This window comes from Somniosus microcephalus, chromosome 1 (genome assembly GCF_052327205.1).
Source record: "Somniosus microcephalus isolate GS21.2 chromosome 1, FLI_Smic_1.0, whole genome shotgun sequence".
Taxonomy (NCBI): domain Eukaryota; kingdom Metazoa; phylum Chordata; class Chondrichthyes; order Squaliformes; family Somniosidae; genus Somniosus; species Somniosus microcephalus.
Genome location: NC_140987.1, coordinates 441,516,280 through 441,660,458, shown reverse-complemented (window position 1 = coordinate 441,660,458; position 144,179 = coordinate 441,516,280). Strand labels below are relative to the sequence as shown.

Here is a 144,179-nt window from a genome sequence, read left to right as displayed (position 1 = left end):
ATATCGCAGCGCAACGTGCCGCAGTGTGTGGCGCTGCAGCACTGCACGCTGCGGTACTGCAGGACTTCCTCCCACTGTTAAGGGGGAGGTGCCTGCAACAGCGTGATCCCTGCTCGCGAGTGCCGGCAAATGAGCCCGGCACCAAGGAGAAGTGCCGGGCTCTCGGGAAACAGCTGACAATGCCGTTGGGGGGGGGGGGGTCAGGAGGCCGGGGACGGAGGTGCTGGCAGGCGGCCGCCAAAAAAGGCGGCCGCCCCGCACCTCCACCTTAACTTGCGCCGCTGCCGGCACAGTAAGGCCCCGTGAACCGGGCGCGGGTAGCGAACGGCGCAACTGCGGCGTTCGCTACCAAATATCGCGAACGGGGCGCTGCGCACACCGATGATGTCATCGGTGGCAGCGTAGCACAAAAGGCTAACGCCACCATTATCGCCCCAACTCAATATCGCGGGAGGCGCAGCCAATGGCACTACAGCCACTGCCTGTCTCTTTAGGCGCTAACAAGTTGCACTACTCACCCAATTTCTCCCCCATATTGTTCCAAGACACCATCCCGCATACACTCTGAGAACTCTTCCTCAAGTCTACCTTTGCCAATTTGCTTTGTCCAATCAATATGAAGATTAAAATCTCCCATGGTCTTTCTTACAGACCTCTATTATTTCTTGATTTATACTCTGTCCTACAGTGTGGCTCCTATTTGGGGGCCTGTAGACCACTCCCACCAGTGACTTCTTACCCTTATTATTTCTTATCTCCCCCCAAACGGATTCTATGTCTTGATCTTCTGAGCCAATATCATTTCTCACTACTGCACTGATCTCATCCCTTATTAACAGAGCTACACCACCTCCTTTTCCTTTCTGCCTATCCTTACGAAATGGCAAATACCTCTGAATATTCAGTTCCCAGCCTTAGTCACCTTGCAACTGCATCTCTGTAATGGCTATCAGATCATACCCATTTATTTCTATTTGTGCTGTCAACTCATCTATCTTGTTATGAATGCTGCGGTTTACTTTGGATTACTACATGAGCCACGTGCAAATTGGCAAAGGGTAAATAAGATCAGAGAGATGAACGAGTGGCTCAAAGATTGGTGTGGGAGAAATGGGTTTCGATTCTTGGGGCACTGGCACCAGTACTGGGGTAAGAGGGAGCTGTTCCGTCGGGATGAGCTTCATTTGAACCAGGCTGGGACCAGTGTCCTGGCGAATTGAATAACTAGGGCTGTAGATAGGGCTTTAAACTAAATAGTGGGGGGGGGGGGGTTATTTTTCTATAGTATATTTTGAATTTAAGGATCATAGAGGCGGTTCGCTGGGAAAACCAGAAACTGTTAACATAGGACAATTAAGAGTCTTTCGCCTAGTTTAAATAATGCCTGACATGAATCAGTCATTCATGAAAGAAAGACTTATGAAATAATACTGAGCAGCCTGCGGGTGGCGCTGTCCAGGGAGATTATAAATACTCGGGCATGGGACCAGCTTGCGCAGGACATTCTTAACAGGAACTAGTGAAGGACACAACTAGACCTCCATGTTGTAAAACAGTTGATTAAAGCTTTGTTTAACGCTTAGACTAAGTGCGCAGTAGTTTTCTTACGTCAATGCCCATTATTAATCCTGAATGGGTGAAGGGAAATATCTTGCATTGCACAGTTGGCACAGCCCTAGGGTTATGTGTTCATTAGCTTTAACACTGTTGACTGTTAATCATTTACCATAAGCATAAGCTAATGGGGTAAACAATTTGGTTCAGCAAATTTATATACAATACTGCACAAGAGCAAAATAAGTTGAATCCAGTATCTTTGTAGCAGAAAAGCGTTAGCTTTGCAGGCCAAGTAGAGCCACGATTGATAGCTGATGTAAATCAGCTTTGGTTTGAAGATGAACTGCAATGGCACAATGTTGACCCTCTACTTTACTGCGTGGTTTCAAATTGCGGAATCAGGGATTGGTTGCCACCTTGACCTTAGCCGTAACTGATAATGTTAATAACTAGTCACAGTCTTCTAGCTGCTTCTTTGACATTGAACAGATCGGAAAGCAGTTACTGGGCATTGCCACAAGCCAGAAGCGATTTTGTTTCGGAAGGGGAGAGCAGTTTATCGCCACCGGAAGTATTTAGGGCAGATATTTTCTCAATGCACGCTACCATGAGGACCCTCGCCTGTTGGCCCCACACGTCAGAAAGTCGCAGGCCAACGCTCTAGCGCACATTCATAACATTGTCGGAGGTGTTCTCTTTCAGATGAGACATGTCTGCCCTCTTAGGTGGATGTCACAATCCCACGGCACTAGTTTGAAGAAGAGCAGGGGAGTTATCCCCGGTGTCCCGGACAATATTTATCCCTCAACCTCCACCACTAAAACAGATTGGGGTAGAAATTTAGTTGGTTAGCGCCTGGCGGGGGCGCTAATGGGGCGCTCAGGCCGTAGCGCCGGGGTGAAGTGAATTCAGCGCCGCAGGCCACATTCAGCCGCCCCCCCCAGCGCAGCCGCTACAAGTTAGCGCCGGGGATTTTAGCGGCAGGCAGAAGGTGACATCAGTCATTGTGCAACACTTACCGGGCACCCGATCTGCCAAATTGATTATCCGCCCCCTGCATTAGCGCCTCGCCCTGACACCGACGGGGAGAGGAGGCGTGAAACAGGTGGATGCCAGCTCCTGGGGCGCTACTTAAAGGGATCGTGAGTAATGAGTCGCAGCTGTCAGGTTATTGCTGCTTCACTGCTTCCTTGTCAGTTTCACATTTTGTACAGTTTCAGTCAGTCATTTAAAGGTTCTTTAGTCTTCGGAATGTTGTGTCTACTAAAAATTAGTTGCATTTATTCTGACAACATATCAAAGTGCTACAGTTCATTACATTAATGGGGGCTGTACTGGCAGTCGACATCACCCTCCAGGATCTACTGTGGAGGGAGCAGAGGCAGCGAGAAAGACAGGAACATGTGGCCAGAGGGAGGAGGAGGGCCATCAGGGCTCTCAACAGGAGGCCTTACCCTCCGAGGGTGTTCCGAGAGCACTTCTCCTACCTCCAATTAAGCGAGGAGCAGTGTATTAGAAGGTTCCGCTTCAGCAAGGAGATGGTCACAGAACTCTGCCACCTCCTGCAACCAGACCTCGAGCAACAGATCAGGTTGACCACGGCTCTCTCGTGGCAGTCAAGGTCACCGTTGCCCTCAATTTCTTCGCCAGTGGATCCTTCCAGTATGCAACAGGAGACATAGCTAACATCTCACAGTTCGCCATCCATCGCTGCATCCATGAGGTCACAGAGGCGCTCTACAGTAGGAGAAGGGACTACATTGGCTTCCCCATCACCAGAGAGAAGCAGGACAAGCGTGCATGTGGCTTTGCCAGGATAGCGGGCTTCTACATGGTGCAGGGCGCCATTCACTGCATCCATGTGGCTTTGTGGGCACCGTATAACAATCCTGAGATCTTCCGTAACCGCAAAGGCTACCACTCACTTAATGTGCAGTTGATGTGCGACCATACACAGCGAATCCTCTGTATGAATGCCCGCTATCCTGGCAGCAGCCACGATGCCTTCATCCTGCGCCAGCACTCTTCCAGCCATCACATGAAGCTCGCGGCTGGCTGGTCGGAGACAAGGTCTATCCGCTCTCCACCTGGCTCATGACTCCCCTCGGCAACCCCAACACTCCAGCCCAGCACTCATCCATGCCGCCACCAGGAACATTATCGAGCAGACCATCAGGGTGCTCAAGCAATGGTTCCACTGCCTTGACCACTCGGGAGGAGCCCTCCCGTACTCGGCTGAGCGGCTGTCCCATTTTGTCATCATCTGCTGCATGCTCCACAATTTGGCCATCCTGAGGGCCCAGCCCTTGCCACCAGGGATTGCGGGACCACCTCAGGAGGAGGAAGAGGGAGAGGAGGAGGAAGAGGAAGACAAGGAGGAGGAGGCGGAGGAACAGGAGCGAGGGAGGAGGCAGCCACTCAATCAACCTTCTGGAAGGGCGGCCCGTGACCATCTCATCAGACTGTGGTTCCAATAAATTAAACCCCAGATCCCCATTGCTCACCACATGCCCATCATTCCATCTGTGTCACAGGCCATATCACAGCGCAAAGCTGAAATGAGACAAACCACAAAATCATCCAAACTGAATTAATAAATTAATCAATAATCAGTTCATGCATATTTACAACAACAATATTAATTATTCACCCTTGTGCAATCCCTTAGTGCCCCTCGTTACTGTGCCTTTGCCTACTCTAGTGCTCCTACGAAGTGTTGGCCCACAGTGGCTGCAGCAGGGCTGGTGGAAGGTTGTTGAGTGTCCGTGCGGGAGACTTCAGATGACCTTGCAGGGTGCCCTCGACCAGCTCTGGGCCTGGAAGGCCTGGCTGCAGGCTGCACCACCTCAGCATGGGCGGCAGCAATCTGGGCTGGCTGGATGACAGGCAATGTCAAGGGCAATGACGGAGTGCCAGTGGTGAGAGCAGGAATGCTGTCATCCTGAGAGAGGACAGCAGGTTCCTGCTCCACTGACCCACTGCCACTCCCCAGGGGCAGCACCTCAGCATCCCTACCAACCTGTTGGGGCACAGATTGCTGGCCTGCTGCAACACCGTGAAAGCCCCGGCGGACGGTGGTTGACACAGCCACAATGGCAGCAGTCAGAGCTTGCGTGGCATCAAGCTGAGACTGCATGAGAGCAGTCTGAGAATCGATGGCACCAAGCATAGACTGCATTACAGCACTAAGATGTTGCGTGGCTTCTGCCTGTGCTGCAATGGAAGCTGCCAGATCGCCCATCACATGCGGCATAAAGTCTGGGTCACCACGGTCTCTCTGGGAGTCCACCATCCTTTCCAGGCTGGAAATGATGGGCTCCATGGTGTGCGCAGAGCTTTGTGCAATGTTGGAGGCGGACTCCTCCATATTCTTTACCTTTGCCGACAGGCTCTCAGGCACCCTTGCCATTGCACCTATCATCCCCGTGTGCATGCGCATCACTCTTCTTCTAAAGGCCTCCCCATCGAGGTCCTCATCTGAGTCCTGTGCAGCAGAACTTGTGTGCGAATTCGCCCTCTGGGGAGCTGGCCCCCGAGCTACCCTTTCCCCCTGGCCTTGCTGCAGCCCGCTCATCCCCGGTGCATCACCCTGTGCAGATCCCACTACTATACTGGCCTCTAAAGAAAACGTAATGCCAGTATCTGAGCTGGTGTCTGCGGGTGAGACATGCAGTGATGCAATGTGTTCATCGTCCTCCTCTTCGCCCGCCTCACTCTCAATGGTGCCCTCAGAGACAGGCTGCTCTCTGCTTGGTCATTATCCGAAAGCATAAAGGCACAAGAGTCAGGTGAAGGTGAGGGGAGGGGGGCAGGAAGGGAGAAAGGCATGCATACAGCATGATTAGCTGGAAAGTACAAAAGGCTTGTGGGGTGAGGGGGGAAGTGGGATGTGAGAAGTAGGGATGAACATACTGTTGTTGTCCCCAAGGAGGTCAACATCGCTGGTGGCCATGGCGCCCACCACCTGGCACCAAATAATGTCCAACACTCTGTTTTCCAGCTCAGACAGTGGTTGGGTGTCGGCTTGTCCCCGGCTTGTGCACTCCTGCTCCCTCCTGTTATGCGCCACCAGATTCTAATATTGGAAAGGGGGAATTTGTCATATCTGGAGAATCTGACAGGATACAGTCAGTATTGGTAAATGGACAGAGCTGGGGTTAGTTGTGAAGATAATTCCACTTATACAGCAGATGCATGTCATGTGCAAGGGTGATTTATATGGCATTTTATAGCTCCTGTATCTACCTCGGATACTAGCTCAATATTCTGCTGTAGTGGGATAGAGCTAGATGTGAGTAAATTGTCAGCTGTTATCCATTGTCAACACCTTCACCGAAGCGTACGAGAGCATGGGCCTTACACCGACAAAGGTCCTCTACCAACCTGCCCCCGCCACACAGTACTGCCCCCCGATTATCAAAATCTACGATGAGGCCTTGGACAACGTGAACCACTTTCCATACCTCGGGAGCCTACTGTCAACAAGGGCAGACGTCGATGACGAAGTCCAACACCGCCTTCAGTGTGCCAGTGCAGCCTTCGGTCGCCTGAGGAAGAGAGTGTTTGAAGACCAGGACCTCAGACCCGGCACCAAGCTCATGGTCTACAGAGCAGCAGTGATTCTCGCCCTCCTGTATGCTTCAGAGACATGGACCATGTACAGCAGGCACCTCAAAGCACTGTAGCGGTACCACCAACGCTGCCTCTGCAAGATCCTGCAAATCCATTGGCAGGATAGGCACACCAACGTCGGTGTTCTCGCTCAGGCCAACATCCGCAGAATCGAAGCTTTGACCACGCTCGATCAGCTCCGATGGACGGGCCACATTGTCCGCATGCCCGGTACGAGACTCCCAAAACAAACGCTCTACTCGGAGCTCCGACACGGCAAGAGAGCCCTAGGTGGGCAGAGGAAACGCTTCAAGGACACCCTCAAAGCCTCCTTGAAAAAGTGCAACACCCCACCAACACCTGGGAATCCCTGGCCCAAGACCGCACAAAGTGGAGGAGAAGCATCCGGGAAGGCGCCGAACACCTCGAGTCTCTTCGCCGGGAGCAAGCGGAAGCCAAGCGCAGGCAGCGCAAGGAGCGCACGTCAACCCAAGCACCCCACCCACCCGCCCCTTCAACCACCGTCTGCCCCACCTGTGACAGAGACTGCAGGTCCCGCATTGGACTCATCAGTCACCTGAGAACTCATTTTTAATGTGGAAGCAAGTCATCCTCGGCTCCGATGGACTGCCTAAGAGAGAGTGAGTTAAATCAGTTCCACTGCAATAATGATATCAGATTGTTCTCCGTAATGAGAAATGAGTGTTGTCACTCGCTACAAAAGAAGAAGAAACGTTGAAAATGAAGCTTGCGGAAAGATGCAGAAGTTGCAAATGTTGACGCCTGTTGATGAGTGTCACCTAGTTTATATATAGCAGGTCTATTCATTTACTGATGCAGTGTCTCATTTCCTATGTTGAGTCATGCCCTGCGTTTAATGAACCTTACTGTTCTAACTCCAGGCAAAACTCCTTGACTACAACCAATCGGCTTCTTGCAGGTGGGTGGACTGAGCAGCTAAGCCGCACCCCCCCCGACCCCACCCCCCGCCCCACACTTTTAATTGGAACAGAGAGATATAATGGGGTCGATTTTCATTGACCCATGGAGTCGGAATTGGAGGCGTGCGGGGGGTTAAAGTCCCGAATTCGGGGGTCCTGACACCATCCCGCCCCCAACCCTCCTCCAAGCCAGTTTCAAAGGAGGCGGGTACCCGCCCCGCACTGGGACCCGCCTACCCGAGGCGGGAAGGGATTAGTGCCAATTAACTGCCTGTTAACAGGCAGTTTTTAGCCTAATCCCTATTTTAAAGCTTGAAGTGTGGGATTCCCGACGGCTCCAAACCACGCCAAGTTAGAGGAGTCGGGCCGTCGGGTTGAAGGACTTGGAGGGGTCGAGATGTCGGTGTTCAGGTGAGTGATGTGTGCATGAGTGCAAAGGTAAGTGTGTTTGGTGTGTCTAAAGTGCGTAAAGAAGTTTAAATTACCTGTACTTACCTTTTCAGCCTTCCTTCCTCTAGGTTTCGGGAGTCCATCATCTAACCGGCACAGAAAGCAGAAAGGTTGCGAACTGTCAAAAGTGACAGCCTGCAGCTTTCTGTGCCGGTGAGATCTCTAACTGAGTCTGTGTAGAAGGACTCAGGTTAGAAGTAAGACTGTCAGTGTTTGACAGCTTCAAACAGCTGTGAAATGCTGATATTTCATCTGTCAAAACGTCTTGACAGATGAATTTTCAGTCTGTGACGCCACCTGTTGCCGGGTGGCCCTTAATTGGCCTGCTGAGCCCGCTGGGCGGGCTCAACAAGGTCAAGCAAGTTAAAATCGTGTGGATTGGCCGCATCTCGATGGAGGCGGGACTACAACCCCGAAAGTTGTAGTCCCGCCTCCTTCCGGCTTCTGAATGAAAATCACCCCCTATGTGTTAGAGTGAGAGGAAAATGTGCAAAACTGTCTTTGGCACCATTCACAATGTGGAAATGCACACTGCTATCTGGACTTTCCTTGCTTTCTCACTGCAGTGTAAAACTGATTGGTCATCAGGTCCGCCACCTTTACACTTCCATGTTGCTGAGGTACTTCAATCCAAACAAACTGAGCACATTGAAAGGCTTCACATGCAATGGGACCTTTTATGCAGAAAAAAATGGAATCCACTATGGCATTTCAGAGTTCTGTGATAATATAGAATGATACATCACAAAAGGAGGCCATTCGGCCCATGGCGCCTGTGCCGGCTCTTTGGTAGAGCGATCCAATTAGTCCCACTCCCCTGCTCCTCCCCCATAGGCCTGTAAATTTTTCCCTTTCAAGTATTTACCCAATTCTCTTTTGAAAGTTATTATTGACCCTTTCCGCCAGAACATAACAATTGTTTTCCTCATGTCGTCTCTGGTTCTTTTGCCAAATACCTTAAATCTGTGTCCTCTGGTTACTGGCCCTTCTGCCACTGGAAACAGTTTCTCCTTATTTACTCCATCCAAACCCTTCATGATTTTGAAAACCTCTATCAAATCTCCTCTTAACCTTCTCTGCTCTAAGGAGAACAATCCCCGTTTCTCCAGTCTCTCCATGCAACTGAAGTCCCTCATCCCTGGCACCATTCTAGTAAATCTCCTCTGAACCCTCTCCAAGGCCTTGACATCCTTCCTAAAGTGTGGTGCCCAGAATTGGACACAATACTCCAGCTGGGGTCTAACCAAGGTGTTATAAAAGTTTAGCACAATTCCCTTGTTTTTGTTCTCTATGCCTCTATTGATAAAGCCAAGGTTCCCATATACCTTTTTATCAGCTGTAAGCCTGTGACTACTGTGCAAAAGCCAGCGTCCAGACGGTGAAGTTCTGTACAAAGACTGCTAACATTAACTAATTAACTAAGTAACATTATTAACTAAGTTGTAACATTATTAAAGGTAACAGTAACAGTATTAGAATGATAACAGCAAGCAATTATACAACCTGACTACCCCGGATCGCAAGCTGATCAGATCTCAACTTCCACCAGTAAGGTGGGTGACACCCCAAGTGCTCCAAAATCACCTGATCACTGGCTCTCTAATTATAACCCAGATGCCGGGGGGTCTAATTTTGTAAAATTTGGCCTTGTCCCTGACAGTATCCTGTTGTTTCCCATTTGTTAGCTGTAAGATGCCTGGCTCTTGCAGCTACAAGTTCAGTTTGTTCCCAAACAAAACCAGCCGTGCGCAGCTAGCATATCACAAGGACATTTTAACTTGCCGTAAATAGGCAGGACCTGATGAGAAAATGGTCAACTAGAAATGGTCAACTATCTTATAACAGCCTTCTCAACTTGTCCTACCACCTTCAAAGACTTGTGTACGTACACTTCCCAGGTCTCTCTGTTCCTGCACCCATTTGTAACTGGTTTCTGCATTGGCCAATTTCCTATGGGCCCTGCCGCAATCGCCAATTATTGTAAGTGGTTACGCCCCGCCCGTAGTGAGCATGCAAACCCCAAATCCAGTATGATTTGGACAGGTTTGGTAATTGGGCAGATGCATGGCAGATGCAGTATAATGTGGAGAAATGCGAGGTTATCCACTTTGGTGGCAAAAACAGGAAGGCAGATTATTATCTGAACGGCAATAGATTGGGAGAAGGGGAAGTGCAACGAGACCTGGGTGTCCTTGTGCACCAGTCGCTGAGGGTAAGCATGCAGGTGCAGTAGGCGGTTAAGACGGCAAATAGTATGTTGGCCTTCATAGCGAGAGGATTCGAGTACAGGAGCAAGGATGTCTTGCTGCAGTTGCACAGGGCCTTGGTGAGACCACACCTTGAGTATTGTGTGCAGTTTTGGTCGCCTTATCTGAGGAAGGATATTCTTGCCATGGAGGGAGTGCAGCGAAGATTCACCAGACTGATACCTGGGATGGCAAGAATGACATATGAAGAGAGATTGGGTCGATTAGGCTTGTATTCGCTAGAGTTTAGAAGAATGAGAGGGGATCTCATTGTAACTTATAAAATTCTAACAGGACTAGACAGACTAGATGCAGGAAGGATGTTCCCGATGGCGGGGGAGTCCAAAACCAGGAGTCACAGTCTAAGGATAAGGGGTAAGCCATTTAGGATTGAGATGAGGAGGAATTTCTTCACCCAGAGAGTGGTGAACCTGTGGAATTCTCTACCACAGAAGGCAGTGGAAGCCAATTCATTAAATATATTCAAGAAGGAGTTAGATATATTTCTTAAGGCTAAAGGGATCAAGGGATATGGGGAGAAAGCAGGGACAGGGTACTGATCAGCCATGATCTCATTAAATGACGGAACAGGCTCGAGGGGCCAAATGGCCTACTCCTGCTCCTATCTTCTATGTTTTTATGTTTCTATGTTTCTTACTACAAGTTCAATAGGGATTACTGAGGACAGATTGGAACATGGACAGCATTTTCGGGCTCACCCGAACAGCATTTATTAAGGTTGACGAAACCATTCCACTCGCATACAGTACACAACAGTACAGTTTAAAACAGTACAACCCTGACTTGTCCAACAAGCCCCTGCCGTGCTGACTTACCATGGCCTAAAAACACCCTCCCGTGAACTAAACTGTCACAGGACCCTTCCAACGCTAAACCCCTTCTGGTTTGGTAGGAAAATACAGGCACCCCCTCACACAGCTAAGTGATCTTGTGGGTGTGCAGGCTTGGCAATGCTCACCTAGATTGCCCTTGATCTTGCTTGCAGCTTCCTCCTGTACGTCTCGGCTACCTGGTTCCGTACTGGCCTTGCGGCATGCAAGTCCCAGTCTGAGTCGAAGTCCGTCTCAGTTGGAAGAGCAAGGCTCAGCTCCTCTTGCCGGTCCATTGTGTGGAGGGCAGGAGAGAGAGAGAGAGCTATCCAAACTGCTCTCTGATAGACCCCCTCAATACACAGACCGCTGTCTGTGGTTTTAATAGACACATGGCCTCAGGGAAATGTTTTCCAGGCCTCCTCCCAGGTTTGGATGGTTTAGCTCTCGTTTCAATCTCCCAGCCGATTTAACTTAACGAGCTCATCTTCTCCAGAAACAATGAGTCGCCAGCCTCGCTATTCCTGATTTGGGAGTGGGCCTCTCGGGTCATTGTTCCCAAGGACAGTCTGTTACCGTACGAATGCAACCTGGTTACGTCAGCCATCTTCAGCTTGAGTGTTTTCCACTGCTACCCCCCAAACAGCCTGTCCACTTTTTAATAAGGGTATATGTTCATAATCTAAAAAAATCCATGGAGTCTGCGCTGACGGCTACACACTTTAAAATTGTTCCATTTAGTTGACATTGCCTCTCCTCGTTCTTCCTACCAAAATTAATCATTTCACACTTCTCTGCGTTAAATTTTATTTGTCACCTGTCCGCCCATTTCACCTGTCTGTCTATGTCCTCCTGAAGTCTGTTACTATCTTCCTCACTGTTTACTACATTTCTGAGTTTAGTATCATCTGCAAATTTGAAATTATGCCCTGTATAACCAAGCCCAGGTCATTAATATATATCAAAAAGAGCAGTGGTCCCAACACCGACCCCTCCAGCCTGAAGAACAACTGTTCACCGCTACTCTCTGCTTTCTGTCCCTTAGCCAATTCCGCATCTGCGATATAAGTTGCTGTACAGGTTTGATAACAATGGTGGGGGTCATTTCAAGTTCGGGTGATTGTGTATATCAGGCGATATCGAATTTGCCGTTATACACCTCGTCCGATTTTTCTTTCCAGTGACTTCAATGGAACGGAAAATCAGGCAGCATGTACAAGAGGCAGCTAATTTGACAACAGTCATTTTACATCATCGTCCATTCGTTTGTGGTGGTTTGTGGAAACATAAAGCACCTTCTAGCATCTTATATTTCTCGGGGCAGGAAGTAGGACCAGACTTCTACTAGCTTTGAAGTATTTTTGCACTTCCCCTTTTCCAGGCCTTCAATGCCGCACACTGTTACTGGTCAAAAGGGAGGGCGGGCGGGAGGGCAAGCATCTTGTGGGAAAGCACAGCACCTCCCAGTGCGACCTAGTTGAGATCAGGCACTGCATGGGGTTCTGTGAGCCCATAGTATAGAACTGGGGCTCCAGAGTGCAGCGGCCCTGCATTATGACATCTGACTGGATAATCGAGCAGCAATAAATGCAAGTGCTCACTTTTCGGTAGAGCACCGTTCGTCCACAGTGGCACAGTTTTCAGTGGAGTCAGCAAATCGTTTCAGCAATGCCTTAAGGGAGAAAAGAACCCCTGCTGGAATCCCCCAGTGTGGTGTGACCTGATGCATTTTGTGAGAAATGATAGGTTTGTATCTAGTTCCTAATTCATTTTATGTAGCATTATATAGTTTTATTGTTTTTATATTGTTTGCAGAACGTGAGTGAATTACCCATTATTAAACTTATGTTGACACCTGTCTATATAAGGAATTCATCGTCATTCGTAGCCAGTGTTTCCACAGATATCCAGACTTTCTTATTATTTACGATTGGATGAAGGGCTATAAATTGTTAGGACAATCCTGACCAATCAAGAGCACAGTTTTAGGTTGCGAGGTAGGTCAACATTGAGACACCTTTCAGAATAATAATCTCAGCAAAAGAAACACACATTACCATTGGCTGCATATTCGGTTTCCTAGCAACCTGAAAACATTCTTGTCAGGTTCAAGACCTGCCTTTATTTTTAACCTAGGCTGGCATTGTCAAGGGTGTTTGAAATTGTTTGCCCATAAAATTACAGAGCTAAGTTCACAATGTTAACATTTTTTGCAATTTGATAGCTTATGAAAGAATACACACTGAAATAACTGTTATACAACCACGGTTATGCAGAATTACATTGCAAGCTGTCACACCACCTGTATAACATGGAAGTGTGAGGCATCCTTGTTCGCATAGCCCAAGTATATGACATTTCAACTATGCAGGGTAGAGGCATACTGAACTCCATTCAAGCTAACACTCCAACCAACACAGAATATAAGAACATAAGAATTAGGAGCAGGAGTAGGCCATTCAGTCCCTCGAGCCTGTTCTGCCATTTAATGAGATCATGGCTGATCATCCAAATTCAGTACCCTGTCCCTGCTTTCTCCCCATATCTCTTGATCCCTTTAGCTTTAAGAAATATATCTAACTCATTCTTGAATATATTTAATGAATTGGCCTCAACTGCCTTCTGTGGCAGGTAATTCCACAGGTTCACCACTCTCTGGGTGAAGAAATTCCTCCTCATCTCAGTCCTAAATGGCTTACCCCTTATCCTTAGACTGTGACCCCTGGTTCTGGACTCCCCCACCATCGGGAACATCCTTCCAGCATCTAGTCTGTCTAGTCCTTTTAGAATTTTATAAGTTTCAATGAGATCCCCTCTCATTTTTCTAAACTCTAGCGAATATAAGCCTAATCGACCCAATCTCTCTTCATACGTCATTCCTGCCATCCCAGGTATCAGTCTGGTGAATCTTCGCTGCACTCCCTCCATGGCAAGAACATCCTTCCTCAGATAAGGTGACCAAAACTGTACACAATACTCAAGATGTGGTCTCACCAAGGCCCTGTACAACTGCAGCAACACATCCTTGCTCCTGTACTCGAATCCTCTCGCTATGAAGGCCAACATACCATTTGCCTTCTTAACCGCCTGCTACACCTGCGTGCTTACCTTCAGCGACTGGTGCACAAGGACACCCACGTCTCGTTGCACTTCCCCTTTACCCAATATATTGCCATTCAGATAATAATCTGCCTTCCTGTTTTTGCCACCAAAGTGGATAACTTCGCATTTATCCACATTATACTGCATCTGCCATACATCTGCCCAATCACCCAACCTGTTCAAATCATACTGGAGTTTCTCTGCATCCTCCTCACAGCACACACGGCCACCCAGCTTTGTGTCATCTGCAAACTTGGAGATATTAGATCTAATTCCCTTGTCTAGATCATTAATATATATTGTGAATAACTGGGGACCTAGCACCGATCCCTGCAGTATCCCACTAGTCAGTGCCTGCCACTCGGAAAAAGACCTGTTTATTCCAACTCTTTACTTCCTGTCTGCCAGCCAGTTCTCTATCCAAGTCAGTACCTTGCCCCCAATCCCATGTGCTTTAACTTTGCACGCCAATCTCTTATGCGGGACCTTATCGAAAGCCTTCTGAAAGTCCAAATACAGGTAGACTACCCTTTATCCGGACTTCCGAAAACCGAAACCCTCTAAAAACCGAAGGTTTTTTCGTTCAGCGTAAGTCGTGCGTACGAACGAAAAAACCTTCGGTTTTTAGAGGGTTCCGGTTTCGGAAGTTCGGATAAAGGGTAAGTCGTGCGCACGACCCCCCGCCAACCCCGCCGGCCCCGACAACCGCCGACCCCCCCGCGGACCCCGCCGGCCCCGACAACCCCCCCGCGGACCCCGCCGGCCCCGACAACCGCCGACCCCCCCGCCGGCCCCGACAACCCCCCCGCGGACCCCGCCGGCCCCGACAACCGCCGACCCCCCCGCCGGCCCCGACAACCGCCGACCCCCCCGCGGACCCCGCCGGCCCCGACAACCGCCGACCCCCCCGCGGACCCCGCCAGCCCCGACAACCGCCGACCCCGCCAGCCCCGACAACCGCCGACCCCCCCGCGGACCCCGCCGGCCCCGACCCCCGCCGACCCCGACTGACTTACGCTGAGCGTCAGCGTAAGTCGTGCGCACGACCCCCCGCCGACACCCCCGCCGACCCCCCCGCAGACCCCCGCCGACCCACCTTCCGAAATCCGAAATTCTCCTTTATCCGAAACTCGGCTGGTCCCGAGGTTTTCGGATAAAGGATAGCCTACCTGTACACCACATCAACTGGTTCTCCCTTTTCTATTCTATCAGTTACATCCTCAAAAAATTCCAGTAGATTAGTCAAGCATGATTTACCTTTTGTAAATCCATGTTGACTTTGTCCGATCCTGTCACTGTTTTCCAAGTGCTCTGCTATTACATCTTTTATAATGGACCCTAGCATTTTCCCCACTACCGATGTCAGGCTTACCGGTCTATAATTCCTCGTTTTCTCTCTACCACCTTTTTTAAATAGTGGGGTTACATTAGCTACCCTCCAATCCAGGTGAACTGTTCCAGAGTCTATAGAATTTTGGAAGATGACCAGCTATGCATCTACTATTTCTAGGGCCACATCCTTAAGTACCCTAGGATGTAGATTATCAGGCCCTGGGGATTTATCGGCCTTCAATCCCGTCAATTTCCCTAACACCATTTCCCTACAAATACTGATTTAATTCAGTTCCTCCCTCTCATTAGACCCTATGTTCCCCGACATCTCTGGGAGGTTATTTGTGTCCTCCTTTGTGAAGACAGAACCAAAGTATGTATTTAATTGGTCTGCCATTTCTTGTTCCCCATTATAAATTCCCCTGATCCTGACTGCAAGGGACCTACGCTTGACTTCACCAATCTTTTTCTCTTCACATATCTATAGAAGCTTTTACAGTCAGTTTTTATGTTCCCTGCAAGCTTACTCTCATATTCTATTTCCCCCTCTTAATTAATCCCTTTGTCCTCCTTTGTTGAATCCTAAACTGCTCCCAATCCTCAGGTTTGCTGTTTTTTCTGGCCAATTTATATGTCGTCTCCTTAGATCTTATGCTGTCCCCAACTTCCCTTGTTAGCCACGGTTGAGTCACCTTTTTTGTTTTATTTTTATTCCATTTATAAGATCGTGGCTGATCTTCGGCCTCAACTCCACTTTCCCGCCCGATCCCTATATCCCTTGATGCCCCTAGAGCACAAAAATCTATCTATCTCAGCCTTGAATATACTCGAAGACTCATCATCCACTGCCCTTTCGCGTAGAGAATTCCAAAGATTCACAACCCTCTGAGTGAAGAAATTCTTCCTCACCTCAGTCTTAAATGGCCGCCCCCTTATCCTGAGACTATGTCCTCTAGTTCTAGAGTTTCCAGCCGGGGAAACCACCTCACAGCATCAGCGTTGGTTTAAATATATCCTGCTGTACCAAAAGGAATGCTAAAATGAGTTACATATTGTAAATTTATACCGACTCTGGCTGTCCTAATCAGTCAGGGTGAGAATGTTGAACAATATCATTTTGAGACTATGGGGGAGAAATTCAGTATCGCCCCATTTGGGGGCGGTAACTTTTGAAAGCTGGGAAACTTAGTGCCAGGCACTAATGATTCCCAGCTTTTAAAAAATCAAGCGCTCCACTTCCTGGAGCACAACAGTCAGTGGGTGGGGTGGTAGGTGAGCAGCGCCGCACACTGGGCAATGCAGCGCTGCCGCGTTGGAAGGCTCCTTCCCTCCCTTAAAGGGAAGGGCCGTCGCTGCAGGCTCTGCTAGAAAAAAACATACCTGGTCCCCCGACGACAGCCGCGATCCGGCCCGATGCACTGCAGCAGAGTGCTGGGCTGATCAAGCGCTGGCGAAGACAAAGGAAAAAAAAGAGAAGGAGCATTGACGTAAGACAACTACTAGGCACTTGGTCTAAGCGTTAAACAAAGCTTTAATCAACTGTTTTACAACATGGAGGTCTAGTTGTTCCTTCATTAGTTCCTGTTAAGAATGTCCTGCACCAGCTGGGCCTGTGCCCGAGTATTTATACTCTCCCTGGACAGCACCACCTGCAGGCCGCTCAGTTGATTCATGTCAAGCATTTCACAATTTTTTTCACTTACCTCGGCCACCTCGCCTTTAAGTACTGCCCGCCAAAGCGCCCGGCCTCCTGATGAACGCCTCCTGCAGCTGCCGGTGCTTTTGCCCGGCGATGCTGCAGGGGGGGCAGAACCGAAGTTCGGGTCTGGGGCGCTACCGGGGCACTGCGCAGCCAGATGCTGTCATGATCTCCGGGCGCAGGAGATCATGGCGCTAGGGGTTAACCGCCATCACAAACCGCCAGGTGAATTTTGCGGGTTGCGGTAACATCACCGCGCCCGGGCAGTAAGTCGTTAGTACACGGTTATCGTCCACCCCAGAGGCGCTAACGGGAGGCGCTAACCAACCGAATTTATGAAAAAGAAACTTGCTCGTATTTCAGTATGTGTGAAGGAGATCCTGTGCCCAAGGGAGATAAAGAGCATGTGTGCTTTATAAGATGTAATAAAGATTTAATTATAGCATTCTGGATCTTCAAAGCTTCATCAACAAGCTTCAATTAAAGCTGGCTGACTTCCAGATAGGATTTTGTATCTCGTACACTGTGCTGCATGTAAAATTCAGTCATTGTTTCACATGCAGCACTTCGTTAATGTTTTCCTTCTTTATTTAACTCAAAGTGAACAGTGTCAGCCAATGAGTTGGAGGCAGGGCAGAACTTGTGGTTTTACTTTTCTCCTGATTCCTGGGATGAGAGGTTTGTCCTTTGAGGAGAGATTGAGTAGACTAGGCCTAAACTCTCTGGAGTTTAGAAGAATGAGAGGTGATCTCATTGAAACATATAAGATTCTGAGGGGAATAACAACAGAAAACGCTGGAAAAACTCAACCGGTCAGGGCAGCATCCGTGGAGAGAGAAACAGAGTTAACGTTTCGTCAGAAGACAAAAAAGGTGACGTGATGATGTCATGACGCCATCCATGGGACCGCCCTGGCAGTCCTCGTGGAGCCTCCGACCAGCAAAGACCTGTTTTCGTGGTTCTCCTGTACAAACTGTTTAAACTTGTTAGTTTTGCATTAAAACTCGTTTGTTTGAATGCCTGAGTCGAACTCAGTTCTTAGATAGGAAATGGAGGTAATTCCTACAACCTCACACTTTTCAGGGTTAAATTCCATTTGCCACTGTTCTGCTCATCTAACCATCCCGTCTATATCGTCCTGTAGCCTGAGGCTTCCCTCCTCGCTATTTACCACTCCACCAATTTTCGTGTCATCTGTGAACTTACTGATCATACCTCCTACATTCATATCTAAATCATTAATATACACGACAAACAGCAAAGGACCCAGCACTGATCCCTGTGGTACACCACTGGACACAGGCTTCCAGTCACGAAAACAACCTTCGACCATCACCCTCTGCCTCCTGCCACTAAGCCAATTTTGGATCCAATGTGCCAAATTGCCCTGGATCCCATGGGCTCTTACCCTCTTGACCAGTCTCCCATGTGGGACTTTGTCAAAAGCCTTACTGAAGTCCATGTAGACTACATCAACTGCACTACCCTCATCCACACACCTAGTCACCCCCTCAAAAAATTCAATCAAATTGGTTAGAAATGATCTCCCCCTGACAAAGCCATGCTGACTATCCTTGATTAATCTTTGCCTCTCCAAGTGGAGACTAATTCTGTCCCTCAGAATTTTTTCCAATAATTTCCCTACCACTGATGTTAGGCTCACTGGCCTGTAATTCCCTGGATTATCCCTACTACCCTTCTTGAATAATGGTTAGCTGTTCTCCAGTCCTCTGGCACCTCCCCTGTGGCCAGAGAGGTTCTGAAAATTTGTGTCAGAGCCCCTGCAATCTCCTCCCTTGCCTCACACAGCAGCCTGGGATACATCTCGTCAGGGCCTGGGGATTTATCCACTTTTAAGCCCGCTAAAACCACTAGTACCTCCTCCCTCTCAATATTAATTTGTTCAAGTATATCACAATCCCCTGCCTGATTTCTATGCCTACATCGTCCTTCTCCATAGTGAACACAGATGCAAAATATTCATTTAAAACCTCACCTACATCTTCTGGCTCTACACACTTATTTGTAATGTCAGTGATGATGTGTCAACCAACCTCATTATTTAAAACAGAATATCGTGGGCACACACTCTTGGGCGCCCACCGAATTGTACAAGTGTGAAAATGTAGTGTTACTTCACCCGCAGCTATCAGTCTGCAAGGATCTGGAATGTTCACTTCGAAATGAATGTTCTACGTGATCTACAAATCAACGATCTCACTCTTCATGACAAATTCCAAGTGTTCTGTCACATTGCAAATGAGTGGCGTGCAGGCTATACTTGTGAATTATGAGGGTCAAATCCCTGATCAGGCACTACCAGCAGGGAAGTAGATGTATATTAATGGATGGAAAATGAAGGGGCTGCAAATTTCCAACCCGCACTGCCTGTGACTATCACTCCGTATTGGGAGTGCCTGATTGGGGAAGTGGTCCTATGGCTCTTTGCACTCATCAAAGACTGCTGTAGCTCACCGCCATGAGTGAGACGTCTGGGATTTATTCTGCACTTATCGTAAGTAACCATTGCAATTAACCCTAAGTAAAATGAGCAGAGCATTGCACAAATCCCAGCTGTAGGATTTTCAGTCACAAACCAGTCGCAGCAGATTTGTAACTGTGGCTAAAAGCAACGACCTGTGACTGATATGCGCACAGTGGTGATTACGTTAACATATTCTCTCCTCATACATATCCATCTTTTCTCAGTCCTTTCCTTTTAATGTTTCCCTTTTCCTGTGTTTCTCTCTTGTTTCAGACCTTCCTGGGTGTGGAATTTACAAAGATTTGCTACTGCTTTCTCCTGTTTGCCCAGAAGTATTCATAAAGAAAGAAAGACTTGCATTTATATAGCGCCTTTCATGACCATCCCAAAGCACTTTACAGCCAATGAAGTACTTTTGCAGTATAGTCACTGTTGTAATGTACAAAACGCGGCAGCCAATTTGCGCACAGCAAGCTCCCACAAACAGCAACATGATAATGACCAGATAATCTGTTCTAGTGATGTTGATTGAGGGATAAATATTACAACAACTTGTATTTATATAGCGCCTTTAACTTAGTAAAATGTCCCAAGGTGCTTCACAGGAGTGTTATAAGACAAAAAATTTGACATCGAGCCACATAAGGATAAATTAGGGCAGGTGACCAAAAGTTTGGTCAAAGAGGTAGGTTTTAAGGAGCATCTTAAAGGAGGAAAGAGAGGTAGAAAGGCGGAGAGGTTTAGGGAGGAAATTCCAGAGCTTAGGGCCCAGGCAACAGAAGGCACGGCCACCAAAGGTTGAGCAATTATAATCAGGGATGCTCAAGAGGGCAGAATTAGAGGAGCGTAGCTATCTCGGGGGGTTGTGGGGCTGAGGGAGATTACAGAGATAGGGCGGGGCAAGGCCATAGGGGGATTTGAAAACAAGGATGAGAATATTGAAATTGAGGCGCTGATTAACTGGGAGCCAATGTAGGTCAGTGAGCACAGGGGTGATGGGTGAACGGGACTTGGTGCGAGTTAGGACATGGGCAGCCGAGTTTTGGATAAACTCAAGTTTACGTAGGGTTGAATGTGGGAGGCCAGCCAGGAGTGGGTTGGAATGGTCAAGTCTAGAGGTAACAAAGGCATGGATGAGGGTTTCAGCGGCGGATGAGCTGAGGCGGGGCGGAGATGGGCGATGTTACGGAGGTGGAAGTAGGCGGTCTTAGTTATGCTGCGGATATGGTCGGAAGCTCATTTCAGGGTCAAATATGTCACCAAGGTTGTGAACAGTGTGGTTCAGCCTCAAACAGATGTTAGGAAAGAGGGATGGAGTCAGTGGCTAGGGAACGGAGTTTGTGGCGGGGACTGAAAACGTTAACGGGCCAGAAATTTGAGTCCCCACGGGTGAGTACGCGCTGGGTACTCACGCGTAGGGCCAACAAAAGTGCCGGTTTCATGCATGCACTGTGCATGCGCGGGAAACCGGAACTTCCGTTCCCTTAAAGGAAGGGGATCACAGGTCGAACGCGTGCGCCGGAGAGGTAGCGCGTACGCCTGGAACTTTTGTTTTTTTTACAGGTTTCTCCAGGAGGGTAAGTCTCCAGCAGCTACACTTTTAAAAAGCAGTCGCAAGGCCTGGTGAATTAAGTAAAATTAAAACATTTTTTGCACAGGTTTACTATTTTTAAATACTTTAAAGAAAGGTAAGTTTACTTTTAGCCCCATTAAAAATGTAATTAATTTTTTCAAAAATTTAAAATATTGTTTAAAATAGTTATTTTATGTAATTTATCATTATTTTAAAAATGTGATTTAAAATTTTTTTATTTGAAGTCTTAGTTATGTTTTGGGGCTGAACTCTATTCATAGATTTGACAGGTCTTCCTGGCAAATCTATGAATGGAGATTCCCTGCTACCATTGGCTCTCCATGGCCCATGTGATCCCAGGGGACTCTTCGAACTAACTGCGACCCTGGGATACGCAAACACTGCGCGCCGGCAGTTGGAGCAAGCCCAGGCCCAGGATCGGAATCCCATGCGGACCCACAGCACAACGGCCGGCGCGGTAGGTAAGTGCAGGTCGGGGGCTTGCACCCGCGGGAAGCCTCCGACCTAAATTTCTGGCCCATTAATGGCTTCGGTCTTCCCAATATTTAATTGGAGAAAATTTTTACTCATCCAGAACTGTATGTCGGACAAGCTGTCTGAAAATTTAGAGGCTGTGGAAGGGTCGAGAGAAGAGGTAGTGAGGTAGAGCTGGGTGTCGTCAGCGTACATGTGGAAAATGATGCTGTGGTTTCGGATGATGTCGCCAAGGGGCAACATGTAGATGAGAAGTAGGAGGGGGCCAAGGATAGATCCTTGGGGGACACCAGAGGTAACGATGCGGGAGCGGCAAGAAAAGCCGTTGCAGGTGATTCTCTGGTTACGATTAGATAGATAAGAATGGAACCAGGCAAGTGCAGTCCCACCCAGCTGGACAACGGTGGCGAGGCATTGGAGAAGGATAGAGTGATCAACCGTGTCAAAGGCTGCAGATAAGTCAAGGAGGAGGAGGAGGAGGGATAGCTTACCTTTGTCACAGTCACAAAGGATGTCATTAGCCAGGACACTGGGGAGAGCTCCTCTGATCTTCTTCGCAATAGTGCCACGGAATCTTTTACATCCACCTGAGAGAGTAGACGGGGCCTTGGTTTAACGTCCCATTCAAAAGGCAGCACCTCCGACAGTGCAGCACGCCCTCAGCACTGCACGGGAGTGTCAGCCTAGATTTTTGTGCACAAGTTCCTGGAATGGGACTATGAACCGACAACCTTCTGACTCAGAGGCGAGATGCAGCCAACTGAGCCACAGCTGACACTGGAGGCCTTTCACTATCACTATCAATACTGGTGTATTTTAGATAATGTGTGTGAGAGGGTTCAGAGCTGATCTGATTGCTGTTCTTAGCATTCTGAAGGGACTAGATAATGTAGGCCATGACAAGCTATTTCACATTGTTCAGAACAGTAGAACTAGAGGACACAGCCTGCTCTTTTTTTTTATTCGTTTATGGGATGTGGGCATTGCTGGCAAGGCCAGCATTTATTGCCCATCCCTAGTTGCCCTTGAGACGGTGGTGGTGAGCCACCTTCTGGAACTGCTGCAGTCCGTGTGGTGAAGGTGCTCCCACGGTGCTGTTAGGTAGGATTTTGACCCAGCGACAATGAAGGATCGGCAATCATAGAATCATAGAAAGTTACAGCACAGAAGGAGGCCATTTCGGCCCATCGTGTCCGCGCCGGCCAACAAAGAGCTATCCAGCCTAATCCCACTTCCCAGCTCTTGGTCTGTAGCCCTGCAGGTTCGAGCATCCCAAGCGCACATCCAAGTACTTTTTAAATGTGGTTAGGGTTCCTGCCTCTACCACCCTTTCAGGCAGTGAGTTCCAGACCCCCACAAACCTCTGAGTGAAGAAATTTCCCCTCAAATCCCCTCTAAACCTTCCACCAATTACTTTAAATCTGTGCCCCCTGGTTTTTGACCCCTCTGCTAAGGGAAATAGGTCCTTTCTATCCACTTTATCTAGGCCCCTCATAATTTTATACACCTCAATAAGGTCTCCCCTCAGCCTCCTCTGTTCCAAGGAAAACAGACCCAGCCTATCCAGTCTTTCCTCGTAGCTAAGATTCTCTACTCCCGGCAACATCCTTGTAAATCTCCTCTGTACCCTCTCTAGTGCAATCACATCTTTCTTGTAATGTGGTGACCAGAACTGCACGCAGTACTCCAGCTGAGGCCTAACTAGTGTTTTATGCAGTTGAAGCATAACCCCCCTGCTCTTGTATTCTATGCCACGGCTAATAAAAGCAAGCATTCCGTATGCCTTCTTAACCACCTTATCTACCTGGCCTGCTACCTTCAGGGATCTGTGGACATGCATTCCAAGGTCCCTTTGTTCCTCTACACTACTCAGTGTCCTACCATTTAATGTGTATTCCCTTTCCTTGTTAGCCCTCCCCAAATGCATTACCTCACACTTCACCGGATTGAATTCCATTTGCCACTGTTCTGCCCACCTGACCAATGTATTGATATCTTTCTGTGAAGGGATAATTATTAGTCCTAGCCCCTTTAGGGCTACCCCAGATCAGGCGTATTTCTCAGACGTTCACTTTCAACTAAAGTTTGAGGTAGCCAAATCCTAAAGATGCTTAATTGGGTCTAAATGTCCTTCAACAGCACCTTCCAAACCCGCGACCTCTACCACTTAGAAGGACAAGGGCAGCAGATGCATGGGAACACCACCACCTACAAGTTCCCCTCCAAGCCACACACCATCCTGACTTGGACCTGTATCGCCGTTCCTTCACTGTCGCTGGGCCAAATTCCTGGAACTCCCTTCCTAACAGCATTGTGGGTATACCTACACCATATGGACTGCAGCGGTTCAAGAAGGCAGCTCACCACCATCTTCTCAAGGGCAATTAGGGATGGGCACTAAATGCAGGCCTAGCCAGCGACGCCCACATCCCGTCAATGAATTTTTAAAAAACCATCGCTCCCTAAAGGAAAGGAACAACCTGAAGAAGTTACCATCCTCCAGATAGCACTTTTAATAACTTTAGCTATACTGTAACGTTCTGGATATTATGAGGGTCCGGAAAACTCCCTCAGATTTCTGCAACTTCTCACCAAAGAGCGTACAGAGATTGAGTTCGCTAGTTTCATACAGAAGTATTATGTGAGACAATTCTAAAAATATATAGATTTATTAAAGAACCGACAGTAGGTGTTTCAATCGCAACATTAACAGTTCCAAAAAGAGTAAGCTTACAATTCTTATTAGAGATCTTAACTTCTCTACAGTTTTACAGTTCTTAGTCTTATTCCAGGATATCCACAAAAATCAAATACCTTTGATCCCCGAGATACAAAGAGGTGTAGACTTACAGAGCATGCCTCTGAAGCCGAGAATCGCTTTGCCCCTTTACAGCGAGTCTATCATCCCATTTGAAAGTTCAATATTTATATCCTTTTTCAGTGGTATTTCCTTTGAAGTTTTCTGCTGATGTAAGCTAATTATCTCTAGTCATTTTTCTGCTAACCCCTGCTATTCTTACAGTCAGATCAGCTGGTAGCAATGCAGAATTATGTCTGTACCTCAGGTGTCCCAAGACCACCATAAAAAACAGTGTAACAGCAGGTCTATTTCACTTGATGTCATCTCTACCTAGGCCTTCTGTTTGTGTCTCTTTACAAAGTGTAAATTAGAACACCTCAACCAGGGTGATCTATGCAATTCTTAAGTCACCTCAGCTGGTTGTAACACAGACTCGTGTCTCTCCTCCGTAGGTGTTCTAAGTTTAACATAAAAACCATGTGACGACAGGTGTTTCTTTTTGATGTCATTTTTACAAAGGCATATGTTTCTTCTTCTTTTATGTGCCTGTTTAGAAACATAGAAACATAGAAGATAGGAGCAGGAGTAGGCCATTCGGCCCCTCAAGCCTGTTCTGCCATTTAATGAGATCATGGCTGATCATCCAAATTCAGTACCCTGTCCTTGCTTTCTCCCCATATCCCTTGATCCCTTTAGCCTTAAGACATATATCTAACTCAAGTGTAATATATCTAACTTACGAAGTGTACTTTAGAACACCTTAACAGGGTGCACCATTGTCTTCTTTCCAAAGATTCAGACCGTCGGGAGCCGCCAACCTTCTGTTTCAACAAGGTTATTGATTCAGTGTCAACAACCATCCTATCTCCATAGCCAGAATGCTGTTAACAATACAGCTTCTTCATTGTTGAGGCTTCCAGATTCCCAAACCCAGTTTGTCATGTTTTAATAAAGCCAGAATTATTTCATAGAATGGTGTATTTTTCTGAATAGGTATATTGCTTATTCCTTCACACCTGCAGTCTACTGCTTCCTTCTTCAGTATCAACCACACAGCCGATTTTAGTATCATCTGCAAACTTCTTAATCATACCCCCTATATTCAAGTCTAGATCATTGATATATACCACAAAAAGCAAGGGACCTAGTACTGAGCCCTGCAGAACTCCACTGGAAACAGCCTTCCAGTCACAAAAACACCCGTCAACCATTAGCCTCTGTTTCCTGTCTCTGAGCCAGTTTTTAATCCAACTTGACACTTTGCCCTGGATCCCATGGGCTTTTAACTTCGTGACCAGTCTGCCATGTGGAACCTTATCAAAAGCTTTGCTAAAGTCCATATACACTGCATCAAACGCACTACCCTCATCTACCCTCCTTGTTACCTCCTCAAAAAATTCAATCAAGTTTGTCAGACACGATCTTCCCTTAACAAATCCGTGCTGACTATCCTTGATTAATCGGTGTCTTTCTAAATGAAGATTTATCCTGTCCTTCAGAATTCTTTCCAATAATTTTCCCACCACCGAGGTTAGGCTGACTGGCCTGTAATTATTCAGTCTATCCTTTTCTCCCTTTTTAAACAAGGATACCACATAAGCAGTCCACCAGTCCTCTGGCACCACACCTGATATACTTCTAAGTCAGGATGGTATGTGACTTGGAGGGGAACTTGGAGGTGGTGGTGTTCCCATGCGCCTGCTGCCCTTGTCCTTCGAGGTGGAAGAGCTCGCAGGTTTGGGAGGTGCTGCCAAAGAAGCCTTGCCGAGTTGGTGCAGTGCATCTTGTAGATGGTACACACTGCAGCCACGGTGCATTGGTGGTGGAGGGAGTGAATGTTTAAGGTGGTAGATGGGGTGCCAATCAAACGGGTTGCTTTGTCCTGGATGGTGTTGAGCTTCTTGAGTGCTGTTGGAGCTGCACTCATCCAGGCAAGTAGAGAGTATTCCATCACACTCCTGACTAGTGCTTTGTAGATGGTGGAAAGGCTTTGGGGAGTCAGGAGATGAGACACTCGCCGCAGAGTACCTAACATCTGACTTGCTCTTATTGCCACAGTATTTGTGTGGCTGGTCCAGTTAAGTTTCTGGTCAATGGTGACCCTCAGGATGTTGATGGTGGAGAATTTGGTGATTGTAATGCCATTAAATGTCAGGGGAGGTGATTAGACTCTCGCTTGTTGGAGATATGTAAGAAGTCACACAACACCAGGTTATAGTCCAACAGCTTTATTTGAAATCACAAGCTTTCGGAGCGCTGCTCCTTCGTCAGGTGAAGATAGTCATTGCCTGGCACTTCTGTGGTGTGAATGATACCTGCCACTTATCAGCCCAAGCCTGAATGTCATCCAGGTCTTGTTGCATGCGGGCATGGACTGCTTCATTATCTGAGGAGTTGTGAATGGCGCTGAACACGTGCAGTCATCAGCGAACATCCCCACTTCTGATCTTATGATGGAGGGAAGGTCATTGATGAAGCAGCTGAAGATGGTTGGGCCTAGGACACTGCCCTGAGGAACTCCTGCAGTGATGTCCTGGGGCTGTGATGATTGACCTTCACCCACCACAACCATCTTCCTTTGTGCTAGATATGACTCTAGCCATTGGAACATTTCCCACCCGCCCCGCCGATTCCCATTGACTTCAGTTTTACTGGGACTCCTTGATGCCACACTTGGTCAAATGCTGCCTTGATGTCAAAGGCAGTCACTCTCACCTCACCTCTGGAATTCAGTTCATTTGTCCTTGTTTGGACCAAGGCTGTAATGAGGGACTCTTGAAGGGAGTAAATTCCAAACTAATCTGTGGAAACAATATTTCAGTGAGCGAGTGGTCAATCTATGGAACAGGCTCCCTGGGGAGATGGTAGAAGCAGTTACTATTGATTCATTCATATGCAAATTGGATAGATTTCTTTCAGGAAGTAACATTTTGGGATAGGGCATATGAGTAATTTGAGACATGACGTGTGCTGAGTGTAGCAATGCTCGGGAGGAACAGGTGACTTTGGACCTATGGTTCCCAAAGCTCTCCACCACTGGGGGTTTTCCTCACCTCATGTCTGGCTCTGTTGTAAACTCATTGATAGAGATTGATAAAAAGAAAAAAAGAAAGACTTGCATTTATATAGCACCTTTCACAACCACCGGACATCACAAAGCGCGTTCCAGTTTTGAAGTGTAGTCACTGTTGTAATGTAGGAAACGTGGCAGCCAATTTGTGTACAGCAGGCTCCCACAAGCAGCAATGTGATTATGACCAGATAATCTGTTTTTGCAATGTTGATTGAGGGATAAATATTGGCCAGGACACTGGGGAATACTCCCCTGCTCTTCTTCGAAATAATGCCATGGGATCTTTTATGTTCATCTGAGAGGGCAGATAGGGCTCCAGTTTATCGTCTCATCCAACAGTGCAACACTGGATTGTCAGCCTAGATATTTGTGCTTAAGTCTCTGGAGTGGGATTATGAACCCACAACCTTCTGACTCAAAGGCGAAAGCACGACCAACTGAGCCACAGCTGACACATATCAAACAATCCTCAATCCTACTGACGAAGGGCCATCGACCTGAAACGTTAACTCTCTTTCTCTCTCTCCACAGATGTTGCCTGACCTGCTGAGTATTTCCAGCATTTTCTGTTTTTATTTCAATTCTACTACTGTGTGTATACGTGTAGTGGAGTTAGCCAACTATAATAAATAGGAAGGGGGGGGGGGCAATTAAGGGAAGACCTTATGCAGCAGGTGGGGGTCAGGATTTAACTTGGGAATCTGACTTTTTTTTTGTGGTCACTTCTGGGTAAAGTGATGATCTAGTTGGTTTGTTGAAAGTCTAAAAATCAGTTCGAATTTCCTTTTTTTAGATCAATAAACTATTAATTCTGAATTCATTATGAAGCATAAAAGTGCTTTAAATTTTCCACCCCCGGAGATGTCATAGTCATAACGGCACAGAACGCGGCATTCGGCCCATCGAGTCCGATGTATCAACAATGTTGTGTTTTCAATGATTGGATTTCCTCCCCTTCGAGTTTTCACAAGATTGTATTTTTATACTTACCATGATGGGACGTTGGGTATATCAACAACTTCCGTTACAAAGCTATTTATTTTTTATATGTCAGGGTTTTTTTTTTGCGGACCTTCGGTTAGTTTTCCAGATTGCCAGGTCTGCAATGATTACACCTGGGCAGAGATACCAACCTGTCTATTTCAACTCACGGGAAATCCCACCGGGTTGCTGACAGGGGAAATCAAGCCTTCAATTTCATTCAATTCAATTCAATTCAAACTGAACGTTGCATTAAGCTGAAAGTCAACACCAATTTCTGCAGACACACAGAGAGGAGTCCCGGGCAGTCGGTATCAACACTGCAACCGAACCGAAGGTAAACAATTCGTTACATTTTAATCTAAAAAGAAAATGTAACAGGTAAGGTAGCAATTTTCTGAGATCAGATGAAATATAATCTGGTCGTTCACTGTCGGCCAATTAATAGCATTTCTAGGCAAAAAGAAAAGTTGCCGACAACCTTTCAAGCCCGCCCATCCCTTTAAGGAATGGTCCCTTTAACGTTCACTGGAACGTTTGGTGACGTTGCACGTTTTCCCAATTTTGAATCATGCCATTCGTTGCAGCCATTGGCCCCGCGCCGGTTGATTTTAGTAAAGCCGGTTGCTATTGGTTCCCTTCACTTTTCCGGCATTCGATCAAAAATAAATGTAGCAATTCAGCCGTTAAACAAAAAGGCAGGAAATGCTGGGGCTGATCAGGAGCAACTACCGCGGAGTGTGAGTTACAGTGACATTTCTATCCTATTGCTCAGTGAGTTACAGTGACATTTCTATCCTATTGCAGTGAGTTACAGTGACATTTCTATCCTATTGCTCAGTGAGTTACAGTAACATTTCCATCCTATTGCTCAGTGAGTTACAGTAACATTTCCATCCTATTGCAGTGAGTTACAGTGACATTTCTATCCTATTGCTCAGTGAGTTACAGTGACATTTCTATCCTATTCCACAGTGAGTTACAGTAACATTTCTATCCTATTGCAGTGAGTTACAGTAACATTTCTATCCTATAGCTCAGTGAGTTACAGTAACATTTCCATCCTATTGCTCAGTGAGTTACAGTAACATTTCCATCCTATTGCAGTGAGTTACAGTGACATTTCCATCCTATTGCTCAGTGAATTACAGTAACATTTCCATCCTATTGCTCAGTGAGTTACAGTAACATTTCCATCCTATTGCTCTGAGTTACAGTAACATTTCCATCTTATGCAGTGAGTTACAGTAACATTTCCATCCTATTGCAGAGTTAGTGACATTTCCATCCTATTGCAGTGAGTTACAGTAACATTTCCATCCTATTGCAGTGAGTTACAGTAACATTTCCATCCTATTGCAGTGAGTTACAGTGACATTTCCATCCTATTGCTCAGTGAATTACAGTGAAATTTCCATCCTATTGCAGTGAGTTACAATGACATTTCCATCCTATTGCAGTGAGTTACAGTGACATTTCCATCCTATTGCTCAGTGAATTACAGTGAAATTTCCATCCTATTGCTCAGTGAGTTACAGTAACATTTCCATCCTATTGCTCTGAGTTACAGTAACATTTCCATCTTATGCAGTGAGTTACAGTAACATTTCCATCCTATTGCAGAGTTAGTGACATTTCCATCCTATTGCAGTGAGTTACAGTAACATTTCCATCCTATTGCAGTGAGTTACAGTAACATTTCCATCCTATTGCAGTGAGTTACAGTGACATTTCCATCCTATTGCTCAGTGAATTACAGTGAAATTTCCATCCTATTGCAGTGAGTTACAATGACATTTCCATCCTATTGCAGTGAGTTACAGTGACATTTCCATCCTATTGCTCAGTGAATTACAGTGAAATTTCCATCCTATTGTAGTGAGTTACAGTAACATTTCCATCTTATTGCACTGAATTACAGTGACAGTTCCATCCTATTGCAGTGAGTTACAATGACATTTCCATCCTGTTGCACCTTGTGAGTTACAGTGATATTTCCATCCTATTGCACACTGAGTTACAGTGACATTTCCATACTATTGCAGTGAGTTACAATGACATTTCCATTCTATTGCTCAGAGAGTTACAGTGACATTTCCATCCTATTGCAGTGAGTTACAGTGACATTTCCATCCTATTGCACAGTGAGTTACAGTAACATTTCCATCCTATTGCAGAGTTAGTGAAATTTCCATCCTATTGCAGAGTTACAGTGACATTTCCATCCTATTGCTCAGTGAGTTACAGTGACATTTCCATCCTATTGCAGAGTTAGTGACATTTCCATCCTATTGCAGTGAGTTACAGTAACATTTCCATCCTATTGCAGTGAGTTAGTGACATTTCCATCCTATTGCAGTGAGTTACAATGACATTTCCATCCTATTGCAGTGAGTTACAGTGACATTTCCATCCTATTGCTCAGTGAGTTACAGTGACATTTCCATCCTATTGCTCAGTGAGTTACAGTAACATTTCCATCCTATTGCTCAGTGAGTTACAGTGACATTTCCATCCTATTGCAGAGTTAGTGACATTTCCATCCTATTGCAGTGAGTTACAGTGACATTTCCATCCTATTGCTGAGTTACAGTGACATTTCTATCCTATTGCTGTGAGTTACAGTGACATTTCTATCCTATTGCTCAGTGAGTTACAGTAACATTTCCATCTTATGCAGTGAGTTACAGTGACATTTCCATCCTATTGCTCAGTGAGTTACAGTAACATTTCCATCCTATTGCAGTGAGTTACAGTGACATTTCCATCCTATTGCTCAGTGAGTTACAGTAACATTTCCATCTTATGCAGTGAGTTACAGTAACATTTCCATCCTATTGCACAGTGAGTTACAGTGACATTTCCATCCTATTGCAGTGAGTTACAGTGACATTTCCATCCTATTGCTCAGTGAGTTACAGTAACATTTCCATCCTATTGCTCAGTGAGTTACAGTGACATTTCCATCCTATTGCAGAGTTAGTGACATTTCCATCCTATTGCAGTGAGTTACAGTGACATTTCCATCCTATTGCTGAGTTACAGTGACATTTCTATCCTATTGCTGTGAGTTACAGTGACATTTCTATCCTATTGCTCAGTGAGTTACAGTAACATTTCCATCTTATGCAGTGAGTTACAGTGACATTTCCATCCTATTGCTCAGTGAGTTACAGTGACATTTCCATCCTATTGCTCAGTGTGAGTTACAGTGACATTTCCATCCTATTGCTCAGTGTGAGTTAGTGACATTTCCAGCCTATTGCAGTGAGTTACAGTGACATTTCCATCCTATTGCAGTAAGTTGCAGTGACATTTCCATCCTATTGCTGTGAGTTACAGTGACATTTCCATCTTATGCAGTGAGTTACAGTAACATTTCCATCCTATTGCAGAGTTAGTGACATTTCCATCCTATTGCTCAGAGAGTTACAGTGACATTTCCATCCTATTGCAGAGTTAGTGACTTTTTCATCCTATTGCTGTGAGTTACAGTAACATTTCCATCCTATTGCAGAGTTAGTGACATTTCCATCCTATTGCTCAGAGAGTTACAGTAACATTTCCATCCTATTGCAGAGTTAGTGACATTTCTATCCTATTGCTGTGAGTTACAGTAACATTTCCATCTTATGCAGTGAGTTACAGTGACATTTCCATCCTATTGCAGAGTTAGTGACTTTTTCATCCTATTGCACAGTGAGTTACAGTGACATTTCCATCCTATTGCTCAGTGTGAGTTACAGTGACTTTTCCATGCTATTGCAGTGAGTTACAGTGACATTTCCATCCTATTGCAGTGAGTTACAGTGACATTTCCATCCTATTGTCGTGAGTTACAGTAACATTTCCATCCTATTGCAGTGAGTAACAGTGACATTTCCATCCTATTGCAGTGAGTTACAGTAACATTTCCATCCTATTGCTGAGTTACAGTGACGTTTCTATCCTATTGCTCAGTGAGTTACAGTAACATTTCCATCCTATTACAGTGAGTTAGTGACATTTCCATCCTATTGCTCAGTGAGTTACAGTAACATTTCCATCCTATTGCTCAGTGAGTTACAGTAACATTTCCATCCTATTACAGTGTGTTACAGTAACATTTCCATCCTATTGCTCAGTGAGTTACAGTAACATTTCCATCTTATGCAGTGAGTTACAGTGACATTTCCATCCTATTGATCAGAGAGTTACAGTGACATTTCCATCCTATTGCTCAGTGAGTTCGTGACATTTCCATCCTATTGCTCAGTGTGAGTTACAGTGACATTTCCATCCTATTGCTCAGTGTGAGTTACAGTGACATTTCCATCCTATTGCTCAGAGAGTTACAGTGACATTTCCATCCTATTGCAGTGAGTTACAGTGACATTTCCATCCTATTGCAGTGAGTTACAGTGACATTTCCATCCTATTGCACACTGAGTTACAGTGACATTTCCATCCTATTGCAGTGAGTTACAGTGACATTTCCATCCTATTGCTCAGTGAGTTACAGTGACATTTCCATCCTATTGCAGAGTTAGTGACATTTCCATCCTATTGCACAGTGAGTTACAGTGACATTTCCATCCTATTGTAGTGAGTTACAGTGACATTTCCATCCTATTGCAGTGAGTTACAGTAACATTTCCATCCTATTGCTCAGAGAGTTACAGTGACATTTCCATCCTATTGCAGAGTTAGTGACATTTCCATCCTATTGCACAGTGAGTTACAGTGACATTTCCATCATATTGCTCAGAGAGTTACAGTGACATTTCCATCCTATTGCTCAGTGAGTTACAGTGACATTTCCATCCTATTGCAGTGAGTTACAGTGACATTTCCATCCTATTGCAGAGTTAGTGACATTTCCATCCTATTACAGTGAGTTAAAGTGACGTTTCCATCCTATTGCTGTGAGTTACAGTGACGTTTCTATCCTATTGCTCAGTGAGTTACAGTGACATTTCCATCCTATTGGTCAGTGAGTTACAGTAACATTTCCATCCTATTGCTCAGTGAGTTACAGTAACATTTCCATCTTATGCAGTGAGTTACAGTAACATTTCCATCTTATGCAGTGAGTTACAGTAACATTTCCATCCTATTACAGTGAGTTAGTGACATTTCCATCCTATTGCTCAGTGAGTTACAGTAACATTTCCATCCTATTGCTCAGTGAGTTACAGTAACATTTCCATCCTATTACAGTGAGTTACAGTGACATTTCCATCCTGTTGCTCAGTGAGTTACAGTGACATTTCCATCCTATTGCAGTGAGTTACAGTGACATTTCCATCCTATTGCTCAGTGAGTTACAGTGACATTTCCATCCTATTACAGTGAGTTACAGTGACATTTCCATCCTATTGCAGTGAGTTACAGTGACATTTCCATCCTATTGCAGTGAGTTACAGTGACATTTCCATCCTATTACTCAGTGAGTTAGTGACATTTCTATCCTATTGCTCAGTGAGTTGCACTAACATTTCCATCTTATTGCACAGTGAGTTACAGTGACATTTCCATCCTATTGCAGTGAGTTACAGTGACATTTCCATCTTATTGCTCACTGAGCTACAGTGACATTTCCATCCCATTGCTCCGTGAGTTAGTGACATTTCCATCCTATTGCACAGTGAGGTACAGTGACATTTCCATCCTATTGCTCTGAGTTACAGTGACATTTCCATCTTATTGCTCAGTGAGTTACAGTGACATTTCCATCCTATTGCACAGATTTACAGTGACATTTCCATCCTATTGCTCAGAGAGTTACAGTGACATTTCCATCCTATTGCTCAGTGAGTTACAGTGACATTTCCATCCTATTGCTCAGTGAGTTACAGTAACATTTCCATCCTATTGCAGTGAGTTACAGTGACATTTCCATCTTATTGCACAGTGAGTTACAGTGACATTTCCATCCTATTGCACAGTGAGTTACAGTAACATTTCCATCCTATTGCTCAGTGAGTTACAGTGACATTTCCATCCTATTGCTCAGTGAGTTACAGTGACATTTCCATCCTATTGCAGTGAGTTACAGTGACATTTCCATCCTATTGCTCAGAGAGTTACAGTGACATTTCCATCCTATTGCAGAGTTAGTGACATTTCCAGCCTATTGCAGTGAGTTACAGCAACATTTCCATCCTATTGCAGTGAGTTACAGTGACATTTCCATCCTATTGCAGTGAGTTACAGTGACATTTCCATCCTATTGCAGTGAGTTACAGTGACATTTCCATCCTATTGCTCAGTGTGAGTTACTGTGACAATTCCATCCTATTACAGTGAGTTAAAGTGACGTTTCCATCCTATTGCAGTGAGTTACAGTGACATTTCCATCCTATTGCTCAGAGTGAGTTACAGTGACATTTCTATCCTATTGCTCAGTGAGTTACAGTAACATTTCCATCCTATTGCTGTGAGTTACAGTGACGTTTCTATCCTATTGCTCAGTGAGTTACAGTGACATTTCCATCCTATTGCTCAGTGAGTTACAGTAACATTTCCATCCTATTGCTCAGTGAGTTACAGTAACATTTCCATCTTATGCAGTGAGTTACAGTAACATTTCCATCTTATGCAGTGAGTTACAGTAACATTTCCATCCTATTACAGTGAGTTAGTGACATTTCCATGCTATTGCTCAGTGAGTTACAGTAACATTTCCATCCTATTGCTCAGTGAGTTACAGTAACATTTCCATCCTATTACAGTGAGTTACAGTGACATTTCCATCCTATTGCTCAGTGAGTTACAGTGACATTTCCATCCTATTGCAGTGAGTTACAGTGACATTTCCATCCTATTACAGTGAGTTACAGTGACATTTCCATCCTATTGCTCAGTGAGTTACAGTGACATTTCCATCCTATTGCTCAGTAAGTTACAGTGACATTTCCATCCTATTGCTCAGTGAGTTAGTGACATTTCCATCCTATTGCTCAGTAAGTTACAGTGACATTTCCATCCTATTACAGTGAGTTACAGTGACATTTCCATCCTATTGCAGTGAGTTACAGTGACATTTCCATCCTATTACAGTGAGTTACAGTAACATTTCCATCCTATTGCACAGTGAGTTACAGTGACATTTCCATCCTATTGCACAGTGAGTTACAGTGACATTTCCATCCTATTGCAGTGAGTTACAGTGACATTTCCATCCTATTGCAGTGAGTTACAGTGACATTTCCATCCTATTGCTCAGTGAGTTACAGTGACATTTCCATCTTATTGCTCAGTGAGTTGCACTAACATTTCCATCTTATTGCACAGTGAGTTACAGTGACATTTCCATCCTATTGCAGTGAGTTACAGTGACATTTCCATCTTATTGCTCACTGAGCTGCAGTGACATTTCCATCCCATTGCTCCGTGAGTTAGTGACATTTCCATCCTATTGCACAGTGAGGTACAGTGACATTTCCATCCTATTGCAGTGAGTCACAGTAACATTTCCATCCTATTGCACAGTGAGTTACAGTAACATTTCCATCCTATTGCTCAGTGAGTTACAGTGACATTTCCATCCTATTGCACAGATTTACAGTGACATTTCCATCCTATTGCAGAGTTAGTGACATTTCCATCATATTGCTCAGAGAGTTACAGTGACATTTCCATCCTATTGCTCAGTGAGTTACAGTGACATTTCCATCCTATTGCTCAGTGAGTTACAGTAACATTTCCATCCTATTGCAGTGAGTTACAGTGACATTTCCATCTTATTGCTCAGTGAGTTACAGTGACATTTCCTTCCTATTGCACAGTGAGTTACAGTAACATTTCCATCCTATTGCAGTGAGTCACAGTAACATTTCCATCCTATTGCACAGTGAGTTACAGTAACATTTCCATCCTATTGCTCAGTGAGTTACAGTGACATTTCCATCCTATTGCTCAGTGAGTTACAGTAACATTTCCATCCTATTGCTCAGAGAGTTACAGTGACATTTCCATCCTATTGCTCAGTGAGTTACAGTGACATTTCCATCCTATTGCAGTGAGTTACAGTGACATTTCCATCCTATTGCTCAGAGAGTTACAGTGACATTTCCATCCTATTGCAGAGTTAGTGACATTTCCAGCCTATTGCAGTGAGTTACAGCAACATTTCCATCCTATTGCAGTGAGTTACAGTGACATTTCCATCCTATTGCAGTGAGTTACAGTGACGTTTCCATCCTATTGCAGTGAGTTACAGTGACATTTCCATCCTATTGCTCAGAGTGAGTTACAGTGACATTTCTATCCTATTGCTCAGTGAGTTACAGTAACATTTCCATCCTATTGCTGTGAGTTACAGTGACCTTTCTATCCTATTGCTCAGTGAGTTACAGTGACATTTCCATCCTATTGCTCAGTGAGTTACAGTAACATTTCCATCCTATTGCTCAGTGAGTTACAGTAACATTTCCATCTTATGCAGTGAGTTACAGTAACATTTCCATCTTATGCAGTGAGTTACAGTAACATTTCCATCCTATTACAGTGAGTTAGTGACATTTCCATCCTATTGCTCAGTGAGTTACAGTAACATTTCCATCCTATTGCTCAGTGAGTTACAGTAACATTTCCATCCTATTACAGTGAGTTACAGTGACATTTCCATCCTATTGCTCAGTGAGTTACAGTGACATTTCCATCCTATTGCAGTGAGTTACAGTGACATTTCCATCCTATTGCTCAGTGAGTTACAGTAACATTTCCATCCTATTGCTCAGTGAGTTACAGTAACATTTCCATCCTATTACAGTGAGTTACAGTGACATTTCCATCCTATTGCTCAGTGAGTTACAGTGACATTTCCATCCTATTACAGTGAGTTACAGTGACATTTCCATCCTATTACAGTGAGTTACAGTGACATTTCCATCCTATTGCTCAGTAAGTTACAGTGACATTTCCATCCTATTGCTCAGTGAGTTACAGTGACATTTCCATCCTATTGCTCAGTAAGTTACAGTGACATTTCCATCCTATTACAGTGAGTTACAGTGACATTTCCATCCTATTGCAGTGAGTTACAGTGACATTTCCATCCTATTACAGTGAGTTACAGTAACATTTCCATCCTATTGCACAGTGAGTTACAGTGACATTTCCATCCTATTGCACAGTGAGTTACAGTGACATTTCCATCCTATTGCAGTGAGTTACAGTGACATTTCCATCCTATTGCAGTGAGTTACAGTGACATTTCCATCCTATTGCTCAGTGAGTTAGTGACATTTCTATCCTATTGCTCTGTGAGTTAGTGACATTTCCATCCTATTGCACAGTGAGGTACAGTGACATTTCCATCCTATTGCTCTGAGTTACAGTGACATTTCCATCTTATTGCTCAGTGAGTTACAGTGACATTTCCTTCCTATTGCACAGAGTTACAGTAACATTTCCATCCTATTGCAGTGAGTCACAGTAACATTTCCATCCTATTGCACAGTGAGTTACAGTAACATTTCCATCCTATTGCACAGTGAGTTACAGTAACATTTCCATCCTATTGCACAGTGAGTTACAGTGACATTTCCATCCTATTGCACAGATTTACAGTGACATTTCCATCCTATTGCAGAGTTAGTGACATTTCCATCATATTGCTCAGAGAGTTACAGTGACATTTCCATCTTATTGCTCACTGAGCTACAGTGACATTTCCATCCCATTGCTCCGTGAGTTAGTGACATTTCCATCCTATTGCACAGTGAGGTACAGTGACATTTCCATCCTATTGCTCTGAGTTACAGTGACATTTCCATCTTATTGCTCAGTGAGTTACATTGACATTTCCATCCTATTGCACAGTGATTTACAGTTACATTTCCATCCTATTGCAGTGAGTCACAGTAACATTTCCATCCTATTGCACAGTGAGTTACAGTAACATTTCCATCCTATTGCTCAGTGAGTTACAGTGACATTTCCATCCTATTGCACAGATTTACAGTGACATTTCCATCCTATTGCAGAGTTAGTGACATTTCCATCATATTGCTCAGAGTTACAGTGACATTTCCATCCTATTGCTCAGTGAGTTACAGTGACATTTCCATCCTATTGCTCAGTGAGTTACAGTAACATTTCCATCCTATTGCAGTGAGTCACAGTAACATTTCCATCCTATTGCACAGTGAGTTACAGTAACATTTCCATCCTATTGCTCAGTGAGTTACAGTGACATTTCCATCCTATTGCTCAGTGAGTTACAGTAACATTTCCATCCTATTGCTCAGAGAGTTACAGTGACATTTCCATCCTATTGCAGTGAGTTACAGTGACATTTCCATCCTATTGCAGTGAGTTACAGTGACATTTCCATCCTATTGCAGTGAGTTACAGTGACATTTCCATCCTATTGCTCAGTGTGAGTTACTGTGACAATTCCATCCTATTACAGTGAGTTAAAGTGACGTTTCCATCCTATTGCAGTGAGTTACAGTGACATTTCCATCCTATTGCTCAGAGTGAGTTACAGTGACATTTCTATCCTATTGCTCAGTGAGTTACAGTAACATTTCCATCCTATTGCTGTGAGTTACAGTGACGTTTCTATCCTATTGCTCAGTGAGTTACAGTGACATTTCCATCCTATTGCTCAGTGAGTTACAGTAACATTTCCATCCTATTGCTCAGTGAGTTACAGTAACATTTCCATCTTATGCAGTGAGTTACAGTAACATTTCCATCTTATGCAGTGAGTTACAGTAACATTTCCATCCTATTAGTGAGTTAGTGACATTTCCATCCTATTGCTCAGTGAGTTACAGTAACATTTCCATCCTATTGCTCAGTGAGTTACAGTAACATTTCCATCCTATTACAGTGAGTTACAGTGACATTTCCATCCTATTGCTCCGTGAGTTACAGTGACATTTCCATCCTATTACAGTGAGTTACAGTGACATTTCCATCCTATTACAGTGAGTTACAGTGACATTTCCATCCTATTGCTCAGTAAGTTACAGTGACATTTCCATCCTATTGCTCAGTGAGTTACAGTGACATTTCCATCCTATTGCTCAGTAAGTTACAGTGACATTTCCATCCTATTACAGTGAGTTACAGTGACATTTCCATCCTATTGCAGTGAGTTACAGTGACATTTCCATCCTATTACAGTGAGTTACAGTAACATTTCCATCCTATTGCACAGTGAGTTACAGTGACATTTCCATCCTATTGCACAGTGAGTTACAGTGACATTTCCATCCTATTGCAGTGAGTTACAGTGACATTTCCATCCTATTGCAGTGAGTTACAGTGACATTTCCATCCTATTGCTCAGTGAGTTAGTGACATTTCTATCCTATTGCTCAGTGAGTTGCACTAACATTTCCATCTTATTGCACAGTGAGTTACAGTGACATTTCCATCCTATTGCAGTGAGTTACAGTGACATTTCCATCTTATTGCTCACTGAGCTACAGTGACATTTCCATCCCATTGCTCCGTGAGTTAGTGACATTTCCATCCTATTGCACAGTGAGGTACAGTGACATTTCCATCCTATTGCACAGAGTTACAGTAACATTTCCATCCTATTGCAGTGAGTCACAGTAACATTTCCATCCTATTGCACAGTGAGTTACAGTAACATTTCCATCCTATTGCGCAGTGAGTTACAGTAACATTTCCATCCTATTGCACAGTGAGTTACAGTGACATTTCCATCCTATTGCACAGATTTACAGTGACATTTCCATCCTATTGCAGAGCTAGTGACATTTCCATCATATTGCTCAGAGTTACAGTGACATTTCCATCCTATTGCTCAGTGAGTTACAGTGACATTTCCATCCTATTGCTCAGTGAGTTACAGTAACATTTCCATCCTATTGCAGTGAGTTACAGTGACATTTCCATCTTATTGCTCAGTGAGTTACAGTGACATTTCCTTCCTATTGCACAGTGAGTTACAGTAACATTTCCATCCTATTGCAGTGAGTCACAGTAACATTTCCATCCTATTGCACAGTGAGTTACAGTAACATTTCCATCCTATTGCTCAGTGAGTTACAGTGACATTTCCATCCTATTGCTCAGTGAGTTACAGTAACATTTCCATCCTATTGCTCAGAGAGTTACAGTGACATTTCCATCCTATTGCTCAGTGAGTTACAGTGACATTTCCATCCTATTGCAGTGAGTTACAGTGACATTTCCATCCTATTGCTCAGAGAGTTACAGTGACATTTCCATCCTATTGCAGAGTTAGTGACATTTCCAGCCTATTGCAGTGAGTTACAGCAACATTTCCATCCTATTGCAGTGAGTTACAGTGACATTTCCATCCTATTGCAGTGAGTTACAGTGACATTTCCATCCTATTGCAGTGAGTTACAGTGACATTTCCATCCTATTGCTCAGTGTGAGTTACTGTGACAATTCCATCCTATTACAGTGAGTTAAAGTGACGTTTCCATCCTATTGCAGTGAGTTACAGTGACATTTCCATCCTATTGCTCAGAGTGAGTTACAGTGACATTTCTATCCTATTGCTCGGTGAGTTACAGTAACATTTCCATCCTATTGCTGTGAGTTACAGTGACGTTTCTATCCTATTGCTCAGTGAGTTACAGTGACATTTCCATCCTATTGCAGAGTTAGTGACATTTCCATCATATTGCTCAGAGTTACAGTGACATTTCCATCCTATTGCTCAGTGAGTTACAGTGACATTTCCATCCTATTGCTCAGTGAGTTACAGTAACATTTCCATCCTATTGCAGTGAGTCACAGTAACATTTCCATCCTATTGCACAGTGAGTTACAGTAACATTTCCATCCTATTGCTCAGTGAGTTACAGTGACATTTCCATCCTATTGCTCAGTGAGTTACAGTAACATTTCCATCCTATTGCTCAGAGAGTTACAGTGACATTTCCATCCTATTGCAGTGAGTTACAGTGACATTTCCATCCTATTGCAGTGAGTTACAGTGACATTTCCATCCTATTGCAGTGAGTTACAGTGACATTTCCATCCTATTGCTCAGTGTGAGTTACTGTGACAATTCCATCCTATTACAGTGAGTTAAAGTGACGTTTCCATCCTATTGCAGTGAGTTACAGTGACATTTCCATCCTATTGCTCAGAGTGAGTTACAGTGACATTTCTATCCTATTGCTCAGTGAGTTACAGTAACATTTCCATCCTATTGCTGTGAGTTACAGTGACGTTTCTATCCTATTGCTCAGTGAGTTACAGTGACATTTCCATCCTATTGCTCAGTGAGTTACAGTAACATTTCCATCCTATTGCTCAGTGAGTTACAGTAACATTTCCATCTTATGCAGTGAGTTACAGTAACATTTCCATCTTATGCAGTGAGTTACAGTAACATTTCCATCCTATTAGTGAGTTAGTGACATTTCCATCCTATTGCTCAGTGAGTTACAGTAACATTTCCATCCTATTGCTCAGTGAGTTACAGTAACATTTCCATCCTATTACAGTGAGTTACAGTGACATTTCCATCCTATTGCTCCGTGAGTTACAGTGACATTTCCATCCTATTACAGTGAGTTACAGTGACATTTCCATCCTATTACAGTGAGTTACAGTGACATTTCCATCCTATTGCTCAGTAAGTTACAGTGACATTTCCATCCTATTGCTCAGTGAGTTACAGTGACATTTCCATCCTATTGCTCAGTAAGTTACAGTGACATTTCCATCCTATTACAGTGAGTTACAGTGACATTTCCATCCTATTGCAGTGAGTTACAGTGACATTTCCATCCTATTACAGTGAGTTACAGTAACATTTCCATCCTATTGCACAGTGAGTTACAGTGACATTTCCATCCTATTGCACAGTGAGTTACAGTGACATTTCCATCCTATTGCAGTGAGTTACAGTGACATTTCCATCCTATTGCAGTGAGTTACAGTGACATTTCCATCCTATTGCTCAGTGAGTTAGTGACATTTCTATCCTATTGCTCAGTGAGTTGCACTAACATTTCCATCTTATTGCACAGTGAGTTACAGTGACATTTCCATCCTATTGCAGTGAGTTACAGTGACATTTCCATCTTATTGCTCACTGAGCTACAGTGACATTTCCATCCCATTGCTCCGTGAGTTAGTGACATTTCCATCCTATTGCACAGTGAGGTACAGTGACATTTCCATCCTATTGCACAGAGTTACAGTAACATTTCCATCCTATTGCAGTGAGTCACAGTAACATTTCCATCCTATTGCACAGTGAGTTACAGTAACATTTCCATCCTATTGCGCAGTGAGTTACAGTAACATTTCCATCCTATTGCACAGTGAGTTACAGTGACATTTCCATCCTATTGCACAGATTTACAGTGACATTTCCATCCTATTGCAGAGCTAGTGACATTTCCATCATATTGCTCAGAGTTACAGTGACATTTCCATCCTATTGCTCAGTGAGTTACAGTGACATTTCCATCCTATTGCTCAGTGAGTTACAGTAACATTTCCATCCTATTGCAGTGAGTTACAGTGACATTTCCATCTTATTGCTCAGTGAGTTACAGTGACATTTCCTTCCTATTGCACAGTGAGTTACAGTAACATTTCCATCCTATTGCAGTGAGTCACAGTAACATTTCCATCCTATTGCACAGTGAGTTACAGTAACATTTCCATCCTATTGCTCAGTGAGTTACAGTGACATTTCCATCCTATTGCTCAGTGAGTTACAGTAACATTTCCATCCTATTGCTCAGAGAGTTACAGTGACATTTCCATCCTATTGCTCAGTGAGTTACAGTGACATTTCCATCCTATTGCAGTGAGTTACAGTGACATTTCCATCCTATTGCTCAGAGAGTTACAGTGACATTTCCATCCTATTGCAGAGTTAGTGACATTTCCAGCCTATTGCAGTGAGTTACAGCAACATTTCCATCCTATTGCAGTGAGTTACAGTGACATTTCCATCCTATTGCAGTGAGTTACAGTGACATTTCCATCCTATTGCAGTGAGTTACAGTGACATTTCCATCCTATTGCTCAGTAAGTTACAGTGACATTTCCATCCTATTACAGTGAGTTACAGTGACATTTCCATCCTATTGCAGTGAGTTACAGTGACATTTCCATCCTATTAGTGAGTTACAGTAACATTTCCATCCTATTGCACAGTGAGTTACAGTGACATTTCCATCCTATTGCACAGTGAGTTACAGTGACATTTCCATCCTATTGCACAGTGAGTTACAGTGACATTTCCATCCTATTGCAGTGAGTTACAGTGACATTTCCATCCTATTGCAGTGAGTTACAGTGACATTTCCATCCTATTGCTCAGTGAGTTAGTGACATTTCTATCCTATTGCTCAGTGAGTTGCACTAACATTTCCATCTTATTGCACAGTGAGTTACAGTGACATTTCCATCCTATTGCAGTGAGTTACAGTGACATTTCCATCTTATTGCTCACTGAGCTACAGTGACATTTCCATCCCATTGCTCCGTGAGTTAGTGACATTTCCATCCTATTGCACAGTGAGTTACAGTAACATTTCCATCCTATTGCACAGAGTGAGTTACAGTGACATTTGCATCCTATTGCAGTGAGTTACAGTGACAGTTCCATCCTATTGCAGTGAGTTACAGTGACATTTCCATCTTATTGCTCAGTGAGTTACAGTGACATTTCCATCCCATTGCTCAGTGAGTTAGTGACATTTCCTTCCTATTGCACAGTGAGTTACAGTGACATTTCCATCTTATTGCTCACTGAGCTACAGTGACATTTCCATCCCATTGCTCCGTGAGTTAGTGACATTTCCATCCTATTGCACAGTGAGTTACAGTAACATTTCCATCCTATTGCTCAGTGAGTTACAGTAACATTTCCATCCTATTGCAGTGAGTTACAGTGACATTTCCATCTTATTGCTCAGTGAGTTACAGTAACATTTCCATCCTATTGCAGTGAGTTACAGTGACATTTCCATCTTATTGCTCAGTGAGTTACAGTGACATTTCCATCCCATTGCTCAGTGAGTTAGTGACATTTCCTTCCTATTGCACAGTGAGTTACAGTGACATTTCCATCCTATTGCAGTGAGTTACAGTAACATTTCCATCCTATTGCACAGTGAGTCACAGTAACATTTCCATCCTATTGCACAGTGAGTTACAGTAACATTTCCATCCTATTGCTCAGTGAGTTACAGTGACATTTCCATCCTATTGCACAGATTTACAGTGACATTTCCATCCTATTGCAGTGAGTTAGTGACATTTCCATCCTATTGCTCAGTGAGTTAGTGACATTTCCATCCTATTGCACAGTGAGTTACAGTAACATTTCCATCCTATTGCACAGTGAGTTACAGTGACATTTCCATCCTATTGCACAGTGAGTTACAGTAACATTTCCATCCTATTGCACAGTGAGTTACAGTAACATTTCCATCCTATTGCACAGTGAGTTACAGTAACATTTCCATCCTATTGCTCAGTGAGTTAGTGACATTTCCATCCTATTGCACAGTGAGGTACAGTGACATTTCCATCCTATTGCAGAGTTACAGTGACATTTCCATCCTATTGCACAGAGTTACAGTGACGTTTCCATCCTATTGCTCAGTGAGTTACAGTGACATTTCCATCCTATTGCAGTGAGTTACAGTGACATTTCCATCTTATTGCTCAGTGAGTTAGTGACATTTCCATCCTATTGCAGTGAGTTACAGTGACATTTCCATCCTATTGCACAGTGAGGTACAGTGACATTTCCATCCTATTGCACAGTGAGTTACAGTGACATTTCCATCCTATTGCTCAGTGAGTTCGTGACATTTCCATCCTATTGCAGTGAGTTACAGTGACATTTCCATCCTATTGCACAGTGAGGTACAGTGACATTTCCATCCTATTGCAGAGTTACAGTGACATTTCCATCCTATTCCAGAGTTACAGTGACATTTCCATCATATTGCAGTGAGTTACAGTAACATTTCCATCCTATTGCACAGTTACAGTGACATTTCCATCCTATTGCTCAGTGAGTACAGTGACATTTCCATCCTATTGCAGTGAGTTACAGTAACATTGCCATCCTATTGCACAGTGAGTTACAGTGACATTTCCATCCTATTGCACAGTGTGCGTTACAGTGACATTTCCATCCTATTGCACTGAGTTACAGTAACATTTCCATCCTATTGCACAGTGACATTTCCATCCTATTGCACAGTGACATTTCCATCCTATTGCAGTGAGTTACAGTGACATTTCCATCCTATTGCTGTGAGTTACAGTAACATTTCCATCCTATTGCAGTGAGTTACATCCTTGGGCCCCTCCTATTCTCATCTATATGCTGCCCCTTGACGACATGATCTGAAAACACAGCATCAGTTTCTAAATGTTCGCTGATGACACCCAGGTCTATCTCACTACCACTTCTCTCGACCCCTCCACTGTCTCTAAATTGACAGACTGCTTGTCTGACATCCAGTTCTGGATCAGCCGAAATTTCCTCCAATTAAATATTGGGAAGACCGAAGCCATTGTCTTCGGTCCCTGCCACAGTCTCCAATCCCTAGTCACCGACTCCATCCATCTCCCCAGCATCTGTCTGAGGCTAAACCAGACTGTTCGCAACCTTGGTATTGTATTTGACCCTGAAATGAGCTTCCAACCACATATCCGCGCCATAACTAAGACCACCTGTTTCCACCTCCGCAACATCGCCCGTCTCTGCTCCTGCCTCAGCTCATCCGCTGCTGAAACCCCCATCCATGCCTTTGTTACCTCTAGACTTGACTATTCCAACCCACTCCTGGCCGGCCTCCCACATTCCACCCTACGTAAACTTGAGGTCATCCAAAACTCGACTGCCCGTGTCCTAACTCGCACCAAGGCCCAGTTAAGCAACGCCTCGATTTTAAAATTCTCATCCTTGTTTTCAAATCCCTCCATGGCCTCGCCCCTCCCTATCTCTGTAATCTCCTCCAGCCCCCTAATCCCCAGAGATATCTGCGCTCCTCTGATTCTGGCCCCTTGAGCATCCCTGATTATAATCGCTCCACCATTGGTGGCCGTGCCTTCAGCCGCCTGGGCCCTAAGCTCTGGAATTCCCTCCCTAAACCTCTCTGCCTCGCTACCTCTCTCTCCTCCTTTAATACGCTCCTTAAAACCTACCTCTTTGACCAAGCTTTTGGTCATTGGCCCTAATTTTTCCTGATGTGGCTCGGTGTCAAATTTTGTTTTATGACACGCCTGTGAAGCGCCTTGGGACATTTTACAATGTTAACGGTGCTATATAAATACAAGTTGTTGTTGTTTTTGAGTGTGAGTTACAATAACATTTCCATCCTCTGCTCAGTGTGTGAGTTGCAGTGACTATTCCCATCCTATTATAATTCCACTCTCCAGGATGTTTGTTACTCGATCTGCTGAACACTGGATCCTTCCTTGCTGTTTTAGGTGATGTCGGCTGAGTTACTCAACAGTTCTCCCCCCAGTAACAGCCTCGACGCTGCTGCACAACAAGGAAAGGGCTCCATCATTTCAGACCTCTTCCGGCAGCTCACCACGTCCGTCGCCTCGCGGTCTGTCCTTCCCGACGCCGCCGACTTTGTGGCGGTTGTAGCCGTGCGGCGGTACTTGGGGGACGCGGCAAACCAAAGCGGCTCCGGCTCGGCTCCCTGTTACTATTACGACGTGACCGTGACTGATGGCATTTGTCAGGTGGCGTGTCACCTGGCCCCCGACCTGAACCCCCTGGTGCACCGCAACTGCCTGCGGGCCGGCCGCGGAATCCGCATCGCCCGCTGCAGCCTGGTGTACGACGAGAAGAGGCTGAACTGCTGCTTCCTGCAGATTGAGGCGCTGGAGCTGGGGGCCGATGGCCACTGCCCCGGGGCGAGCATCCCCGGCCTGAGCACTGCGCCCCTCCACAACCTGACTGCGTCCCAGAGAGGGAGGGATCTTCTGAGGACTTTGCAGCCAGAAACCCCCTTGAAAGGTGGAAGGGCCCATTATTTACCCTTGTGGACTAATAACGACCCCCATGGCGGAGAATGGAATGGCCCAAAGGGACCACCTGCCCCAAAGGTTCCATTTGAAGGTGAGTCCGGCTTGGTGCACTTTCACTGTTAGCTTAAGATATGTAATCTTGTAGAACACGTTATCCTTTATATAATCGATTTTAAAAAATCTTACCTGTTTGATGCTGTTGGTATGCACTTGTGCCTGGTTTTTCAAATCTCTCCGTGGCCTCGCCCCCTCCCTATCTCTCTAATCTCCTCCAGCCCCATAACCAATGATCCCTTTGAGCTGCATGGCCACGCGGCCGCACAGCACTCTGGAGCTCCGGCACACCAGCTTTTAAATAGAAAAAAACTGCGGACGCACGGGAATTTGAATGGGCCGCGCAGCCCATTAAAGGGGCCACGCACCCAAAAACAAAGCTAAAGGGAAACATTGCTTACAACTCTCTGAGATCTCTGCCCGCCTCCAATTTTGGCCTCTCGCGCATCCCCGATTTTAATCGCTCCACCATCGGTGGCCGTGCCTTCAGCCTGCCTAGGGCCAAGCTCTGGAATTCCCCCCCTGAACCTCTCCACCGCTCCACCTCTCTCTCTCCTCCTTTAAAACGCTCCTTAAAACCTACCTCTTTGACCAAGTCTGCCCTCATGTGGCTCGGTGTCACGTTTTGTTTGATAATCGCTCCTGTGAAGCACCTTGGGATGTTTTACTACGTTAAAGGCGCTATATAAATGCAAGTTGTTGTTGGTTTGCTAAGAGTGACACTGCCAAAGTTTCACATGAGCACGCTCCTGCCGTGTGCAGTGGGACAGTATTGGGACTTATTCTGCTGGTTCATGAGGAAGTTGCATGGCTTTTGTGCATTGTTTTCACCAAAAAGAAAGAACTTGTAATTATGGGTGCTCGGGACGTCCCAAAGCAGTTCACAGCCAATGGCGTACTTTTAAAGTAGTTACTGTTATAAGGTCAATGACCATCCGAGAAATGAAAATCCTCCCGATACCTAATACCAGTTCTGTGCTTGCCCCTAATTCTCCCTAACTTATCTCATTCAAATAATCTGTCCAGGGAGGAACATTAAGAGCATGAGCAATGTTCCCTCTAATTTTGTTTTTGGGTGCGCGGCCCATTTAACGGGCTGTGTGGACCATTCAGATTCATGCGCATGCCCGGTTTTTCCCATTGCAAAGCCGGCAAGCGGCCTGCGCGGGACGTTCAGACGACCACGCGGCCGCACAGCTTAACGGGAACATTGAACAGGAGTTGGCCATTTAGCCCCCTCGAGCCTGCTCCGTCATTCAGTTGGATCGTGGCCGATCTGTACCTCAAGCCGAGTGTCTGCCTCTTCTCTCTTAGGCAGAGGGTGGCTCAGTGGGTAGCACACTTGCCTCCGAGTCAGAAGGTTGTGGGTTCAAGACTCCCACTCCAGAGACTTGAGCACAAAAATCCAGGCTGACACTCTGAGTGGGTGCTGCACTGTCTGGAGGTGCCGTCTTTCAGATGAGATGTTAAACCGAGGCCCCGTCTGCTCTCTCAGGTGGATGTAAAAGATCCCATGGCACTATTTCGAAGAAGAGCAGGGGAGTTCTCCCCGGTGTCCTGGCCAATATTTATCCCTCAATCAGCATAACAAAAACAGATTACCCGGTCATTATCTCATTGCTGTTTGTGGATCTTGCTGAGCGCAAATTGGCTGCCGCGTTTCCCACATTACAACAGTGACTACACTTAAAAAAAGAAGTACTTCATTGGCTGTAAAGTGTTTTGGGACGTTCGGTGGTCATGAAAGGCGCTATATAAATGCAAGTCTTTCTTTCTTTCCATTTACCCGCTTTTATTCTGCATTCCTTGATACCCTTACCTCGCAAAAATCAATCTCAGTCTTGAAAGCTCCAATTGTTTGCCGGCATCAACAGCTTTTTGGAGGACCAAATTCCAGATTTCCACCACCCTTTGTGTGAAAAAGTGCTTCCTGATTTCACTCCCAAGTGGCTTCGCTCTAATTTTAAGATTATACAGGAAACTTTTTTTTATCCGGCACCGACGGGACCGACGTGGTGCCGGTTCATCAAAAATTCCGGATAACCGAAAGCTATAGTAAAAGATACGGAGCTGAGAGCTCCGTATAAAGCAACAAACCCTGTTGGGTTCAGAACAATGGCCACAAGTTCCAAGCGTCTCTGTAGCTTAGCAACAGCTGCAGCCACACCCTTGCACAGCAACAGATCGAGGAAGGCAAGTAATAAAACTTACCTGAACCTACTCCTGAATTTTGCCGGTTAACCAAGATTTCCGGTTATTTAGGTGCCGGTAAATCGAAAGTTTCCTGTACCATCTTGTTCTGGATTTCCCCCATTAGAGGAAATCGTTTCTCCACCTCTACCCTAATCGGATCCCGTAATCATTTAAAAATACCTCAATTAGATCACCCCACAACCGTCTAAGCTCAAGGGAATACAAACCAGGTTTATGCAACCAGCCCTGCTAATTTAACCCGTTAAGACCTGGTATTCTTATGAAGCTACACTGTGACGTAAGAAAACTCACTAAGCACTTGGTTGAGTATAAAACAAGGCTTTAATCAGCTGTTTCACAACTAATTACATCACTAGTTCCTGGTTACAAAAACGTCCTGGGCAAGCTGGGCCCACGCCCGAGCATTTATACTCCTTGGACGGCGCCACCAGCTGGCCGCCCAGTGTTATTTCATGAGTCATTTCTTCATGAATGATAAGATTCACAACCCCCTCCAAGGCCAATAAAGGTTTGGTGCCCAAAACTAAACAGAGTACACCAAATCGGGGTCTGCCCAAGGTTCTGTGCACCTCATCGACCTGAAACGTTAACTCTGTTTCTCTCTCTCTTCACAGATGCTGCCCGACCCGCTGAGAATCTCCAGCATTTTCCATTTTTAGTTCTATGCACTTCCTCACTTTTGAGTTCCCACCCCCTTGAGAAAAAGGCCAACATTCCATTAATCATTTTGATTATCTTTTGTACTGGTGCACCAGCTTTTACCGATTTACATACATGGACATGTAAATCCCGTTGCTCCTCAACAGCTCCTACTCTCACCATTAAGAAATGATTCTGATTTGTCTTTCTTGGATCCAAAGTCAATGACCTCACACTTCCTCACATTGAACGCCATCTGCCCTAGTTTTGCTCACTCACTTGGTCTGCCTTATGTCCCTTTTGTAACTTCCTGCGCCCATCCATATAACTTCCTGGGGCTCCTAACTTAGCGTCATCTGCAAACTTCGATATTCCTTCATCCAAGTCGTCGATATATATGGTGACAAGCTGAGGCCCCAAGTACAGATACCTGGGGAACACCACTTGTCATGTCACGCCAATCATAGAACAAACACTTAGAAACATAGAAGATAGGAGCAGGAGTAGGCCATTCGGCCCCTCGAGCCTGTTCCGCCATTTAATGAGATCATGGCTGATCATCCAAACTCAGTACCCTGTCCCTGCTTTCTCCCCATATCCCTTGATCCCTTTAGCCTTAAGAAATATATCTAATTCCTTCTTGAATATATTTAATGAATTGGCCTCAACTGCCTTGTTTGGTAGAGAATTCCACAGGTTCACCACTCTCTGGGTGAAGAAATTCCTCCTCATCTCAGTCCTAAATGGCTTACCCCTTATCCTTAGACTGTGACCCCTGGTTCTGGACTCCCCCGCCATCGGGAACATCCTTCCTGCATCTAGTCTGTCTAGTCCTGTTAGAATTTTATACGTTTCAATGAGATTCCCTCTCATTCTTCTAAACTCTAGCGAATATAAGCCCAATTGACCCAATCTCTCCTCATACGTCATTCCTGCCATCCCAGGTATCAGTCTGGTGAATCTTTATCCCTACTCTCTGTCACCTACCTCCCACCCAATCGCGGACCCATGTCACAAGGCTACCTCCAATTCCGTGCACTCTCACTCTTTGCTGATAATCTCTTGTGCGGAATCTTATCAAATGCCTTCTGGAAGCCCAATTGACAACGTCCGTAGACATTCCCCATCCCACCATGCTCGCGACCTGCTCAAAAAAATTCAGCTAGATTCGTCAGACATGACCTACCCTTCACAAATCCACGCCGGCTCTCTTTGATCAACTGATTCTTGTCCAAGTAATTTGGGAACTGGCCGCTTTTAAATATTGCGAATCGGGATTCCTGTGATCCTGTTTGTCATTATATAAAAATAATAAATTAAGGGTTTAATTGCCATTGTTTTCTGACAGCTTTCGGACTCATTTCTCTCCAACACTTGGCAAGGACTTGGAAAACAAAAGTCGAATTTCCACATGTTCTGGTGCGAATAATGCACATGTCCAGGTTACGCTATTATGGACGGCCTGGAACGAAGGTGGACTTTCCTTATCAGGTCAGTGACATCGGAAGCATTCCCTTCCTGACGTTCCCAAGACTTTGGAATACTGATCCGGAACTTTCATGATTTGCTCAAAAATTCCATCAGCCTTACAGTTAGCGCCATTGTTTGCTTCTCAATGCGAATCATTTAAAGGGAGACAATGGCCCCAATATTTGCAGGGAGGCGGGGAGTGTGTGGGGGAGGCCGAAAACAGCCGAAGAACCCGGCAAGACACAGAGGTCCTGCCGCTGGTAACGCCAGGGCCTCATTTGCATCGTGTAGCTCCACCTCCCCGCCCGGCCAAACGGACAGCCTGGCTGGCGGGCGGGCGGGAGATGGCAGAAGGTTGCAACCGGGGACCCTCGGTGACGGGCCCCAGCAATCGGAAGGGGAGAGGGAGGGGGAGGTCGACAATGGGGAGAGGCGGGGGGAGGCCGAAGGCTTCTGTGAGGTGCCTGGGGGAAGCGCTCCTGGCCCACAAGGAGTGCCACTGACCTTGTAGAGCTGGCAGCTCCCGCCTCCCTTTCACTGCCGGGTTTCCCGACCCTTGGGAAAACCGCGCAGCAGCAAGTAACTTGACACCGGGCTCCCAATTGCCCTGTAGGAGCCCGATTTAAACATGTTACCAAGTGCCCCGCCTTTCCACGGCAGGACATTCGGACGCACCGATATCCGCCACGTACAAAAGGCGGCAGGCACGTGCGTGGTGGGTTGGGGTCGCATTCCGCGCATTTCACTTTTTAACCCCCTGACCCTCTCCCACCTGTCACGGGGGCAGGGGGGGTGGTGGTTAATATCTAGGCCATTAAGTCTAAGTACTATGGCCTAGAAATTCAGTGGGCTGCGCCACCCGTTAGCACCCAAAGAGGGCACTTAGTGGGTTTTACGCCACTGGCCACGCCTCTCGCTAAATTTAGCGGGACGCTAATGGCAGCGCTAGCCATTAGCGCTGCGTCGCTACTGATGACGTCATCGGTGTGTGCAGCGCCCCGCTACTGCCCCGATCGCGAAAATTGCGACCGGTTCAGGGGAGCCTACCTGCGGCAGTAGAGGCGCGGAGGCACGGGGCGGCCATTTTTTTTGCTGGCGTCCCCAGCCTCCTGAGCACCCCCCACCCCCACGTTGTGCTGGCTGTGTCCCAGGAGCCCGGCACTTCTCCTCGGTGCCGGGCTCTTTTGCCTTCACTCGCGATCGGCGATCGCGCTGCAGCAGGCCCCTCCCCTTTAAGAAGGGGAGAAAGGCGCTGCGGCACGTTGCGCTGCGATTTTCAGTTGCAGCGCCCCAAGAGGGATGCGGGGCGCCTCGAGTAGCGCTGCGCTTCCATCTGGGGCGCTGAAACTGAATTTCCGGCGGGCGTTCGCGACTCCTTCCGGGGCGGTACTTCCGGCGCCCTGGTAAGACTGCGGGGCGCCAGTGAATTTCTAGGCCTATATCTCTTCGTGTATTCAGTCTCTACAATTTGTTTTCAATTTACCTTCAAAAATATTTGGGGGAGAATTTGACCCTGGTCCCAATAGATTAATTTACCTTTCAGTTTCCATGTTAGCGACCCAGTGTTTTTTTGTTCCCCCGCTGGAGCTAAATGACCGCCATTTTAAGAGTTATGCGTGATCCCTGCCCTTGTGTTTGGGGCAAAAATTGCCCGTTGTAGAGATGGCGATGCACTTCCTGTCCTGTGGGCAACGGCCGTGCGTTAAGGCTCTATTTTGGCTCTTGCTGCAGGCCTACCTTGAAGTAGCCGATCAGTCGGGTATGATGCCGGTCGTCCTGTGGAACTCCTTGTGCCCTGAATGGTACCAGTCCCTGCACGTTGGCACCGTGCTCCTGCTGCACCGTTACTCTGTCAAGCACAGTTACCAGATGAGAACCTGGGCCACTCCACATGACCAACAGATGAAGAGTTTTAGAACCATAGGTGAGAATGCTGCATTCAGTATTGTCTCGAGTAAGTGCAGTGAGCATTAACATGTATTATTCTGCTGCACATATATCCCATAGTGTTCACTCTGTGACCCCAGCAACCACTGGACTAGTCACTCAATTAGCCTCAGTGCCCTTGGTCTCCTAACATGCCCTCGGTTATTTCTAACTTTTTTTATCCTGCTGTATGCTTCTTTCTCTCTGCCCTTCCCTGTAGCTACAGGAAACTCTTTTTTATCCGGCAGCAGCGTGGTGCCGGTTTATCAAAAAGTCCAGATTACAGAGAGATATAGTAAAGATACGAGAGCCCCGTACACAGCAACAGATCCAGGCTTCCCTGTTGCTTAGCAACAGGTGCAAGAACCCCGGCCACAAGATCCAGGCGTCCCTGTTGCTTAGCAACAGGTGCAGGAACCCCGGTTACACAGCCACAGATCCAGGAACGGCCACTAATATGAAGTAAAACTTACCTGAACCTACTCCTGAATTTTGCCGGTTAACAGAGATTTCCGGTTATTTAGGTGTCGGTAAATCGAGAGTTTCCTGTATCTAGCCAAATATCTTTTTTTTTTAAACTTTGCACCATCTGTTTCTCTTGTTCTGCCTATTATTTCTCTATTTCTGATCCTTGCCTATCATTCTCTGATTGTTTCTGTTTCATTTATCTTTCTGCCTTTATGTAAGAACATAAGAAATAGGAGCAGGAGTCGGCCATTCGGCCCTTCGAGCCTGCCCCGACATTCAGTAAGATCATGGCTGATCTTCTGCCTCATCTCCACCTTCCCGCACTATCCCCATATCCTTTGATTCCCTTAATACCCAAAAGTCTATCGATGCCTCTACTCTGTTAAACACTCTTTCTGTTTCTCTTTCTCATTCATTGTCTCTCTCTTGCTCAATCTCTCTCTCTCTCTCTGTCTGTCTCTCACTCTAGAATCCCTGAAGTGTCAGTGCACAAGGAGTCCATTTGACTCTTGCCATTTCACTGCTCATCCACTTTGCCATTAAATAGTTTTCTAGATGTGTTTATTTAATTTCCTCTTAAATTTCCACTGAGATTTCCTCTCTATTTTTACCCAGCTGTCTTTTCTCAGCTGTCTTTACCTGTTGCCTTGAGTTAGGTTGTATGGATTTTCATAGAATAGAATCTTACACCACAGAAGGAGGCCATTCGGCCCATCGTGCCTGTGCCAGCTCTTTGAAGGAGCTATCCAATTCGTTCCACTGCTCCCCACCTCCTTCCCCACCTACTGTGCCATTCTTTCTCCATAGCCCTGCAATTTGAACATTTGGTGTGTGTTAATGTGTTACATTGTGTTAAATCTTAATGTGTTAGTATAAAATTCCTCTTTTAAAGGAGTTATTAAACCCGTTTGAAACAAATGTTCATAAAGCTAGATGGAAGAGTTTTGTCTAAACATGTTAAGAATCCATACACTGATATTGGCACACTGTAATTTCTTTGGCTATTCCTGCCTCTCAACGGGGGCATAGTAGCTATGTTACTGGACTAGTAATCCAGAGGCCTGGACTACTGATCCAGAGACGTGAGTTCAGGTCCCACCACGGCAGCTGGGGAATTTAAATTCAGTTAATTAAATAAATCTGGAATAAAAAGCCAGTATCAGTAATGGCGACCATGAAACTACCGGATTGTCGTAAAAACCCATCTGGTTCACTAATGAATGTTTTTTAGGGAAGGAAATCTGCCGTCCTTACCCGGTCTGGCCTATATGTGACTCCAGCAATGTGGTTGACTCTTAACCGCCCTCCGAAATGGCCTAGCAAGCCACTCAGTTATAACAAACCACTACAAAGACTGGAGCGGTTCAAGAAGGCGGCTCACCACCATCTTCTCAAGGGCAATCAGGGATGGGCAATAAATGCTGGCCTTGCCGGCGACGCCCACATCCCAGAAACGAATAAAAAAAAAGTTCTGCCATTGCAAACTCCCTGTACAGAGCTTTACTCACAGAGCGCATTGGCCGAAGGATCAGGCTGCAGTACTGTAGCTCTGTCTCTGACCCGCCCTTCCTGTGAGTGAGGCTCTCCAGTAGGAGTGTGGAACCAGGCAATTGCAACATGCAGTGATAGCACTCTCGCCTCTAAGTTTGAAGGTGGTTGGGGGTTCAAATCCCACTCCAGAGACTTCAGCACAAAGTCTTCAGTGCAGTACTGAGGGAGAGATGTACTGTCGGAGGTGAAATAAATGGCCAGATCATCTGTTTTAGGTGTTGGTTGAGAGATAAATATTGGCCAGGACACCGGGGAAAACTCCCCTGCTCGTCTTCGAAATAGTGCCATGTGATCATTTACGTCCACCTGAGAGAGCAGACGGGGCCTCGGTTTCATGACTCATCCGAAAAACAGCACCTCCGACAGTGCAGCACTCCCTCAGTACTGCGCTGGAGTGTCAACCTGGATTGTGTGCTCGAATCTCTGAAGTGGGGCTTGAACCCACAACCGTCTGCTACCACTGAGCCAAGGCTGACACACAATACCCAGATTGGGAGGTTAGTCCCAGCACGACTAACATCGAGTAGCTTAATGGCATTCTAAGCTGGTAGGCTGCATGTTGCGACTGGTTAAAATCCAACAGTATTCACCCTTACACTTGCAGGATTTCTCAGTCTTGGTCCTTGCTATACCTAAGCTCCCTGCACATATTTATCCCTCAACCAACATTACTAAAACAGATGATCTGGTCGTTATCCCATTGCTGTTTGTGGGGACCTTGCTATGGGGAAATTGGCTGCCACTTTTCCTACATTGCTACAGTGACTACACTTGAAAAGTACTTCATGGGTTGGAAAGGGCTTCAGGATGTCCTGAGGTTCTGAAAGGCGCTGTATAAATGCAAGTGGTATTACAAAAAGATCGGAGTATAAGAGTAAAGACGTCTTACTGAAATTATATAGAACCTTGATGAGACCACACCTGGAGTATTGTGCACAGTTTTGGTCTCCTTACCTAAGGAAGGATATACTTGCCTTAGAGGGAGTGCAATGAAGGTTCACCAGACAGGTCCCTGGGATGGGGGAATTGGCCTATGAGGAAAGATTGAGAAGACTAGGCTTATATAGTAGACTGTATTCCCCAGAGTTTAGAAGAATGAGAGGTGATCGCATTGAAACATATAAAATTCTTAAGGGGCTTGACAGGGTAGAGGCTGGGAGGATGTTTCCCCGGGCTAAGTCCAGAATAACAGGTTGGCTTTTTAGGACTGAGATGAGGAGAAATTTCTTCACTCAACGGGTTGTGAATCTCTGAAATTCTCTACCCCAGGGGGCTGTGGAGGCTCAGTCGTTGAGTATATTCAAGGCTGAGACGTAGATTTTTGCATACTAAGGGAACCAAGGGATATGGGAATAGTGCAGGAAAGTGGAGATGAGGTAGTAGATCAGCAATGATCTTATTGAATGGTGGAGCAGGCTCGAAGGGCCGAATCATAGAATGGTTACATCACAGAAGGAGGCCATTCGGCCCATCGAGCCCGTACCGGCTCTCTGCAAGAGCACTTCAGCTAGTCCCACTCCCCCACCCTTTCCCCGGAGCCCTGCAATTTCTTTTCCCTCAGGTGCTTATCTAATTCCCTTTTGAAAGCCACGATTGAATCTGCCTCCACCCCCCTTTCAGGCAGCGCATTCCAGATCCTAACCACTCGCTGAGTAAAAAAGTCTTTCCTCATGTCGCCTTTGGTTCTTTTGCCAATAACCTCTGGTTCTCGATCCTTCGGCCAATGGGAACAGTTTCTCTCTATCTACTCTGTCCAGACCCCTCATGATTTTGAACACCTCTATCAAATCTCCTCTCAACCTTCTCTGCTCCAAGAAGAACAACCCCAGCTTCTCCAGTCTATCCACGTAACTGAAGTCCCTCATCCCTGGAATCATTCTTGTAAATCTTTTCTGCACCCTCTCTAAGGTCTTCACATCCTTCCTAAAGTGCGGCGCCCAGAATTGGACACAATACTCCAGTTGAGGCCAAGCCAGTGTTTTATAAAGATTTATCATATCTTCCTTGCTTTTGTACACTATGCCTCTATTTATGAAGCCCAGGACCCTGTATGCTTTTTTAACTACGTTCTCAACCTGCCCTGCCACCTTCAACAATGTGTGCACATATACCCCCAGGTCTCTATGTTCATGCACCCCCTTTAGGATTGTACCCTTGAGTTTATATTGCCTCCTCATTCTTCCTACCAAAATGTATCACTTTTCTGCGTTAAATTTCATCTGCAATGGCCTACTCCTCCTATTTCTTATGTTCTTAAGTCTTTACGTTGGACATGTCTCTACAGGGAGAGAGAGAGTGTGTAATGTATATTGGGAAAAATGTGGCTATGTGGCTTTCTCAACAGCATGGTTCAGAGAACTCTTCAGAACTGTGATGGGTTTCCACGTGTGTCAGACACCCGCTGACCTCCGAAAAATATAATATGTTCAGGCATTCCATTGTTGGATGTGATGTGTTTCAGAGATCTGCCTGAATCCCCGGGATCCTCGCGCCGAAATCCAGATCGTGCCAACTGAGCAGGTCAAAGCAGAGTGGAGGTTGCCTGACATTAAGTATAATTTCATCACAAGGTACTGTTCCAGTATTAGACTCTATTTGCAATTCGATGACAGTGCACCATGGCAGCTATCATTATGCTGTATGCGTGGAGCCATGCCCATGTTTTTCACGTCCCCATGCTTGTGATGAAAGCCAATTACAGCACCGCATGCAATGAGATACGGTCGCCCTTACAGTCGAAATCGTTATCATCCCGTGCTCGTGGGTTATCTAGTGTACCTGGTTTGAAGAGCTGTTTATCTGCCTGGGTCCTAAGCTCTGGAATTCCCCCCCTCCCCTAAACCTCTCCGCCTCTCTTTCCTCCTTTAAGACGCTCCTTAAAACCGACCTCGTGGACCAAGCATCTGCCTAGGTATCAAAAATTGTTAGATAATCGCTCCCGTGAAGCCCCTTGGGACGTTTTAGTACGTTAAACGCGCTATATAAATGCAAGGTGTTGTTGTTTAACTTTGATGTGTCTTCTGCTCATTCAACGAGCAACATTTATTTCTTTGAGATTGTCTCCATCCCTGTTCAGAGTCTCATCCAATTCCCATTTCTGCCTCTGCCCCCCTCTTAGACCTGCTGTACCATCATGGTCTGTTCAGTTGGTGGGGCAGAATTTTAAGGGAAGGTGTGAAAGGGTGAAGTAATTAAAGGACCCACATTTCAGTGGCACCTTATCATCAGGACATCCCAAAGTGCACCACAACCAGCCCGTTACTTTTTGAAGTGCAGTCGCTGTTGTTACATGGGCAAACGGAGCAGCAAGATCCCGACAAACAGCCAGTGAAACAAATGACCCATTTGCTCTGTTTTGCTGGGTTTCTGTTGGTTGAGGGAGAAATGTCGGCCAGGACACCGGGAGAAGTCTCCTGCTGCTCCCGGTGACCTGGGATCCTCCGTGTCCTCCTGAACAGGCAGCTGGGGTTTAGCGCATCATCTGAGAGATGGCGCGTCTGACGTCGCGGCGCTCCCTCAAGATTGCACTGATGTGCCACCCTAGGTGATTGCTCAGATCCCAAAGTCTGTGTCGTGTCGTGGACGAGCGACCCAGAAGCCATGAGTTCAAATCCCGCCACGTGACAACAGTCTGCCGCCAGCTTTCCCTCCTCAAAATCCTCCCTCTGTGTCTCTCTTCGAGTTTTAACCTGAGAGGCTAAAGGGATCAAGGGATATGGGGAGAGAGCAGGGACAGGGTACTGAATTTGAATGATCAGCCATGATCCCATTGAATGGCGGAGCAGGCTCGAGGGGCCGAATGGCCTACTCCTGCTCCTATCTTCTATGTTTCTATGAGATTCACCAGACTGATACCTGGGATGGCAGGAATGACGTATGAGGAGAGATTGGGTCGATTGGGCTGGAGTTTAGAAGAATGAGAGGGGATCTCATTGAAACTTATAAAATTCTAACAAGACTAGACAGACTAGATGCAGGAAGGATGTTCCCGATGGCAGGGGAGTTCAGAACCAGGGGTCACAGTCTAAGGATAAGGGGTAAGCCATTTAGGACAGAGATGAGGAGGAATTTCTTCACCCAGAGAGTGGTGAACCTGTGGAATTCTCTACCACAGAAGGCAGTTGAGGTCAATTCATCTATCTATCTATCTCTATCTATCTATATATATAAAGCGGTACTTCTGTCATTCTGTCTGTCATCGCCTGTGCGTCTGTCGGGCTATGCGCTCGAAAGTTACAGGGCGTACCTACGCGCGCGTTAACTCCAAAGAAAGTTTACGCTTCCAGTACGGTTTTAAGCGTATTTACTTTTCGGTCGGACGCAAATTGTTCGCGCCTTATGCAAAAAACCTTCAAAATTAAACTCATTATCTGCTAGCATTGATTGACTGACATCAAGGTTCCACCAATCCTGTTCCGTCACGATTGACCAATCCTACAGTACGGTCCCCTGATGGTTGGCCAATCGGTGTGTGTGTGGGCGGGACTATTCGTTTTCATCTCGGGGATGTGCCAGCCATTGTTTCACTACCAGCTCTGACTTCAGCTTCCAGCTCAAATGACTTCAGCTTCCAGCTAAAACTACTTTGAAAGTTAGTCTCTTTTAAAAATAACATAAGATTTACCAAAAACGTTTTATAAGTACTTTCACTTTCATTTTTCAAGCTTTTAAAAGGTAGACAGACAGGGACACAGACAGGGCCCTAAAGCCTGCCACTCGATTTAAAATGTTGCCCAGCACCAGATTCACAAAGGGACACAGACAGGGCCCCAAAGCCTGGCACTCGATTTAAACCGCCTGCCCCAAAACAGCCCTGGCAACGCCGGGCTCTCCAGCTAGTTAAATATATTCAAGAAGGAGTTAGATATATTTCTTAAGGCTAAAGGGATCAAGGGATATGGGGAGAAGGTAGGGACAGGGTACTGAGTTTGGATGATCAGCCATCATCTCATTGAATGGCGGAGCAGGCTCGAGGGGCCGAATGGCCTACTCCTGCTGCTATCTTCTATGTTTCATCTGCCAGTGTTAGAATTGACGTCCGCACGCATCTGAACTGTTACACAGAGGAGGTGAACGGTAGCGGGAGCGCGAGCACGCTGGTTCTGTTACTGGACCGAGGTCTGGACTAATGATCCGGACACATGAGTTTAAAGCCCACCGCAGCAAGGGGAATTTAAATTCAGTTATTTAAATAAATTCTAATTAAAAGCTAGTGTCAGTAATGGTGACCATGAAACTCCCGGATTGTTGTAAAAACCCATTCTGATTCACTCATATCCTTTAGGGAAGGAAATCTACCGCCCTTACCCGGTCTGGCCTATATGTGACTCCAGACCCGCAGCAATGTGGTTGACACTTCACTGCCCTCTGACCTGGCCCAGCAAGACACGCAGTTGTACAGGGACACCCACATCCCGTAAATGAATTAAAATAAAATATTTTTTTTAATTAAGAAGTACACTTACTGATGGTAACTGGACTCTCGCTCAGGAAATAATCGCTACAGGCAGAGCAGTGGCAATTCCTTCTCCGGTGAATAAACCAACTGTACCGTTACATTATCTTAGTCTTGTTCAGTTCTAAGCGATGTCCTGGAGTTATATTTCACCTGTGTTTGTCTCTTTAGACTGGAGCTGGATAAACTGCCAGATGCTTACACGTGTGATGTTATTGGACTCGTCACCTTTGTGGGAAGATGTGAAAGAGTAAGAAGGGAAGGTAATCTTGATGATGGGAGAAAGTTACCAGCTCAACTTTGATGGCTGTTGCTCAGCTTGACAATAATTAAAAGGCTGTGTTTTAACTCTCTTCCCCGCCTTTGTCCCGACACAGAGGGCAGCGAGGATTTCTACCTGTACCGCTGGGTTCATGCTGTAGATGGAAGCACTGAGCAACCTTTTGTCCTTGAACTGTTTGCAACTTCACAGCCAGAGACTTTTCAGCAGATCCATCCGAGTAAGTAACGTTTAGCCTTTCAGTAATTCAACTACTTAACCAACCAACAGGAGCAACTTGCGTTTATATAACGCCTTTAACAACAACAACTTGTATTTCTATATCTATTATGGCCCAGAAATTCGGGTCCCCACGGGTGAGTAGGCGCTGGGTACTCGCGCGTAGGCCCAACGAAAGTGCCGGTTTCGTGCATGCACGGCGCATGCGTGGGAAACCGGAACTTCCATTCCCCTGAAAGAAGGGGTTGGCAGGTGGAATGCATGCGCCGGAGAGACAGCGCGAGCGCATCGAACTTACGGTTTTTTTGCAGGTTTCTCCGGGAGGGTAAGTCTCCAGCAGTTACACTTTTAAAAAGCAGGCGCCAGGCCTGCTTTTAAAGGTAAGTGGTGAATTAACTAAAATTAAAACATTTTTTCCACAGGTTTATTATTTTTAAATACTTTAAAGAAAGGTAAGTTTATTTTTAGCCCCGTTAGAAAATGTAATTAATTTTTTCAAAAATTTAAATTATTGTTTAAAATAGTTATTTCATGTAATTTATAGTTATTTTTAAAATGTGATTTGTTTAAAAAAAATTATTTGAAGATTTAGTGATGTTTTGAGGCTTATAGTATTTATAGGTTTGACAGCTCTTCCTGTCAAATTTATGAATGAAGCATTCCCTGCTACCATTGGCTCTCCATGGCCCACGTGATTCCAGGGGACGCTTCGAACTAACTGCGCCCCTGGGATACACAAGCACTGCACGCCGGCAGTTGGAGGAGGCCCAGGATCGGAATCCCACGCGGGCCCACAGCGCAACAGCCGGCGCGCTAGGTAATTGCAGGTCGGGGGCTTGCACCCACGGGAAGCTCCCGACCCAAATTTCTGGGCCATTATATACCTAACAGTAGCTATACTGTAGGACAGAGTATAAATCAAGACATAATGGGGGCCTGTAAGAAAGGTACTGCAATAATCATGGGCGATTTTAATCATCATATAGATTGGACATATCAAATTGAAAGAAAAGGCATACAATGTTGCGAAGATTAATGGTAGGCCAGAGGATTGGGAAATTTTTAGAAACCAGCAAAGGATGTCTAAAAAAAAATTATGAAGAGGGAGAAGATAGAGTATGAGAGTAAACTAGCAAATAATGTAAAAACAGACAGTAAGAGCTTCTACAGGTATATAAAAAGGAAGAGAGTAGCTAAAGTAAACGTTGGTCCCTTAGAGGATGAGACTGGGGAATTAATAATGAGAAATAGAGAAATGGCAGAGACTCGAAACAATTATTTTCGATCGGTCTTCACGGTAGAAGACACTAAAAGCATCCCAATAATAATAGATAATCAAGGGGCTATAGGGAGGGAGGAACTTAAAACAATCTCGATCACTAGAGAAAAAGTACCAGGCAAACTAATGGGGCTAAAGGCCAACAAGTCCCCTGGACCTGATGGCCTGCATCCTAGGGTCTTAAATGAAGTGGCTGCAGAGATAGTGGATGAGTTGGTTGTAATATACCAAAATTCCCTGGATTCTGGCGAGGTCCCAGCGAATTGAAAAACCGCAAATGTAACGCCACCATTCAAGAAAGGAGGGAGACAGAAAGCAGGAAATTATAGGCCAGTTAGCCTAACATCTGCCATTGGGAAAATGCTGGAATCCATTCTTCTTCTTCTTAGGCAGTCCCTCGGAACTGAGGATGACTTGCTTCCGCATTAAAAATGAGTTCGCAGGTGACTGATGTGTCCAATGCGGGACCTACAGTCTCTGTCACAGGTGGGGCAGACGGTGGTTGAAGGGCCGGGTGGGTGGGGTGCTTGGGTTGACGTGCGTTCGTTGCGCTGTTTGCGCTTGACTTCCGCTTGCTCCCGGCGAAGAGACTCGAGGTGTTCGGCGCCTTCCCGGATGCTCCTCCTCCACTTTGTGCGGTCTTGGGCCAGGGATTCCCAGGTGTCGGTGGGGATGTTACACTTTTTCAAGGAGGCTTTGAGGGTGTCCTTGAAGCGTTTCCTCTGCCCACCTGGGGCTCTCTTGCCATTATTAAGGAGGTAGTAGCGGGACATTTAGAAAATCATAATACAATCAAGCAGAATCAACATGGTTTTATAAAAGGGAAATCGTGTTTGACAAATTTCCTAGAGTTCTTTGAGGATGCAACAAACAGGGTGGATAAGTATGTAAAAAGAAAAAGATTAGTGAAGACATATGTAGGGCCCTTACAGTCAGAAACAGGAGAATTTATAACGGGAAACAAGGAAATGGCAGAGCAATTAAACAAATACTTTGGTTCTGTCTTCTCGGAAGAGGATACAAATAACTTCCCAGAAATGCGAGGGAACCAAGGGTCTAGTGAGAAGGAGGAATTAAAGGAAATTAGTATTAGTAAAAAAATAGTGCTGGAGAAATTAATGGGACTGAAAGCTGATAAATCCCCAGTCCTGATAATCTGCATCACAGAGTACTAAAAGAGGTAGCCATGGAAATAGTGGATGCATTGGTTGTCATCTCCCAAAATTCTATAGATTATGGAACAGTTCCTGCAGATTGGAGGGTGGCAAATGTAACCCCGCTATTTAAAAAAGGAGGGAGAGAGAAAACAGGGAACTACAGACTGGTTAGCCTAACATCAGTAGTAGGGAAAATGCTAGAGTCTATTATAAAGGATGTGATAACAGGACACTTGGAAAACATCAACGGGATTAGACAAAGTCAACATGGATTTATGAAAGGGAAATTGTGTTTGACAAACCTACTGGAGTTTTTTGAGGATGTAACTGGTAGAATAGATAAGGGAGAACCAGTGGATGTGGTGTATTTGGTCTTTCAGAAGGCCTTTGATAAAGTCCCACGTAAGAGGTTAGTGTGCAAAATTAAAGCATATGGGATTGGGGGTAATATACTGGCATGGATTGAAAATTGGTTAACAGACAGGAAACAGAGAGTTGGAATAAATGGATCTTTTTCGGGGTGGCAGGTGGAGATTAGTGGGGTACCGCAGGGATCAGTGCTTGGGCCCCAGCTATTCACAATATATATCAATGATTTGAATGAGGGAACCAAATGTAATGTTTCCAAGTTTGCTGATGACATGAAACTAGGTGGGATTGTGAGTTGTGAGGAGGATGCAAAGAGGCTTCAAGGCGATTTAGACAAGTTGAGTGAGTGGGCAAATACATGGCAGATGCAGTATAATGTGGATAAATGTGAAGTTATCCACTTCAGTAGGAAAAACAGAAAGGTAGAGTATTATTTAAATGGTGATAGATTGGGAAATGTTGATGTACAAAGGGTTCTGGGTGTCCTTGTACACCAGTCACTGAAAGCAAACATGCAGGTGCAGCAAGCAGTTAGGAAGGCAAATAGTATGTTGGCCTTCATTGCAAGAGGAATTGAGTACAGGAGCAAGGATGTCTTACTACAGTTGTACAGGTGAGACCACACCTAGAGTACTGTGTGCAGTTTTGGTCTCCTTACCTAAGAAAGGATATACTTGCCATAGAGGGAGTGCAGCAAAGGTTCACCAGACTGATTCCTGGGATGGCAGGACTGTCGTATGAACATAAGAAGTAGGAGCAGGAGTAGGCCATACGGCCCCTCAGGTCTGCTCCGCCATTCAATAGGATCATGGCTGATCCGAATCTAGACTCACGTCCACTTCCCTGCCCTCTCCCCGTAACCCCTAATTCCCTTATCTGCTAGGAAACTGTCTATCTCGGTTTTAAATTTATTTAATGTTGCAGCTTCCACAGCTCTCTGGGGTAGCAAATTCCATAGATTTACTACCCTCTGAGTGAAGAAGTTTCTCCTCATCTCAGTTTTGAAAGGGCAGCCCCTTATTCTAAGATTATGCCCCCTAGTTCTAGTCTCACCCATCAGTGGAAACATCCTCCCTGCATCCACCCGATCAAGCCCCCTCACAATCTTATATGTTTCGATAAGATCGCCTCTCATTCTTCTGAACTCCAGTGAGTAGATGCCCAACCTACCCAACCTTTCCTCATACGTCAACCCCCTCATCTCCGGAATCAACCGAGTGAACCTTCTCTGAACCGCCTCGAGAGCAAGTATATCTTTTCTTAAATATGGAAACCAAAACTGCACGCAGTATTCCAGGTGTGGCCTCACCAATACCCTGTATAACTGCAGCAAGACTTCCCTGTTTTTATACTCCATGCCCCTTGCAATAAAAGCCAAGATTCCATTGGCCTTCCTGATCACCTGCTGCACCTGCATACTAACCTTCTGTGTTTCATACACCAGGACCCCCAGATCCCTTTGTACTGTAGCACTTTGCAGTTTCTCTCCATTTAGATAATAACTTGCTCTTTGATTTTTTCTGCCAAAGTGCATAACCTCACACTTTCCAATATTATATTCCATCTGCCAAATCTCTGCCCACTCACTTAGCCTGTCTGTGTCCTTTGCAGGTTTTTTATGTCCTCCTCACACACTGCTTTCCCTCCGATCTTTGTATCGTCGGCAAACTTGGATATGTTGCACTCGGTCCCTTCCTCCAAATCGTTAATATAGATTGTAAAGAGTTGGAGTCCCAGCACTGACCCCTGCGGAACACCACTAGTTACCGATTGCCAGCCCGAGAACGAACCATTTATCCCAACTCTTTGTTTTCTGTTAGATAGCCAATCTTCCACCCATGCCAGTAGATTATCCCCAACCCCGTGATTTTTTATCTTGATCAGTAATCTTTTGTGTGGCACCTTGTCAAATGCCTTTTGGAAGTCCAAATACACTACATCCACTGGTTCCCCTTTATCCACCCTGTATGTTACGTCCTCAAAGAATTCGAGCAAATTTGTCAAACATGACTTCCCCTTCATAAAACCATGCTGACTCTGCCCTATTAAATTATGTTTATCCAAATGCTCTGTTACTGTATCCTTAATAATGGACTCCAACATTTTGCCAACCACAGATGTTAGGCTAACTGGTCTATAGTTTCCAGCTTTTTGTCTACTTCCCTTCTTAAATAAGGGTGTTACATTAGCAGTTTTCCAATCTGCCGGGACCTTTCCTGAGTCCAGGGAGTTTTGGAAAATAATCACCAATGCATCCACAATCCCTACCGCCACTTCTCTCAAGACCCTAGGATGTAGGCCATCAGGTCTGGGGGATTTATCCGCCTTAAGTCCCATTATTTTACCGAGTACCATCTCCTTAGTGATTTTAATCGTGTTTAGCTCCTCCCCCCCCATTGCCCCCTGTTTGTCCAGTGTTGGGATATTTTTAGTGTCCTCTACTGTAAAGACTGATACAAAATATTTGTTCAGCGTCTTTGCCATCTCCATGTTCCCCACCACTAGTTTCCCGGTCTCATCCTCTAAGGGACCAACGTTCACTTTAGCCACCCTTTTTCTTTTTATATAGCTGTAGAAACTCTTGCTATCTGTTGTTATATTTTTTGCTAGTGTACTTTCATAATCTATCTTCCCTTTCTTAGTTAATCTTTTAGTTATTGTTTGCTGGCTTTTAAATGCTTCCCAATCTTCTATCCTCCCACTAGATTTGGCTACTTTATATGCTCTTATTTTCAGTCGGATATTATCCTTTATTACTTTACTAAGCCACGGATGGCTGTCTTTTCTTTTACTCCCCTTTTTCCTCAGTGGAATATATTTATCTTGAAAGATGTGAAATATCTCCTTGAATGTAGACCACTGCTCTTGTACCGTCTTACACTTTAATCTGTTTTCCCAGTCCACTTTAGTCAATTCTACTCTCATACCTTCATAGTCTCCTTTATTTAAGCTCAGTACGCTGGTTTGAGATCCAACTCTCTCACCCTCAAACTGAATTTGGAATTCAACCATATTATGGTCACTCATTCCAAGGGGATCCTTTACTAGGACATTTTTTATTAATCCTGTCTCATTACACAGGGCCAGATCTAAGATTGCCTGCCCCCTGGTTGGTTCAGTTACATACTACTCAAGGAACCCGTCCCTAATACACTCTATGAACTCTTCCTCAAGGCTGCCATGCCCAATTTGATTAGTCCAGTCAATATGAAAGTTAAAATCCCCCATGATTATAGCTGTTCCATTATTACAAGCCCCAACTATTTCCTGATTTATACTCCGACCAATAGAGTTGCAACTGTTAGGAGGCCTATAGACTATGCCCACTAGTGACTTTTTCCCCTTATTATTCCTTATCTCCACCCAAACTGTTTCACTATCCTGATCCTTTGACCCAATATCAGTTCTGACTATTGCAGTGATTCCATCCTTGATTAACATAGCAACCCCACCTCCCTTTCCTTCCTGTCTGTCCTTCCTAATTGTCAAATACCCTTGTATGTTTAGTTCCCAGTCATGATCATCTTGCAGCCATGTTTCCGTAATGGCCACCAGATCATACCCATGTGTAGTTATTTGTACCGTCAACTCGTCTATTTTGTTACGAATGCTGCGTGCATTCAGATAAAGAACTTTCAAATATGTTTTCTGACAATTTATTCCTGCTTTTACCCCTTTTATTACTTTACCTTTATCATTATACATTCTGTCCCTTCCTGACACGCTCTGGTTTTTAATTCCCCCACTGCTACCTTGCTCTATTGCCTTCTCCGCTGTCATTTTTGTTTTTCGCTCTCTTAAAACCTCCCCCCCACTAATTAGTTTAAAGCCCTCTCTACAGCCCTAGTTATTCGATTCACCAGGATTCTAGTCCCAGCACTGGCCAAGTGAAGTCCGTCCCAACGGAACGGCTCTCTCCTGAGGAGAGATTGGGTCGACTAGGCCTGTATTCACTAGAGTTTAGAAGAATGAGAGGGGATCTCATTGAAATGTATAAAATTCTGACAGGTCTAGACAGACTGGATGCAGGGAGGATGTTTCCCCTGGCTGGGGGGGTCTAGAACGAGGGGTCACAGTCTCAGGATACGGGGTAGGACATTTAGGACTGAGATGGGGAGAAATTTCTTCACTCAGAGGGTGGTGAACCTATGGAATTCGCTACCACAGAAAGCTGTGGAGGCCAAGTCACTGAATATATTTAAGAAGGAGATAGATAGATTTCTAGACATAAAAGGCATCAAGGGGTATGGGGAGAGAGCAGGAATATGGTATTGAGATAGAGGATCAGCCATGATCATATTGAATGGTGGAGCAGGCTCGAAGGGCCGAATGGTCTACTCCTGCTCCTATTTTTCTATGTTCTTTTTATGTTCTAAAGGGGAACCAGTAGATGTGGTGTATTTGGATTTCCAGAAGGCATTCGATAAGGTTCCACATAAAAGGTTACTGCACAAGATAAGAGCATACGGGGTTGGGGATAATATATTGGCATGGATAGGGGATTGGCTAACTAACAGAAAACAGAGAGTCGGGATAAATGGGTCATTTTCCGGTTGGCAATCAGTAACTAGTGGGGTGCCACAGGAATCAGTGCTGGGGCCTCAACTATTTACAATTTATATTAATGACTTGGATGAAGGGACTGAGTGTACTGTAGCCAAATTTGCTGATGATACAAAGATAGGTGGGAAAGCAAGTTGTGAGGAGGACACAAAGGGCTGGATTTTGCTACGGGGGCGGGTTGGAGGTGGGAAACCCACATTCGGGCTTGTTGTCCCGCCTCCATGGAGATGTGGCCAACCCACTGGGTTTTCCTCTGATTGACCTTGTTGAGCCCGCCCTGTGGGCTCAGCAGGCCAATTAAGGGCCACCCGGCAACAGGTGACGTCAGAGATTGACATTTCATCTGTCAAAAGCTTTTGGCACATGAAATATCAGTGTTTAACAGCTGTTTGAAGCTGTCAAGCACTGAAAAACTGCTAATTCAGCCTCAGTCCTTTCTCAGGATAACTTTAAAATCATTTTGCTGCAGAAACCAAGAAGCTGATTTTTTTTAAATCGGAGCTTCTGTGGTTCTTGCAGCCGACTCCCGACACCGAATGCAGGACTCCTGTAAAGGTTAGTAAAAGTAAGTTAAACTTATTTAAACACTTGCAAAACACTTACCTTTGCACTCCTGCACCCCTCACTCACCTGAACACTGGGCATCTCGACCCCTCCAAGACCTCAGACCCACGTCCCGCCTCGAAAACTTTTCGTGGTTTGGAGCTGTCGGGAAGCCCACAAACCAGCAATAAAAATCGCGAATAGGCAAAAAACTACCTGTTAACTACCTGTTAACAGGCAGTTTAATTGCCTTTAATCCCTTCCCGCCTCTGGGAGTCGGGTTCCAGCACTTGTCGGCAACCCGACTCCTATGAAATTGACATGGAGGCGGGATGGGGTCGGGACCCCCGGATCTCCGATTTTTATCGCCCGCACGCCTCCAACCCGACTCCAGGGGCTTAGGAAAATCCAGCCCAAAGAGTCTGCAAGGGGATATAGATAGGTTAAGTGAGTGGGCAAAAATTTGGCAGATGGAGTATAATGTGGGAAAATGTGAAGTTATCCACTTTGGAAGGAAGAATGAAAAAGCAAATTATTATTTAAATGGAGAGAGATTACAAAATGCTGCGGTACAAAGAGATCTGGGGGTCCTAGTACATGAAACACAAAAAGTTAGCGTGCAGGTACAGCAAGTAATTAGGAAGGCTAATGGAATGTTGGCCTTTATTGCAAGGGGTATGGAGTATAAAAGTAGGGAAGTTTTGATGAAACTTTACAGGGCGCTGGTGAGACCGCACCTGGAGTACTGCGTACAGTTTTGGCCTCCTTATTTAAGGAAGGATATACTTGCATTGGAGGCAGTTCAGAGAAAGTTCATTAGGTTGCTTCCTGGGATGAAGGGGTTGTCTTATGAAGAAAGGTTGAGCAGGTTGGCCTATACTCATTGGAGTTTAGAAAAATGAGAGGTGATCTTATTGAAACATACAAGATTCTGAGGGGGATTGACAGGGTGGATGCTGAGAGGATGTTTCCCCTAGTCGGGGTGTCTAGAACTAGGGGGCATAGTTTCAAAATAAGGGGTCGCCCATTTAAGACGGTGATGAGGAGGAATTTCTTCTCTCAGAGGGTCGTGAATCTTTGGAATTCTCTACCCCAGAGAGCTGTGGAGGCGGAGTCAGTGAATATATTCAAGGCGGAGATTGACAGATATTTGAACTACAGGGGAGTCGAGGGGTACGGGGAGAGAGCGGGAAAGTGGTGTTGAGGCCAAGATTGGATCAGCCACGATCTTATTGAATGGCGGAGCAGGCTCGAGGGGCCGAATGGCCGACTCCTGCTCCTGTTTCTTATGTTTTTGTGTTCTTATATCAGCTATGAGGAAAGGTTGGATAGGCTGGGGTTGTTGTCTTTGGAACCAAGGAGGCTGAGAGGGAGACTTGATTGAGTTATATAAAATTATGAGGGGCCTAGATAGAGTGGATAGGAAGGATCTATTTCCCTTAGCAGAGAGGTCAATAACCAGGGGGCACAGATTTAAAGTAATTGGTCGGAGGATTAGAGGGGAGTTGAGGAGAACTTTTTTCACCCAGAGGGTGGTGGGGGTCTGGAACTCACTGCCTGAAAGGGTGGTAGAGGCAGAAACCCTCATCACATTTAAAAAGTACTTGGATATGCACTTGAAGTGCCGTAACCCACAAGGCTGCGGACCAAGAACTGGAAAGTGGGATTAGGCTGGATAGCTCTTTGTTGGCCGGCACAGACATGATGGGCTGAATGGCCTCCTTCTGTGCCGTAAATTTCTATGATTCTATGATATAATTCTTAACAACAACTTGTTTTTATGTACCACCTTTGTCAAGAACAGCTTCACAATGGGTATGTATGTGTGTTCACATGTGGCTCTCTCACAGTGTTGCACATGGGAGAATCGAGGCCTGTACAGTCTTAAAAAAGGTTAATCTCAGTGTACACAAAGAACGTGAGGACAGCGCATCCTGACACAATGGCTGCCCGTGTAATAACACAGAGGTTAAAAATTAACGGAATGAAGTGGGGAACTTAAGTTAGAGCAGAATGCGTTATTTTTATTTCTGTTTTAACTCTGTGCAGTCTCAAATCACACAAACCATCACGAGCCACATTGCACGACCGTTCGCGCACAACGGTGGCCAAGGGTGCAGCAAGCTTGTGCGTGTGACACACAACCCAGTCAGCCCCAGTCACAAAGTAGCAGTCCAGGGCACAGAGTCGGGCTGAGGATAACAATCGTTCATAGCAACGGGCACCAGTGAGCTAATGAATGCATCGAGCGCTGTGTGCAATACTACGGGCGATGGATTGGAATACATTAACGCGTCCCTCAACATATTCGGAGGAGCCGTTAAACCGCGATCCCACCTGCCCTCTCGGGCGGACATAAAAGATCCTACTCGAAGATGAGCAGGGGGAGTTCTCCCCGGTGCCCTGGCCCAATATTTATCCCACAACCAACATCACTAAAAATACACATTATATCTGGTCATTGCTGTTTGCGGAACCTTGCTGTGCGCAAATTGGCTGCCGCGTTTCCTACATTACAGCAGTCACCCCACTTGAAAAAAGTACTCCATTGGCTGTGAAGTTCTCCACTTTGGTAGGAAAAATAGAAAAGCAAAGTATTTTTTAAATGGTGAGAGATTTAGAAATGTTTGGTGTTCAGAGGGACCTGGGTGTCCTTGTACACGAATCACTGAAAGTTAACATGCAGGTACAGCAAGCAATTAAGAAAGGAAATGGTATGTTGGCCTTTATTACAAGAGGATTTGAGTATAAGAGTAAAGAGGTCTTACTGTAATTATATAGGGCCCTGGTGAGACCACACCTGGAGTATTGTGTACAGTTTTGGTCTCCTTACCTAAGGAAGGATATACTTGCCATAGAGGGAGTGCAACAAAGGTTCACCAGACTGATTCCTGGGATGGGGGGATTGTCCTATGAGGAGAGATTGAGTAGACTAGGCCTATATTCTCTAGAGTTTAGAAGAATGAGAGGTGATCTCATTGAAACATACAAAATTCTTACAGGGCTTGACAGGGTAGATGCTGGGAGGATGTTTCCCCTGGCTGGAGAGTCTAGGACCGGAGTCACAGCTTCAGAATAAGGGGTCGGCCATTTAGGACTGAGATGAGGAGAAATTTCTTCACTCAGAGGGTGGTGAATCTTTGGAATTCTCTACCCCAGAGGGCTGTAGAGGCTCAGTCGTTGAGTATGTTCAAGTCAGAGATCGATAGATTTTTGGATATTAAGGGAATCAAGGGATATGTGGATAGTGCAGGAAAGTGGAGTTGAGGTGGATGATCAGCCATGATCTTATTGAATGGTGGAGCAGGCTCAAAGGGCCGAATGGCCGACTCCTGCTCCTATTTCCTTTGTTCTTAAAGAGCTTTGGGACCTCCTGTGGTCATGAAAGGCGCTATATAAATGCAAGTCTTCTTACGTACAAATGTTTTTTCCTTGCAGTGACTTACTTGGTGTGCACACAGATGAGAGTAGTTCGAGAATTCCGTCCTGGTGGAGCGATCGCCAATGTTCCCTACCTCACAACCTCCAACGAAAGTCAGATATCTATCTCCGGTGGGTCATTACAGAATTAGGAACATTATGTCATCTTTTGTCTCCATGTGTATGTAATAAATGTTCACCATTTCAGGTGTTGTACCTTTGGGTACACATCTGTCATCCTCTGGTTCTGGTGTGTTTATTGGCAAAGGTTCCAGCACTGACTTATGAAACCCGAGGACTCTCAGACCATGCTGCGAATTCAGAAGGTGCTCGAGGGGGCAGTCCAGGCCCACACAGGTGCCATCGTTTTAAAAATTGAATTTATAGGGTGGACGAAAGGTCTTCGACCTGAAAAGTTAACTCTGTTTCTCTCTCCACGGATGCTGCCTGACCTGCTGAGTTTTTCCCGCGTTTTCTGTTATTATAGGGTGGAGTTGCATTGTTATGAAGCTGAATGTCCCTTGCATACTGGAGACCTTGTGTGGTACATTAAGGGTCTATTCCCTTCATAAATGACTAGACTTTGGGGTGATTAGATAGAGGACTACAAAATTGTGAATGGGTTTGACTGTGTTCCCCTTGAAAGGCTATTTCAACTCGATAGGTTGGGCTTGACCAGAGGTCATGTCTATAAGCTACCTAAGGGTAGGATTAGGATAGATTTTGGACACTTCTTCTTTTCTGCAAGGATACGAGACCTATGGAACAAGTTACCGGCTCGGGTGGTGAGTGTAGACTCTCTACGTGGCTTCAAGAGAGGACTGGACCAGTTCCTCATTGGAAAGATCACGTCTTATCGATGGTAGGTACAATACCAGCTGCATGGTCTGATGGTCTGTGTGCTCTCCTGTGTCAGCACAGGTAGCACACTCGCCTGAGTCAGAAGGTTGTGGGTTCAAGTCCCACTCCTGGGACTTGAGCGCATAAAGCTAGGCTGACACTCCAGTGCAGTGCTGAGGGAGCGCCGCACTGTCAGAGGTGCCGTCTTCAAGATGAGACGTTAAACCGAGGCCCCGTCTGCTCTCTCAGGTGGACGTAAAAGATCCCACGGCACTATTTCGAAGAGTTATCCCCGGTGTCCTGGCCAATATTTCTCCCTCAATCAACATAACAAAAAAAACAGATTATCTGGTCCTTATCACATTGCTGTTTGTGGGAGCTTGCTGTGTGCAAATTGGCTGCCGTGTTTCCCACATTACAACAGTGACTCCACTTCAAAAGTACTTCATTGGCTGTAAAGCGCTTTGAGACGTCCGGTGGTCGTGAAAAATGCAATATAAATGCAAGTCTTTCTTTCCTGGATTAGTTTCGATTGCGTAAGGGGGTTGGAAAGGAATTTCCCAATTTTTTCCTTTTGCAGATTGGTCCAGGATATTCCATGACTGATGGTGGGCTGGTGGTTTCGTAGGCTGGTGGTTTCATGGGCGGGTGGGCACGTGGGCTGGGGGTACGTGGACGGGTGGGTACGTGGACGGGTGGGTACGTGGGCTGGGGGATACGTGGGTGTGTGGGTACGCGGGCGGGTGGGCAGGTGGGTATGTGGACGGGTGGGTACATGGGCGGAGGTTACGTGGGCGGGTGGGTACGTGGGCGGGTGGGTACTGTAGAAGTGCCTTACTTCTTAGCTCTGGGTAATGACTCAATACACACTTGGATTCGTCAGACGGACAGGCCTTTTATTTCACTTCTTGCAAGGGGAATCAGCACCTCTACTCAAGGGGTGAGGCTACTATTCCAATGATACAGCGTAAGCGTTCCATATTTATACAGTGTAACAAACAAGTTTGATTGACATTCCTTTGTTCCTCTATCAGGATACATTTTAGATTAATCATCAGGTAGAAATAACATATTGACAGAAGGATCCTGGACACATAAGTCAACCGTTAATCTATAACAGGGCATGAATCGTGTAACCGGAGGTCCTCTTTAATCATATATTGGGAGGCTAGCTTTGCTTACGGTCACAAGTTATCAGGTCATTGGTACATCAAAGGAACTCATTATTTCACTTCTACATTCTCATTAGGTGGGCAGACATCTGTTCTTGGCTGTAGTTCGAGTACGTGCAATAGCTCTAGTTACACATCGACACTTGCCCAGTGTCAAGTCTGAAAACTTTTACCCAGCAAGCACTTGAAATTAACCCCTTATATCATGTAGATTTCCTCATTACGTGGGCGGGTGGGTACGTGGACGGGTGGGTACGTGGACTGGGGGGTACGTGGGCTGGGGGATACGTGGGTGTGTGGGTACGCGGGCGGGTGGGCAGGTGGGTATGTGGATGGGTGGGTACGTGGGCGGGTGGGTACGTGGGCGGGTGGGTACGTGGGCGGGTGGGTACGTGGGCGGGTGGGTACGTGGGCTGGGGGGTACGTGGGCTGGGGGATACGTGGGCGGGTGGGTACGTGGGCTGGGGGATACGTGGGCTGGGGGATACGTGGGCGTGTGGGTACGTGGGCGGGTGGGTACGTGGGCGGGTGGGTACGTGGGCGGGTGGGTACGTGGGCTGGGGGATACGTGGGCGTGTGGGTATGTGGGCTGATGGTCAATTTCATACATGCTATTCCTTTTGTACGCTATAGATCCAGATTAAAACATGAAATCTTCTTATTTTACTGAAGAATTTAACACCATACTTCAATAAACCAGACAGAATACAAAACAAACATCTTTTATAATCACTTGATGCTGCCACTAGTTAAGTCCTTTGTTCGAAATGCTATATGTGAATTTCATAGAATGATAAGGCACTGAAGGAGGCCATTCGGCCCATCGTGCCAGTGCCAGCTCTTTGAAAGAGCGATCCAATTAGTCCCACTCCTCCTGCTCTTTCCCCAGAGCCCAGCATTTGTTTTTTTCCTTTTCAATTATTTATCTAATTCCCCTTTTGAAAGTTATTATTGAATCTGCTTCCACCTCACTTTCAGGCAGCGCATTCCAGATCACAACAACTCGCTGCGTAAAAAAATTAAAAATTCTCATCTCCTCTGGTTCTTTGGCAATCACCTTAAATCTTTTGATGTTTGCTTTCAAGGTTCATTGCCACAGTGATTAAGACAAAAGAATTTCCAACACAGCCTATACCTAGCTGTGTTTCTTTTGTCCTTAAATTCCACTCTACTACTGTATTCTAAAGAAAATTAAAAAATCCTTATCAAACCTTCAGTGAATCCCAAACCTACGTCTTCAAACGGTGACTCAGCTGTCTGTATTATTCTGCAGTGATGACTATTTCAATCAGCCTCATTTTAGTACTGCTTTGTACTGTCCTTATCATTGCTCTTTATTTTGTCTGCGGTGCATATATATTATAAATAAATGCTAGATGAGGGTGAATAGAAGGTTGTAATTTAATCATAGGATTCAAATGGCACACAATTCATTCGAGCCTCCCCCTTGTGGGACTGCGGTGTCATTTGAAACCTGGAGGACTAAATCATAGACTAATTACTCCCCTTCATCCATAACCCTTTATATTTCCATAAGGCTGGTTTCCTGCTCCACAGTGAATATTAAACCATGACAGATACGAGTAAAACTGTGCTGATATCGTTAAGAAATAATCATTTTTGCTTAAAGTTTTGCCTATATTGACAAACCCAACTAATCATCTGTAGAAATAACAACAGAAAATGCTGGAAAAACTCAGCAGGTCAGGCAACATCCGTGGAGAGAAATTTGAGTTGACGTTTCGGGTCGAAACCCTTCTTCAAAACTGGAAAGAAAAGAAAATAGATCGAAGGCAAGGCTGCGATCGAACAAAAGAGACAATAAAAGCTATTCGAAGCCAGACGAGATGGAAATAGGCCCGTGGAGACAAAAGGCAGCTGAGATTAGGTGTGAAGTGTACTGGCAGGTCAGAGACAGCTGTCAGGTGAGAGAGAGAAACAAAAGGAAAGGAGGGGGTGGGGGGAAAGGAGGACCCAAAACAAAGGGGTGGAAAAAATTATAAGTAAAAAAGTAATAGGGGCCGAGGTTATGATCTGAAATTGTTGAACTCGATATTGAGTCCGGAAGGCTGTAAAGTGCCTAATCGGAAGATGAGGTGTTCCTCGAGTTTACGATGAGCTTCCGTGGAACAATACAAGAGGCCAAGGACGGTGAGGTCCGAGTAGAAGCTGTAATAGCTCAACCATAGAATCTTACAGCTGGAAGGAGACCATTCGGCCCATCGTGCCGGTGCCGGCTCTTTGAGCTCTCCAATTAGTTCCACTCCCCCGCTCTTTCCCCGTAGCCCTGCAAATTTTTCCTTTTCAAAACTATATCCAATTCCCTGTTGAAAGCTACTATTGAATCTGCTTCCTCCGCCCTTTCAGGCAGTGCATTCCAGATCACAACAACTCGCTGTGTAAAAAAAGTTCTCCTCACCTCCCCTCTGGTTCTTTTGCCAATCGCCTTAAATCGGTGTCCTCTGGTTACCGACCCTCCTGCCACTGGAAACAGTTTCTCCTTATCTACTCTCTCAAAAATCCCTCATGATTTTGAACACCTCTATTTCAATCTCCCCCTTAACCTTCTCTGCCCTAAGGAGAACAACCCCAGCTTCTCCACATAGCTGAAGTTCCTCATCCCCGGTACCATTCTAGTAAATCTCCTTTGCACCCTCATTGTGGCAAAGGGGAATAATTTGCAGGGCTGTGGGGAAAGAGCAGGGGAGTGGGATTAATTAAACTGCGTTTTCAATGAGCTGGCACAGGCACAATGGGCCGAATGGCCTCCTCCGCGCTCTTTGATTCTATTAGACAAGGAGCCTATCTGTTAGGCGGACCATTCTGTTGATGATGAGGTTGTTAACGCTGAATGTTAATAGTTGCTTTGCAAAGCCCAATGCTGTCGTTATACTGATCCCCTCTGGCACATTCTGGTGACAGATCTCTCTTGATATTAATTTTCAGGGAACCACAAAGGCCAGCCATACACACAGAATCCAAAAGTGCAAGGTTTCATTCAGTGGATCAAAGGACAGCGTGAGAAGGATGTGCTGAAGAAGTCTGTAGTTGGCGGCTACTATTCATTCCCTCCGGTCCCAACCCTATTTCAAGATTACTGTAAAAATCTTGACGGTAAGAATCATATTGGACTCGCTGCAGATTGCATTCCTCTGCCGTGCCTATGACCGCCTGTCATTACTGAATTAACACAATAAAAGAAAACAGGATAAGGCAGAGATTAAGCACATTGGAGCGATTGGGACATCCATTCCAGCTGCTTGGTGAACCAGCAATTCTTCCTTGCCCAGTGTCCTTTCGACTCCCCTTTGAGTCCTCCATGTGCCTTCTTATTAAATCCGTCTTTCAGGTGAGACATTAAACCGAGGCCCCGTCTGCCCTCTCAGTTGGATGTAAAATATCCCATGGCACTATTCCGAAGAAGAAACATAGAAAAATAGGAGCAGGAGTAGGCCATTCGGCCCTTCGAGCCTGCTCCGCCATTCAATATGATCATGGCTGATCCTCTATCTCAATACCTTGTTCCCACTCTCTCCCCATATCCCTTGATACCTTTTGGGTCGAGAAATCTATCTACCTCTTTCTTAAATATATTAAGTGACTTGGCCTCCACGGCCTTCTGTGGTAGAGAATTCCACAGGTTCACCACCCTCTGAGTGAAGAAATTTCTCCTCATCTCAGTCCTAAATGTCCTACCCCGTATCCTGAGACTGTGACCCCTTGTTCTAGACCCCCCAGCCAGGGGAAACATCCTCCCTGCATCCAGTCTGTCTAGCCCTGTCAGAATTTTATACGTTTCAATGAGATCCCCTCTCATTCTTCTAAACTCTAGTGGATACAGGCCTAGTCGACCCAATCTCTCCTCATACGACAGTCCTGCCATCCCAGGAATCAGTCTGGTGAACCTTCGCTGCACTCCCTCTGATGTAAAAAGATTACTGAGCACTTGGTTTGAGTATAAAACAAGGCTTTAATCAACTGTTTCACAACCAGGAGATTCTAGTTACATCACTAGTTCCTGGTTACAGACACATCCTGAGCAAGCTGGGCCCACGCCCGAGTATTTATACTCCTTGGACGGCGCCACCAGCTGGCCGCCCAGTGTTACTTCATGAGTCATTTCTCCATGAATGATCAAATTCATGACACCCTCTATGGCAAGTATATCCTTTCTTAGGTAAGGAAACCAAAACTGCACACAGTACTCCAGGTGTGGTCTCACCAAGCCCCTGTATAACTAGTAAGACATCCTTGCTCCTGTACTCAATTCCTTTTGCAATGAAGGCCAACATACCATTTGCCTTCCTAACTGCATGCTGCACCTGCATGTTTGCTTTCAGTGACTGGTGTACAAGGATACCCAGGTCCCTTTGTACATCAGCATTACCCAATCTATCACCACTTAAATAATATTCTACCTTCACATTTATCCACATTATTTGCCGTGTAACAGCAGGAGCGTTCTCCCCGGTGTCCTGGCCAATATTTATCCCTCAACCAACATTGCTAAAAACAGATTTTCTGGTCATTATCTCATTGCTGTTTGTGGGAGTTTGCTGTGCGCAAATTGGCTGCCTCGTTTCCTACATTACAACAGTGACTACACTTCAAAAAGTACTTAATTGACTGTGAGATGCTTTGGGATGTCCTGAGGTCATGAATGGCGCTATATAAATGCAAGTCTTTCTTTCCCCAAGAGAATGACCTTGGCAGCCAGGTAGGGGTTTGCGAAGGAAAGCAGAATACTCTGCCCACCTCCATCTCATTGAATTTACATTTTCTGAGTGTGAAGAAATGCAGAGAGGGACTGAGAGCAAACACATCCCACTGGGGTTAGCCCGGGGCTCCCTCCTCACAACTTTCGGCTGGCTGAAGACTCCAGTTCGAAGGGCCGTCGCCAGATCAGAGTGATACTCCAAGGTACAAATAGCTTCAGCCTAGTGAGGGCAACCCTGTATTTATCATGTTCATCCTCAGCCATATTCATATAAATAACAATTACAGGAAACTCTTTTAACCGGCACCTAAATATCCGGAAATCTCTCTTAACCAGCAAAATTCGGGAGTAGGTTCAGGTAAGTTTTACTATATATTAGTGGCCGTGCAACAGGGACTCCTGGATCTGTGGCCGTGTAACCGGGGTTCCTGCACCAGTTGCCATGCAACAGGGACTCCTGGATCTGTGGCCGTGTAACCGGGACTCCTGCACCTGTGGCCGTGTACGAGGCTCTCGCAGACAATGTATTATTCATTTTACTTTGTTGAGTGCTTGGTTTGCTTTTACGTTGTTTGTGGTTTAATCTCATATCAATAATGAGTTTTAATTCTCCAGCCGGGGCTCCCTTGACCTCCACAAGTGAACTGAAGAAGGTGATTGAAAACCTGCATTACAGAGAGCACAGGCAGATTATCCTTCAGGGAACCATCGCTGCCGTTCGATATGTCTGTCCCACAGACTCAACTGAGAGGCTGGGAGCGGAGGCGGTGCAGGTACGAGAAGTTCACTTGGATCAGCTCGAGGAGTAGGGTTGTCTCGGGACTTACTCTTCCTCCAGTTCGACCCAAGTGGCATTGTTTGTAACCGCTGTTGACAGCCATGTCCCTCCAGTCCGCAAACTGGGCTCCTTTTTTTTGTGATGCCAGCATCAGCCAGAGATTTTAAAATGTTAGCCGCCCACCCTGGAAGATAGGTGCAGTTCCTGTGTCATCGTGTTGCTGTTCATACAGCTTAACCAGAGGGATCGGAAGTGCGCAGCTGATCTGCCTCTGGGCCCTTTTCTGCCTCTTGAAGTGAATGTGATTGCGTTTTTTAGTGAGTTGGGCCTGGCCCGTGGTACTGAGGAAGGATGCCCTTATCTGAGGAAGGATGTTCTTGCCATGGAGGGAGTGCAGCGAAGATTCACCAGACTGATAACTGGGATGGCAGGAATGACGTATGAGGAGAGCTTGGGTCGATTGGGCTTGTACTCGCTGGAGTTTAGAAGAATGAGAGGGGATCTCATTGAAACTTATAAAATTCTAACAGGACTAGACAGACTAGATGCAGGAAGGCTATTCCCGATGGCAGGGGAGTCCAGAACCAGGAGTCACAGTCTAAAGATAAGAGGTAAGCCATTTAGGACAGAGATGAGGAGGAATTTCTTCACCCAGAGTGGTGAACCTGTGGAATTCTCTACCACAGAAGACAGTTGAGGCCAATTCATTAAATATATTCAAGAAGGAGTTAGATATATTTCTTAAGGCTAAAGGGATATGGGGAGAAAGCAGGGACAGGGTACTGAATTTGGATGATCAGCCATGATCGCATTGAATGGCAGAGCAGGCTCGAGGGGCCGAATGGCCTACTCCTGCATCTATCTTCTTTGTTTATATGTGACGGGCGGGACGGTGTTACCTGTTATGTGTTCCTTCCGCCCGTGTGGCCCGTTGCACCGAGAGGCGGCACACTGCAGTTTAGTGAGCTTATTGTGCGGCAGGCTGTGAATGGGGGAGAGTTACAAAGCATGGGGGGGAGTGGAAATTCTTGCTTATTCACAGTTACACCTGCGCAAAAAAAAACTACAGCAACATCCAGAATGGCAAAACCCAGCAGCTGCTCCCCAGCAGTGAACCTTGACCACATGCTGCCATCTAACAGGTCACTATATATATTAGCAAAAAAAAACTACCTGTGATGTTTTAGCTCCCCTTCTTCGCTCTAATCTGCCTCCTTGTGAATCAGGAGATAATCTAACCTTACGGGGACACAAAATGCGCTGAGATTGCGCTGGTTGGGTTACAGTTCAAGTTTGCGCTAAAATTCAGTTGCACAATCACAAACGTAAAATCTTCCATGAACTAATGCAATCGGGCAGCATAATCGTTTATTTTTTCCATTAAAAAGTGTTCCTTGATGTATTTAACACCTGGTGCGGTTTTATTAATACAGCTGAAATGGGTTTAGCACCAAATGTAAGCATCTTTAGTAAGAGTGTTCAGTCCTCCATCTGTGAGTAACCTGATTTAAGGTAAATCATAGAAGCATACATAGAAGATAGGAGCAGGAGTAGGCCATTCGGCCCCTCAAGCCTGCTCCGCCATTCAATGTGATCATGGCTGATCATCCAAATTCAGTAACCTGTCCCTGCCTTCTCCCCATATCCCTTGATCCCTTTAGCCTTAAGAAATATATCCAACTCCTTCTTGAATATATTTAATGAACTGGCCTCCACTGCCTTCTGTGGTAGAGAATTCCACAGGTTCACCACTCTCTGGGTGAAGAAATTCCTCCTCATCTCTGTCCTAAATGGCTTACCCCTTATCCTTAGACTGTGACCCCTGGTTCTGGACTCCCCGGCCATCGGGAACATCCTTCCTGCATCTAGTCTGTCCAGTCCTGTTAGAATTTTATAAGTTTCAATGAGATCCCCTCTCGTTCTTCTAAACTCCAGCGAGTACAAGCCCAATTGACCCAATCTCTCCTCATACGTCATTCCTGCCATCCCAGGTATCAGTCTGGTGAAATTCGCTGCACTCCCTCCATGGCAAGAACATCCTTCCTCAGATAAGGCGACCAAAACTGCACACAATACTCAAGGTGTGGTCTCACCAAGGCCCTGTACAACTGCAGCAAGACATCCTTGCTCCTGTACTCGAACCCTCTCGCTATGAAGGCCAACATACCATTTGCCTTCTTAACCGCCTGCTGCACCTGCATGCTTACCTTCAGCGACTGGTGCACAAGGACACCCAGGTCTCGTTGCACTTCCCCTTCTCCCAATCTATTGCCGTTCAGATAATAATCTGCCTTCCTGTTTTTGCCACAAAAGTGGGTAACCTCGCATTTATCCACATTATACTGCACCTGCCATGCTTCTGCCCAATCACCCAACCTGTCCAAATCATACTGGAGTTTTTCGGCATCTTCCTCACAGCACACACGCCCACCCAGCTTTGTGTTGTGTGCAAATTTGGAGATATTACATCTAGTTCCCTCGTCTAGATTATTTATATATATTGTGAATAGCTGGGGTCCTAGGACCGATCCCTGCGATACCCCACTAGTCACTGCCTGCCACTCGGAAAAAGAGCCGTTTATTCCAACTCTTTGCTTCCTGTCTGCCAACCAGTTCTTTATCCAAGTCAGTACCTTGCCCCCAATCCCATGTGCTTTAAATTTACACTCTAATCTCTTATGCGGGACCTTATCGAAAGCCTTCTGAAAGTCCAAATACACCACATCCACTGGTTCTCCCTTATCTATTCTACCAGTGACATCCTCAAAAAATTCCAGTAGATTAGTCAAGCATGATTTACCTTTTGTGAATTCATGTTGACTTTGTCCGATCCTGTCACTGTGCTCTGCTATTACATCTTTTATAATGGACTCTAGCATTTTCCCCACTACCAATATCAGGCTTACCAGTCTATAATTCCCCGTTTTCTCTCTACCACCTTTATTGAATAGTGGGGTAACATTAGCTACCCTCCAATCCAGGGGAACTGTTCCAGAATTTTGGCAGATGATCAGCAATGCATCTACTATTTCTAGGGCCGCTTCCTTAAGTATTCTAGGATGTAGATTATCAGGCCCTGAGGATTTATCGGCTTTCAATCCCGTCAATTTCCCTAACACCATTTCCCTACAAGTACTGATTTCTTTCAGGTCCTCCCTCTTATTAGGCCCTATGTTCCCCGACATCTCTGGGAGGTTATTTGTGTCCTCCTTTGTGAAGACAGAACCAAAGTATGTATTTAATTGGTCTGCCATTTCTTTGTTCCCCATTATAAATTCCCCTGATTCTGACTGCAAGGGACCTACGCTTGACTTCACCAATCTTTTTCTCTTCACATATCTATAAAGCTTTTACAGTCAGTTTTTATGTTCCCTGCAAGCTATACTCTATTTTCCCCCTCTTAATTAATCCCTTTGTCCTCCTTTGCTGAATCCTAACCTGCTCCCAATCCTCAGGTTTACTGCTTTTTCTGGCCAATTTATATGTCTTCTTCTTGGATCTTATGCTATCCCTAATTTCCCTTGTTAGCCACGGTTGAGTCACCTTTTTTGATTTATTTTTATGCCAAATAGGGATGAACAAATTCTGTAGTTCATCCATGCGATCTTTGAATGTTTGCCATTGCCTATCCACCATCATGCTTGACTAATATACTGGAATTTTTTGAGGATGTAACTGGTAGAATAGATAAGGGAGAACCAGTGGATGTGGTGTATTTGGACTTTCAGAAGGCTTTCGATAAAGTCCCGCATAAGAGATTGGCGTGCAATGTTAAAGCACATGGGATTGGGGGTAAGGTACTGACTTGGATAGAGAACTGGTTGGCAGACAGGAAGCCAAGAGTTGGAATAAACGAGCCTTTTTCCGAGTGGCAGGCAGTGACTAGTGGGTTACCGCAGGGATTGGTGCTAGGACCCCAGCTATTCACAATACCTGTATATATAAATGATCTAGACGAGGGAACTAGATGTAATATTTCCAAGTTTGCAGACAACACAAAGCTGGGTGGGCGTGTGTGCTGTGAGGAGGATGCTGAGAAACTCCAGTGTGATTTGGACAGGTTGGGTGATTGGGCAGATGCATGGCAGATGCAGTATAATGTGGATAAATGCGAGGTTATCCACTTCGGTGTCAAAAACAGGAAGACAGATTATTATCTGTACGGCAATAGATTGGGAGAAGGGGAAGTGCAACGAGACCTGGGTGTCCTTGTGCTCCAGTCGCTGAAGGTAAGCATGCAGGTGCAGCAGGTGGTTAAGAAGGCAAATGGTATGTTGGCCTTCATAGCGAGAGGATTCGAGTACAGGAGCAAGGATGTCTTGCTGCAGTTGTACAGGGTCTTGGTGAGACCACACCTTGAGTATTGTGTGCAGTTTTGGTCGCCTTATCTGAGGAAGGATGTTCTTGCCATGGAGGGAGTGCAGCGAAGATTCACCAGACTGATACCTGGGATGGCAGGAATGACGTATGAGGAGGGATTGGGTCGATTACGCTTATATTCGCTCGAGTTTAGAAGAATGAGAGGGGATCTCATTGAAACTTATAAATTTCTAACAGGACTAGACAGACTAGATGCAGGAAGGATGTTCCCAATGGCCGGGGAGTCCAGAACCAGGGGTCACAGTCTAAGGATAAGGGGTAAGCCATTTAGGACTGAAATGAGGAGGAATTTCTTCACCCAGAGAGTGGTGAACCTGTGGAATTCTCTACCACACAGGGCAGTTGAGGCCAATTTATTAAATATATTCAAGAAGGAGTTAGATATATTTCTTAAGGCTAAAGGGATCAAGGGATATGGGGAGAAAGCAGGGACAGGTTACTGAATTTGGATGATCAGCCATGATCTCATTAAATGGCGGAGCAGACTCGAGGGGCCGAATGGCCTACTCCTGCTCCTATCTTCTATGTTTCTAAAATCACTGAAAATGATGTATAAAACTATACTAAACCATTTACTACTTTCATTGGTGTAAACTAGTCGGTTTCTCGGTAAGTTAGATATTTTTTGATCTGAATAAAGCTTTTAAAACGTGCCGACTAGTGCCCGTGCGCCTGAGAGAATGAGCGCGATTTGAAGAGCCTTCCCCCACCAGCGCCATCGACGGAATCTCACAATTCCAACATGGGGGAGTGGCCAGTTTTGTGGGTGGGGCCTGACCCAGGCAAATTGGGTTTTGAACCATCTGTGTATCTCTAGCTATGGGCTTGTTGCAGTGAACGTGGATACGATAGGAAGGACCAGTTCATATCGAGTATTAAAAAGCCAAAGATCAGGGCCTTAAATGTGCCGTGTGTTTTATTTCTCTTGTTTGGTCTGTTCGTCTTGAGTTAGAAGCACATTGTCCTGATAAATGTTTGTCCCAGATGTGCGGTCAGACGAATAACCTTGAACTTAAATTTATCCTCATCACGAACAGAGGGCTCGAGACAGACCAGATCTGTCCCTGCAGAAAGACGGCGCTTTTTCAGCCTCATCTTCAGAACCAGTCAGACTTGGGGAAGAGCCAGAGAAGGACACCAGTTCGAGCCGCCCAACCGAGGAGCTTCAGGCAGTGCCAGTGAGGAGCTATCAGAGGTGCTCATCGCCGGTGCTGAATCACTACGTCTTAAGGTATTGTGCTGGGGCGGAGCGGCCTGTTCAGGAAGAGTGGCGCGTTCAGGACACCACGTGTATCAGAGGGGATGGTGCAGTGGGCTCGAGCACTGTCACCTTGAGGATATGGGCTCGAGTGTCACACGGGAGGACAGAAGTCTTCTTACTCTGACCGCTACAAGGATCCAAACTAAACTGAATTGATAATAATTCAACTTTATTGTCATTGTACAATGAACAACGAAATGTGATCTTGCAAGCTCCCATGAGTCCAGTACAAATAACATTAACATTAAACGTAAATAGCACCGTCCTGGGAGAAGCAAAGCCACTGCGTCTGTGCGCGCCGCCATTCCATTTCCACCATTCCTCCTGTCCGACAATCTTCAGCCCAACGCCCGGGCCTGCTCACCAGCCGTCCTTCCCGGGGCTCCTTCCGTGACCTTCTGCACCAACCGCCCCTCCTCAGGGCTCCTTCCGTGACCTTCTGCACCTGGTCTTCCCTGATGGGCACCCCTCCAGGTACTAACCAGGCCTGGCTCTGCTTAGCTTCTAAGCCTTAGCCAGTGACCCTGTCCCTCGTCCCAGGAACAGGGCAGTCTTAACTAACCATCTGGCCGGGGAGTCCAGAACCAGGGGTCACAGTCTAAGGATAAGGGGTAAGCCATTTAGGACTGAGATGAGGAGGAATCTCTTCACCCAGAGAGTGGTGAACCTGTGGAATTCTCTACCACAGAAGGAAGTGGAGGCCAATTCATTAAATATATTCAAGAAGGAGTTAGATATATTTCTTAAGGCTAAAGGGATCGAGGGATATGGGGAGAAAACAGGGACAGGGTACTGAATTTGGATGATCAGCCATGATCTCATTGAATGGCGGAGCAGGCTCGAGGGGCCGAATGGCCTACCCCTGCTCCTATCTTCTATGTTTCTATCTCCTGGGACAAGTCCACAGCACTGACCTTGACTTAAGTGCCAGTTGGCGCCAACTTGTAAGGCACATAGTTGGGAAAGTAGAAAGAGCATCTAGCCCTTGCTGTAATGCTAACATGGGTTTGACCAGCTCCCCAGCCCTGACATCCGTTTATTCAAATTTGTTCCTGGGATGTGGACATCGCTGGCAAGGCCAGCATTTATTGCCCATCCCTAATTGCCCTTGAGAAGGTGGTGGTGAGCCCGCCTTCTTGAACCGCTGCAGTCCGTGTGGTGAAGGTGCTCACGCAGTTGCTGTTGGGGAGGGAGTGCCAGGGTTTTGACTTTGATGAGCACAAAGATAAATTGTATTCTAGGACTTTTTTTTTTACAAGTGTGAAAGCGGCATAAATAAATAGGGCCGATCTCTGCTTTTACAAAAGGACATTATATGTAATCACGATGACGTCTTCTGAAGGTAGAACTTTTCTTTCCCAGTTGGGACTTACTGAGGTAGATTATAACCTGCAGCCAGGGTTGCAAACTCCTCCAGGATTGCCCTGGAGTGTCCAGGAATTAAAGATTGATCTCCTGGACACCACTGCCAGCAACTCTGGGAGAAAAACCACAGGGGCATGAAAAGAAATTGTGCGTTTATTTATTTCATTTTCTTTCAACACTTTTGTTTATTCGTTATTAAAAAAAAGTACAGGAAACTCTTTTTTTTATCCGGCACCGACGGGACCGGCATGGTGCCGGTTGATCAAAAAGTCCGGATTACAGAGAGGTATACTTACTAAAATACGAGAGCCCCGTACACGGCCACAGGTGCAGGCGTCCCTGTTGCACGGCAACAGGTGCAGGAACCCCGGTTACACGGCCACAGATCCAGGAACCCCGGTTACACGGCCACTAATAGGAAGTAAAACTTACCTGAACCTACTCCTGAATTTCCGGTTATTTAGGTGCCGGTAAAAAGAGAGTTTCCTGTATTGGAGGTGGGAGAAAAAGGCTGTTTGGTGGGGCGGTGGGAGGCGGGAGGTCACATGATGAAACTTCCAGGAATACGCCCAGCCAGTGTTGGCAACTTGACTGGCCGCCCAGGCGTGGAGCTGGTGCTGCGGATTGACTGCTCCTTCTAAACATCTCCTCGCTTGATTTCAATGGAGATGAGATTCGGGCGATTCCTACAATGGACAGTCGGTCAATGCCAGTTTTGTGCCCAGTTGGTGGCAGTTTGAAAGTCTACCCCCATGTCGTGCATCATTGCTGGCTGAGCAGGCCCCAAGTAGCCCCCGAGCCTGAAACTCTGAAACTGGATGAGGCGCTGGAACATGCCATGCCTGTCCTCTTCTCAGTGCTCCCTTGTAAGAGGAAAAAAGAAAGATCTTGGATTTATACGGCGCCTTTCATGACCTCAGGACATCCCCAAGCACTTTACAGCCAAAGAAGTACTTTTGAAGTGTAGCCACTGTTGTAATGTCGGAGATGCAGCAGCCAATTTGCGCACAGCAAGCTCCCACAAACAGCAATGTGATGCTGACCAGTTAATCTGTTTTAGTGATGTTGCCTGAGGGATCAATATTGGTCCCAGGACACCGGGGAGAACGCCCCTGCTCTTCTTCGAAATAGTGCCGCGGGATCTTTTACATCCACCTGAGAGGGCCTCGGATTTAAGTCTCATCCGAAAGACGGCACCTCCAGACAGTACGGCTCTTCCTCAGCACTGCGCTGGGAGTGTCGGTCTAGATTTTATGCTCAAGTCTCTGGAGAGGGACTTGAACCCACGACCTTCTGAGTCAGAGGCGAGGGTGCGGCCCCCTGAGCCACGGCTGTATTGTGACGTCTGTCTTATGGGACTGTATCCAAATATTTTTAGATGCTATGGTTAAGAGGAATAAAAATAAAATCTAGTAAGTTGTAAAAAGGGTGTGATTTATAGTCGTAAAAAAAAATCATTGGCTTTCTGCTACATCCTGTACCAGTATTATGGAACTGGCAGTCATGGCATCCGTGGGACCAAGTGCTAACACTTGTATGTTTTTCAGACATAGATATCCTTTGAGGGATTTACAAAAGATTTACTGCAGCAAATGGCAAGCGTGCAAACCGCTCAGGTATGTTTAAACACCATCGGCCATCGGGGCCTGACTTCCCTCCAGTTTATTGCACATGGTTGCTTTTGGGGGACATTCAAACAATTGTCCTTTTTGTCGCCCATTGACTCAAGGGGGAAGTTGCCGGATTCACCGCTGGGCCTGCTGAAGAGGAAGAAGCAGATGAAGAGACGGGGGGCCCGGTTACCGAAGAGGTGAGTGGGACTGTCAGCATCCGAGCCAGGAGCCAGCATGAGTATTGTGTGCAGTTTTGGTCGCCTTATCTGAGGAAGGATGTTCTTGCCATGGAAGGAGTGCAGCGAAGATTCACCAGGCTGATACCTGGGATGGCAGAAATGACGTATGAGGAGAGATTGGGTCGATTGGGCTTATACTCGCTGGAGTTTAGAAGAATGAGAGGGGATCTCATTGAAACTTATTGAATTTTAAAAGGACTAGACAGACTAGATGCAGGAAGGATGTTCCCGATGGCCGGGGCGTCCAGAACCAGGGGTCACAGTCTAAGGATAAGGGGTAAGCCATTTAGGACAGAGATGAGGAGGAATTTCTTCACCCAGAGAGTGGTGAACCTGTGGAATTCTCTACCACAGAAGGCAGTAGAGGCCAATTCATTAAATATATTCAAGAAGGAGTTGGATATATTTCTTAAGGCTAAAGGGATCAAGGGATATGGGGAGAAGGCAGGAACAGGGTACTGAATTTGGATGATCAGACATGATTTCATTGAATGGCAGAGCGGGCTCGAGGGGCCGAATGGCCTACTCCTGCTATCTTCTAGGTTTCTATAATGGTGCCCGCCCTTCAAAGGCATTGTTGTGGCAGGTGAAGCGCTGAGAGACTCCGATGAGGCACTGCAGAAATGCAAGTCTTTTCTTTCCGAGGAACAGGAGTAGGCCAGGCAGCCCCTCGAGCCTGTTCACGGCTGATCTGTCGCTGACCAATGCAGATTCTTTATTTCACTCTTGGGATGTGGGCATTATTGGCAAGGCTGGCGTTTATCGCCCATCCCTAGTTGCCCTCAGAAGGTGGCAGTGCGCTTTTTTTTCGCGTAGCGGTCGCTTGTACCACTGGGTGGTGGGCTGGGCCGTCTTGGAGTCGGCCACATAGACCGCGTGTAGGATAGCATAATACTGCGGATGCTGGAAATCCGAAATAACAACAGAAAACGTTGGAAAAACTCGGCAGGCCAGGACAGCATCCGTGGAGAGAGAAATAGAGTCAACGTTTCGGGTCGAAACCCTTCGTCAGAACTGAGAGAAAAGGCAGGAAATGAAACAAAAGGCAGTTTGGGGGCTGGGAAATGGGGGAGGGGATGAAAGAAGAGACATTAAGAGATATTCAAGGTGAGACGAGATGGTAGTAGGACAGGTAAAGAAACAGACAATGGCTCGAGATGAAGTGTGAAATGCACTGGCAGAGTGAGAGACAGCTGCCGTGTGGGAGAGAGAGAAGGAAAAGGCACAAACCAAAAGTGTGGATAAAAAATATAAAAATGTAATAGGGGCCGAGGTTATGATCTGAAATTGTTGAACTCGATATTGAGGCTATAAAGTGCCTAATGGGAAGATGAGGTGCTGTTCCTTGAGTTTACGCTGAGCTTCCGTGGAACAATGCAAGAGGCCGCGGACGGTGAGGTCCGAGTGGGAATAGAGCGGTGAATTGAAATGACAGGCGACCGGAAGCTCAGGGTCACCCTTACGGACTGAACCGAGGTGTTCCGCGTGTAGAATCACTTGCCGGCCAGACAGTGTAAGGGTGGCAGGCTCCCTTCCCTGAAGGACATTAATGAGGTAGTTGGGTTTTTATTGACAAATCCAGCAGCTTTTATCCTGATTTTTCTGGTGTTACCCCACGAATGACCAGATTTATCGAATTGAGTGTCGCACCACAGTAGGATTCGAATTCACAATCCCGTGTGTGCCCGTCCCATACCATCCAAACCATCGGAAGACCGTGTGAAAGAGTTTGCCGTGTCTGTATCTTTGATCTGGCTGTAATGGCCAAATCTTCCCATCAGGCTGCTGACATCCTGTGTAAAGAAAGAAAGTACTTTCTCAAACTCAAGATGTCTTTACAGCCAATGAAGTACTTTTGAAGTGTTGTAATGTAGGAAACGCGGCAGACAATTTGTGCACAGCAAGCTCCGGCAAACAGCAATGAGATAAATGGCCAGATAAGCTGATTTGTTAAGTGACGTTGGTTGAGGAATAAATATTGGCCAGGACACTGGAGAAAACTCTCCTGCTCTTCCTCAAAATAGTGGCCGTGGGATCTTTTTACATCCACCCGAGAGGGCAGACGGGGACCTCGGTTTAACATCTCATCCGAAAGACGGCACCTCCGACAGTGCCGCACTCCCTCAGCACTGCACTGGGAGTGTCGGCCTGGATTTTTGTGCTCAAGTCTCTGGAGTGGGACTTGAACCTACAACCGTCTGAGTCTCGGGGACGAGAGTGATAGCGCTGAGCCAAAAATGGAACCAGGCCCATACATTGGAAAAAGGTATTTTGTGCCTTTGCTGCAATCAGGTGGCCAGTGTGTGTATGCAGCACACTAAATGCCACAAGGTCTTTTTTTTTTAAACCGTGTCAAAATTTGCCCTCAACAAAGGAAATCTTGCATTAGTAACATCCGTCAAACACACCCACGCACAGTGACAAGGGCAGTGCACCGAATGCTGCTTGACTCTCCAGCCAGGTACACTCCCTGCAGGAGACGCCATTCCACTTTTCACTGACTCGGAGCCACTGCTTTTATATAGGATGCGTATGCTGCATCGCTCGTACTGTGCACGCCCTTGTCGCTGTGTGTGGGTGAGTTTTGGTGTGTTTGAGGCTATCCTAACGCAAGCTTTCCTTCTCCCACTTGTGCTTTGTTGAGATGTGTTTATCTGTATTTTGGAAGAAATCAGACACCCAATGTATACGGTAAGTCTAGCTGCACACGCACAAAGGTACTGTTGAGTATACCCTCCATGGAATATTATTTTTTAAAAAGGGAATCACCAATTGGCAGTGTCTATTTAATCAAACCCGCGCCCTCTACCACCTAGAAGGACAAGGGCAGCAGGCGCATGGGAACACCACCAACTCCAAGTTCCCCTCCAAGTCACACACCATCCTGACTTGGAAATATATCGCCGATCCTTCATCGTCGCTGGGTCAAAATCCTGGAACTCCCTCCCTAACAGCACTGTGGGAGCACCTTCACACGGACTGCAGCGGTTCAAGGCGGCGGCTCACCACCACCTTCTCAAAGGGCAACTAGGGATGGGCAATAAATGCTGGCCTTGCCAGCGGTGCCCACATCCCAAGAATGATGATTAAAAAAATTCTCTCTGCTACGATATTCGGGGAAGATTAGAACTCATTCCTGTCTAACATATTTTCGGGTTGAAGTCTCGAAGAACTCCATTTTGGGGTTCATGTCTAAAGCAGTAGAATTGAGAAGCAGAGAAGTTATGTTAAACTTGTATAGCACCTTGGTTAGGCCACAGTTGGAGTACTGTGCACAGTTGTAGTCTCCATATTATAGAAAGGACATGGGGCACTGGAGAAGCTGCAAAAATGTAAATTTACAAGGATGATACCAGAATTGAGAGGTTACACCTATCAGGAAAGACTGAACAGGCTGGGGCTCTTTCTCGAAAAAAGAGATGGCTGAGGCGTGACCTAATAGAGGCCTTCAAAATTATGACGGGGTTTGATAGGGTAGACGTAGAGAAGATGTTTCCACTTGTGGGGAGTCCAAAAACTAGGGGTCATAAATATAAGATGGTAACTAATACATCTAATGAGGAATTCAGGAGAAACTTCTTTACTCAAAGAGTGGTTAGAATGTGGAACTTGTTAACACAGGGAGCGATTGAGGAGAACAGCATAGATGCATTTAAGGGGAAGCTAGATACATACATGAGGGAGAAAGGAATAGAAGGGTATGTTGATGGGGTGAGATGACGTAGGGTGGGAGGAGGCTGGTGTGGAGCATAAACACCGGCACAGACCAGTAGGGCTGACGGGCCTGGTTCTGTGCTGTAATTTCTGTGCAATTACTGGTAAAGTGTAACACTGAACTGCCACCTAAGATAGCGTCTGTTGATGTCCACCTGGCCCTGGTTGGTAAACGAGTGCCTCAGACTTCACTGTGACAATGCCGTGCCCTGAACAGACATGTAGGCCGCGATTTCCCCTACCCGGGCGGGTCCATGGTGGGTGAGGTGGGTGACGGGTGGCGGCTTCGCTGCTGGCTCCATCCTGGCCTCAGACATGACTTTCCCCTGATTGGGCTTGTTAAGTCGGCCCAGCGTGTTTGCCAGCCAATTGTAGGAAGTGGATCTGATGATGTCATTTGAAGAGGCATCATCAGCCGGTTTCCTTAAAGGGACCATGCGCAAATTTACTTTGACATTTGTGCTATCAGTGTTCTACAGCATTGAGGTGCTGCAAACACTGACAAGCACTGCACAGAGGAACATGGCTGTATCCAGGCTCTCCCATGACTCCCTCCATATGCTTATGGAGGGAGTCATAGCACGCAGGGAGGTTCTCTTCCCTGCCAATGAGCGGAAGAGACCTCCCCAGGAGACCAACGCAGCCTGGTTGCACATTGCACAGGAGGGCACAAGCAGGGATGTGGTCAGGAGGACCAGGCTGCACTGGCGCCAACCTTTCAATGATCTCAGTAGATCACGAAACGTTACTGCAAAGCCACACTCAACCTCATCCTGCTGTGCCTCTCATCACATCCCCATCACTCTGCCTTCCCTACCCTACTCCTGCACATCCTTACTCACACCAACTTACCTTGCACCTCCACCCATCCCTCTCTATCTATATTATCACATCCCCATCTCACTAGCCACCCCTCACACTCACCCTCATCCTAGTCCAATCATATTAACTAACAACTCACAAGGGTGGGCACTTGGGTCTTTTAGCCAATGTTCATGTGTAGTTTCTGTTAATGTGCTGTCAAACATTGAAATCGTTATTTTCAACACTTTGCGTTCAACAGATTTGTGTGCACCTTTGGAAGTGGCTTAGTGAGTTGCAGTGAATGGTGAGACATAACGGTACCCCCCGCAATGGTGATGAGTGTGAAAGGAATGGCTTGGGCATTGTAGTGATGCTTTATGGTGTTGGTGTGAGGTGGTGCCAACCTGGCGCATCATGTGGCAGCCAGGGTGTACAGCATCAAGTGAAGTAAATCTGGCTATGGTGAGGCCAACCCTGGCCTCCTTGGCAGCAATGTGGTCAGGTGCTGATGCCCTGTGTCCTGTGCAGCATCAGGTGATTGCGGAGAAGGTTGGTGTTGTTGGTGCTGCTGGTGTGCCTGGTGTTGCGGATGATCGCGGTCAGATTCTGAGGATCAAGTTGAGACAGTATAAACCGTACCCATGCTGATGTAATAGATGGCAGGTGAACTTGAGATGACAGAAGCGATCTATCAATGGTGAGAGAGGTTGCTCCAGTGAGGTGACACTGGATAGAGAGTTTGCTCAGAACACTTGCAACCTGCATAAAGCTCAATCTTTTACTGATCCCAGCTTTTTAATTTCCTGAATTTTTAAACAGAACCCAAATTCTCAAACTGCCACGAAGGTATCTGTGGTTTATTAGTTTAGGGCTCTGGAATATCCAGTAACAAAAGAAAGAAATACTTGCATTTCTATAGCGCCTTTCACGGCCACCGGACGTCTCAAAGCACTTTACAGCCAATGAAGTACTATTTGGAGCGTAGTCACTGTTGTAATGTGGGAAACGCGGCAGCCAATTTGCACACAGCAAGCTCCCACAAACAGCAATGTGATAATGACCAGACAATCTGTTTTTGTTATGTTGATTGAGGGATAAATATTGGCCAGGACACCGGGGGAGAACTCCCCTGCTCTTCTTCGAAATAGTGCCACGGGATCTTTTATGTCCACTTGAGAGAGCAGACGAGGCCTCGGCTTAACGTCTCATCCAAAAGACGGCACCTCTGACAGCGCAGCACTCCCTCAGCACTGCACTGGAGTGTCAGCCTAGATTTATGTGCTCAAGTCTCTGGAGTGGGACTTGAACCCACAACCTTCTGACTCAGAGGTCAGTGTGCTACCCACTGAGCCACAGCTGACACCATTGTGCTCATACGGGAATCAATTGTGATCCTAACACAGGGTACCCGTTACCCAGTATCTTGCTTTTGATGAGCGCAAAAGCTACCAGAGCTAAATCTAAACGGCATAAATAAAAAAAGGATATAAAGTTAAGCAACTTGATGTGTTTGCTGGACCAGAGAAAGTGAGTGCAAAAATTGACGCAACTAAAATTGGAAGAATTCTTTTGCCACAAACTGTCAGACATCTGGACCAGGCTCCCATCAGAGACAATGCACTGCTGATTAATTGGGTCTATAATCTAAGCTGACAGCCAGTGTGGTGCTGAAGGAGTGCTGTGTTATTAGAGGTGGCGTCGCTCACACGAGATGTTACGCTGAGACCCTCGGCTGCCTGTTCTATTAGTTCAGGTGGATGTTAAAAATCCCACCGCACCCTTTGAAGAAGGACCAACATTCTCCCTCAACCAACAGCCGCAAAAATAAATTAACCGGTCAGTCATCTCCTGTTGGGATGGTGCTATGTGCGTAATGGCTGGCACGCTGGCCTACAGAACAATGAGTGCGCTCAAAGTAACTGAATGTCTGTGAGATGCTTCTGAGAGTTACGGTGGGCCCCTTCATTCTTCTAATCCTGTGAAAATGAGGCCAGGCAAGTAGCTGTTTACAAAAAGAATTGAAGGTGACAGGATTAAATAAAGTGCAGATGATCTATTAAGGCAAAGAACACCAGCTACTTCTGTTGAGTCAATGACTTAAGGCAGTCCAGGCTGTGAGGCTGTGCTGTGACAAGCCACTTGATAAGCTGGGGATCTTCATCCTTGAACAAAGATGTCTCGGAGAATACTTGCTGGAGACTTTATGATACGTCACAGGATAGAAAGAGTAAAACCTGACACGCGTTACTTTCAGGGCCGCAGATCCAGGCAAATTTTGGACAGACTTCAGGAAGAGTGTTTTTTTTTTCAATGGAGTGACTGCTGCCAATGAACGGCTTTTTCACCCGCTCGCTCCCTTCCCGGCTTTTTCACCCGTTGGCTCCCTTCCCGGCTTTTTAAAAAAATGTTAACGAGCCCGCTCCCGCGTCGCAGCGAGCATGCGCAGACCGCTTCCGGTTCTTTGGCAGCAGTAGCGTCTTTTTTTTCAAATGGAGGGTGATCACACAGCTGGAAAGGACTGTTGGGACGAGTGGTTGGTTGAGGGAGGACACTGGACTCCGAAAGAAGCAGCGAGATGCTGTAGTAGGGAGATGGCAGAATTGTTTTTTTGGAAGGATGAGATCAAAGGGGCTCGAGGGCCTTTTGTATCTGAACTGATCCTGTGAAGACCACTTGTGGAACGCAATCCTTCGGCATTGAGCAATGCAGATTGCAATGTTCTGATGTTGGTTGGCGATCCTGTTCGAATGTCTTTTGAAGTCAGGGAGAAATTTAATAATGTTTATTTCTTGGTAGTTTTAACTAGCAATTTTATCCATCAGCTGGTCACAGTTTATGGCCCTATAACTTACACGTAGTCTGATTAAAGATCTGGGGCTGATGTCACGAGTGTGACTGAGGTTGAATACAAGGTCATAATTGTGTACCTCTGATCAAAGTTATCTTTAAGCTGCTTTAACTCGGTGGTAACACCCTCACCTCCGAGTCACAAGGTTGTGGGTTCAAGTTCTACGCCCAAGGCTCGAGCACGTAATCTAGGCCGATATTTCGGTGCAGTACTGGGGGACTGCTGCACCGTCTGAGGTGCTGTCCTTTCGGGTGAGATTTAAACCGTCTGCCCTCTCGGGTAGACGTCGAAGAAGAGCAGGGGGAATTCTCCCGATCGCCTGGCCAACATTCAGCCCTCAGTCAGCATGACTTTAAAAAACAGATTGTCAGGTCATTTACCTCATTGCTGTTTGTGGGATCCTTCTATGCGCAAATTGGCTACCGCATTTTCCTACAGTGTGAGAGTGACTACACTTGAAAAGTACTTCGTTGCCTGTAAAGTGCTTTGGGAACGTCCGGAGGATGTGATAGATGCTCTCTATAAGTGGAAGATCTTTCTTTTGTATGGTGCTTATGCCAGCAGTTCCCTGTTCCATTATAAAAGATGTAATAGCAGAGCACTTGGAAAGCAATGACTGGATCGGACAAAGCCAACATGGATTTACAAAAGGTAAATCATGCTTGACTAATCTACTGGAATTTTTTGAGGATGTAACTGGTAAAATAGATAAGGGAGAACCAGTGGATGTGGTGTATTTGGACTTTCAGAAGGCTTTCGATAAGGTCCCGCATAAGAGATTAGCGTGCAAAATTAAGGCACATGGGATTGGGGGCAAGGTATTGACTTGGATAGAGAACTGGTTGGCAGACAGAAAGCAAAGAGTTGGAATAAACGGGTCGTTTTCCGAGTGGCAGGCAGTGACTAGTGGGGTACCGCAAGGATCGGTCCTAGGACCCCAGCTGTTCACAATATATATTAATGATCTGGACGAGGGAATTGGATGTAATATCTCCAAATTTGCAGACGACACAAAGCTGGGTGGGAGGGTATGCTGTGAGGAGGATGTCGTGAAACTCCAGCACGATTTGGATAGGTTGGGTGATTGGGCAGAAACATGGCAAATGCACTATAATGTGGATAAATGTGAGGTTATCCACTTTGGTGGCAAAAACAGGAAGGCAGATTATTATTTGAATGGTAATAGATTGGGAGAAGGGGAAGTGCAAAGAGACCTGGGTGTTCTTGTACACCAGTCGCTGAAGGTAAGCATGCAGGTGCAGCAGGCGGTTAAGAAGGCAAATGGTATGTTGGCCTTCGTAGCAAGAGGGTTCGAGTACAAGAACAAGGATGTCTTGCTGCAGTTGTACAGGGCCTTGGTGAGACCACACCTTGAGTATTGTGTGCAGTTTTGGTCGCCTTACCTGAGGAAGGATGTTCTTGCCATGGAAGGAGTGCAGCGAAGATTCACCAGGCTGATACCTGGGATGGCAGGAATGACGTATGAGGAGAGATTGTGTCGATTGGGCTTATACTCACTGGAGTTTAGAAGATTGAGAGGGGATCTCATCGAAACCTATAAAATTCTGTCAGGTCTGGACAGACTAGATGCAGGAAGGATGTTTCTGATGGCCGGGGAGTCCAGAACCAGGGGTCATAGTCTAAGGATAAGGGGTAAGCCATTTAGGACTGAAATGAGGAGGAATTTCTTCACCCAGAGAGTGGTGAACCTGTGGAATTCTCTGCCACAGAGGGCGGTGGAGGCCAGTTCATTAAGTATATTCAAGAAAGAGTTGGATATATTTCTTAAGGCTAAAGGGATCAAGGGATATGGGGAGAAGGCAGGGACCGGGTACTGAATTTGGATGATCAGCCATGATCTCATTGAATGGCGGAGCAGGCTCGAAGGGCCGAATGGCCTGCTCCTATCTTCTATGTTTCTATGTAGCGTGGGCAGCAGTAGGTTCCACTGAAGACAGGCCCTTCCTGGCAACCGGTCTTAGTGAGTCCTCCCAGTTTTACATTAGGCTTGCCATTGGCTGCATGAGACCCTTGCAGCCAATATCGCGCACAACAGAAAATTCAATGACATTTGGCAACGCTTTGCATTTCTCCATTTTACGCAGCCAGCACTCGTTGTCATTTAGTTTTTCCAGTTAATCATTAATGAGACGTTATCGAATCTAAAGCAAGTGGAAAAAAAGGTTCTGTTGCAATCCTCCTTATCAGATATAGCATAAGATTCTCACATTTTTCCAACATGCTTGGTTACAACAGTTAAGAAACTAGCGATGAGCTTCAGTGGGCTGAATGACCCGGTCCGGCAACGCCTCGATTTGAAAATTCTCATTCTTGTTTTCAAATCCTTCCGTGGCCTCGCCCTATCTCTTTAACCTCTTCCAGCCTTACAACCCTCCGAAATCTCTGTGCTTCTCCAATTCTGACCTCTTGCGTAGCCACGATTTCCTTCACTCCACCCTTGGTGGCCCTGCCTTCAGCTGTCTAGGCCCTAAGCTCTGGAATTCCCTCCCTAAACCTCTCCATCTCTCTACCTTTCTCTCTTTTAAGATGCTCCTTAAAAAACCTACCTCATACCTCACCTGTCCTAAAACCTCCTTATGTGGCTCAGTGTCAAGTTTTGTTTGATAATCGCTCTTGTGAAACGCCTTGGGACGTTTTACTATGTGAAAGGTGCTATATAAATGCAAGTTGTTGTTATTTTCCTGGCCTTTTATCAGTCTGGCTTCTTCTAATACAAAAGCAAAATACTATGGAAGCTGGAAATCTGAAATAAAAACAGAAAATGCTGGAAATACTCAGCAAAACAGGCAGCATCTGTGGAGAAAGAAACAGAGTTAACGTTTTAGGTGGATGACCTTTCGTCAGAATTGGAAAAAGTTAGAGATGTGACTGATTTTTAAGCAAGTGCAGAAGCAGGGAAAAGGAGGTGGAAAGAACACAAGGGAAGGTCTGTGATAGGGTGGAAGGCCATCTCCTTTTGCCTCGCACCATCCCATTTAGTAATTTAATCTCTCTTGCCTTCCACCCTATCACAGACCTTCCCTTTTGTTCTTTCCTCCCCTCCCCCCTTTCCCTGCCCCTACATTTGCTTAAAAACCTGTTCCATCTCCAACTTTTTCCTGTTCTGACGAAGGGTCATCGACCTGAAACGTTAACTCTGTTTCTCTCTCCACAGATGCGGCCTGACTTGCTGAGTATTCCCAGCATTTTCTGTTTTTATTTGGCTTCTTCCAATGTTCTTGAAAGCTAGAATGACGCTGAAGAGGGGCAAGTGGCCATAAATCTCACATAAAGTTCACCAGCATGGGGAGGATAGTCCACTGCAGGGGTGAGCAATGATTTGGGCTGGAGAGCCACTTAACAAGTTTTGTTGAGCTGTTGAGAGCCGCACACATGAAATGAATTGTGTTAACAACAGCCGCCATTGAAATTTGTCACGGTCTTCATTGTATAAAGAACCCTTCATGTCGTTTCCACCCTTAATAAAAAGAACACTTATTAACATGCTAGCGAACATGTTACAGGTTTACCCAAAACTTATCTTAGCCATTGATATTACTATGCCATAATTAAAACTGGTCACTCAACAACTGCTGTAAAGTTTACATGTCACTCCAGTCCCATACGATGATACTGACTTTTAGTGCCCTCACAGCGACGAGGAATGGGCAATAAATGTGTTCTTACAATCCAAGGACAAATTAAAAAAAAAATTTTGACTGTGAAATTCAAAAAGTCAGGGCGTAACATTTTGGACCCTGTATTCACCCAGAGGGCATAAAAGTGACACTTGGGATTACCACAGACTTCAGACACGAGGCACAAGTATTTGGTGAACCAATCAATGGTGGCCCGGATTTTCCGTTGCCCATGATGGTGTACACACAGCATCCGCCGTCGGAAGCCTTGTTAAAAGGCCCCGCAAGTTCCGGGTATTCGCACACGCTCGAAAACCCGGAACTTGCGATCTGTCAAGGTTCGCCTCGACAGATCATCCGCACCGACCCAAAAATCACTTTCGCTGACGCACAGAGTGGGGCTATTTGCCTAACTACTGCCCAGCAAAAGCCCACGAAACCTTTGTACCAGTAAAAGCGGGTCTCGGGCCTGCTTTCACCAGCGTAAGGGTCAATATCAATCTTAAATTAAATATTTGCAAAATAAAAAAAAAATCAGACACAAACATTTAAAATTAGTTTATGTAAATTTTAGCCTGGATTAAAAGGCTTAAAATTATTTTTCCAAGAATTACATTTTTATTGTAATTGCTTTGTTAAAGGGACTTTTAATTAAATTTGAAAATGGGAACATTTCTTTTTATTCCAGTTGTGTAAATTCTTTGATTATCTGAGGATTGGGTTCCTGCTTATTGGGAATTCCGTTCGTAAATCCAAAAATGTGCGGGTTAAGTTGATTGGCCATGATAAAAATTGACCCTTAGTGTTAGGGGGGATTAAATACGTGGGGTTACGGGGATAGGGCTTGGGTGGGATGGCTGTCGGTGTAGGGACCGGGTGCTAGGGTTTGGATGATCAGCCATGATCTCGTTGAATGGCGGAGCAGGCTCGAAGGGCCGAATGGCCTACTCCTGCTCCTATCTTCTATGTTTCTCCATAAGCATATGAGGAATCCTCCTTTCTGATTAGGAGAACCAGGCCCACGTGATCCCAGGGACGCTTCCGAATCGCCTGCGTCCCTGGGATCCGTGGGCCTTTGCGCAGGCGTACGCCCGCAGGCCCGGAACCCGAAGCCCGGGAGCCAGCAGGTAGGTGCGGATTTTTATTATCGGGTCGGAGGTACGAATCCGACCGCAAATTCCGGCCCACTAGTATAATTTACATGTCAATGCATATGATCATGCAGATTCCTACACAATTTATTTATTAGACTGGCAACTTAGACAAGGGTTTTGAGGAGCTCAGAAGATATAAATGCAGAGTGTTCCTGAACATGTCACTGGTTTGCCTTGGGGATGGCTCCGCGATTCGGCTCTCCCCGCTTGCTCATGGAGTCAACCCTTAGGAGTGCTGCTGTGATGTGAGGATCTCTGCAGTGAGGGAACTTGGGATGGGGAGAGAGAAAAGATCTTACTTAACTTGTGTCAAAATTAAACTACCTGTATATTTGAATCAAAATAAATAGACACTGCAACGAGTAATGGATGCAGACAAATGATTTACTAAGAAAGCCACTAATTATATGAAGCACAGCATCATAGGTACAAATAACATACCCTGATAAAGCCCATTTTTTGTTGTGTTTCATTATAGATGCAATTGAGAATAGCACCCTCTCAACCCACTCGATTGAGCTTTACATAGCAACTCAGTACAGTACCTGAATTAACCACTCAGGTTAATAATACTGCAGTCTAACTCTCTGCTTCAGTCACAGACGGTGTGCAAACCCATACAGTGAATAACATCCGGCCAAATGTGCAAAATGTTGCCATGTTTGTCCATGGTCCAAGAGCTAGAACAGCAACCCAAGGCAATCTACTTGACTCACCTCGTGAATTCAGAAACGCCTAAATATCGGCATTTTAAACAAATTTTAAAAATATCCCTATGTTTTTCCGCGTATGCACAAGTCGGCGTATTTTTTTGTTTCAAAATAATTTGCGAGATTTAGGACCCCAGTTTGAGAAACGCTGCGCGGGCCGGATAGAATCCATTGGCGGGCCGGATAACCCTCCCCACCACTGCCCCCGCCCCCCCCCCCCCCCCCCACTCCTCCGGGCCTTATTTTTGCCCACCTCTGGTCTAGTGGTTTTGGTACTGGACTAGCAACCCAGAGATCAAGTTCATGTCCAACTCTGTGATTGATTGAAATAAAAACAGAAAACGGTGGAAAACGCTCAGCCGGTCAGGCAGCATCTGTGTGGAGAGAGAGAGAGAGAGAAAAACAAGAGTTGACGTCTTGGGTCGATGACCTTTCTGCCTCTCCACAGATGCTGCCTGACCTGCTGAGTGCTTTTTCCAGCAGTTTCTGTTTATATGTCAGATTCCCAGCATCCGCAGTGGTTTTATGTGACTGACTCCTGATACCCTCAGGACAACTAGGGAGCGGCAATAAATACTGTACTTGTCAGTGTCACTCAATCTCTCGAGAACTATTAAGAAAGAATTGGTAAACAGAACACTAAAGCCTTTGGCTAAGAATTCCCTGCACTTTCTTTGCCAACCAACTTGATTTCTTGCCCACAGGACCTGTAATGTGTACTGTACGCATGGATTACGTATTTGCTTTATTTTTATCTGCTGACCTTTTGCAGTGTTTTACTATCAATACTTTTACAGTACATTATAAAAGGGAGCCACACCTTGTCTATTCAAAATGTAAGCACCGGTGATAAAGCAGGGTGGAATTCTTTGGATGAACTGTGGCACTTGCGTCTGGTTTTGTTGCCAGGGCCTCACGCCGGGACTTTTCCAGCAGCCGTTTATTTCCCGTTCAGGCAGCTGCGAGAAGGTTTCGGGCTCCGGGGAGATAAACACGTTCCGACAGTTGCAAAAAACTGGAAAGGTTTCATTCCGTCAAGTCTCACCTTCACCCGCCCTGCAAATCAAGTCAAACCCTCGCTTCGGGCGACTTAGACTTCTGGAGCAAGTGGATCAACTGAGAATAATCGCACGACAAATTGACACAGAATCATACAGCACAGAAGGAGGACATTCGGCCCATCGTGCCTGTGCCGGCTCTTTGAAAAAGCTCTCCAGTTAGTCCCCTGCTCTTTCCCCATAGCCCTGCCGTTTTTTTTTTCCCTTTTCAAAGTATTGATCCAATTTCTTTTTGAAAGTTACGACTGAATCTGCTTCCACCACCCTTTCAGGCGGCGCATTCCAGATCACAACAACTCACTGGCCTAGAAATTCGGTGGGCTGCGCCACCAGTTAGCGCCCAAAGAGGGCACTCAGTGGGTTTAGCGCCACTGGCCACGCCTCCCGCGAAATTTAGCGGGGCGCTAATGGCGGCGTTAGCCTGTAGCGCTGCGCCGCTACCGATGACGTCATCGGTGTGCGCAGCGCCCCGCTACCGCCCCGATCGCGATATTTGGTCGCGCCCCCCACTGTAATGCCGGTCGTAATTTGCGACCGTTTCAGGGGGGCCTACCTGCGGCGGTAGTGGCGCTAATTAAAGGGGAGGTGCGGGGCGGCCATTTTTTTTGCTGGCCGCCTGCCAGCACCTCCTCGCGCCGCCGTCCCCGGCCTCCTGAGCCCCCCGGGCAGTGCCGGCTGTGTCCCAAGAGCCCGGCACTTCTCCTCGGTGCCGGGCTCTTTTGCCGGCACTCGCGATCTCTGAGATTTAAGAAGGGGAGGAAGGCTTGCAGTACCGCAGCGCGCCGTGCCACAGCGTGTGGCGCTGCGGCACGTTGTGCTGCGATATTCAGTTGCAGTGCCCCAAGAGGGATGCGGGGTGCCTCGAGCAGCGCCCCGCTTCTGTTTGGGGCGCTGAAACTGAATTTCCGGCCGGCGCAAGCGGCTCCGTCCGGAGCGGTAATTCCGGCGCCCAGGCGAGCTTGGGGCGCCACCGAATTTCTAGGCCACTGTGTTTAAAAAAAAATCTATCCTCGTTCCTCCCTCTGGTTCTTTAGAACTCCCATGGCAGAGCTGTGGACAATTGGGAGCTTGGAGCATGGTTGTTGGCAGGTCCCAGACAATATTCCATCCATTAACATTAATTCCACCATTAAAATCCCAATATGCGCTCTCATCGCACAACTCTGTGCCAGAACAACAACGAGCTTGCATTTATATAGTGCCTTCAACGTAGTAAAACATCCCACGCCACTTCACAGGAGTGTCATCAAACAAAATTCGACACCAAGCCACCCAAGGAGATATTAGGGCAGATGTAGGTTTTAAGGAGCGTCTTAAAGGAGAAAAGAAAGGCGGAGAGGTTTAGGCAGGGAATTCCAGAGCTCAGGGCCCTTGGCAGCTGAAGGCGCGGCCACCAATGGTGGAGCGATTACAATCGGGGGACGCGCAAGAGGCCAGAATTGGAGGAGCGCAGAGATCTCGGAGGGCTGTAGGGCTGGAGGAGATTACAGAGATAGGGAGGGGGCGAGGCCATGGAGGGATTTGAAAACAAGGATGAGAGTTTTAAAATTGAGCAGTTGCTAAACCGGGGGCCAGTGTAGGTCAGCGAGCACAGGGGGTGATGGGTGAACGGGACTTGGTGCGAGTTAGGATACGGGCAGCCCAGTTTTGGATGAGATCAAGTTTATGGAGGGTGGAAGAAGAGAGGCCGGCCAGAAGAGCGTTATTCACTCATTCTAAATTCACCAATAATGTATTCACATTACTCATCCTGAAACAACACTGAGAAACTTTGAATACTGAAGAGGTCATCTGTGGGATTTGGATCTCGCAGAATGTGAAGAGTTTGGTTTCTTCACGTGAGGACTTGATATGCCCACCTGAGTTAGGCTCTTCCAATATATCCTTTCATTGGTCGCTGTTTCAAAACCGTTTACACTAAAATACTGGATTTTGTTTTTTTTTAAATCTCAACTTTGTTGCATTATAATCGTCGAATCTGACAGCGCAGGAGGAGGCCACTCGGTCCATCGTGCCTGTGCCGGCTCTTTGAAAGAGCTCGCCACCTACAGGTACAATTACCAGCTTGCTGTTGTCCAAATGGAACAAATGGTCTGGTGAAAGAATGTCCTTTATAATGCTTGATGAAAATCGGATTAAAATGTTCTCATTGTGCTTAAGTGACAAATTAGCCTTTGGTTATAAAACGTCACCGTTGCACAGCCCAACACGTTCATGGTTTCCACAGCACCTCGACAATGGAGGAGATTGCGCATTGTTTTTTTCCCCCCCCCCCCCCGAGTGAAAATCCAAAATAGAGGTTTTAACGTTTAAAGTGGCATTGCCTCACGTAAATCTGCAAGTAGAAGATGTAGGCAAGCCAGTGTCTGAGGAATAATGGGAGAAAAACTGGAGAATAGAAACTTTTGAAATCTCAGGCTTTGCATTAGAAGATAGGAGCAGGAGTAGGCCATTCGGCCCCTCGAGCCTGCTCCGCCATTTAATGAGATCATGGCTGATCATCCAAATTCAGTACCCTGTCCCTGCTTTCTCCCCATATCCCTTTATCCCTTTAGCCTTAAGAAATATATCCAACTCCTTCTTGAATATATTTAATGAATTGGCTTCCACTGCCTTCTGTGGTAGAGAATTCCACAGGTTCACCACTCTCTGGGTGAAGAAAGTCCTCCTCATCTCAGTCCTAAATGGCTTACCCCTTATCCTTAGACTGTGACCCCTGGTTCTGGACTCCCCCGCCATCGGGAACATCCTTCCTGCATCTAGTCTGTCTAGTCCTGTTAGAATTTTATACGTTTCAATGAGATCCCCTCTCATTCTTCTAAACTCCAGCGAGTACAAGCCCAATTGACCCAATCTCTCCTCATACATCATTCCTGCCATCCCAGGTATCAGTCTGGTGAATCTTCGCTGCACTCCTTCCATGGCAAGAACATCCTTCCTCCGATAATAATCAGCTTTTCTGAAGATCAGCCTGTGCTCCCCTGATGGGGCAGTGGGGGAGCATAGCCCCCTGGTACACTGCTGAGATATACAGATCAGCAAAGCCCTAGGTTTGATCCCTGGCCTGTGCTGTGTTTGGCCACTCCCAATCAGGGTCATTGCGGAGATACTACCATTAACTTCAGTGGCCAGGGTTCCCACTTCTGGTCTTTATTGCGCACACGCGCGTAGATGTGTGCATGTCGAAATAACAACAGCAAGTGCTGGAAACACTCAGCAGGTCAGGCAGCATCGAAGAGAGAGAAACAGAGTTAACGGGCAGGATTTTCATTGGGCCGTGGAGGCGGGATTGGAGGCGTGTGGGGGTTTAAAATCCCGAAATCGGGGGTCCAGAACCCATCCCGACCCCAACCCGGCTCCATGCCAGTTTCAAAGGAGGCGGGTACCCGCCCCGCACTGGGGCCCACCTCCCCGAGGCGGGAAGGGGATTAGTGCCAATTAACTGCCTGTTAGCAGGTAGTTAATAGGCAGTTTTTAGCCTAATCCCTATTTTTAATGTTGAAGTGTGGGATTCCCGACGGCTCCAAACCACGGCAAGTTAGAGGAGGCGGACCGTCGGGATGAAGGGCTTGGAGGGGTCGAGATGTCCGGTGTGCAGGTGAGTGATGGGTGCATGAGTGCAAAGGTAAGTGTGTTTGGTGTGTGTAAAGTGTTTAAAGAAGTTTTACATACCTTTACTTACCTTTACAGCCTTCCTTCCTTCAGGTCTCGGGAGTCCCTCATCTCACCGGCACAGAAAGCAGAATGGCTGCGAGCTGTCAAAAATTGCAGCTTTCTGTTCTGGGGAGATCTCTAAATCATCCTGAGAGGAAGGAATTAACTTAGAATACAGATTGTCAGTGTTTGACAGCTTCAAACAGCTGTGAAACGCTGATATTTCATCTGTCAAAAGATCTTGACAGATGAAATATCAATCTGTGACGTCACCTGTTGCCAGGTGGCCCCTAATTGGCCTGCTGAGCCTGCTGGGCGGGCTCAACAAGGTCAATCAAGTCTAAATCGCGTGGGTTGGCTGCAACTCGATGGAGGCGGGACTACAACCCCGAAAGTTGTAGTCCTGCCTCCTACCCGACGACTCAATGAAAATCCAGCCCAACGTCTCGGGTCAAACCCTTCGTCAGAGTTTTTTCAAGGGCACCGATGCTGATGGAATAGATGGCAGGTGAGGTTGAGATGACAGAAGTAATCTGTCAGTGTTGACATAGGTTGTTCCAAGGAGGTGACAGTGGATAAAGAGATTACTCCAGACACTTCAAAAATGCATAAAGCTCAAAAGTGGATTCCAAATCATTAATGCTCCAGCTTCTAAGATTGGGAAGTGAACAGCTGTGAAATGGTAGGTTTTATACCACTTTTGCAGCTTTCACCTATTCACAGCAATGGAGAGTCATTGAGAACCCGACACACTTACCTGACGTGATAGCCGCTCTCCGGGAACCTCATGGAAAACCTGGTAAGAACATGGGGAAATGGTTCTTAACTACCTTTTAATAAGCTTTTAACTATCTAACTTGGCCGGCCCGCCGCTTGGTGTCGGGTCTGTTCAGGGATGACAGACCCGACACTTGGGAAATTGGCAAGGAGGTGGGTTTACAACGGGATACCGACCCGCTGTCAATCTTTGTGATTTTGACAGTGGACCCGCCTCCAAACCCGCCCTCTGAGCGCCGGCAAAATTCAGCCCGACGTGTGGGGAACAATATGATGTCTTAACTGAAAAGGGACAATACAAGAACTGCAACAAAAATATGGTTATCAAAAAAAAATAAGACTTCCATTTATATAGCATCTTACCGTATCTCTCAGACACCGCCGCAAGTGCTTCACGTACCACAGATTATTTTTTCCGGTGCAGGGACTGTTATGTGGGCAAAAGTGGCAGCCATTTTGCACAAAGCAAGATCCTTAGGAACAACAATGAAATGAAAGGCCTGTTAATCTGTTGGTTGAGAGTTGACCAGGTCACCAGGACTACTCCTTGCTCTTTTTTGAATTAGTGCACAGAGACCTTTAACAACAACAACTTGCATTTATAGAGCACCTTTAACTTAAAACGTCCCCAGGCGCTTCACAGGAGCAATTATCAAACACAATTTGACACCATAAGAACATAAGAAATAGGAGCAGGAGTAGGCCAATCGGCCCCTCGAGCCTGCTCCGCCATTCAATAAGATCATGGCTGCTCTGATCCTAACCGCCAATCCACTATCACAGAACCATCTCCTGAATCTAACAGAATTAGACACACTAAATAGGAGCAGGATCAGGCTACACGGCCCCTGGGCCCGCTCCGCTACCCACAGAGCCATGACCGATCCGAACCTAGACTCATGTCCAAATTCCTGCCCGCTCCCCGTAACCCTTAATTCCCTTTACTTCTAGGAAACTGTCTATTTCTGTTTTAAATTTATGTAATGATGTAGCTTCTACAGCTTTTTGGGGCAGCATATTCCATGGACCTACCACCCTCTGAGTGAAGTAGTTCCTCCTCATCTCAGTTTTGAAAGAGCAGCCCCTTATTCTAAGACTATGCCCCCTAGTTCTAGTTTCACCCATCATCGGGAACATCCTCCCCGCATCCACCCGATCCAACCCCTTCACAATCTTATATGTTTCAATAAGATCGCCTCTCATTCTTCTGAACTCCAATGAGTAGAGTCCCAATCTACTCAACCTCTCCTCATATGTCCATCCCCTCATCCCCGGGATTAACTGAGTGAACCTTCTTTGTACTGACTCGAGAGCCGGTATGTCCTTTCTTAAGTATGGACACCAAAACTGTACGCAGTATTCCAGGTGCGGTCTCACCAAGACCTTGTACAACTGAAGCAATACCTCCCTATTTTTATATTCTATCCCCCTAGCAATGAAAGCCAACATTCCATTGGCCTTCTTAATCACTTGCTGCACCTGCATACTAACCTTTTGAGTTTCGTGCACCAGGACCCCCAGATCCCTTTGTACTTCAGTACTTTCCAGTTTCTTGCCATTAAGATAATAACTTGCTCGACGATTTTTCCTGCCAAAGTGCATAACCTCACACTTTCCAGTATTGTATTCCATCTGCCAAATCTCTGCCCACTTACTTAGCCTGTCTATGTCCCCTTGCAGGTTTTTTATGTCCTCCTCACTCACTACTTTCCCTCCCATCTTAGTATCATCTGCAAACTTTGATATGTTACACTCGGTCCCCTCCTCCAAATCGTTAATATAGATTGTAAAGAGTTGGGGACCCAGCACTGACCCCTGCGGAACACCACTAGTTACTGATTGCCAGTCTGAGAATGAACCATTTATCCCAACTCTCTGCCTTCTGTTAGATAGCCAATCCTCTATCCATGCCAGAATATTACCCCCGATCCTGTGATTTTTTATCTTAAGCAATAATCTTTTGTGTGGCACCTTGTCAAATGCCTTTTGGAAGTCTAAATACACTACGTCCACTGGTTCCCCTTATCCACCCTATATGTTACTTCCTCAAAGAACTCCAGCAAATTTGTCAAACATGACTTCCCCTTCAAAAAACCATGCTGACTTTGTCCTATTAAATTATTATTATCCAAATGTCCTGTTACTGTCTCCTTAATAATGGACTCCAAAATTTTACCTACCACAGAAGTTAGGCTAACCGGTCTATAGTTTCCAGCCTTCTGTCTACTGCCCTTTTTAAATAAGGGTGTTACATTAGCAGTTTTCCAGTCTGCCGGGACCTTTGCCGAGTCCAGGGAGTTTTGGAAAATTATTACCAATGCATCCACAATCCCTACTGCCACTTCCCTCAAGACCCTAGGATGTAAGCCATCAGGTCCAGGTGATTTATCCGCCATGAGTCCCATTATTTTACCGAGTACCACTTCCTTAGTGATTTTGATCGTGTTTAGCTCCTCCCCCCCTTTAGCCCCCTGTTTGTCCAGTGTTGGGATATTCTTAGTGTCTTCTACTGTAAAGACTGATATAAAATATTCATTCAGTGTTTTTGCCATCTCCATATTTCCCACCATTAATTTCCCGGTCTCATCCTCTAAGGGACCAACATTTACTTTAGCCACCCTTTTTCTTTTTATATAACTATAAAAACTCTTACTATCTGTTTTTATATTTTTTGCTAATTTACTTTCATAATCTATCTTCCCTTTCTTAATCAATCTTTTTGTTATTTTTTGCTGTCTTTTAAAGTTTTCCCAATCCTCTATCCTCCCACTAGATTTGGCTACCTTATATGCCCTTGTTTTTAGTCGAATACTATCCTTAATTTCTTTACTTAGCCACGGATGGCTGTCTTTTCTTTTACACCCTTTTCTTCTCAGTGGAATATATTATTTTTGGAAGTTGTAAAATAACTCCTTAAATGTACACCACTGATCATGTATCGTCTTACCCTTTAATCTATTTTCCCAATCCACTCTACTCAATTCCGCTCTCATACCTTCATAGTCTCCTTTATTCAAGCTTAGCACGCTTGTTTGAGATCCAACCTTTTCACCCTCTAATTGAATATGGAATTCAACCATGTTATGGTCACTCATTCCAAGGGGATCCTTTACTAGGACATTTTTAATTAATCCTGTCTCGTTACACAGGACCAGATCTAAGGTTGCTTGCCCCCTGGTCGGTTCAGTTACATACTGCTCAAGAAACCCATCCCTAATACACTCAATGAACTCATCCTCAAGGCAGCCCTGCCCAATTTGATTTGTCCAATTAATATGATAGTTAAAATCCCCCATAATTATAGATGTTCCCTTATTACAAGCCTCAACTATTTCCTGATTGATACTCCGTCCAACAGAGTTGCCACTGTTCGGAGGCCTATAGACTACGCCCACTAGTGTTTTTTTCCCCTTATTATTCCTTACCTCCACCCAAACTGTTTCATTATCCTGATCTTTTGACCCAATATCATTTCTCTGTATTACAGTGATTCCTTCCTTTATTAACATAGCAACCCCACCTCCCCTTCCTTCCTGCCTGTCCTTCCTGATCGTTAAATAACCTGGTATGTTTAATTCCCAGGCATTGTCACCCTGCAGCCATGTTTCTGTAATGGCCACAAGATCATACCCAAATGTAGTTATTTGTGCCATTAACTCGTCTATTTTGTTACGAATGCTACGTGCATTCAGATAGAGAACTTTCAAATATGTTTTGTGACACTTAGTTCCTGCTTTTGCCCTTTTTATTACTTTACCTTTTACTCCATACCTTCTGCCCCTTCCTGACATGCTCTGGTTTTTAATTTCCCCACTGCTACCTAAGTCTATGACCTTCTCTGTTGTCATTTTTATTATTTGCTCTCTAGGAATCTCCCCGCCACTAGTTAGTTTAAAGCCCTCTCTACAGCCCTAGTTATATGATCCGCCAGGACTCTAGTCCCAGCACTGGCCAAGTGAAGCCCGTCCCAACGGAACAGCTCCCTCCTGCCCCAGTACTGGTGCCAGTGTCCCAGGAAGCAAAACCCATTTCTCCCACACCAGTCTTTGAGCCACGCATTTAACACTCTAATTTTATTTGTCCTAGCCAAATTCGCTCGTGGCTCAGGTAATAATCCAGAGATTATTACCCTTGTGGTTCTGCTTTTTAATTTGGCCCCTAGCTGCTCAAACTCCCTCAGCAGAACCTCCTTCCTTGTCCTATCTATGTCGTTGGTACCAACATGGACCACGACAACTGGATCCTCCCCCTCCCACTCCCAAGTTTCTCTCCAGTCCAGAGGAGATGTCCTTAACCCTGGCACCGGGCAGGCAACACAGCCTTCGGGACTCTCGCTCTCGGCTGCAAAGAACTCTATCTATCCCCCTAACGATACTATCCCCTACCACTACAACATTTCTTTTAACTCCCCCCACTTGAATGGCCCCCGCTCCACGGTGCTGTGGCCAGGCTGCTCATCCTCCCCGCAGTCCCTGTTCCCATCCTCACAGGGAGTAAGAGCCTCGAACCTGTTGGACAAGTGCAAGGGCTGCGGCTCCTCCAACACTACCTCCTGGATCCCCGTACCTGCCTCACTTCTGGTCACACCATCCTGACCCTGGCCACGGACTACATCTGAATTAATTAATCTAATTGGTGTGAATACCTCGTGATACACAGAGTCCAGGTAACTCTCCCCCTCCCTGATGTGTCTCAGTGTTTGGAGCTTGGACTCCAGCTCTTCAACACGGAGCCGGAATTCCTCGAGCAGCCAACACTTACTGCAAATGTGACCACCGTGAGCATCAATGGTGTCCACCAGCTCCCACATATTGCAGCAGCAACACAGCACCTGATCTCCCATTCTATGTAATTAATTAAATTTATTAATATTATTCTTAAATACCCTCTGCCCCGATTCTAGATGGTGAATATCACACCTTAGAAACTATAAACCAAAGAGATTTAAGCTTAAAAAGGGAGAAATACTTACCAACCAATCACTTACCCGCTTTCTGGTGACGTCACACTTGGATTACTTTTTACCTCTCTCCTTCCCTCCGAGTTCCGAGACTGGAGACTGGTACACCTTACCTGGTCTCTGGGGCCTTTTATAGCCCCGCTCTGCCGCTCGAGTTTCCCGCCGACGCTGTGAGGCCTTACCTGGTCTCTGGGACTTTTATAGCCCCGCTCTGACACTCGAGTTTCCCGCCGACGCTGTGAGGCCTTACCTGGTCTCTGGGGCCTTTTATAGCCCCGCTCTGCCGCTCGAGATTCCCGCCAATGCACTGAGGCCTTACCTGGTCTCTGGGACCTTTTATAGCCCCGCTGCTGCCGCTCGAGATTCCCGCCAATGCACTGAGGCCTTACCTGGTCTCTGGGACCTTTTATAGCCCCGCTGCTGCCGCTCGAGATTCCCGCCGACGCTGTGAGGCCTCACCTGGTCTCTGGGACTTTTATAGCCCCGCTCTGCCGCTCGAGATTCCCGCCGACGCTGTGAGAGCCTTACCTGGTCTCTGGGACTTTTATAGCCCCGCTCTGCCGCTCGAGATTCCCGCCGACGCTGTGAGAGCCTTACCTGGTCTCTGGGACTTTTATAGCCCCGCTCTGCCGCTCGAGATTCCCGCCGACGCTGTGAGAGCCTTACCTGGTCTCTGGGACTTTTATAGCCCCGCTCTGCCGCTCGAGTTTCCCGCCGACGCTGTGAGGCCTTACCTGGTCTCTGGGGCCTTTATAGCCCCGCTCTGCTGCTCGAGTTTCCCGCCGACGCTGTGAGGCCTTACCTGGTCTCTGGGGCCTTTTATAGCCCCGCTCTGCCGCTCGAGATTCCCGCCAATGCACTGAGGCCTTACCTGGTCTCTGGGACTTTTATAGCCCCGCTGCTGCCGCTCGAGATTCCCGCCAACGCACTGAGGCCTTACCTGGTCTCTGGGACTTTTATAGCCCCGCTGCTGCCGCTCGAGTTTCCCGCCGACGCTGTGAGACCTTACCTGGTCTCTGGGGCCTTTTATACCCCGCTCTGCCGCTCGAGATTCCCGCCGACGCTGTGAGGCCTTACCTGGTCTCTGGGGCCTTTTATAGCCCCGCTCTGCCGCTCGTGTTTCCCGCCGACGCTGTGAGACCTTACCTGGTCTCTGGGGCCTTTTATAGCCCCGCTCTGCCGCTCGAGATTCCCGCCGACGCTGTGAGGCTTTACCTGGTCTCTGGGGTCTTTTATAGCCCCGCTCTGCCGCTCGAGTTTCCCGCCGACGCTGTGAGGCCTTACCTGGTCTCTGGGGCCTTTTATAGCCCCGCTCTGCCGCTCGAGTTTCCCGCCAACGCTGTGAGGCCTTACCTGGTCTCTGGGGCCTTTTATAGCCCCGCTCTGCCGCTCGAGATTCCCGCCGACGCTGTGAGGCCTTACCTGGTCTCTGGGGCCTTTTATAGCCCCGCTCTGCCGCTCGAGATTCCCGCCGACGCTGTGAGGCCTTACCTGGTCTCTGGGGCCTTTTATAGCCCCGCTCTGCCGCTCGAGTTTCCCGCCGACGCTGAGCCACATAAGGAGATATTAGGACAGGTGACCAAACGCTTGGGCAGAGAGGTAGGTTTTAAGGAGCGTCTTAAAGGAAGTGAGAGAGGCGGAGAGGTTTAGGGAGGGAATTCCAGGACATCCCAAATGACAGCACTTCCAACAATGCAACAGTCCCTCAGCATTGCACTGAAGTAGCAGCCTAGGTTATTTGCTCAAGTGGGAATTCAACCCATCATCTGACTCAGAGGCAGGTTGCAGCCAATTGAGCCAAGCTGCTGCAGTCAGGTTGACTGATGAATACAGACATTAAAGAAAGAACTTGCATTTATATAGCGCCTGTCATGATTTCAGGACGTCTCAAAGTGCTTCACAACCAATAAAATATTTTTTTAATGTAGTCACAGTTGTCATGTAGGCAAATGTAACAGCCAATTTGTGCACAGCAAGTTAATAAATGACCAGCTATTCTGTTTCAATGATGTTGGTTGAGGGATAGATGTTGGCCAGGAGTACTCCCCTGCTCTTCTTTGAATAGTGCCATGGAATCAGTTATGTCCACCTGAGAGGGCAGACAGCTTAATGTCTCATCCGAAAATTGGCTCCACTGACCATGCGGCGCTCCCCTCAGTGTCAGCCTAGATTGCATGCCCAGGTCGCGGAAGTGAACCTTGAACCCTTGGCCTTCTGACTTGAAGGCAAGTCTGCTGCCACTGAGCCAAGGCTGACACCTGAAGGTACAGTAGTAGGGCGGTAATGATTTGTCTCGTGATTCCATTTTCCTGCAGTGCTTTAATTTTGAGTGTTTCTTTGACAGACCAGCAACGGTACAAGTGTGTGAGCCGGAAGCTGATGTCACAGTGAGCAACAGAGGATTCGCCCAAGGTGCAGAAGAGCCTGCGACAGCTAACAAAGGTATAGAATTATCGTCGTCAAGCACAACTAAAACACTCTCTTCTTTAAAGAGGCCAGTGCAGCTTCATTGACAGCCAGGATTCTTGGATTGGATGGGGAATGGTAGATTGTGCCCTTGACTCGTTGGGGGTCATTTTGACTTTGGCTGACGATGGGAAACGGGGCGATATCCGATCAGCTGCCCAATCTTCATTTCCATTGACTTCAATCGAAAATCGAGAGAGAGTATGACGGGCGACTGATCCAGTATCGCCTGCTCCCCACTGTCGGCCAAGGTCAGAGCTATCGCCATCAACTGCAACTATCCCGACACGCAGAAGGTCTCACTTTGTCAAAATGAAAAGCTGAAGAATACGGTGGGTGGTTGCTGTCTTTTCTGCTGTGGGCAAAGCTGCTGTACTCTTAAAAATAAAATGCACCGTTGCTGCTATTGCTGCACAGAGTCTGTCCCCCTTTTCAATGGATTTAGCAGGAAAAAACAGAATACGTGCTGATAATGTGTTTTTCCTTGCAACATGGGGAAGAGCTCTATCTCATGGGAAGGGACATTAGCTGCTCTGTGGACTCGAGACACAAACTAAGGGAAGTCCAACCTGTGTGAAATGTTCTGGTAGACAGAGAGAGTGGCCTGGGTCCCTGCGTAGGTTGCTGACTGGCGAGTGATGGTGACTGTCTTCTGGTAGCTCCCATCCTGATCTCTCTTCCCTGTTCTGTTGCGAGCTGCTCCTGCTCATGCTTAGATCTCATTTGTCTTGCCACCTCCTAATCAGATAGATAAGTTCATTGTTCAAGGGGCAGCTCGCAAAACATTTTTTTTAAATTCCTTTTTCGTAAGCCATTAATTAACTATGCGTAGCCCTCTTAGTAACGCGCTATAGGAACCGACTGGATCTTGTCTGCACACTCGAATCAGGTGTGCCACCAAAACTGACCTTGAGGTGTCGCAGAATTCTGGGGATCCAGATGTTAACTAGGGAAGGCTGTCCCTACCCAGGCTCAGACAGATTATGGTCAAGCGGCTCTTCATTTTCCAGACACTGGGATTGGAGGAAGTGTGGGCTGCCGCTTGCGGTGGGGGATTCCCTATCGGTACACTGCCTACAGGGTAGTCCGCAACCCTGGGGTCTCCCCGCCTTTATCTTCCACCACGTTCCCAGGCCACAAGCACCCTCTCCGCCTTGCCAGATTTTCCGTGCTTCCCTCCCCCTCTGCTATTCTGCTGTAATCATTTACACCTCCCCTGCACCCATCTTTTGTTTCTATACTTGTCCCATTACCACCCTCTTTTGCCTCGCACCTTCTCCCCTTTTGTCATTTAATCACTCCTGCCCTTCGCCCTGTCACAGACCCTTCTCCTTTCCCTTTTGCTCTTTCCCTGCCCGCCCTTCCCCCACACCCCCTCCCCCCCCCCCGGCTCTTCCTCGCTTAAAAGCCGTCCCTCATCTCTTAACATCTTCCGCTTCTGACGAAAGGTCATCGACCCGAAACGTTAGTTCTTGTTTCTCTCTCCGCACATGCTGCCTGACCCGCTGGCCGTTTTCCAGCCTCACTTACCAGTGTTGCCTTCGGTGGTTTGCTGGTTGCAGCCACTCTCGGGTTGAATGTTTGCTGGAAATTAAACTGGGGATTTTGGGGTTAAGGTGGAAGATTGCAGCGATTAGCGCACGCGGTGACTGCTGTGTCTCTCTCAGTTCCTTTATGACAGTTTGCACATAGTAAAAAGTTGTTTGCAGTATACGATTCAGCGCTCATTTTAAAAGGGTGTTTGTCTTTCCCGAAGACTCTTTGCATCAAGCGTTTTTCTAACACAAACTCTGGGGCAATTACGTTTATTTTCAAGATTTAACCCATTTTTGTTCTTCTCGCTCATTTTCTTCCTTCCTGGGGGTATGTATGGACTCCTTTGCTGGGGTTACATTCCACCCTGCTGTATCTCAGTAAAACAGAAAGACTTGAAACATACAAGATTCTGAGGGGGATTGACAGGGTAGATGCTGAGAGGTTGTTTCCCCCTGGCTGGAGAGTCTCGAACGAGGGGTCACAGTCTCAGGATAAGGGGTCGGCCATTCAATACTGAGATGAGGAGAAATTTCTTCACTCAGAGGGTTGTGAATCTTTGGAATTCTCTGCCCCAGAGGGCTGTGCATGCTGAGTCTTTGAGTAGATTCAAGGCTGCGATCGATAGATTTTTGGACTAGGGGAATCAAGGGATATGGAGATCGGGCGGGAAAGTGGAGTTGAGGTTGATGATCAGCCATGATCTTACTGAATGGCGGAGCAGGCTCGAGGGGCTGTATGGCCTGCTCCTGCTCTTATTTCTTATGTTCTGTTCTGACAATCTGTTTTTAGTGATGTTGGTTGAGGGATAAAAATATTGGCCAGGACAATATTGTCATGGGATCTTTTATTTCCCCCCCGGTAACCTGACCAATATTTATCCCACAACCAACATCGCTAAAAAAAACTGATCGTCAGCTTCGCGATAACTGGGAAACTCGCACCTTTATATCAACCTTCACCTCTCACCCAGTTATTTACACTTTATCGTTTTTAAATTCTATTTTTGCTTAATTTACTCTGTCTTGCGAGCAAATGGGCTGCACAACACAGGTGAAAGGTCAATAAAGACTGTCAGAGAGACGAAAGTTAATATCTTCACATGTCCTATTACTGAATGTTTTTGGCCGCACGTTACTGGAATGTGCAGTTTGCATTGTGGGGTATCGTGACATACCCTGGCTGTGTACCTTGAGGAAGATTAATCATATTATCCATAAATATGTAGGAACATTTTGAGGTGATTAAGTTGAGGTTCAAAACGAATGTCGCGTAGGTGAAAGGTTTGTTTTTGATTGAGTTTATTTACTGTTTCAGATGAACGTGGGAAATGCAAAGCAAAGACTGCTGCTAATGGCCCCTCTAGATATACATGGAAAAGCACTACATGGCCAGAGATCAGAGAACATCTGTCGGAGCACTTGCACTTTGGTCAGCTCCTTCCCGAGAGCATTCCACGGAAATTTGACTATAAACGTAGAGATTTCCTAATGCGGCAATATAACCTTCAGGCTGCAGTGTACAGGCCCGTTACAGCCACCTCCAAGATGGACCTTCAGAGCTTTGAATCTGCATGTAACCACGGCCACTACAGTGTGACGATAGTTGGTACGTACAGGTGCACAAGTGAAAAGATTGGGTTATACAGACCTACCATGACTGCACTATAATAATATGTACGGTGTCAGGCGTGGCTCAGTGGGTAGCACACTCGCCTCTGAGTCAGAAGGTCATGGGTTCAAGTCCCACTCCAGGGACTTGAGCACAAAAATCTAGGGCTGACACTCCCAGCGCTGAGGCAGAGGTGCCATCATTCGGATGAGATGTTAAACCGAGGCCCCGTCTGCCCTCTCAGGTGGACGTGAAAGATCCTATTTCGAAGAAGAGCAAGGGAGTTATCCCTGGTGTCCTGGCCAATATTTAAGGCTCAACCAACAACTAAAAAAACAGATGATCTGGCACTAAATAAATGCAAAACTTTCTTTCCTTTTACATGCATTTAAAAAAAAAACTATTCTGCAATTATTTTTTATTTAAATGTTGCAGGGATCTGGTTGCCGCTGGTTTTGTTCCAAAAGATGGGGAGATGACTGAGAGGTTGTTTTGTTGACATTAAATTTATGAAATTGAGTGGAAATTGACAAATACATTGTTGGGAAATGCGACTTTATTATCAGATTGGGATTCGGCAACTTAGATTTGTATCGTACTCCTCACGTACAGAAAGGTGTTTGGAAAAAAACGTTGAGAAGGAAATTGGAGGAGACCAAACAGACGGAAGAAAGAGAAACTGGAGAAGGGTTGGGAGGGTGAAGCACAGTCAAAGAGGAGAGTTCTGAAGTGTTTTTTGGAAGCAGGGTTGTAGCACACCAGAGGGAACTAGACGGGGAGTTCCAGGGAGAAGGGGCCTGGTGGCTGAAATAGCAGTCAACAGTGACGGTGTACGGGACAAGGAGTCACCCAGTGTCAGAAGAACACAGGGCGCTTCCAGGGATGCAGGGCTGGCGATCACTAAGGTAAGGTGGGGGCGAGGCAGGATTTGAAAACCAGGACAAGGATGTTGGTCAAATTAAAGGAGCACTTCACTTAAAGTCAAGAAAACTCAAAGTGATTTAACAGATAGATTTCTCAGTGACAAACGTGCAGTTAAACTTATTTTGGTTACATTGAATTACTTCGAGTCTGCTGCGCAGAAACAGGCTATTCGGTCCAACTGGTCCATGCCGGTGTTTATGCTGCACACGAGCCTCCCACCCTTCTTCATCTCACCCTATCAGCATACCCTTCAATTACTGTCTCCCTCTTGTGCTTATTTAGGTTACCCTTAAACACATCTGTGCTAGTCGCCTCAAGTACTCCTTGTGGTAGCGAGTTCCACACTCTCGCCACTCTCTGGGGAAAGAACCTCCTCTATTAGTGACTATCTTATATTGATGACCTCTAGCGTTGGTCTCCCCCAGAAGTGGAAACATTTTCTCCACTTTTACCCCCTCGAACGCTTTCATGATCTTAAAGACCTCTATCAGGTCACCCCTCAGCCTTCTCTTTTCTAGAGAAAAGAGCCCCGGCCTGTTCAGTCTTTCCCGATAGTTATTGACCTCTCAGTTCTGGTATCATCCTTGATACTTAGTTCTTGATCAGTTGGTAGTGCAGATCCCACTTCAGTGGGAGGACACACCTCCAGGAACCCAACTATTTGGATCTTTGGACTCCATCTAGTGAAACTTCAGCAGCTGGGTGTAGCCTCAGCTTTTTTTTTAATGCTGATAATCAATTTTACTTCATGTAAAGGGAACAGTTAATGTTAGCAGGAGGTTTCAGAGGAGCAAAGTCCGACTGAGCATCCAGTCTGCCTTCAGCCAGCGATTGATGGTAGACACCCCCGCCACCTCTGGCAACAACTATTTACATGTCGACCAGAGGATTGCTGTCTCAGTCAGCATGGAGGAACATCGGGCCCACTTTACCTGGCACGCTTGTCTCAATTTGCACATAATACACGTGGGAAACACTGAGCTCATTGAGGTCGCAATCAAATGGCGGCCCAGAAATGACTTTCAATGGGTTGACACCTCTGCCAATACAGCAGAGAGAGGAATTTCAAACAGGTTATGCATTCACGCACAAGAATCTGATGGTATAATTTCAGGGCCCTATGTTGAATCGGCCATTTTCAAGAAGGTTCTTTTGTTTATTCAGTTTGTCTGATATCTTCTTTGATAGATGCAAGGGTTGCGGCAAATATGTTGGGATATTACAGGTTACACGAATCGCCAGATAATTTTGACGTGTCTGTAATAAGTGTACACTTGCTGTTCTGATACAGGTGTCAATCACCAGGTAGCAGTTGATGTTGTGTTTCTACCGGCCGTGATGAGCCATGAGGGTCACCGCATGTTGGGTCTGTCAGTGGACATTCATGATAACACACTAGCCTCCATTATGGCCAGTGGTTATATTTGTGAGGAACAGGCCACAGATAATAATCAGCTAAAGCAGATGTCTTCATCTCCAGGTAAGAACTGTGTCCACAGCCGGATCGCAACACTGAACTAAATAAAGTGCTTCCCGTGACTTAATCAGGTGACATTAGCCTCGCAGCACTGATTTCAACCAGATCCCACCAGCCTGCAGCATTTTCTGCATCGTTAAAACACTGCTTTAGCCGCCAGCCGAGGCTCAGTGGGCGGCACTCTCGCCTGCCAGTCAGAAGGTCGTGGGCTCACAGTCCCACTCCAGAGACTTGAGCACAAAATCCAGGCTGACACTCCAGTGCGGTGCTGAGGGAGTGCTGCACTGTCAGAGGGACCGTCTTTTGCATAAGACATTAAACTGAGGCCCCGTCTGTCCTCTCAGGTGGACGTAAAAGATCCCACGGCCACTATTCGAAGAAGAGCAGCAGAGTTCTCCCCGGTGTCCTGGCCATCATTTATTCCTCAGCCAACATCACTAAAACAGATTATCTGGTCATTATCACATTGCTGTTTGTGGGAGCTTGCTGTGCACAAATTGGCTGCCGCGTTTGCCACATTACAACAGTGACTACACTTCAAAATCCGTCTTCTCTTCTTAGGCAGTCCCTTGGAACCGAGGCTGACTTGCTTCCACATTAAAAATGAGTTCTCAGGTGACTGATGAGTCCAATGCGGGACCTACAGTCTCTGTCACAGGTGGGGCAGACGGTGGTTGAAGGGGCGGGTGGGTGGGGTGCTTGGGTTGACGTGCGCTCCTTGCGCTGCCTGCGCTTGGCTTCCGCTTGCTCCCGGCGAAGAGACTCGAGGTGTTCGGCGCCTTCCCGGATGCTTCTCCTCCACTTTGTGCGGTCTTGAGCCAGGGATTCCCAGGTGTCGGTGGGTTTCCAGGTTTTCAAGGAGGCTTTGAGGGTGTCCTTGAAGCGTTTCCTCTGCCCACCTGGGGCGCTCTTGCCGTGCCGGAGCTCCGAGTAGAGCGCTTGTTTTGGGAGTCTCGTATCGGGCATGCGGACAATGTGACCCGTCCATTGATGCTGGGAATGTTGGCCTGAGCAAGAACACTGACGTTGGTGCGCCTATCCTGCCAATGGATTTGCAGGATCTTGCGGAGGCAGCGTTGGTGTTACCTCTCCAGTGCTTTGAGGTGCCTGCTGTACATGGTCCATGTCTCTGAGGCATACAGCAGGGCGGGTATCACTGCTGCTTTGTAGACCATGAGCTTAGTGCCGGGTTTGAGGTCCTGGTCTTCAAACACTCTCTTCCTCAGGCGACCGAAGGCTGCACTGGCACAGTGAAGGCACACTGAAGTCCAACACTTCAAAATAGTACTTCATTGACTGTAAAGCCGTTTGGGGGGTCCTGAGGTCAAGAAAGGCGCTATATAAATGCAAGTCTTTCCTTCTTTGATAATCATTATCCAGTTTCATAAATTAAGCCTAAAGTTTGTATGTGATTTTCTAAAAGAACAATTGTTCAAATCACTTTTTTATTCTGATTGAATAACTGAAATGCAGATAAATTTTAAATAGGCGGTAGTTTTGTGGGGATTGTTGCAGGCGTTCTGACAGATATAAATAGCATTGTACTGGGGGCGGGGGTTTCAAGCTCCTCTGGTGACCTTATTCCTGTGAGTAAGGTGTATCTGACATGGAAGGGAACACCAGCCAGAGTTCCTGCTCGAAAGAGGATTCTGTAATTGCAACCCAGTGACTCCCCACTGGGAATAGACACTTCTGTGTAGAACAGGATCTGCCTCAGCTGTGATCTCCTTCAACAACAACAACTTGCATTTATAATGTGCCTTTAAAGTGGAAAATATCTCCAGGTGTTTTATTGAGGGAAATAAAGGAGCAAGCGCTGAGCCATGGGGGAGGGGGAAAGGTGACTGAAAGCCTGGTTGAAAAGCAGGGGTCAATTCAATTCAATTCAATTTTATTTGCCATATGTAACTAGTACTAGTACAAGTACAATGGAATGCTTACTCCCCGTAGGGACACGTCAGCTATTCTTACAGCGCCATGTTCAGAAAGTCAATTCAATGGCATCCAATGGCAGTGGGAGCACGATGTCCCTCAGCCGCTCCGTCCTCCTCGTCACTGCAGCCTCCTCCTCACTGTTGCCGACTCGGCTCCACGTGTGGTGGCCTGCTTCTCCCGCTCACCCTCTGGCCACCATTCCCGGCTCCCCTCCTCCCAGTCGGACTGTGAGTCGTCATAGCTGCTGCTCGATGCGCTGCGCTGCCTCTGCCCGACTCGCCGAACACATCCTCTGGTCGCTGCGGCCTCCACCTCACCGTCGCCGGCTCCACGGTCCGACGGCCCGGGGCCTGCTTCTCCCGCTTCCGATCCAGCCTCTGGCCGCCATGCTCGGCTCCCCACCTCCCAGTCGGAATGCCTTCCCGCTGAAGAGCTGCCGGCCGACGTGCTCTAGCGGGTCAACGTGGCTGCTGCTGCTGCTCGATGCGCTGCGCTGCCTCTGCCCGACTCGCCGAACACTTCGCTCCGGTTGCGGGAGCGAGCAGCGAGAGCGGGCCGCCCAAAGCAGGGAGAGCGCGCTAGCACCGGACCGTCTCGGTCGCCATCTTGACTTGGTCGAGGAGGTTTTCAAAGGTGGCGAGAGAAGTGGTGAGGTTTAGGGAGGGAATTCCAGAGAGTGGGAATGAGGCGGCTAAAGACACAGAGCACCAATGATGGGGAAATGCTAGAGACAGTCAACCAAAGAATTGCTGGGGGAGGTTTTGGAGATAAGGTGGGATAATACTGTAGAAGGATTTGGAGATGAGGACCAGTGTTTTAAATTCAGTGCTTTGGGGAATAGGGAGCTCCTTTACGAGGCTCCTTAAAACCTACCTCTTTGACCAAGCTTTTGGTCACCTGGCTCGGTGTCAATTTTTTATCTGATTACTCCTGTGAAATGCCTCGGGGCGATTTATTCGGTTAAAGGCGTGACGTAAACGGCAAGTTTTTTTGAATTCATTCACGGGATGTGGTCAAGGCATGCATTTATTGCCCATCAATAATTGCCCTCGAGAAGGTGGTGGTGAGCTGCCTTCTTGAACCGCTGCAGTCCTTGCGGTGAAGGTCTTATTATAGTTTCTAGTAGCGGTTTGGTGCAATTGAGTGGCTTGCTAGGCCATTTCAGAGGGCGGTTAAGACCGGGTAAGGACGGCAGATTTCCTTCCCTAAAGGACATTAGTGAACCAGATGAGTTTTTACGACAATCCAGTAGTTTCATGGCCACCATTACTGGTACAGGTTGAGCGTCCCAAATCCGGAGTTCCGGAATCCGGACTCCGGGACAATTGGTGGCAGGGGTCCGGAATCCGTAAAATGTTCCGGAATCCGGACACCCTGAGGGAGGCTTATCAAAAACCGGAATTAGTGCAACCAAGGCCCAGGCATTCCCGGACTCGGCACGTGTTTCTGATGTCAGAAGTCCGGAAATATCTCAACCTGGGCTCGGGCGTTTCCGGACTTCGGGCATCAGAAACACGTTCCAAAGTCCAGAAAAACCCGAAAACCGGCTCGGCCTCGGTCCCGAGGTTGCCGGATTCGGGACGCTCGACCTGTATTAGCTTTTTATTCCAGAATTTAAATTCCCCAGCGTCTCACATCTCCGGATCAATAGTCCAGGCCTCTGGATTACTAGTCCAGTACCGTAACCTCTATGCTACTGTACCCCTAAGTTGTTACATAAAATTCCTTGGGTGACTACAGTCTTCAGTTTAAGTGACTGTGGTGGTAAAATTTTAACTGAAGGCTTTGGGGTTCTGGCAATAAACAAGCAAGAAGATGAAGAGATCAACACTTCAGAGTGCTATAGCTGACATTGAGTCTGCAGTTGGCAGCTCTGCTGTGAGGTAGTGGCTATGGGACAGAGTTTTCTCTGTTACACTGGGGCATAAAGCATTGCCTGGGTGGCGCACCTTCAGGAAACCTGGGCATGATTGATGGGCAGAAAAGCGGATGCGCATTTTTTTGTTACCCGGCGCGCCATCCGATTGTTTTATACTCGAGCACTGAAGAGAATATTGAGAATATGTCATTGCGAGTACAGGAATTGAAGGTTTTTCCAGACGATTTAACTTCCCAGCCAGAATCTGTATCTTATCACAGATTCTTACAGCACAAAAGGAGGCCATTTAGCCCATCGTGCCTGTGCCGGCTCTTTGGTAGAGCTATCCAATTAGTCCCACTCCCCCTGCTCTTCCCCATAGCCCTGCAAGTCTTTCCTTTTCAAGTACAGCAAACTCTTTTTTATCCGGCACCGACGGGACCGGCGTGGAGCCGGTTGATCAAAAAGTCCGGATTACAGAGAGGTATACTTACTAAGGTACGAGAGCCCTGCACACGGCCACAGATCCAGGTGTCCCTGTTGCATGGCAACAGGTGCAGGAACCCCAGTTACACGGCCACAGATCCAAGAACCCCGGTTACACAGCCACAGATCCAGGAACCCCGGTTACACGGCCACTAATATGAAGTAAAACTTACCTGAACCTACTCCTGAATTTTGCTGGTTAAGAGAGATTTCCGGTTATTTAGGTGCCGGTAAAAAGAGAGTTTCCTGTATATATCCAATTCTCTTTTGAAAGTTACTATTAAATCTGCTTTTCCACCCTTTCAGGCAGTGTATTCCAGATCATAACAGCTTGCTGCGTAACAAATTCTCCTCACCTCACCTCCGGCTCTTTTGCCAATTTATCGTAAATCTGTGTCCTCTGATTACCGACCCTCCTGCCAGTGGAAACCAATTTCTCTTTACTAACTCTATCAAAGCCCCTCGTCATTTTGAACGCTAGACTCCTTTTGCAGATAAACTGATTCAAAGAGGATTTTTGCCATTTGAATGTTGACGCTCGGGGCTTGCTCAGTGCTTTGACTGGCGCGTGGAACACGGTTATGAAACACTAAGAATCCTTTGTATTATTCCCTTACAGATCAGATTGTCAGGACAGCAGCTGACCTGGACAGCCAGCATGTCGTCTGTGCCCTAGATGTGTGCCATCACGGTGGGGACAAGTCGGAAGTGATTTTGAACAAAATATACAGAGTGACAGAATGAAATCGTCAGTGACCATTTTACCGACTGCATTTCAACAATATCCATTTTCCATTCATAGATTCTAGATTTCTATCCGTACTTCCCTTTCCAAATAACCGCCTCAGAGTGACAATGTCAAGACGAGTGCTTTGTGGTAAATATTTGCAATAATAGTATATTTAATATATAATTTTTCACCAGTGGTTGTGTACGCATTCAGACTTTTATCGCTCAAATAAATCTCCGGAATAAATCCAGTCTCCTAGAATGAATTAGAACAGAGGCTAGTTTCTCACAGCAGTGGGATGTATTCAATCACTGTGTACTGTCAATCGCCATGGTATTAGGCAGTTGAAATTGAACTCTTTGCTCGAGATTAGGAGTCTCCTCTTAATGATTCTCACCTCCTTGTCTTATTGTGCCTCGCTGGTGAACTGATTTGGGAAAACTAAATTCAAGGCCTGTTTATGCTAACACCTGATTTCAAACCCAGCTCTGTACTTTTGGGGTTTTCTCTCTTGCTGATTAAGCTGCCTTAGTGTTAGCAGCGACGGCTGGCCTGGGCAGAGGCTGGGCCCTCTGCTCACCTCCTGATCCCCCGAAGCCTCTCCACCGTCTACAAGACTCGAGTCAGGAGGGTGCTGCAGTACGCACCACTTGTTTGGATGGTTGCAGCCGCAACGACACTCGAGACTGTCGACACCGTCCAACACAAACCAGTCCACTTGATTGATAACCTGCTACTGGGCTCCGTATCCACCAGCGCACTGCGGCTGCAATACCTACAACTCACCAAGCTCACACCAGCAGCACCTCCCGGCCACAGGGCCTCGAACACAAGAGCAGAAATCTGACGGGAACGCCATCACCTCCAAGCTCCCCTCCGAGGCACACACTGACATGAATCAGTCATTCATGAAAGAAAGACTTATGAAATAATACTGAGCAGCCTACGGGTGGCGCTGTCCAGGGAGAGCACAAATACTCGGGCACGGGCCCAGCTTGCGCAGGACATTCTTAACAGGAACTAGTGAAGGACACAACTAGACCTCCATGTTGTAAAACAATTGATTAAAGCTTTGCTTAGACCAAGTGCCTAGTAGTTTTCTTACGTCACGCACCATCCTGACTTAGATATACATCGCCATCCCTTCATCGTTGCTGGGTCAAAATCCCGGAATTCTCTCACTCACAGCACCATCACCACAAGGACTGCAGCGGCTCAAGGAGAAAGGCTCAACACCACCTTCTCAGGGCAACGAAGGATGGGCAATGAACGCGGCTTGGCCCCCATTGCCAACATCCCCAGAACAAATTGAAAGTCAAAGCAGCCACTAAACAACCCAACTGGAACTCAGCCCACACTTACTGCGCTGTGATGGTCTGCAATGGGAACTCTTGGGAAGGAAGGATTTAAAAATCAATTTAAAAAGAGAAATGGATGTAAAGTATTCAGCACGTTTATTAATATTCATGCTTTTTTTTTAAATATATATTTTTCAACTATCTTGCATTGTTTTTGAAAGATCCAAGCCAGTAAGTGTCAGATAGTGATGCAGTATGAGAGAGCTTCACCTCAGCGGGAAGGCAATCACCATGTTGGTTTTGGTCACCACTGTTTTACAGCTATGGATTAATGAAGTCTGGAAGATGTATTGCTATCTTTGACTTTCTGAAATGCACCAAAACCTTCTTTTTTTACAAAAACAACCAAGGTATTTATAGTGGCAAGTAGAATGATATATTAATTCAGCTTCTGTTTATTTTCATAACTGAGGTGAAAAATTTAGCACCGTGACCCAGCACCTACCTTCGTAGCTCTGCGTTTGTGTATGTGTGTACGCCAAACACACAACACGCAAGTCCAACGTGAGTCTGTCCGAACAAAAACTAAATAAGGGACCTCCTCTGTTTAGTAGTTAAGTGTAGTCCTAATATGGTTCTGTGCCATAAGAACTTGGAGTGACCCAAAACTCAATTCTCGACAGAGATTACCAATGCCCACACTATATAGTGACCCCGCCTGGCAAACAGCAGGGTCAGCTGGACTTTGATGTTTGTATGAGGGAATAGCTTGTTGCCACTTGGAGCTCGATTTTAATAGCCCTGAGGAGGCGGGCTTGGAGGCGGGTCTGTTGGGAAAATCGGAAAAAATGGCTTCAGACATCCAACCCACCTCCATCCCGCCCCTACCCGATATCCATGAGTGTCTGTTTAGCTGCTCCCAAACTGACCCGTCTGGAACCAGTGGGACAGGTAGTCTTGCTAATCCTATTTTCATAGTGGTTTCCAGGAAGAGACAATTGGAGTGGGGGGAGGAGAAAGCGGAATTGTCGATGTTAAGATACCCTCATCGTGTACACATATATACATAGGGTTAGGATTTGGTTCAATCTCGTGTGACTAAGGTTTTTCCTTTTTTACTTATAAATGGCTTGTGAATTTGTACTATAGCTAGAAATAATGAAATGGTTAAAGTTGTTCATTCCCAGGATGCTTTAGAGTTTCATGTGTCAGGGTACAATATAGCTGACTGCGCTGTTTACCTTCTGCTGCAGTGCAGATTGTGGGTTGCAGGATGTGTGTTTCGTGCCTATTGACTCATTTTTGTGGCCACGGTATGAAGCGAGATAACCAAAACAGTCTTGAGCTAAGATGTGGGACAATAGGCCAGAATGGTAAACAAGTTATGTGGAGCATAAACGCCGGCATGGACCGGTTGAGCCGGATGGCCTGTTTCTGTGCCGTATATCCGATGTAAACCTATGTAATCCTATGTAAAGTTGGCATCTGGTGTTGTGAAGGAACTCTCTCATTTCTGGGGGCCTTGTTCACAATAACATAATGCCATAATGAATCAGTAAGGACAGTGTGCGTGAGAAGTGACCTATCAAGATCTTGAGCTTGCCTTAACAATTAGTAAAGGCGGGATCAACAGGATCAATGAAGGTTACCCAGGTAAAAACAGAATAATTGTGTTCATTTCTCTGTATGTCGACTGTTCAAAGACATTGCGTGTGTCCGGGCTTGGTGAAGCACAATAAACGGGATTACGTTGACACCACGTTTAGTTTGTCAGATTCGAATTTTCTTGCAGCAATTGACTTGGGTTGACGATGTGGCATTTTAAAGGAGTGGCGATTGGCCATGAATCCAGTGAATCTGTAAGTTGTCTCTGAATTTGATTCCAGGACAAGATCTGGCCCAGCCAACGTTGCACTTACTTGAAGCCAAGACCGATTTGGTATGCGCGCGTTGCAAAGCTAATACTGGCAATCAGTCAGCGGTTGCTTTAATCTCTTTTAGATCAATCCAGCATCTCAGTTGCAAGTACACGTTGGGCATCATTGAGCCTGACCGTGCTCCGAACTATTAATCAAGCGGTCTTAGAAGAAGGGACAAATACAGATGTTGAATTTTAATGTAAATCTACTAAATCTGACATCTGACTAAATGTAAAACATGGCGTTACAGTGTGTGGGTCTGTAACGCCGCGTTAAGTTGAAGCTGATTTACTTATAATCACATTTGGGTTTATCTCCAGTAGCTTCAAATAACTTTGCCGTGTTTCATCCTCTTGGAGAAGCAGCCTGTTCTCAATGAGTGAATTTTGGAGCAATGTCAATTACAGCCAAACGCAGAAGTTGAGAATGGCCAGGGCAAAGGTTGTGGTCGTCTTGCTTTTACAATATGCCATTCATTCAGCCCATGGGCTTTTTGTTAGATAAATGAGGTGTAAAATGTAGTACCACCATCAAGTCTCGATCTTCGTAGCTCTGAACTTGTATATGTGTGTACATCAAACGCACAACACGAAAGTGCAATGTGAGCGTCAAAGCAAAATCTAAGATGGGGCCTCCTCTGTTCAGGGGGTAAGTGCATTTCTAATGTGATTCTGTGCCATACAAACATAGGGTCGTTTTTTTCTCTCTCCCACATGGCAGCTGTCTCTCACTCTGCCAGCGCATTTCACACTTCATCTAGAGCCATCCTTTGTCTCTTTACCTGCCCTATTACCATCTCGTCTCTCCTTGAATATCTCTTAATGTCTCTTCACCTCTCACTGACCTTCCCTTTTGTTCTTTCATCCCCAGCCCCCCCCCCCATCTTGCTTTTTCATCCGTTTCATTTCCTGCTTTTTTCTCAGTTCTGACGAAGGGTTTCGACCTGAACGTTGGCTCTGTTTCTCTCTCCACGGATGTTGCCTGGCCTGCTGAGTTTTTCCAGCGTTTTCTGTTGTTATTCAGGGTAGTCCCAAGTTGGATCATGTCCTCAGGGACCCATTGCACTCATGAGCGGCATATTGTGGAGAAAAGAACTGGCCAGCAGCTTGGTGTGAACGTTCATCATACACCATTTTTATTCTTAACAGTAAAAGTGCTGCAATGGTGTAGTAACTTCATTGATGTTGGGCTACCAGTGGCAGGCACGTGACTGTATAAAGCAGGTGAGCTTCAGGCTTCGAAATGGCACTTTTCATGGACCCGCCGCCCCCCCCACCCCCCCGCCAACCGAGAGCAGACGTTGGAGATTAAAAAAAGACTTGCATTTATATAGCACCTTTCACGACCACCGGACGTCCCAAAGCACTTTACAGCCAATGAAGTACTTTTGAAGTGTAGTCACTGTTGTAATGTGGGAAACGCAGCAGCCAATTTTGCACACAGCAAGCTCCCACAAACAGCAATGTGATAATGACCAGATAATCTGTTTTTAGGAAAAAGGTCTGTTGATTGAGGGATAAATATTGGCCAAGACACCAGGGATAACTCCCCTGCTCTTCTTCGAAATAGCGCCATGGGATCTTTTACATCCACCTGAGAGAGTAGACGGGGCCTCGGTTTAACGTCTGATCCGAGATGACGGCACCTCCGACAGTGCAACACTCCCTCAGCACTGCACTGGAGTGTCAGCCTAGATTTTTGTGCTTAAGTCTCTGGAGTGAGACTTGAACCCACAACCTACTGACTCAGAGGCAAGTGTGCTACCCACTGAGCCACAGCTGACACTGTGGATATGGGCAAAGCTAGGCTTCTCTCTATTGGCTCACCTGTGAAGATTGGTGGCACTTGACGTGAAACCGTGACACGGTGCTCAAGCATTGCAGACATTAACAAGTCTCCCAACATCTTGGATGCCAGTATAACTCTGTCCACAGATATGTCATCAACAAGCTTGAGAGCACCATTGACAGAAGCTTGTGAGCAGATTTCCTACCCAGCTACTCGATGGCGGGGCAGGGTGGGGGGGATCCTGCAATGCCCAGGAAGTCCCACGGATTGGGCGTGAAAAAGAATGTGTTTTATATTCGGTGAGGTTTAAGAAACATTGTCACGGATGTCCATCCTATTGCATTCCCTTTTGTAAGCAGCAGTCTTCATACACTCACAGAGCACGAGGTCTTTGACCCTGATTGAGAATGAACTGCTTCCACTCATTATATTCCGCAACCTTCTTCCTCACATTTCCTTTAATAATTCCTGTATTCCAAATTCATGTAAAGCATGACTGCCTTTAAAACTGAGGATAAAATGAGAGAGCCTGATGAGATTCACCCAATCAATCATCTCAATGAAAACAGATGGGTTGTTGCATAATACAGTTGTAATACAGTCTTCAGTTTCAGTTCACTGTAAGTGTAAACTAGCATGTTTTTTTTAAAAAGCAATTTGCAAAATGTTAGCTGTGGTCCAGTGGTAGCACTCTCGTCTCTGAGTCAGGATATTGTGGATTCAAGTCCAGCTCCAGAGACTTGAGCACAGGTATGTAGGCTGACACTCCAGTGCAGTACTGAGTGATTTCTGCACTGTCCGAGGTGCTGTCTTTCAAATGAGATGTTAAATTGAGGCTCTGTCTGCTTCTCAAGTGGATGTATAAGATCCCATGACACTAACTTTCAGAAGAGCAGGGGGAGTTATCCCCGGTATCCTGGCCAATATTTATCCCTCAATCAACATCACTAAAACAGATTATCTGGTCATTATCTCATTACTGGTTGTGGGAGCTTGCTGTGCGCAAATTAGCTGCCATGTTTCCTACATTACAACAGTGACTACACTTCAAAAGTTCTTCATTGGCTTTGGGACATTCTGAAGTTGTGAAAGGCACTATATAAATGCAAGTCTTTCTTTAAAATAGTATATTTGGATATAAATATATATACTCGCAGGTCACCCCGGCTTTTCTTGGGGTGAATCAAAGAATATGCTGACATGTCACAGCTAAAGTGTGACAGAGAGTAAGTGTGACTTTTACCGGAAACTATCTCTATGTGCAAGATATGACTAGCAGATCTCACATGGCACTGCTCAAGTGAGTCAGAGTGACATTTGCAATTTTTCCAATGCAAAGGCACAATTCTTGAACCTGGAGTGCTTTGGAAAATCATGATAAAGCTTCTGCAATTTCCTCACCTATTTATTCTAATCTTCTCTCTCTCTGGCAGTCCCTCGGAACCGAGGATGACTTGCTTCCACATTAAAAATGAGTTTGCAGGTGACTGATGAGTCCAATGCGGGACCTACAGTCTCTGTCACAGGTGGGGCAGACGGTGGTTGAAGGGGCGGGTGGGTGGGGTGCTTGGGTTGACGTGTGCTCCTTGCGCTGCCTGCGCTTGGCTTCCGCTTGCTCCCGGCGAAGAGACTCGAGATGTTCGGCGCCTTCCCAGATGCTTCTCCTCCACTTTGTGCGGTCTTGGGCCAGGGATTCCCAGGTGTCGATGGAGATGTTACACTTTTTCAAGGAGGCTTTGAGGGTGTCCTTGAAGCGTTTCCTCTGCCCACCTGGGGCTCTCTTGCCGTGCCGGAGCTCCGAGTAGAGCGCTTGTTTTGGGAGTCTCATATCGGGCATGCAGACAATGTGACCCGTCCATCGGAGCTGATTGAGCACGGTCAAAGCTTCGATGCTGGGGATGTTGGCCTGAGCAAGAACACTGACGTTGGTGCGCCTATCCTGCCAATAGATTTGCAGGATCTTGCGGAGGCAGCGTTGGTGGTACCTCTCCAGTGCTTTGAGGTGCCTGCTGTACATGGTCCATGTCTCTGAGGCATACAGCAGGGCAGGTATCACTGCTGCTCTGTAGACCATGAGCTTAGTGCCGGGTTTGAGGTCCTGGTCTTCAAACACTCTCTTCCTCAGGCGACCGAAGGCTGCACTGGTACACTGAAGGCAGTGTTGGACTTCGTCGTTGAAGTCTGCCCTTGTTGACAGTAGGCTCCTGAGGTATGGAAAGTGGTCCACATTGTCCAAGGCCTTGTCATGGATTTTGATAATCGGGGGGCAGTACTGTGTGGCGGGGGCAGGTTGGTAGAGGACCTTTGTCTTACGGATGTTTAGTGTAAGGCCCATGCTCTCGTACGCTTCGGTGAAGGTGTTGACGATGGTTTGGAGTTCGACCTCCGAGTGAGCGCAGACGCAAGCGTCGTCTGCATACTGTAATTCGACGACAGAGGTTCTAATACCCTGGGATGGAAACCATCAGGTGCTGAAGATTTGTCTATCTCAAGTCCTATTTTTTTCTCCATTACAATTTTTTTACTTATAGGATCTGTATGCATCAGGGAGGGAACTCCCATTGTCTGGGATCTGGGAGTGCAGTCTAAGGATTTGTGAGTACAGATGAGGTCCTTGGACCTAAGAGTTGGGGGGTATCTTTGGGTTCAGCGGGATCCAGTGGCCACTTGGGACCACTGGGGTGGTCAGAGTCTGACAGTATTGCAGAATCATTGGGATTTGGCAATACTGGGGTGGTGGACAGGGTCTGGCAATCTTGTGGAGGATGGGACCCAGGAGAATGACTATCAGTTACTTCTGACCACTTTCTCTGTCATCAACCAGTTCCTGGCTTTAAATCATTCAGTAAACTATTGGTATGTTTGCCAAATTATGCCAGCTTTAATCAATGTAAAAACAGAAGAAAAACCTCATAAAACATTCAAAAAGTTTATTGTTTATGCAGTGTCCCAATTTCAAAATGAAGAAAATTACCCTTAAGTCCCAAAATTGTCAGAAGACAAACATTGTTTAACAGAAATTAAAAGAGGCATGGTTTGCTGTCAATCAGGAGGAATACAACAATTCAGGCTTTTCTACGAGCTCGGTTTAAATCACTTGGGAAAGATAAGCTCAACCTTTGGACTGAGAGAAAAAGAAATACATTCTCATTAAGGAATTGTTGTAGTCTAACTGATTTTACATACAGGTATTCCTATTTACACCTTGGTTTGAAAGTCCAATGGTCCTGGGTCTGAAGAAGTGTGAGTTCTGCACTAATACCAAGAGGGAGGGAGTGCCTTGAAGTTACTGTGTGCGCTAGTGCAGCATGTATTAATGGTGCACAGGCCATTGATTAATGCCATGCTTATTATTCTCTATGGCCTAGAAATTCGGTGGGCTGCGCCACCAGCTAGCACCTAAAGAGGGCACTCAGTGGCTTTAGCGCCACTGGCCACGCCTCCCGCGATATTTAGTTGGGGCGCTAATGGCGGCGTTAGCCTGTTGCGCTGCGCCGCCACCGATGACGTCATCGGTGTGCGCAGCGTCCCGCTACCGCCCCGATCGCGATATTTGGCAGCGACCGCCTCTGTAGCGCCGTTCGCTAATCGCGCCTGGTTCACGGGGCCTACCTGTGGCTGCAGTGGTGCAAATTAAGGTGGAGGTGCGGGTCAGCCGTTTTTTTCAGCGGCCGCCTGCCAGCACCTCCGTCTCCGGCCTCCTGTTCTCCCCCCGCGGCATTGCCGGCTGTTTTCCGAGAGCCCGGCACTTCTCCTCGGTGCCGGGCTCTTTTGCCGGCACTCGCGATCGCTCATCGCGCTGGTGCAGGCCCCTCCCCCTTAAGAACGGGAGGAAGGCCTGCAGTACCGCAGCGCGCCATGCCGCAGCGTGTGACGCTGCGGCACGTTGCACTGCGATATTCAGTTTCAGCGCCCTAAGAGGGACGCGGAGCGCCTCGCCCCGAGTCCCTCTTGGGGCGCTCAAGCTGAATTTCCGGCGATCGCTGCTGCTCCGATCGCAGCGCAAAATCTGGCGCCCAGGCGAGCTTGGCGCCCCGTTTGCGGCTCAACCCAATTTCTCCCCCATATGTGTTCCTGCTGAAAATGAAGTTCAATCATCAGTGAACAACAGAGATGATTATTCCAAAAAGCTTTTGATAAAGGCTCCACACGAAAGGCTATTAAATGAACTCAAAGTTGTGGGCATCCAAGATAAACCCTGGAATTAATTAAAAACTGGCTCAAGGGTATGAAATGAGGTTCTCGTTATAGAAGTTCTGTCAGAGTAGGAGGGGAGGGAAGGGCGGGGGGGGGGAGGTGGGTACTGAGCGGGGTGTCCCAGGGTTTCGATGGTGGGACCACGAATGTTCCTCATCTACATCAACGACTTGGATTCAGAAACTCGAAGCAAAGTGATCAGACTTGAAGATTGCACCAAAGTAGGAGGGGCAGTGGAATCGGAAGAAACAGCTCAGAAATGACGGAATGAGTTGGGCAGGATATGTGAGTAGGGCAGAACACTGTGAGATGAGATTTACTGCAGACAGGGAAGGAAGACTGGGTCGCACGTGTACTCCATGAATGTTGTTGAAATAGTTAAGAAGGAAGCTGAAAAGGACTTGGCTATCTTAGTAGATTCTTCGGTCTTAGAGTCTTGGGTAACCATGTCTGACCAATTGCAGAGCAGCCATCAGCACAGCCAGGAGAATGTTGAACTGCATAGCCCAAACATTCCTATCTCTGCAACCTCCTTCAGCCTCACAACACAACCCCCCGAGATATCTGCGCTCCTCTAATTCTGCCCTCTTGAGCATCCCTGATTATAATCGCTCAACCATTGGCGGCTGTGCCTTCTGTTGCCTGGGCCCTAAGCTCTGGAATTCCCTGCCTAAACCTCTCCGCCTCGCTACCTCTCTTTCCTCCTTTAAGATGCTCCTTAAAACCTACTTCTTTGACCAAGCTTTTGGTCACCTGCCCTAATTTAACCTTATGTGGATCGGGGTCAAAAAATGTTTTTGTCTTAAAATACTCCTGTGCAGCGCCTTGGGACGTTTTACTACATTAAAGGTGCTATATAAATACAAGTTGTTGTTGTTGTTGAAAAACCTGGATTTATATAGCACCTTTCATGACCGGCAGGATGTCTCAAAGCGCTTTACAGCCAATGAAGTACTTTTGAAGAGGAGTCACTGTTGTAATGATCAACTGTTACACTGCTCTTGTCAGACTGAACCTTGAATACCGTGCCCAGTTTTGGTTGCCAAGAAACAAGTGCTGGAGGCAGTGAAGGGAAGAGTCATGTGCCTGAACCGGTAGTACCAGTGTCCACTGTGGCTCAGTTGGTAGCACCCTCGCATAAGAGTCAGAAGGTTGTGGGTTCAAGTCCCACTCCAGGGACTTGAGCACAAAAATCTAGGCCGACACTTCCAGTGCAGTGCTGAGGGAGCGCTGCACTGTCGGAGGTGCCGTCTTTTGGATATGACGTTAAACTGAGGCCCCGTCTGCTCTCTCAGGTGGATGTAAACGACCCCATAGCACGATTTCGAAGAAGAGCAGGAGAGCTACTTGTAGAAAAATCCACATCAGAGTAGTGGGAGTTCCCGTAAAGGTCAAGAGTGGGACCAACAAGCCCAGGGAATCCTGGATGTCAAGGGATATACAAGAATGGATTAGGAAAAAAAGGGAGGCTTTTGGCAGATACAAAGGACTAAAAGCAGTGGAAGCCCCAGAGGAGTATATTCGCTAGCGTTTAGAAGCATGAGAGGGGATCTCATTGAAACTTATAAAATTCTAACAGGACTAGACAGACTAGATGCAGGAAGGATGTTCACGATGGCCGGGGAGTCCAAAACAAGGGGTCACAGTCTAAGGATAAGGGGTAAGCTATTTAGGACTGAGATGAGGAGGAATTTCTTCACCCAGAGAGTGGTGAACCTGTGGAATTCTCTGCCACAGAAGGCAGTTGAGGCCAATTCATTAAATATATTCAAGAAGGAGTTGGATATATTTCTTGAGGCTAAAGGGATCAAAGGATATGGGGAGAAGGCAGGGACAGGGTACTGAATTTGGATGATCAGCCATGAACTCATTGAATGGCGGAGCAGGCTCGAGGGGCCGAATGGCCTACTCCTGCTCCTATCTTCTATGTTTCTATGCTTCTATGTTGACAGAAACCTGAAGAACTTTCTCGCCTATCAGTTTGGCAGCATTTGAAATCTTACTGCTAAATATTTTCTGTTGAGCAGTTCATAAATCGATATAACCTGTCCAATGTGCGTATGCGTCACTGGTAAGTGCAGCATTTATTGCCCATCCCTAATTGCCCTTGAGAAGGGGGTGGTAGTCTGCCTTCTTGAACCGCTGCAGTTTTTCACAGCAGATAACTGAGTGACTTGCTAGGCATTTCAGAGGGCAGTTAAGAGTCAACCACATTGCTGTAAGTCTGGAGACATATATAGGCCAGACCAGGTAAAGATTTCCTTCCACTAAAGGACACCAGTGAACCAGATGGGTTTTTAGACAAGCCAGTAGCTTTTTATTCCAGGTTTATTTAATTCCACAGCTGCCATGGTGGAATTTGAACTCGCCTCCAGTTTATTAGTGCAGGCCTCTAGATTACTAGTCCCATAAACACAACCACGATGCTACCATAACCAATTTCCAATAGCTGCAAGAGGACTGCCTCAGTTGTAGTTTGGTGCATGTATTTACCGCAGTATTTCTCGAGTACGCTCAGTTATTTTCCATTGCTACCGTTGTTTTTTTTTACCTTTAATTCCCAGAGTGGGTCCGTTCAACTGAACAAAATGCTTTCCACATTTTGATGACGTGTCACTTTACTGCTATTAAGTTTAACCTGCACAAACATTCAGCGTCAAAAAAGAAAATTTTAAAAATTGCATTTCTGTCGATGCTGCTGGAGGCCCGATTTTAACTAATATAAAAATAGATAATGCTGGAAATACTCGGCAGATCAGGCAGCATCTGTGGAGAGAGAAACAGAGTTAACGTCAGAACTGGAAAAGGTTAGAGAAGTAACAGGTTTTAAGCAAGTGCAGGGGCAGGGAAAGGGGAGAGGGGAGGAAAGAACAAAAGGGAAGGTCTGTGCTAGGATGGAAAGCAGGAGTGATTAGAATACAAAAGGGATGATGGTGCAAGGCAAAAGGGGAGTGGTAATGGGACAAATGAAGAAACAAAAGATGAGGCTAGAAAGCCATTCAGATTTCCAGCATCTGCAGTATTTTGCTTTCACCCCAATGTTAACTCCCAGCCGGGAGACGTGAGTGTGGGCAGGAGGCCGAGGCGGACAGCAAACCATCCGGCCCTTTAGAGCGTGAGACCTGGGAGTTAACATCACCCGATTCTCACGCATAGGCAGTGGCCTGAAATTCACAGTCTGGGGCGAGCCGCCTGTGGAGTCTCGAGGGTTGATGAGGGCAATGCGGCGGATGTGGTGTACAAGGACTTCCAAAAGGCGTTTGATAAAGTGCCATACAATAGGCTTGCCAACAAAGTTGAAGCCCATGGAATAAAAGGGACAGTGGCAGCATGGATACAAAGTTGGCTAAGTGACAGGAAACAGAGAGTAGTGGTGAATGGTTGTTTTTCGGACTGGAGGAAGGTATACAGTGGGGTTCCCCAGGGGTCAGTACGAGGACCACTGCTTTTCTTGACATATATTAATGACTTGGACTTGGGATAACAGGGCACAATTTCAAAATTTGCAGATGACACAAAACTTGGAAGTATAGTGAACAGTGAGGAGGATACAGATAGACTTCAAGAGGACATAGACAGGCTGATGAAATGGGCGGACACGTGGCAGAAGAAATTTAACGCAGAAAAGTGCGAATTGATACATTTTGGAAGAATGATGAGAGGAAATATAAACTAAAGGGTACAATCCTAAAGGGGGTGCAGGAACAGAGAGACCTGTGGGTATATGTGCACAAATCGTTGAAGGTGGCAGGGCTGGTTGAGAAAGCAGTTAAAAAAGCATTCGGAATACTGGGCTTCACGAATAGAGGTATAGAGTAAAATAGCAAGGAAGTAATGATGAACCTTTATAAAACACTGGTTCAGTCTCAACTGGATTACAGGAAACTCTTTTTTATCCGGCACCGACGGGACCGGCGTGGTGCCGGTTGATAAAAAAGTCTGGATTACACAGAGTTATACTTACCAAGGTACGAGAGCCCCATACACGGCCACAGGTGCAGGACATAAGAACATAAGAAATAGGAGCAGGAGTAGGCCAATCGGCCCCTCGAGCCTGCCCCGCCATTCAATAAGATCATGACTGATCTGATCCTAACCGCCAATCTACTATCACAGAACCATCTCCTGAATCTAACAGAATTAGACATACGAAATAGGAGCAGGATCAGGCTACACGGCCCCTGGGCCCGCTCCGCTACCCACAGGGCCATGACCGATCCGAACCTAGACTCATGTCCAAATTCCTGCCCGCTCCCCATAACCCTTTATTCCCTTTACTTCTAGGAAACTGTCTATTTCTGTTTTAAATTTATGTAATGATGTAGCTTCTACAGCTTTTTCGGGCAGCATATTCCATGGACCTACCACCCTCTGAGTGAAGTAGTTCCTCCTCATCTCAGTTTTGAAAGAGCAGCCCCTTATTCTTAGACTATGCCCCCTAGTTCTAGTTTCACCCATCATCGGGAACATCCTCCCCGCATCCACCCGATCCAACCCCTTCACAATCTTATATGTTTCAATAAGATCGCCTCTCATTCTTCTGAACTCCAATGAGTAGAGTCCCAATCTACTCAACCTCTCCTCATATGTCCATCCCCTCATCCCTGGGATTAACCGAGCGAACCTTCTTTGTACTGACTCGAGAGCAAGTATGTCTTTTCTTAAGTATGGACACCAAAACTGTATGCAGTATTCCAGCTGCGGTCTCACCAATACCTTGTACAACTGAAGCAATACCTCCCTATTTTTATATTCTATCCCCCTAGCAATGAAAGCCAACATTCCATTGGCCTTCTTAATCACTTGCTGCACCTGCATACTAACCTTTTGAGTTTCGTGCACCAGGACCCCCAGATCCCTTTGTACTTCAGTACTTTCCAGTTTCTTGCCATTAAGATAATAACTTGCTCTACGATTTTTCCTGCCAAAGTGCATAACCTCACACTTTCCAGTATTGTATTCCATCTGCCAAATCTCTGCCCACTTACTTAGCCTGTCTATGTCCCCTTGCAGGTTCTTTATGTCCTCCTCACTCATTACTTTCCCTCCCATCTTAGTATCATCTGCAAACTTTGATATGTTACACTCGGTCCCCTCCTCCAAATCGTTAATATAGATTGTAAAGAGTTGGGGACCCAGCACTGACCCCTGTGGAACACCACTCGTTACTGATTGCCAGTCTGAGAATGAACCATTTATCCCAACTCTCTGCCTTCTGTTAGATAGCCAATCCTCTATCCATGCCAGAATATTACCCCCAATCCCGTGATTTTTTATCTGAAGCAATAATCTTTTGTGTGGCACCTTGTCAAATGCCTTTTGGAAGTCTAAATACACTACGTCCACTGGTTCCCCTTTATCCACCCTATATGTTACTTCCTCAAAGAACTCCAGCAATTTGTCAAACATGACTTCCCCTTCATAAAACCATGCTGACTTTATCCTATTAAATTATGATTATCCAAATGTCCTGTTACTGTCTCCTTAATAATGGACTCCAATATTTTACCTACCACAGATGTTAGGCTAACCGGTCTATAGTTTCCAGCCTTCTGTCTACTGCCCTTTTTAAATAAGGGCATTACATTAGCAGTTTTCCAGTCTGCCGGGACCTTTGCTGAGTCCAGGGAGTTTGGGAAAATTATTACCAATGCATCCACAATCCCTACCGCCACTTCCCTCAAGACCCTAGGATGTAAGCCATCAGGTCCAGGTGATTTATCCGCCATGAGTCCCATTATTTTACCGAGTACCACTTCCTTAGTGATTTTGATCGTGTTTAGCTCCTCCCCCCCTATAGCCCCCTGTTTGTCCAGTGTTGGGATATTCTTAGTGTCTTCTACTGTAAAGACTGATACAAAATATTCATTCAGTGTTTTTGCCATCTCCATATTTCCCACCATTAATTTCCCGGTCTCATCCTCTAAGGGACCAACATTTACTTTAGCCACCCTTTTTCTTTTTATATAACTATAAAAACTCTTACTATCTGTTTTTATATTTTTTGCTAATTTACTTTCATAATCTATCTTCCCTTTCTTAATCAATCTTTTTGTTATTTTTTGCTGTCTTTTAAAGTTTTCCCAATCCTCTATCCTCCCACTAGATTTGGCTACCTTATATGCCCTTGTTTTTAGTCGAATACTATCCTTAATATCTTTACTTAGCCACGGATGGCTGTCTTTTCTTTTACACCCTTTTCTTCTCAGTGGAATATATATTTTTTGGAAGTTGTAAAATAACTCCTTAAATGTACACCACTGAGCATGTATCGTCTTACCCTTTAATCTATTTTCCCAATCCACTCTACTCAATTCTGCTCTCATACCTTCATAGTCTCCTTTATTCAAGCTTAGCACGCTTGTTTGAGATCCAACCTTTTCACCCTCTAATTGAATATGGAATTCAACCATGTTATGGTCACTCATTCCAAGGGGATCCTTTACTAGGACATTTTTAATTAATCCTGTCTCGTTACACAGGACCAGATCTAAGGTTGCTTGCCCCCTGGTCGGTTCAGTTACATACTGCTCAAGAAACCCATCCCTAATACACTCAATGAACTCATCCTCAAGGCAGCCCTGCCCAATTTGATTTGTCCAATTAATATGATAGTTAAAATCCCCCATAATTATAGATGCTCCCTTATTACAAGCCTCAACTATTTTCTGATTGATACTCCGTCCAACAGAGTTGCAACTGTTCGGAGGCCTATAGACTACGCCCACTAGTGTTTTTTTCCCCTTATTATTCCTTACCTCCACCCAAACTGTTTCATTATCCTGATCTTTTGACCCAATATCATTCCTCTGTATTACAGTGATTCCTTCCTTTATTAACATAGCCACCCAAACCTCCCCTTCCTTCCTGCCTGTCCTTCCTGATCGTTAAATAACCTGGTATGTTTAATTCCCAGGCATTGTCACCCTGCAGCCATGTTTCTGTAATGGCCACAAGATCATACCCATATGTAGTTATTTGTGCCATTAACTCGTCTATTTTGTTACGAATGCTACGTGCATTCAGATAGAGAACTTTCAAATATGTTTTGTGACACTTAGTTCCTGCTTTTGCCCTTTTTATTACTTTACCTTTTACTCCATACCTTCTGCCCCTTCCTGACACGCTCTGGTTTTTAATTTCCCCACTGCTACCTAAGTCTATGACCTTCTCTGTTGTCATTTTTATTATTTGCTCTCTAGGAACCTCCCCCCCACTAGTTAGTTTAAAGCCCTCTCTACAGCCCTAGTTATATGATCCACCAGGACTCTAGACCCAGCACTGGCCAAGTGAAGCCCGTCCCAACGGAATAGCTCCCTCCTGCCCCAGTACTGGTGCCAGTGTCCCAGGAAGCAAAACCCATTTCTCCCACACCAGTCTTTGAGCCACGCATTTAACTCTCTAATTTTATTTGTCCTAGCCAAATTCGCTCGTGGCTCAGGTAATAATCCAGAGATTATTACCCTTGAGGTTCTGTTTTTTAATTTGAGCCCTAGCTGCTCATACTCCTTTAACAGAACCGGCTTCCTAGTCCTATCTACGTCGTTTGTACCAACACGACGTAGATAGGAGCCCTGGTTACACAGCAGTTGTGCAGGAGTCCCGGTTACACGGCCACAGATCCAGGAGTCCCGGTTACATGGCCACAGGTGCAGGATCCCCGGTTACACGGCCACAGGTCCAGGAACCCCGTTCCATAGCCACTAATATATAGTAAAACTTACCTGAACCTACTCCTGCAGTTAAGAGAGAGTTTCCTGTATTATGTTCAATTCTGGGCACCGCACTTTAGGAAGGATGTCAAGGCCTTAGAGAGGGTGCAGAAAAGATTTACAAGAATGGTTCCAGGGATGAGGGACTTCAGTTACATGGGTAGACTGGAGAAGCTGGGGTTGTTCTCTTTAGAGCAGAGAAGCTTGAGAGGAGATTTGACAGAGTTGTTCAAAATCATGAGGGGTCTGGACAGAGTAGATAGAGAGAAACTGTTCCCATTGGTAGAAGGGTCGAGAACCAGAGGACACACATTTAAGGTGATTGGCAAAAGAACCAAAGGAGACATGAGAAAAATAATTCCACAGGCTCACCACTCTCTGGGTGAAGAAATTCCTCCTCATCTCTGTCCTAAATGGCTTACCCCTTATCTTTAGACTGTGACCCCTGGTTCTGGACTCCCTGGCCATCGGGAACATCCTTCCTGCATCTAGTCTGTCTAGTCCTGTTAGAATTTTATTAGTTTCAATGAGATCCCCTCTCATTCTTCTAAACTCCAGCGAGTATAAGCCCAATCGACCCAATCTCTCCTCATACATCATTCCTGCCATCCCAGGTATCAGTCTGGTGAATCTTCGCTGCACTCCCTCCATGGCAAGAACATCCTTCCTCAGATAAGGCGACCAAAACTGCACACAATACTCAAGGTGTGATCTCACCAAGGCCCTGTACAACTGCAGCAAGACATCCTTGTTCTTGTACTCGAACCCTCTCGCTATGAAGACAAACATACCATTTGCCTTCTTAACTGCCTGCTGCACCTGCATGCTTACCTTCAGCGACTGGTGCACAAGGACACCCAGGTCTCGTTGCACTTCCCCTTCTCCCAATCTATTGCCATTCAGATAATATTCTGCCTTCCTGTTTTTGCCACCAATGTGGATAACCTCGCATTTATCAGCATCTGCCATGCTTCTGCCCAATCACCCAACCTGTCCAAATCATACTGGAATTTCTCGGCATCCTCCTCACAGCACACACGCCCACCCAGCTTTGTGTCATCTGCAAACCTGGAGATATTACATCTAGTTCCCTCGTTTAGATCATTAATATATATTGTGAATAGCTGGGGTCCTAGGACCAATCCCTGCCGTACCCCACTGGACACTGCCAGCCACTCAGAAAAAGAGCCGTTTATTCCAACTCTTTGCTTCCTGTCTGCCAACCAGTTCTTTATCCAATTCAGTACCTTGCCCCCAATCCTATGTGCCTTAACTTTACATGCTAATCTCTTATGCGGGACCTTATCGAAAGCCTTCTGAAAGTCCAAATAGACCACATCAACTGGTTCTCCCTTATCTATTCTACCAGTTGTACAGAATTAGCACACACTAACGGGGTTGGGGTTATTTGTCTTTGGCCAGTCAGAAGCCTCTGAGCTGCTCCAGGGATGCCCTTGCGGTTTCAAAGCGCTCCCCTATTCCTGAGTTCTGACCCCCGGACTTATTCGGTGGCGATGTGGACAGAAAACGACGTGACTCATGGTTTTGGGTGCAAAACAGAGCAGTATTTATTGAAAACAAAAAAGAAAGAAAAATCAATATGGCTCTTATGCCTGGTACAACACTTTTGCTTAAACGCAGTACACTTAGTGTCCACTAGAGGGCTCCCTGCTCAGTGCAACACTACTTTATTTAATACAGTACTTTTTACTTAAAAACCCTTTGCGCACTACAGCACCTTAGCTTAGTGGCTTTTACTTAAAAAACAGCACTTTAATACAGTTACTTTAAAAACAGCTA

General features: G+C 46.2%; 1 protein-coding gene across 3 annotated transcripts; it reads left to right on the top strand.

Annotated features, from left to right (window-relative positions):
- The first annotated feature begins 28,819 nt into the window (after positions 1 to 28,819).
- On the top strand, positions 28,820 to 125,711 carry radx (RPA1 related single stranded DNA binding protein). Of its 3 annotated transcripts, none has more exons than XM_086001753.1 (17): positions 28,821 to 28,915; positions 46,605 to 47,247; positions 51,412 to 51,554; positions 53,265 to 53,457; positions 57,940 to 58,048; positions 61,105 to 61,196; positions 61,311 to 61,433; positions 72,782 to 72,895; positions 77,722 to 77,889; positions 80,108 to 80,265; positions 85,688 to 85,881; positions 88,824 to 88,892; positions 89,006 to 89,086; positions 114,790 to 114,887; positions 117,762 to 118,052; positions 120,271 to 120,459; positions 125,355 to 125,711. In XM_086001753.1, exons 2-17 carry the CDS (start codon positions 46,608 to 46,610, stop codon positions 125,477 to 125,479), a joined length of 2,787 nt encoding a protein of 928 aa, XP_085857879.1. In that variant the 5' UTR covers positions 28,821 to 28,915; positions 46,605 to 46,607; the 3' UTR covers positions 125,480 to 125,711. The 3 variants fall into 3 exon arrangements, with proteins under 3 accessions (XP_085857896.1, XP_085857879.1, XP_085857887.1); XM_086001761.1 differs by having other exon boundaries at positions 28,839 to 28,915; positions 46,554 to 47,247; XM_086001770.1 differs by lacking the exon at positions 72,782 to 72,895 and having other exon boundaries at positions 28,820 to 28,915.
- The last annotated feature ends 18,468 nt before the right edge of the window (positions 125,712 to 144,179 follow it).

Coding starts and splice junctions, on each gene's coding strand:
- radx (XM_086001753.1), top strand. CDS start 46,608: ATGTCGGCTGAGTTACTCAACAGTTCTCCCCCCAGTAACAGCCTCGAC. Junction 61,434..72,781: donor TTTTCAGCAGATCCATCCGA/GTAAGTAACGTT, acceptor TTTTCCTTGCAG/TGACTTACTTGGTGTGCACA. Junction 118,053..120,270: donor CTACAGTGTGACGATAGTTG/GTACGTACAGGT, acceptor GTTCTGATACAG/GTGTCAATCACCAGGTAGCA.